The 120,727-nt window shown below is 40.4% G+C and overlaps 5 protein-coding genes across 8 annotated transcripts; 2 read left to right on the forward strand and 3 right to left on the reverse strand.

Moving 5' to 3' along the window:
- Positions 1–1,592: 1,592 nt before the first annotated feature.
- Positions 1,593–14,322, reverse strand: GPN3 (GPN-loop GTPase 3). 2 transcript variants are annotated; one of them, XM_089894487.1, is made up of 8 exons: positions 14,195–14,322; positions 11,269–11,377; positions 6,100–6,267; positions 4,276–4,400; positions 3,571–3,686; positions 3,325–3,421; positions 2,670–2,798; positions 1,593–2,221 (listed from the first exon to the last, which is right to left on the reverse strand). In XM_089894487.1, exons 1-8 carry the CDS (start codon positions 14,240–14,242, stop codon positions 2,159–2,161), a joined length of 855 nt encoding a protein of 284 aa, XP_089750613.1. In that variant the 5' UTR covers positions 14,243–14,322; the 3' UTR covers positions 1,593–2,158. The 2 variants fall into 2 exon arrangements, with proteins under 2 accessions (XP_089750613.1, XP_089750612.1); XM_089894486.1 differs by lacking the exon at positions 14,195–14,322 and adding an exon at positions 11,581–13,690.
- On the forward strand, positions 14,153–23,739 carry FAM216A (family with sequence similarity 216 member A). 2 transcript variants are annotated; one of them, XM_022598033.3, is made up of 7 exons: positions 14,153–15,081; positions 16,449–16,489; positions 18,495–18,616; positions 19,846–19,975; positions 20,057–20,240; positions 20,798–20,880; positions 22,233–23,739. In XM_022598033.3, the coding sequence occupies exons 1-7, from the start codon at positions 14,990–14,992 to the stop codon at positions 22,349–22,351; spliced, it is 771 nt and encodes a 256-aa protein (XP_022453741.1). In that variant the 5' UTR covers positions 14,153–14,989; the 3' UTR covers positions 22,352–23,739. The 2 variants fall into 2 exon arrangements, with proteins under 2 accessions (XP_022453741.1, XP_022453742.1); XM_022598034.2 differs by having other exon boundaries at positions 16,449–16,483.
- Positions 23,740–23,855: 116 nt separating this feature from the next.
- On the reverse strand, positions 23,856–31,122 carry VPS29 (VPS29 retromer complex component). Its single transcript, XM_022597757.3, has 4 exons — positions 31,049–31,122; positions 26,590–26,781; positions 24,612–24,847; positions 23,856–24,359 (listed from the first exon to the last, which is right to left on the reverse strand). Exons 1-4 carry the CDS (start codon positions 31,049–31,051, stop codon positions 24,242–24,244), a joined length of 549 nt encoding a protein of 182 aa, XP_022453465.1. The 5' UTR covers positions 31,052–31,122; the 3' UTR covers positions 23,856–24,241.
- A 3,730-nt stretch (positions 31,123–34,852) lies between these two features.
- On the forward strand, positions 34,853–64,071 carry RAD9B (RAD9 checkpoint clamp component B). Its single transcript, XM_089894490.1, is given in 9 exon segments — positions 34,853–34,988; positions 35,203–35,317; positions 45,694–45,793; positions 49,247–49,353; positions 52,696–52,802; positions 52,888–52,952; positions 53,508–53,630; positions 54,791–55,028; positions 63,123–64,071. Coding segments are annotated over 9 exon segments (1,008 nt in total). The 5' UTR covers positions 34,853–34,937; the 3' UTR covers positions 63,225–64,071.
- Positions 54,755–103,421, reverse strand: PPTC7 (protein phosphatase targeting COQ7). 2 transcript variants are annotated; one of them, XM_022597755.3, is made up of 6 exons: positions 102,920–103,416; positions 79,631–79,810; positions 74,383–74,581; positions 70,947–71,070; positions 69,280–69,409; positions 54,755–68,184 (listed from the first exon to the last, which is right to left on the reverse strand). In XM_022597755.3, exons 1-6 carry the CDS (start codon positions 103,140–103,142, stop codon positions 68,126–68,128), a joined length of 915 nt encoding a protein of 304 aa, XP_022453463.1. In that variant the 5' UTR covers positions 103,143–103,416; the 3' UTR covers positions 54,755–68,125. The 2 variants fall into 2 exon arrangements, with proteins under 2 accessions (XP_022453463.1, XP_089750611.1); XM_089894485.1 differs by lacking the exon at positions 69,280–69,409 and having other exon boundaries at positions 102,920–103,421.
- Positions 103,422–120,727: the final 17,306 nt, after the last annotated feature.

Raw genomic sequence — 120,727 nt, forward strand, 5'->3', positions numbered from 1 at the left:
CAGGATTTATTGGCTGTGTAACTCCGGGCAAGTTAACTTCTCTGTGCCTCAGTTCTTTGTCTGAAAATGGAGATAACAGTACTTACCTCAGTTTTCTGAGGATGAAACGAATTGCATGTAAAGTGCTTTGAAATTACACGCCCAGAACATACTAAAAGCTCAGGAATTCTTAACCTATTATGCCTCCGGTTAAAAGCCAAGGTCATTGCTGCTTCTGGCCATTTCTTCTGCCAGTGCCTCAAACTAGATTACTTTGTCCCATGTTCCCACAACTGATTTGTTATTTACATCTTTGGCCAAATTGCACCTTTTAGGGGGAGACTTATTTGACGGGCATGCAAAGTAGCCCCACAGTCACTCTCCATTTCATTACTGTTTTCTTTTCTTCACATTCCTTATCAGAGGTTTCCTTGTTTATGGTTAGTCTTAAGGGCCCAGCATATCATCGCATGACAGTAAGGTCGTGTTTGCCCTAGGCAGTCCCATCTTAGCCCCAGTGCCTGGCACCCACTAGTAAATTTGTCTGAAGAATCACATCAGGCTCTCCTACAAGACAGTGAAATCCTTCAGGACTGGAACTGTCATATTCATCTTTTAAACTCCAGTGTCGAGAGGGGAAGGAAATGGAATCTGACCCTTCACCTCTTCCCCACAGGCACACACCAGACTCTCCAGAAGCTAAAGTAGGGAGGTATAGCTCAAGGAGTAATGAAGAGGGCGAATGAAAAGCTGTCTTTTCTTTCTTCCCCTCTCACATGACAATAACATTTCTAAAATTTAGCAACACTGGGAGATCAGGGTGTTTTTGACCTTTGCATCCTCAAGGGCCACAGAAAAAGTCCCCGAGCAGCCCAGCACGTCCTCATGTTGTCCACTCATCATGTTCTCCTGAGTGCCCTGTGAGAATAGCTCACACCAGCGGACCATGGTGCAAATACCCAACTCCTGCCCCCAGCCTGGGCCGCTAGGCACAAGTTACCACTGATAGCTATGGCCCCTCACACTTTGCATCTTTAATGAAAATGGATCAAATTTGACACTGCAGGTGTACTTCTGCTATCTAGGCCCAAGAATGATTAAAAATTTAACCCAAGTTACAGGTTTTCTACAAGGACTTAATCTGCAACTGCAGGAAGATCCAGCACCAATGGAGACCAGACCTGCTGTGAGGATTAAATGAAAGAGATTATGCAAAATGCTTCTTCTTAGCACAATGCCTGGCAGAACTCAATAAAAGAGATTCTGCTTTCCTTTAGTGGGTGCTAGAGAAGTATCTGTTGACTGACTAGCCATTCCCCAGGGCCTATCACAAATGAACTTATAAATACTGAAAATAATTCAATGTGTCAAGAAGTTAAAAAGAAAAAATTATCTTTTGCATTTTTGTGTGCATTTGTTATTCAAGTAAAGTACACATTTTTAAGTGCTCAGAGACTACAAATCACACTTAAAAAAAAAAAAAGTCACTGCCTACATTTGGACACTTGGGGAAATTTACTCATTCAAAACTCTGAAAAAAAAACAAAAAACAAATTGCCCTGGCTGAATATTTCAAATTCTGACTGGAAAACAAGAGTGTAATAAAAAGTTAGTACTATTTTCCTGTTTCTTTTATTTATATACATATATATCTTAAAACACAGTTACTTTTCATTTTTAAATTACACAAATAATACATTTTCAATGTAGGAAAACTGGGAGATACAGGTAAGCAATGGTCTTATCTATATTCTTCCAGATTTTTTTTTCTTTGGACACATATATGCATATTTTGTTACAATAATTCCTGTCCCTCCAAAAAAACTTCAAAAATAACAAAAATCAAACAGTAAAACTAAAAGTAGACTGATCTTAACTGTATCACAGGTGCTAATTTATATTATATACACAAATCTATCTACATTCATTTCAATTTCGACTTTTAAAATCTAAATTATGCTGTTCCAATAATACTAAAAGATGCCACTTTAAACAGCAGCAGTTTCAGAATAACTAAGAACATGATTCAGGCATGTTCCTGATTGCTGATAAAGAGTCAAGTATTATTTTTTTTCATTAAAATAAGTAGCTTTCTAGTATTCCATCTTTCGAAGAGAAGAAGGTTCTGCCAGTTCAGCCACAAGCTCCTCTCACATTTGGTTACTTTTTAACAAACTCTTCATTCATTCTGGTGTTCTTGAAAATATTCGTCAAACACGGAAGATGACTCATCTTCATGTTCCTGACACAAAGGAAACACAAGATAGAAAATACACCCACTTCCCCTCAGTTAGACCTAGTATATGCTTACATGTTTTTCAGGTAATGCTCTATAAGGAGCTAACGCCCAGCATCAGCTCCAGGTGTTGCTCACAGTGATCGTTAATAACAAAAGGAATGACTGACAGAATGTTTCCAGACATGTGGTAAATTAAAGGGCTTATATCTCATTTAGAAGTAAACTCTTCCTCGAGTTTATACTCATGTCAATTCTCAGCTAATGTGCTGTGACAGGGCCTCACTGACATACGTGAGGGCAGCCCGAGCCCAGTTGCATTTCACCTCCTCTTTCCATGTATGCCCAAGCTCTGAGGACAAAGAGCTTAACTCCATGGGATTATGCAGGAGGCCAGTGAGTGCTGGTAAACGTTTTTACCAAAAGGCAATAAACACCCCAAACCAGAAAGTACCTTCGGTTCTTTAAATTCCAAGTCTTCTCCATACTGAATGGCAAAATCAATATGCTGTAATACGATGTTCATGCTTTCTTCATCTGACTGATCGTAAGGCAAAAATCGAACCATGCTGTAGTCGTCAATCTACAAGTTGGGGATTTCAGAAAGGGTCATTCTGAAGTACAAAATACTTAATTTTCAAATTATATTTGAGTTTTATAACCATTTACACTTCTGGTTAAAACCATTTGTGTGTGTATGTGTGTGTGTTGTGGGGAGGAAGGACAGACAGACACAGAACAACAGCAAATCAATACTGATTTTTCTGGCTTATGACCAACTAGAATACTTGCTAACTTGTTACTGAACCAGACACTGTTTCACAGGCATTTACCTGAACTCAACCACCACTGGAAATTCCAAAAGGCAAAGACAGTCTGAGCTCCCAAAACAGCTTGGAATAATAGACACGTCAGTTAACTTACTGGCTACTGCCAATAATTGCTTCTAAATTAAACTGCTGACCAGCCAGCCCACAGACTCCCACCCTCCTCCTTTGGCAAGGCAATAGGGTTGGACCATGTTTTCCAAAATGGTGGCCACTGAATGGATGCCAATACACACCTGACCAGGTCATTAAAAATAAAATCCAACAATTTCGAAAGCTTACCAGTCCACATATAGCGTTAGTCAATTTTTTGAATTTTTTGCTTCTTAAGTCGCTTGTAGGGTCATCTAATAAAGAGTACATGTCTGGATCTAGAAACCTTTAAAAGTGAGAAAGAAGACTGATGAATAAAAGGAAGAATAAATCAGGAAACTAGATTTATAGACTGACAGAACCTCACATCGAAATAAAGCTTAGAAGGTTCATCTCTGCACCTGACATATGATGATATGGAAGAAGCAAACTCACTTCTCAATTTCCTTTTTAGCTTTCTTACTCAGCAGATCCATTTTCGTCATGACGTTAACTTGAGGAATTTCTAGAGAGATCATAGCACTCAGGGCTGATAAGATGCCAGAAATAAACTGAAGGAGGAAACAGAAAAGGGAAGATGAATCAACTGGTGCCAAAAAAGTTCCCTGGTCTCCACATAAAAGAGAGGCTCCTGCTTCTCTCTGAACAAAACTGGCCTAAGTAAAAGAAAGGCTAAAGTAAAGTAAAAGAAGACAGTCCACTAATCAGATTCTTGACCCCTGGTTTCCAAGGGTGAGGATAAGGAGGGAAAATGTAGATTTAATCCATGGTGATCACAAATCTCAATTTGGATGACACCTTTAATCTTTTCCATCAAATATTCCTTAGGGGCTACTAATGGGAAATAATGCTTGTTTTAGATAGCTCATAAACTAGATAAAACATCATCAGAAAAACAGACTTATATGAAGATACACATCTGCCTAATTTTTCTTGGTAAGTAGTTCCCCCAAATCTATACAGTATCACAATTTATCATTTGAGTTAAGAATACATTATTATAATAATTTAATATTACGGGATATTAAATAATTCTGGAGTATAGTTTGTGAAACATCCAGAAATCATGCAACAATTAAAGGAGACGGCCATCTGCTTGTACCCATGACTGAAAAATCGACAACAGATTTATCCTCGAACCTTGAACGACTCCACCATGAATTGAGAATCAACAAGAAAAACTCCACAGACTCGAAACTCCCACTGTTCTAGTTGCTGGACCAGCTGTTTCATCACGGGCAGGTGAGTGTACAATTCAATCTGACCTACATGAAGAACATTATGAGACTATTACAATCAGGATATATGTTAAATTACCAAATTACAGGCAAACAATTTCCTATAAGACAGCTGAGGAAAAAAAAAAAAACGAAGTCAACCTCTGGTGGTAACATATTCAATTTTCAAGGGGTCTTACAGGCTCTTGAAGCAATCACAATACCACGAGAATCCCAAGGAAACTATGCAGTTTTACGTAGAAAGTGAGGTTCTTCACACTTCCGTTTTTGCTGATCAAAAGTGAAGGCTACAAAGGTGTGTTAGGTTTGGGAATCTTCATCAAGCTGTACACTTATGACCTCTGCACTTTTCTGTGGGTGTGTATATGTTCAGTTAAAAACAAAGGAGAGGGACTTCCCTGGTGGCGCAGTGGTTAAGAATCTGCCTGCCAGTGGAGGGGACACAGGTTCGAGCCCTGGTCCGGGAAGATCCCACGTGCTGCGGAGCAACTAAGCCCGTGCACCACAACAACTGAGCCTGCGCTCTAGAGCCCACGTGCCACAACTACTGAAGCCCGCACGCCTAGAGCCTGTGCTCCGCAACGAGAAGCCACCACAATGAGAAGCCTGCACATGACAAGGAAGAGTAGCCTCTGCTCGCCGCAACTAGAGAAAGCCTGCGCGCAGCAACGAAGACCCAACGCAGCTAAAAATAAATAAATAAATAAGTAAATTTATTTTTAAAAATAGGGGAAAAACTGTGAGAGCCACAAACAATCAAAACTAGGTTAGGCTTAAGTCTTAAATTCATAATTTGGCTTGAGAAGTCGTGTGATCATCTGTCCCCTACAGTCTCACCTCAGGACACTTCCCTTTGTTTACTGTGCTCCAGCCACAAGGGCCTTTTTGGTGCCTCAAACACAGCTCATTCCTTCCTGCCTCAAGGCCTTCAGCATGCTGTGCCCTCTGCCTGCAGCACAGTCTCCCTCACCTCACCCTATGGTCTGGCTTACATGCTACTTGATGAGAAGCCTCCCCAACCTCCCTGCTGTGTGATGGTCTGTGCTACTCCTGTAGAGTGCCTGTCAGAAATATATTAAATAATCATTTGGGTGATTATTTATTTATTTGTTTGTTTATTTATTTATTTATGGCTGCACTGGGTCATCGCTGCTGTGCGCAGGCTTTCTCTAGTTGCGGCGAGCGGGGGCTACTCTTTGTTGTGGTGTGTGGACTTCTCATTGCAGTGGCTTCTCTTGTTGCAGAGCACGGGCTATAGGCACGCGGGCTCAGTAGTTGTGGCACGTGGGCTCAGTAGCTGTGGCTCGCAAGTTCTAGAGCACAGGCTTAGTAGTTGTGGCACATGGGCTTAGTTGCTCTGCAGCATGTGGGAGGGATCTTCCCGGACCAGGGATTGAACCCATGTACCCTGCATTGGCAGGCAGATTCTTAACCACTGCACCACCAGGGAAGTCCATTTGGGTGATTTTTGTTTATACTGCCTAGCACTACCACTTGCCTGTGGGCTCCATGAGGGCAGAGACCATGACTACCTTGCTTTCTAGGTATTTCCAGGGTACAAAATAAGCACTCAGTAAACTCAATGAATTAATATAAGCCAATGAGTAAGCGAGTTGTACCTTACCGCAGCAGGGTTTAGAGCTACGAATGCTCACTCCACTTTCTCCACTGAGGACAGAACGAGCACGACTTCAGGGAAAATGATACATTCAGATAGCTGACTTACCTGGACAGTCAAAAAGGATGTAGTCATCCTCTACATGGCCGAGACAGTCCTCTAGCCAATCGAAATTATTGGCAAAGTATTCCATGCAAAATACCAATCCTCCATTGGGACCGAACTGCAGAGTATTGTCCTCCATCACGTCATCCACCTCAATCAATTCCCGGATGTCTGAAACCACAGAGAGGGCCCACAATACAAGAGCATTATCCTCACTGGTGATAATTAACAAGTATATAAAAACTCACATGCATGAAATTACTTCTGTACATGGTTATTCACTGTAGCAGTGTCCATGGTAACAAATTAAATACATTTTTGTACAGCCAGACAATGAAATCCTATCCAACCATAAAAAGGAGAAGCTCTTGGGCTTCTCTGGTAGCGCAGTGGTTGAGAGTCCGCCTGCCGATGCAGGGGACACGGGTTCGTGCCCTGGTGCGGGAGGATCCCACATGCTGCGGAGCGGCTAGGCCCGTGAGCCATGGCCGCTGAGCCTGCGCGTCCGGAGCCTGTGCTCTGCAACGGGAGAGGCCACAGCGGTGAGAGGCCCGCATACCGCAAAAAAAATAAAATAAAAAAATAAAGGAGAAGCTCTTTAAGAGCTGAGGTGATATAATCTTCCAGGTATACTATTCACTGAAAATTGCAAGGTGCAGAACTCTGTGTTAGAATGCCGTCATTTGTGTTAAAAAAAAAAAAAAGACAAAAATTTACTATATATACAAATATACATATTTTATTTTACATGCATAGACTTTGGAAAGATACCCCAGAAACTAGCAACACTGGCTGCCTCAAGGGAGGGTAGCCACCTGCCAGGACACAGAGCTGGGAGGAAGACGGTTTCCTGCATACTTACTCTTCTGTACCTTTTGCAATTTGAACAATGTGAATATACACCACCTATTCTTAAGCAAGTAAAACAAAACCATACCAAGAAAACCAATTACCGTTTCTTAATATCATCACCCTAGGGAAGCTACTTAACCTCCCTGTGCCTCACTTTCCTTATGTATAAGAGTGGGGACAAATCATATATCCTAGGGTAGAAGGATGAGGACTATATGAGATAATGTAGCTAAATCACCTATAGCAGGAGCTTAAACATTCTGGTATACACATGGTTCTCTTCTATTACAAAGTTTTGGAAATCAGTACTCTTGTGTTCAAACCTACAATCTCAGTTCACTCACAGCCACATTTATATGGATAATGTCTTCCTATGCACTTTCCCAGGGATAAACATCTGCTCAAAGTTAGGGCCTTCTAAAAGGATGACTCAAGGACATTAGTCAGTAAGGCACTTGTACCAGAAAGTCATGTGAACTAGAGGTGGGGGCATTTTTGTTGGCTGCCATGTGCATCCCGAAGCAGAGAAGCTGGTCTGTAAGACAGACAAAAAGAGACAGAAAGCCAGCCTAGATTCCTGTTAGTTTTTATGTTTTAGGTTCTAGTCTCTCATAAAGCCTTGCTTGCTCTTGGGTTTTGTGAGAAGTCCCCCAATTCCTTCTAAAAACTCCTCCTTTTACATAGGCTAGCTTGAGTGCTCTCTGTTGGAAGCAACCAAATGATCCCAAAGCAATGAAATGCTTTTTCTCAAGGAAGATGACTGTTTCATACCTCTTCCTCTCTTTTCAACCTGCCTCCCTCACCCTACCCACACCCACTTCTAGCCACCCTCAGCTGATGACCACACATGACATTCACAGAAACCAGAAGTCAACAAAAGAGAATTCCCCACATTCCCACCACCAATATCACATGGTGCCTTCCACCTTGGCTTCCTTCCGGCTACAATGGAAGAACCCCCCAATTCTTGGCAAAGGCAAAACCCTCCACCTGTTTGGGAGCCCCTCCCCTTTCTCACTCTTGCAGTCAACCTTACAGTCATTGCCCCTCTCTGGTATCTTCAGTTTCTTTCTTTTTATTGGATCATTCTCTTCAGCATACAACTCTGTTCCAGTTACCATCTTCAACCTTAAAACCTCCCTTGACCCTCACATAACCCCACCAGTTATAGTCCCACTTCTCTGCTTCTTTCACAGCAAAACTTCCTCAGCAAGTCATCTCCGCTCAGCATCTACACGGCATCACCTCAGTTCACTCTTCAAACCACTGCAACCTGGCCTCCATCCCTACCATCCCACTGAAATCACCAAAGTCGCCAACACTTCCACATTCCCAAATCTCACAGCCACTCCTCTGTCTTCTTGTACAACTTCCCAGCCTCATCTGACATAACCAGGCACCAGCTCTTTAGTGAAACAGTCTCTTCTCCTGGTTTTTTATAAATAGATTTATTTATTTACTTATTTATTTTTGGCTGTGTTGGGTCTTCGTTGCTGCGTGCAGGCTTTCTCTACTTGTGGTGAGCGGGGGCTACTCTTCATTGCGGTGCGCAGGCTTCTCATTGCAGTGGCTTCTCTTGTTGCGGAGCACGGGCTCTAGAGTGCAGGCTCAGTAGCTGTGGTGCACAAGCTCAGTTGCTCCGCAGCATGTGGGATCTTCCTGGACCAGGGTTCGAACCCATGTCCCCTGCACTGGCAGGTGGATTCTTAACCACTGCGCCACCAGGGAAGTCCCCTCCTGGCTTCTTTGACGCTACATTTTCCTGACTTTTTTCCTACCTCACTGACCCCACCTCCTCTACCAGACCTCTGAAGATGAGACACCTTCAAGGCTTGTGGGTTCAGTAGTTGCAGCACGTGGGCTCAGTAGTTGTGGCTCACGGGCCCTAGAGCGCAGGCTCAGTAGTTGTGGTGCAGGGGCTTAGTTGTTCCACGGTATGTGGGATTTTCCCGGACCAGGGCTTGAACCCATGTCCCCTGTGTTGGCAGGCGGATTCCCAACCACTGCGCCACCAGGGAAGTCCCCGAATGCCTTCTTGGTATAACCTCTTGGATAGCTATCAGACATCTCAAACTTAGCAAGTGCAAAGAGAACTGCCTCAAACTTAAACCGATTTGTCTTCCTCCTCAGTAAACAATATCATGCACTCAACAACTCAAGTCAGAAACCTAAGAGTGACCCCTGATCTCTCCCTTTCCTACACCCTTCTAGTTCAATCTCCCACAAAATGCTGCAAATTCTACTTGCAAAATATATACCATATCTGCCTGCTTCTTTGTATCTCCACCATGATCACCCTAGTCCAAGCCACCTAGATAAGCAGGATAGCCTCACTGCAGGTCCCTGCTTCGACTCTTGACCCTCTAGAGTCCATTTTTCATCTGAGAGCCAGTTATTTTTAAAAACATAAATCAGGGGGCTTCCCTGGTGGCGCAGTTGTTGGGAGTCCGCCTGCCGATGCAGGGGACACGGGTTCGTGCCCCGGTCCGGGGGGATCCCACGTGCCGCGGAGTGGCTGGGCCCGTGAGCCATGGCCGCTGGGCCTGTGCGTCCGGAGCCTGTGCTCCACAACGGGAGAGGCCACAACAGTGAGAGACCCGCGTACCGCAAAAAAAAAAAAAAAAAAAAAAAAAAAGATTAAAAACATAAATCAAGGACTTCCCTGGTGGCACAGTGGTTAAGACTTCATGCTCCCAATGCAGGGGGCCCAGATTTGATCCCTGGTCTGGGAACTAGATCCCACATGCATGCTGCAAGTGAGAGTTCGCATGCCACAACTAAGGAGCCCTCAAGCCACAACTAAGGAACCCATGTGCCACAACCAAGAAGCCAGCGAGCCGCAACTAAGGAGCTCACAAGCCGCAACTAAGGAGCCCTCTTGCCGTAACTAAGGAGCCCACCTACTGCAACTAAGACTCGCCACAACCAAATAAATAAATAAATATTAAAAAAACAAATAACCCCTCACCAAAAAAAAAACAAAAGAAAACCGTAAATCAGATGTCAATCCTCTCCCCCTGCTGGAAACCCTCTAATGACATTCCACTGTTGAAAGGTGCTGTAAATTGAGGATTTTTTTTGGTGGGGGGGGGGTTGGCTGTGCCGCACACAGCTTGCGGGATCTTAGTTCCCCGACCAGGGATTGAACCCATGCCCCCTGCAATGGAAGCGTGGAGTCCTAACTACTGGACTGCCAGCGAAGTCCCTTATAAATTGAGTATTTGTGTCCCTCTAAAACTCATATGTTGAAAACCTAACGCCCAGGATGATGATATTAGTAGGTGGGGCTTTGGGGAGGTGAATGGGATTAGTGCTTTTATAAAAGAGGTCCCATAGAGCTCCCTCTCCCCCTTCCATCATGTGAGGACACAGTGAGAAGTCAGCAGTCTACAACTGGGAAGAGGGCCTTCGCCAGAATCTGACCATGCTGGCAGCACCCTAATATTGGACTTCCGGCCTCCTGAACTGTGAGAAATCCATTTCTGTTGTTTATAAGCCACCCAGTCTGGTATTTTGTTACAGCAGCCCAAACAGACTAAACAGGGTAAAAAAACAGGAAAAAACCCATACTTCTCATGTCCTACTAGCTCCTACCCTTCTCTTTCCTTCACTCCTTATGCCCCAGCTTATCAGCATCTTCGCTTTTTCTGGAACACACCAAGCCCTTTCCCATCTCTCCCTTATATAGTGACCTTGATATTCTTCCAACTTGGTGAGCACATTACCATCTTCAGGTCTAGGCCCAAAGAGCTCCTTCTCAGAGACGTTATCCCTAAAGCAACCTCTCCCAGTTATTCCTTCTCATCAGCCTAAAGCAGTCCTTACCACAATCTGTAACATGTTTATCATTTTGCTTATCTCCCTTGCTAAAAGGTCCACAAAGGTAGGGATAGTATCTGTCTTGTCCTCTGCTATAACCCTGGTGCCTGGCATAAAGTAGGTGTTCAACAGACAATTGAATGAATAAATTAAAAGACTTAAAAGACAAAACAAAACATTTAGGTTGTTCACTTATAGTATGATCAGCAGTAAAACAGGTTTACCAAACATGATCAAACATGAAAGAAACAAAAGGGAAGGGTGGTGAGGGAGGAGTCTACTCACTTTTAATTCTTACATCAGAGACTAAGAAAGGATACTGTCACATACATCAACATAAGCTGATGTCACCAAATGACATTCAGCCTCATGTTGTCCACCACAAAACCAGGGGACCAGACTGTATTAATTTTCAGCCTCTGTGTTGAGCAGCCAGTGCTCACTGCCTCCCTACTCCCCTATTTTTCCTGAAGGAGGGGGAAGGCTCTGCTCAGGACTTACCAGCCATCACGGAGTAGTTGAAATGTTCTGCTGCAGGATCTAGGTTCACAACTTGGACAGACCGATTGAGGGCTTCACAGTGCTGGACAATGGTGGCACAATAGGTGCTCTGTAATGTCACAAAGCATGAGGGGTTAGAGCAACAAGCAGTGCAGTGCTTACCCTCTACACCTCCAGAAGGACTCTCCACACCCCTTGAGCCGTGTCTACTAAGGCCAAAACTATTCCTTCATTGACCAAGAAGCTGACTGAAAAGAGGGAAAAGGCACTGGGCTGGGAGTCAGGACACCTGACTGGGCTGCAGATCCAGACCTGGCTCGGACTCATGGGTAACTCTGGGGAGGGTGCTTTTCCAATCTGTCCCTCAATTTTCTTGTCTCTAACTGGAATGGCCTCCATGATCACCAAGGCTCCTTACTGCTCTAACATGCAACAAGTGGAATTTAAAGGGAAGATTTCTGATTACACATTGCAGCACCTGACACAAGGTGTCTCCACTAGGATTGGTACAGTCCAAACAAAGCTTTAGGTGGGGTGCTCAGGGACGATGTCTCTGAGAAGGGAATATCTGAGCTGAGAGACAGCAGTGTGCTTGCCAAGCCAGGGGAGTAACATTCCAAGATGAGAGAATATCAGGCCAGTAAATAGCCTGGAAGTGCACTATCAGTTTACAACTTTGGGTTTAGAAAATTTTTTATCCCTCATGTACTATGTTAAAATCTCTAGGCTACTTGTCTGTCTCTCCCACCCTCTATTTAAAGGCAGGGATGTGGGAACTTTCCTGGTGGTCCAGTGGCTAAGACTCCATACTCCCAATGCAGGGGGTCCGGGTTCGATCCCTGTTGAGAGAACTAGATCCCACATGTAGCAACTAAGAGCCTGCATGCTGCAACTAAAGATCCCACTCGCCTCAACAAAGATCCCACGTGCTGCAACTAAGACCCGGCACAGCCAAATAAACAAATAAATACTTTTTTAAACAATAAAAGATAAAAAAATAAAGGCAGGAATGTGTTGGGAATTCCCTGGCGGTCCAGTGGTTAGGATTTGGCACCTTCACTGCCAAGGCCCAGGTTTGATCCCTGGTCAGGGAACTAAGATCCAGCAAATCACACAGCAAGGCCATAAAGTAAGTAAATAAATAAAGGCAGGGATGTGTCTTATTCAGCTGTATACGCCCAGGGACTATAACAATACCTGGTACATAATAAATGCTTGATAATTATTTCTAATTGACTCATATGTTTGAATAAACTCCACAATTGCACAGGATTTTGTGTGTGTGTTTTAGTCACTACACAATCCCCAGGGCCCAGAACAATGCTTGGCACAAAGAACATGCCCAGTGAGTATTTCTGGTAGCAGGCATCAAAAGTTTTTAGAAAGATACTTATCTAACACAATCAGTCTGAAAATTAATCTAGAATATAGAAATAACCTCTATCATGCTTTTATCTTTCTCCTCAGTGACTTTACACACACTGTTCTCTCTGCCTAGGAGGTCCTCTCTATACATCACACTGTATTTTAAGTAACTAGTCTAAGTATTCCCAAATAGACTACTGGCTTCGAGTAAGCAAGGGCCATATCATAGTCGCATGTGTATCTCCTGCACCCAGAATAGGCCAAGCATCAGAGCAACGTGTTTGTCAATTTAAAAACTGAAGCCAGGGCTTCCCCGGTGGCGCAGTAGTTAAAAATCCGCCTGCCAATGCAGGGGACACAGGTTCGAGCCCTGGTCCGGGAAGATCCCACATGCCGCAGAGCAACTAAGCCCGTGTGCCTCAACTACTAAGCCTGCGCTCTAGAGCCCGCGAGCCACAACTACTGAAGCCCGTGTACCTAGAGCCCGTGCTCCGCAACAAGAGAAGCCACCGCAATGAGAAGCCCGCGCAGCACAACAAAGAGTAGCCCCTGCTTGCCACAACTAGAGAAAGCCTGCGCACAGCAGCGAAGACCCAACACAGACAAAAATAAATAAATAAGATAAATTTATAAAAAAAACCAAAAAACTGAAGCCACACAACACCTCCACAGACTCCAGTGTTTCCCACACTCCTGTTATTTGATCAATATCGTCACAATTTCTACCATATTTGAGTGCCCCTAATAGGATTCCCTTAATAGTTGTTTACAAGAAAAAATTGTATCTCTAACCAGAAAACCAGTTATACTTTCCATAACGTGAAGGTAACCGTAAAATTATATGCAACTTTAACAAAATTCTTTCAGTTCTAGCTGAATATAGTTGCCTGTCAAAACCTCTGAGTCTAAAATCTGCTCTCCAAAAAGACTTGAGAATTAAAGAAGTGTTGAAGATATGCTAGCACCAAACTGATGATTTCACCTCAATGCAAACTGAAAGAAAACTGAAAAGGGAGCAACTTTCTCAATACACGATTCAATGTTCATTAATGTCAGGCCCACGTACCTCCTAAAGTCTCCTCAAATTCCAGAAGTCCACGTCTCAATCTCTGAGAAGCAGTGATTAACGAGACCCCACTTTAACCTCCTGGGTTAAAGACTGGGGACAAATTCTGGAGTTAGACAAAACTGGATTCAAATTCCAGCCATCATTTACTAGGTGTGTCACCCTGAGCAAAAACTTAACCTTTCTGTGTCTCATTTTCCTTACCGGCAAAATGGGAGTAACAGGACTTAACTCACAGGATTTTTAAGGAAGTAAGTTTTTTTTCCTTAACAGGAAAGGATCTGGGGCTTAAGTACGCAATAAATATTAGCAACTATCATCAATCTCCTTTCAAAACAACAACAAAAGGAACACTGAAGCCCAGACTGCAGAAGCGAGATGCCCAGGGTCTCAAGGTCCCCAATACACACAACCGCCAGCTCCTCCCTCAGGACCTGAACCTCCCAGCCTCCCACAAACTTCGACATTTCTCTCCTTCTCCCGCCAAAGCCTCACCTTCCCGCTGCCTGCGGGGCCCATGACCAGCTGCGCATACCGAGGCATGCTTGCTCCCGCGGTTCCTGACACCTCCCGCCGCCGAGACCCAGAGCGCCACCACGACGCTCCCTTCAGCCTTCGCGCGACGCCCACTGAGTTCCCGGAACACGACTACAAACCAATTGCAGTCCAAATTCCTTTTGCGTCTTCAGTTCTGCCGCGCCTCTGACTACGGGGTGTCCGGAAGGCCAAATCCCATGTGAAACGCGTTTTGCGAAAAGCCCGAGGAGCGTTTGCGCGTGCGCAGAAGTAGTTGGCTGAAAAAGAAGGTTGAGATTCTGGCGAGGTCTGGTTGCCCTGGTGATAACGGACAACCGTAACACTCTGCATCCCTCAGCCGCGTGCCTTGGTCCTTTATTTGCGTACTGATGTTTGACCTATATGGTGACCCTCGAGATTTACAAATTTGCAGAGGATCTGGAACTGAGGTGGAAGGCACCTTCCGTTTTAGAGGGAAGGTATACTTCCTTTCCGTGACGCATCCCTTCCACAAAAAGATGCAAACGTACAAACGCTGAATCAACTAAAGGACTCCCGCCCCTCCCCCAACTTAACTCCGGGATCGTGGATCTGCCCTCCCCGCTCTCCCGAAGCTGTTCGGGCAGTGTCCGGACTTCATCGGAGGGGGCTGGAATCCGGCGTCTGCCTCTTCACCCCCAGTATTGCCCTGCCTGACGCACGCGTGCTGACAGGGGAGGGGAAAGGGGAAAGCTGCTCCCGCACATAGCTCGCCTTCAGGGCACACGGGAGGAGATGCCCGGCCAGGGTCCAGTGTCCGAGTGGACGGAGTGCAGTTCTTCCACAGAGCCGCCCACAGGGGCCAGGGCCGAGGGTGGCGGCGGCGGGTGAGGCTGCGGGGCCCTGAGGGGTTTGGGAAGATGGCGATCAGCCCCGGGTCGTGATCCCCGGGTAGAGGAGTGGGTAGGAGCAGGCTGCTCCAGTAGACTGGTCCCCAATGTACTGAAGTGAGAGGAAGAGAGAACCTTTGTTGTGGCCGCGATGGGAAATATGGAAGCCGACTCAGTTTAGGGGAAGGGCTTCAGAGGGAAGCTTAGGAAGAGGGTTGGTGCAATGACTGACTAAACGCGGTGACTGCGACAGTCGCCTGGGTGCCTCTTCTGCCCCAGGGGGCGCTACGAAATCTGCTGGCAATTTTGCGGTCTGGTCAACGTATTTCTACAAAAAAGGGGTTGGCGGGGTGGGGTTGGGGGTTTGGGGGGCACCAAGGGAACAGAGGTTCAAAGAAGCACTTCCAAGTCAAATAATTTCCCTGTGTGTGACATTAGCCACCTTTATGTCAAATTGGGATTCATAATCTGTAATGAGACAGATGACTCTGAATCTTAGAGACACCTTGATTTTAACATTTTCTTCACTCAGTAGTTCCTTTTTCATAAATCCATTTCATTTTGAGCAGGTTTTTACTATTATTTCCTGGATGCTGAAGACAATTAGTTGCTGAAGTTACTGCTGTGGGCAGTACCTCCTCATCCCTTGCATGAGTTATTCCCTAAAAGTGAGAATTGCCCGGTGTTCCTCTGAAGCCCACCGTCATAGCTCCTGCTGCACCCATGGCCATGTTTTTTTAAAAAAATAAATGTATTTGTGGATTTAGGATTTCTAAAGATAGGATGGGGTTGTGTGTTTCTTTTCTGTTTGTCACAGCGCTTGGCAAAGTTCTGGATCCCAGTATCTCAGGGGATCAATGAATTCTTGGTCATTGAATAAATTGCAGGAAGAGGAAAAGGGGAGTGTTTGTCAATTTAAGAAAAGAAAAAATGAACTTGTACAAAATTAGCAACATTCCAGACCAACTTATCAGTTCCAATTCACCTTAAATTACATACAATAAATTACTTTATTAAAAATAAAGGAAGAAAATATCATGAATAGCACAGAAGCCCAAACAACTTTATTGAGCTCGGTGTAGGAATTAGATTAGGTGGCTGTAAAAGTAAAGCCAGATCTGGCTTACAGTAAATCCTTTACAGAATGGTAAAAATCTCAGATAACCCACTTTGAAGAAGCCTGGAGTCATTAGAATATAACCAGAATTACAGGAGAAGATTTGCAAGACATTATTATCTGATGGAAACATGAAAATTAAAAAGCATCTGCAATACTGTCCTTTTTTCATTTAAAATACTTTCTTTAATGCTTATAAAGCTGTCAATTATTACATATTATTTACATCCCTTTTTTTTTTAAACAGATCAGCTGGATATTCTTATTACCAGAATTCCAAAGGTATTGGTGAGTAGAGCATATAAAGCGGATAATATGTATCAGTAATATGGCTCAGAGAAGCCAGTTTTGCTATAACTACTCACACAATGGAATTTTAAAAAGTCTTCATTAGCATCCTTGGTAAACTCTTTAAGATTTTCAAACAACAATCCAGCAGGTTCTTTGTCTCCTGTTAAGCTATCTCACATCAAAAGAGTACTTCAAAATTGCAATGAATCTGAAAAGAACTGTGTTTATAACTGATGTTGGTTGAAAAGGACAGAACACAACCTGGGGTTTATACACAGGTTGAAGGAAAAAATTCTAAATTGTTCAACTTCAAAGAACATAAAATATTTCTCAGTGCTGCTATTTTCCTCTCACTTGAAGTAAAGGATAGAGCTGCTGGAGGTAAGAGGTTAAGACAGGCCCCCAAGACCTCTCACTAATTTTTTGAGGGGAGCAATTTCAATTCAATGATATATAAACCTGAATTCACTTTGCTTTTCCTTGGAAAATTTATAGTCCTAACAGTTACCTAGGAAAAACACACACATATCTGCGTGTATATACATATATATCACTATTTATTTTATATACATGTGATTGTTTTAAAATGGAATTGCTGAATCATATGGCAATTCTGTTTGCTTTTTTTGAGGAACCGCCATACTGTTTCCACAGCAGCTGCATCATTTTATTCAATATATTCCCACCAGCAGTGCGCAGGGCTCCGATTTCTCCATATCCCAGCTAACACTTGTTTTCTGTTTTTTTGATGATAGTCATCCTTATGGGTATTAAGTGATATCTCACTGTGATTTTTATTTGCATTTCCCTAATCATTAGTGGTAGTGAGCATCTTTTCATGTGTTTATTAGCCATTTGTATATCTTCTTTGGAGACATCCAAAGTCTATTCAAGCCCTTTGCCAATTTTCAATTGGGTTGTTTGTTGCGTTTAGCTATTATTATTATTATTTTTTATTTTTTTTAGAAGATGAAACCACCTTGATGGCAGTTTCTCTTTTTTAAAAAATTATTATTATTATTATTTTTTTTTTTTTTTGCGGTACGCTGGCCTCTCACTGTTGTGGCCTCTCCCGTTGCGGTGCACAGGCTCCGGACGCGCAGGCTCAACGGCCATGGCTCACGGGCCCAGCCGCTCTGCGGCATGTGGGATTTTCCCGGACCAGGGCACGAACCCGTGTCCCCTGCATCGGCAGGCGGCCTCTCAACCACTGCGCCACCAGGGAAGCCCTAAATTATTATTAATTAATTTATTTATGGCTGTGTTGGGTCTTTGTTGCTGCGCGCGGGCTTTCTCTAGTTGCGGCGAGTGGGGGTTACTCTTTCCTGCCATGCGTGGGCTTCTCACTGCGATGGCTTCTCTTGTTGCGGAGCACAGGCTCTAGGCGCGCAGGCTCAGTAGTTGTGGCACATGGGCTTAGCTGCTCCACGGCATGTGGAATCTTCCCGGACCAGGGATTGAACCCGTGTCCCCTGCACTGGCAGGTGGATTTTTAACCACTGCGCCAACAGGGAAGTCCCTACAGCTCTCCCTTTTAACACTGCCTCATTAAAGGGATAAAATGTGTGTTATTCTATCTTGAGTCTAATGCAGAATAGAATTTCGAAACTATATACTGAAGGCAAATGAATGATAAAATATTTTTGAAAATCTTTAAAGCACAAATCCTGCATGTATATTCCTGTTTAGTATGGTCTGACATACAATAAACTAAAGAAATAAGTTACTATCAACATTTTGCATCTCAGCTGAGTTCAAAATAATTTTGTCCATATGTAATGATTATATATCATTATATATAGTAAATATTTATAAATATCTTAGATTTTTGTGTGCTCTAAAACCAAATGGCATATCATAATGTCTCTTCAGATTTAACAGTCTGACTCATACTGGTATTCCAGGATAATCAATGACACATGTAAATAGATGGATCTTAATAATTAATTTGTTAAATTTATCTTTGCTTATGAAATTCACATAATAATGTCCTTGCCTACAGATAGATTCAAAGATGGACACAAAATGAACTCACACATAGCCATGCTGCAAGAGTTATGGAAAACGCCTCAAGTTCAAACAATTCACATCCCTAAGTCAATGACAGAGACATGCTTTCTAAAGGTATGCTAACCAAATACCAATATTTTATTTAAATACCGATAGTCTTTGTATTCAGAGCTGAACTCTTTATTGAAGATAAGCTAGTTAGAGGGTAAGGCACTGTAGAAGACAAGTACACCCAGCACATTGTCTAGGAGTCTATAAATATCTGCTGGGTAAACTCATGAGTGAATGCAAGGATTTTATCATTATAGATTCCCTATCATAAGAGTTCTTTCAGGGTTTTATGATACTTTGGATCTAATGTACCTTTACTCAGGAAGCTCAGTGCCAAGCACAAAGATGCTTGAGGAAAGTTCCACTCTAGAGACAGAAACCCAACCTCATAAAGATTTTGCTCAAGGACCACAAAATTAAAAGCAAGTAAGTAAAGAAAATGGCAATAAACACTTCATAACTGTTGACCTGTATTACCCATTAAAGATCGTAGCTGGCGGAAGTACCCTCTCTAGAGCAATATAAATTAGGGTTACTAAAGATCTGTGCAAACTGATAAGTTATTTCTGACCAACATTTAATATTTTCTCTGCATTTATTACCTATTCAGTTCAGTAAATCTTGTGTTTGTATGTATATACACATGCGTATATAGTGGAGTCTTGCATTTTAGGTGAGCGTTAACTTCTAAAATCAGCAAGTACAGTGAAAATCTTAGTCAAAATTACTTATATGACCGGGACTTCCCTGGTGGTCCAGTGATTAAGACGCCATACTTCCACTGCAGGGGGCACAGGTTTGATCCCAGGTCAGGAACTAAGATCCCACATGCCGCTAGGCACGGCCAAAAAAAAAAAATTACCTATATAGGAGACCAACAGACTACCCTCAGTCTGTCCAACACCGAGGGTTATTCTTCTGGTGCTAGAAAAGACTGTTTCTAAGACTAGAGTAATTGTGTTTCTTTTAGGTACCACTTTTGAGGTACCACCTCAAACATCATATTCAGAAGGCAAGATGCCTACACTCACTGAGAGGCACATGGGAACTAAGACTCATTGACAGACAGCAGATTCACACTTTCCTTATTCTTCTAGGGCAGTGTTTCTCAAACCCAGTGGGCATCTGAATCACTTGAGTGGAAATGGCAAACAGAGTCACTTGTACTATTTAAATGGCCATTTCTTTCTCTCTTAATTTTTTGGCCAAATGAACATTCTATCCTTTCAGATATGGAATATTGCCAACCTCTGTTCTACAATGCAGCCTATAAATCTTGTTTTGTCTTCTAGCATCCAGACCTCACCTTAGGCCAGAAGCGTTACCTGTGCAGCATTGCTAAGATCTATAATGCAAACTATCTGAGGACGTTAATGAAGAGGCAGTACATGCATGTGACCCAGCACAGCTCACAAAAACCAGGCAGGTGCACCTCCAGGTAGTTTCTCACTAGTTCTCACAAGAAACAAGAGGGTGTTCTAACAGAGGTGATTTGTGTGACAGGTGTCCTCACTCATCACAGGAGCCACCTCAGTTCTCGTTACTCACAGAAGCAGCATTACCCCTGCACTACATGGCGACACCAGCTGGAGAGAGAGGACTCGGGGCCTTCTAACATTGCAGCTGCATCTGCACCTGAGATGATCATACAGCATTCCCTTTGGCGACCAGTGAGAAACAAAGAAGGGTTTGTTTCCTACTCTTTAAGAGAAAAATGTACCCCTCAATTTTATTTGAGCTAAATGACATTAAATCTTGTGTTCCCTAACATGTTCACTTTATTAAATTCAGAATAGGTTGGGCAAAAAGCACAAAAGAATGCTATCTTATAGTCTCTTTACTGAGCTGACTGGGATATGTTACTGTTTTTAGAACTTTGTGGAATTGTAAAAATTTCGATCAGCTAAAGATATGGAAGACTGCCCTTTTAAATGATTCTCACTCAAATTTAAAATAATACAAACACTTTCAAAAGGAGAAGCATATGATGGCTTATGCACAGGGGAATACTATAAACAAAAAAGGAAAAAGGAAAAAAGAGATTAAGATGCCTGATTATTCAACCTGCGCTATAATCGTTAGCTTTGCATCTCAGGGTTAGTATGTCACGGGAGAATTCAGGGTCTGAAAGGGTCTCTTTGGTGATGCCGGCAGCTTAATAAAAAGAATGTATATGGTCTTCCACATGCATTTGGCAGCTGTTCACTGTGCTGGTTCCAATTAAGATGCTTCTCTTTCTTACAGTTTAAAAACTGGATATGCATCTAAAACAAGATGTAAGTCACTGAAGATTTTTAGAAAACCAGGCAGACTGTTCATGCAATCAGGTAAATGTGGAATTCTTAATATATGCATTTTTAAAGATGTCATGCTAAAAAATATTAAACCCAATATAGTTCCATTTCTATTAGAGAAGACATTAAAAAAATTTAGAATGTGACTTGCTTATATTGCTCCAAACAAAACTAAACATGAGGGCTTCCCTGGTGGCGCAGTGGTTGAGAGTCCGCCTGCCGATGCAGGGGACATGGGTTCATGCCCCGGTCCGGGAAGATCCCACATGCCGCGGAGCGGCTAGGCCCGTGAGCCATGCGCGTCCGGAGCCTGTGCTCCGCAACGAGAGAGGCCACAACAGTGAGAGGCCCGCGTACCGCAAAAAAAAAACAAAAACTAAACATGAAATCGATTTCTGCTTTCATTTAAAAGAACACACTGCTCAGGGACTCCTGCATGCAGGATCTTATTTCCCCGATCAGGGATCGAACTCATTCCCCCTGCAGTGGAAGCACAGAATCGTAACCTATGGACCACCAGGGAAGTCCCCAGACAGCAATATTTTGTATAGAATCAAATAGTTAACAAAGGGCTATATCACCTATACCATTTTGTTTAATATTCAAACCAGTGGAAACAAACCAATTATTATTATCAAAATTTTACAGAGCAACTCAGACAAATCCACATTTGGGAAGGATCAGCATAAAGGATCCTTCTACCACAAGTACAGAACATCACAAAATGAAAAAGGCAAGAGAAAGACTGAATGCTGAGAAATATTCCTCAGAATTGATAAAGTGGAAAGGATTAAGTGGAAGTTAAATAATTTCCTAGTTACTACCACAGTGAGTAGGGAAGTTGGTAGGAAACAGGGAACTTAGGCCTTCTGAACCCATATCCCACTGCTGTATGACAGCACCACTCAGCTCTGCTGTAAGTACCATACCATGCCTATCCAAGAAATGAGGGAAATGGCAGGGGAGAAGGTAAGTCTGGTTCCAAAAAGAACAGCTGGAGGAAACCACAGATAGAGGAAAAGTCCCCATGGTCCCCCAAGAGAAAAGAAATGAGAAGGAACTTAAGGAAAACAGAGAATACTGAAGCTATAACTTCCCCCAGTCAAAAGATTTTGAAAAGCAATGGGAAAATAGGACTTAGTAACAGAGAATTTGCTATACAATAACGTGGCTAGAATACAGTACTGGGCATCTTATTTTAAAAAATAAGAGATCTAGGGGGAGGGGGAGATAATCAAATTTTGAAAATTGCAATTTGTTTTTGCCAAAGGCTTATTAAAAAAGTAGGTCATTTTGAAGGTTGTTCTTGTATACAAATCTCAATTTTCAGGATGAAATACTTTATTTCCAAAACAGACATTATAAACTCTTATTTTTTCCTTCAGTTTCTACAAATGATTCTGAATCATACATGAATGAAGAAAAAAAGGAGGATGATTTGCTAAATAAGTGTATGCAATCAATGTCAATTGAAGAACACGGAGAACATCTGATGCTAACTTGACAATCTTGAGTATTGGTGATGTGCCAAAGGTGGGGGGAAGGGATTGTGAATTGTGTCCTCTCTCTGCATTCAGTATTGTTATTCACCACTAAGTCATTAAGTAATTTTAGTTTGTTCAGAAACTTTTACTACCATGTAAATGGTTTGATGTAGTTCCACGTACGAATATTTTGTGTAATAAAATTTGTGTGAAATATATGCGTGTAGTCCTAGCTAGGTACAATTAAAATTCTTCTTGTCACCTAAAACTGAATTATTCTTCTTTAAATCTGAAAAATACATTGTATAATTCTGTTTACAGTAAGTCCTAAAATAGCAACATTAGAATATCCTGGAAATATTTTCCAAATCAGGCTGAGGAAAACTCTGAATATCCTGATATAGAATAGCATTTGATAGAGGTAACATCCTGGCTTCCTCAATAAATATTATCTGCTTGAACACAAGTTAAAAATGGAAATATCAGTTTGCCCTATTTTATGAAAATTGCCAAACACCTGGACTCTCAAACTAGATTTAAGTTGGGAATAGTTGTATTAATGAAAGGATTGTTCACATTACATTTTTGCTCTAGTGTGCTTGCCTTCTAAATGTTTTAGAACATTAGTGTTTTAAATTTTTATTTTTTGTAATTTTAACTTTTTGAGGTATAGTTGATATACAATATTATGTAAGTTGCAGGTGTACAACATAGTGATTCACAATTTTTAAAGGTTATAGTCCATTTATAGTTATTGTAAAATATTGGCTATATTCTTTGTGATGTATAATATATCCTTGTAGCTTATTTATTTATACATAATAGTTTGTACCTCTTGATCCTCTACCCTATCTTGCCTCTCCCCAGTTCCCTCTCCCTACTGGTAACCACTAGTTTGTTCTCTACATCTGTGTTTCCTTTTCGTTATATTCACTAGTTTATTTTTTAGATTCCACATATAAGTGATATCATACAGTAATTTGTCTTGCTCTATCTGACTTATTTCACTTAGCATAATACCCTCCAAGTCCATCCATATTGTTGCAAATGGCAAAATTTCACTTTTTTATGACTAATATTACACTGTGTATGTACGTATGCATGTACGTGTGTACATACACACACACACATACACACCACATCGTCTTTATCCACTCTTCTGTTGATGGACCCTTAGGTTGTTTTCATATCTTGGCAATTGTAAATAATGTTGCTATGAACACTGGAGTGCACGTATCTTTTCAAATTACACAGTAGTGTTTAAAAAAATTTTTTTGTTGTTAAAATGTAAAGAATAGGGCACTTAAAAGCAACAGTATGAAGAATCACTGATGATTTACTATGTCAATATGGTATTCTATTTAGTTAATAAAATCTGAGTCCAACATTATGACCTAGAACGTTTTAAGAAAGAGCTCTGAAAGGTCATCTCATCTACCTTATCACTGTAACACTTGTCTGCAGTTTCATTTGGCCTCTTATTTTCATAAGTTTTAAAAATTAAAACACAGTTTATCAAGAAAATATAAATGAAAGGTAACTGTTTATTACTGGAGAAGAATGTATACAAGAAAATCTAGATTCTTTCTCCTCATGCACTACTTTGGTAGTAAAGTTCCAAATATCAACTATGAAGATATTTACAAGGATAAATTTTTCTTAACATGTGACCATTTACTGTGTGGTGGATGTTTTTTCATAGAAATCATATACTTAAACTAAATATAATCTTATAGTTTACAGGAAGCTTAGAACATTGTATTAACAGAAGACGAGATTACATTTTACTGCAAAATATTATAAAAGTGATACAATTTTGTGGCTCTTAAACATTTAATTACTTGAGTTGAACAGGGGAATGGAAAAAAAAAAAAAAGCCCAACAGAAATATCATCAGGACACGCCTCGCTTTAAGATTTTTTGTATTCAATTCGTTCTACTTTCACGTCATCTCCAATTAGCTGATACACATAAGTGACAACTGTAGAAGCCTGGATATCCATCAACACAAATGAAGGAATAATGTTTCTGGAAGAAAATATAAATAATGTCAGTGTTTTGTACTAAAAAGCAGTAGCACTATAAATTTCAATTTAGGATGACAATTTGGATTCAAGGAGAAATCTGGTTGTTAGACATATTAAAAAGAATAATCACCAATAGAAGATTGCCAAAAAGGCTATAATTATTTAAATAATCACATTTCTCTTTTATGAAATGTCACTTGTACAATTATTAACTTTATGAAACCCCCAAATTCCCAAATTGCATACTACTCACGTTTCCAAGGCATTATAGGCTCCAGTGGCAGAACCTGGATTAATGTAGAATTTATTTTCATGCTCAAATGCTTCAAATTTATGTGTGTGTCCTGAAATAAGAATATCCACATCAAACTGCCTCTGCAACAGGGCTAAGCTGGCCATATCTCCCCATGGAATAACTTGATGTCCATGGATCAAACCAATTTTGAACTGCCCAACAGTTACAACTTTCTGTTCTGGATAATTCAGATTCTAAAATATGAAATAGACATAAGAAAAACAAATATTTTAGAGACATAGAGGTTTAAAAAATAACCTTCTTAAATATACAATCTCATATGGGTGTTTTACTACAGTGCTCCACAACCAACATATTTGTTAAATAAATATTCGATTTCTTCTCAATCTCTAAGGCTGCAACGGTGCTCAAAACGTAATTTACTTTAGGTAAACTGGAACTTATCACGCAATCCCTTTGTTGAGTTTATTTTTATAGAATGAGTTCTTTTCGGCTTTCTGTAAAGGATAATTCCCCCAAATTTATGTTTCCTTTATTTAAGAATCCAAGGAATATGACCTGTAAGCTAGGATATGTTCAAACTATATCCCAGGCTTTAATAGTTACATAGATGGCTTAAAATAATAATGATAGTTAAACTTATGTAGCACTTAGTATGAACCAGGCACTATTCTAAGAAGTTTATAAATATCAACCTATGTAATAATTATAAACAATCCTAAGAGGTAGATTCTATTATGACTCCCATTTTATGGATGAGGAAACTGAGGCACAGAGAGGTTAAAATGACTTGCCTAGGAGCACACGTTATTAAGTGTTTGAGCCAAGATCCAAACCCTGGTAGTATGGCTCCAGGGTCAAGCAAAAAATTTAATTCTTGCTACTGAAACTATCTTTAGCATATCATAAACAGAACCCCTAATATATTTTTAACAAATGGCAAACATATACTCGAATTATTGACAAGATGTTTGCCCCTTCCCTTCTCATCCCCCCCACCCCACTTTTCACTTTCATGCCACCTCTAGTTTATTCAAACTTAACACCAAAAAAAAAAAAAAAGCACCAATGAATTTAAATAGTTTATGAAAAAGCTTATATTCCTAGGAATAAAAAATAAAATTTTCATACTAGAATCAGGTTTATTAAGCTAGGTCATACAATGTTAGCACTGTCATGGGTCTTAAAAATCATCTATTCCAATCATATTTACATAGTAGGGAACTAAGAAAGAGGATGTAACTTGCCTAAAATCTCATTATTAATTAATGGACAAAGTTGGAACTCCAGAACTCCTTATTTTTCCTTTAAAGTTAGGTTTATTGAGGTAAAATTTACGTACCCTTTTTGGTATACAATTCAAGGAGTTTTGACAAATGCATACAGTTGTGTAAGCACTGCCACAGTAAGATATAGAAAAGTCTATCCCCTCCTCAAAACTCCCTCATGCCTGTTTATAGTTAACCTTTGAGATAGGGAGCGATGGCAGGGTTTTCTTACTTCACCTAAAAAGGATCACTCTGGTTGCTACGTGGAGAATAAACTGTGGAGGGAGCAAGGATACAGTCAGGAAGCTGGAACACAGTAAAGTGATAAGTAGCTTGGAACAGGGTAGCAGAGGTGGTGGCGGGGTAAGTTCCTGACAAAAACTTTTTAAACTAAATGATAGTACTACAAAAAATACTGACAAAACCATATCAATTTAATTAGAACAAGTATGTAATATGTTTATTAAGTAGTCTAAAATCAGTGATTTTCAAACTGTAAGGGAGGGGTATGTGTAATAATTTTACATTGGAAAACTAAAAAAAAAAAAAGCAAAACAAACCTTAACAGTTGAGAAACTCTGGTCTCAAAAATAAACCTTATATATATATAAATCAAGAAAAGGAAATATTTAATTAATATATAATCAACACAACAGGAAAAAAAAAAGGAAAGGGAATATTTGGGAAGCGAAAGGGAAGTACATCACCTCATCGAAGTCTCCTCTCACAATATGAACATCACCAGCCAGAGTCTTGAGATAGTCATAACTCTCTTTGGTACAAAGGTTTCCAGTGCAGAGAATGTGCTGAATCTTTCCTGGCACCAGCAGTTTTTTGAATTTAGCTGGCAAACTGTTGCACCGGTGTGGGATGTGCAGGTCTCCTAATACCAACACCAACTTTAAAGTGTCAAGGTGAGAAAAGGTGTAATGTTAAACATGATTTCAAAACAAGATATTCTCCTCCCATAAGTCCTCTTTTAAATTAAACTAATCAGAGATTCCAAAACCCAAAAGAGCAGAAGTTACTCACATAGTTCCTATCATGACCACTTAAACACACATATGATTCTAAATCAATCTTAGTTTATTTGGGTCATAAATAGGTGTGCACACAATACCGGTAATCATTCTATTTATCAAGAATAAAATCAAGCTTTCTAAAGCGATTCATTCAGAGACCTATAAATTACACTCAAAAAAATTGAAAAATGAAAAATATACTACCAGGCCCTATGGAATTTGATATGGTAATTCATATTTCTGCAGTGTTAATGTAAAACATCATATATCGATTCCAGGGATGTTAATAAAAAGAATGGTTAAAATTATAATGATAGAGGAAAAAAAAGTTAATTCTATAATTTACTAGACTGACAACTATTTGGAGGAACAGTAGCCAAAATTTACAATATTTGTTACTTAAAATATTAACTATACATTGCAGAGGAATAAAAACAGCCTATGTTGCAAAGAGTTTCAATAGGGCAAACATGTGCTTCTGAACTATAATTTTGTTATCTTCTCTTTCCTTCATCATTAGAAATCCTGACTGTCATATTTTTGTTTAGATCAAATTGTCTATGTATCCTCAGTTTAGTTCCCAAACTTAAAATAACATATCAATCTTTCATGTGCATTAGAGCATTAAAAAAAGAGAGAGATCAGCTAAATAAGTGATGAATTCAGCAGGAGGTGGTTTAGAGTTGGAACAATCTCAGATGACAAAAACAAATTCTGCATATAAATATAAAAGAATTAAAAAACCTCAATCCTGCAGATTTTTAATTTTAAAATTTCAAGATTTGACATATATACACCACTTAACACAATAATGTCAAAAAGATCATTTAAAAATAGTATTCGCCCTCCAAAGGACAAGAGAGTCAATTTCTCCATGTCCATTGGTATAAGCACCTTCAGACGAGATCTGGCGCGTTCAGGGTGGTATGGCTGCAGACAGTATAAGCACCTTCATTCTATGACAGGATCCTTTCCCACACAGATATCCCATCCATAAATGTACATGCCCTTTAACTGGTTCTAAAGAACGCATTACTATTCTTTAATATTACCAAAGAAAACATTAAATATCTAAAACAGGATAAACAGCAAAGTTTGGCCACTACAGACTTTGTAAGTTGAAATTAATCAAAACCAAAATGTGTAAAATTAAAATTATTATCACAATAAGCTTGATTCATCTTGCAACAAATATCAAAATGATTACAAAGGAAAGGAAATGTTATCAGGATATAAAGTAACTGAGGTAACACAAGGTTACAAAACTAGCTCACTTTAAAAGAAATTATTAAATAAGCTTCTTTACAAAGAGTAGTTTCAGCTGGTATTTGCTCAATGACATATTGTTTCAATCCAAATCTTAGTGGACAAAACATCTATAAAACTAAAAACCACCACATAGTTTCCACCCTCAGTGATAATCAATACAAAAGTACCTGGAGATAGAACAATCTTCATCTTTAGAGGGGGATCCCTTCAGATATGAATTGAAGTACATAGTTAATGTGGGAAGCTGGCATTTGAGAAAAAGGTAAAAAAATAGATTTCTATATTAAAAAAAAAAGAACCTCAAACTCATAAATTAAGGGTATATGTCTATAACAGGTTGAAAATGTTTGGGCCTAATAATGAATGAGCTGTTCAATCTGAATGTGGTAGAACGAACATTAGTAAGACATGATACTTTATAATGATCTATGAGCTAAATTCTATAATGTACTGAGGATTATGCCCAAGTGCACCTAGACTATTAGCAGTCTAAAGATATAACTATGAATGGCCACACAGAAACTATTTCAAATTAGTAAGGATCCTTACTAGGACTTTGATTTCCTGCAGCTTTTTAAGTTATAGGGGGAAGAGTGTCACATAACAAATACCATACTTTGAGCAGTGTCTTTGCCCAAATTCCACACTTTGGACAGTTCAGGTTAGACATAGATTACAGAGTCTTTTAAGACAGCAAAAGATCCTGGAAATGGCGGTCTTGTTAAATTCAAATAAAGAACCAACCTAATCAAAGCATAGGAATTTGGTTACTTCCTATTTGATAGACATAAAAGGGTGAAATCCCAGTAACAGCACCCAACCACCATTGTTAGTAGGAGCTAAGAGAAGAAACTTACTCTGTGCCCAGCCTTAGTGGAATGAAGAAGTTGATTGCAGACAGGGGAATGAAAAAAAAAGGGTGAAACATGACCAATGTTAAAAGAAAGCAACGAAAAGAAACAAACCAAAAAAAGAACAAAAAACTCATCAAATGAATATGCAAACAACTGTTAATGATTTCTGAGTGTTATGAAAGAAAATGTTAAAAATCAGCTTTGCTCAAAACATTACCAAAAGAACCATATGCTGTACTATTAGATATCTCTCTCTCTCACACACACACACTTAAAATTTTTTCGACTTTTCCTAATCTCATTCGCCACTTTGACTCCCATCCGTTTTGTTTCCTGTTCTGTTTAGAATTTTATTTGGAAAATTCATCAGCAATAGCTTAAATGAAAGCTAACATTTTCTGGATCTTTAGGACTAATTATTCTTCAAGTATATTGATTTTAATCCTCCTATGTTTAAAATTCTAGTAGTTGGAAAATTATGCTGCAGCTAGGTCATTTTGTGCAGAAGATCTAACACAGCACTATGAATACATTATCAAGTATTGGATGTACTTGGATGATAAAAGCAGACACCTTCCTCCAGCTAAATCTGGACTTTCCCCACACTTGAATTTGCTGTCCATAGACTCTGGATACTACTGTATATTGAACATTTCTGGTCTCTTTTGCCAAATAAAATGCTTTTAATTGTAAAAGAATCGACTAACTCTAAATTTTGCCCAGTTCTATTTCACATGAAAAGTGATATTTCAGTACAACTACCCTGAAAAAGTGTTCACCTCTCAAAAAAACTTCAGAAACATTAATATAGAAATCATGTCAGGTAATTTCATCTTCTCCCAGGGATAACTGTCTCAAAATTACTGTAAACTGGACTACTCTAATCCGGAGTCTGTTTAGAAGCAAAAATCAAAAGTGGGATTAAAGTCTCTAACATACATAAAGAAGCTAAAGAACCAGAGACCATGAATCTTTGGCTGTCACGTCTATAAGGCACCTTAAAGGCTGCTGGTCATAAAATCACGATCATCTTAAAAATGCAATAGATGTTCATCAGAGAGAGAAGTCTCTTTTCAGCAACACAAATACCAAGATCATCAGAAACCCTTTTAAAACCGTTCTTCACTTTGTAGGGGGTCAAGGGCACTTTGAAAATCTGATTACCGCTATTAGCCCTCTCTGGCAGCAGTTCCCGAGTTTTCACGTAGGCAGGCCTTGGGGTACCGACCTCCTGGGGGTGAGGGGATGATCTGGGGCAATCTGACGGACGAATGAGGTAAAGCTTCCCAAACTACTCCTTGCTGCCAACAATGACCCTTTCACCAGAAAAACATTCCAAAACGTATTCCAAACCATTTCAAGGAGTTCGAAAACCATTAAGGAATCCTGCTCTAAAGGGTCGCAGCAGCCTGAGGAAGTAATTCCAGTAACCCTAAAAGCTAAATCCAGTCCTTTTCAGGGCCCACTGCCACATTTCAATGGCAGCTGCACGGTATTTCAGGGGCGAAGGGGACAGCTCTTATCCACTTTCTCTAGACAGCAAACTAAATGGTAGCTTGCTTCTTCCCGTTTTGCCTCCGAGAAGCCAGCTTTCGCCACATGGGGGTGGTAACCGGTGGGTTACCTACTAGCGGGAGGTGCTTTTTGCGCGAAAGGAGCAAGGAAACGTCTGGAAACGGCGGAGTTCCCGTGCTCCTTTCTCTGGGACGCTCGAGGCACAGGCCCAAAGGCCTTCCCCGGCTCGGGCGTGAGGGGCTCGTGACAGAAGCTGCAGCTGAAAGGGACCCTTTCCCCCCTCGGACGTCCTGTGGCTCCTGGGGCTGGGCTGCGAGGCCAGGGCTGGCCGCACCCAGAGGTGGCCGCTCTTTCCTCCCTTGTCTTTCCCCAGGCCCGGGCCCCGGCCGCGCCCGCCACGGTCTCCGGGATCGTTTAAGCCCTCGCCCAGAGACTCCCAGCGTCTCCCAACGACGCAGCACCCCAACCGAGAGGCAGGCCTCTGTCGCCGCAGCTGCCGCCCTCACCATCCTGTCACTGGGCTCCGCTCAGTCACCACAACCGCCGCCGCCCTCTCTTCCTCAGACGCCTCGACGACCCGCCCACCTCGCTCACAACCAATGAAAAGAGAAGTCGGCGAGAGACAGCTCTACGGAGGCCCGCTTAGGTTCTTCGCCGCCGTAAAGCGAAGTTGTTCTTTGGGAAATTGTGGTGGGGCTGTGGCCAAGATCGCGAAGTTTCCAAAAGCGCGGGCAACATCCGGGCGCCTGGGGCCCTCGAGCTGAGGCGCGCAGAGTGACTGACATTTTTAGGGATTGCAGTCATGCTGAAGTGCGGGATGAGCGGCAGTCAGGTGAAAGGTGCAGAGGCCTTTTTTGCCTTTCTGTGTAGAAAAGGGAAAGCCTAGGGTTCATGGGGAAGTTTCCACCATCGTCTAGTTTCTTGATCTTTGCCTTTCTGCCTAGGGGCGGAGGACACAAGGCCTGGCCACAGCCGGCACCCACCCACCCAGGGTCCTGTTAGCTTCTGAGGGGCGAATGACGGCCCATCTGCTTTTATTTATGCATAATATTTATATTCATAGGTGTCCATAAAATGAAGTTGCACTATCTGGACAAATATTGGAACGGCAGTTTCAAACTCGGGACGATAGGACTGTGTGGGAAGTTGGGAAAAACAATGCTTGGACAGTAAAAGTATTTTAGTGCCATGAGAAAAAAGCATAAACCTGTTTTTTTTCCCAAATTCTAACATTTTTAATGTATGACCTGGGACAAGCCACGGAATCACTTCTGGGCTCAGTTTTCTTATCTGTAAAATGAAAATATTAACGGCATCTTCATTATAGGGTTTATTGTAGGAATAAAATGCAGGTAAAGAGCTCAGTAATGAATGGGAATGTATAGGAACTATTGTTTATTGTAAATGGTACTTTAAACATGTAAGTTACTCCAGAAAGTCTCTATTTAGAAAAGTAATGGTCATACAGATCATAACCTGAAAGTGATTATTGAAAGGCATCTTGTGTTGCAGCCGGCTTCCCCTGTGTTGACGACCTCTATGGAACAGTATTAATGAACAGGAAAGGGAAGCACAAGACCCCCCATTGTTGCATGTTCTCAGAGTTCTAGAAAGTTCTCTCTTGCAATGTGTACCTTAGTTCTCAATAAGTGATAATTTGTATGATTGTTTAAATTTGTTTTTACTCCGTAACTCTAAGCCCTGTGAGGGCAGGAGCTGTAAACCCGTCTTGTTCATTGCTATACCCGCATTGCCTTGGCTTGTACCGTCCTTGGAACATACTAGGTGCTCGATAAATATTCATTGAATGAATGAAAGGTCTTCATTAGCTAGCTCCAGGAAGAAGTGGTGAATGTGAAGTGGTAAAAAGGGACAAACGCCTCTTTTTCTCCCCCTAGTCATCCTCTCTTTCTCAGTTTGAGGCCTGCACCCCCACTTCCGGCTGTGCCGTGCAGCTTGCGGGATCTTAGTTCCCCCACCAGGGATTGAACCTGGGCCCTTGGCAGTGGAATTGTGGAGTCCTAACCACCAGACCACCAGGGAATTCCCCCAACTCTGATTCTTTTTTTAATTTATTTATCTATTTATTTTTGGCAGCGTTGGGTCTTCGTTGCTGTGCGCGGGCTTTCTCTAGTTGCGGCGAGCGGGGGCTATTCTTCGTTGCGGTGCGCAGGCTTCTCGTTGTGGTGGCTTCTCTTGTTGTGGAGCATGGGTTCTAGGTGTGTGGGCTTCAATAGTTGTGGCACGTGGGCTCAGTAGTTGTGGCTCACGGGCTGTAGAGCGCAGGCTCAGTAGTTGTGGCGCACGGGCTTAGTTGCTCCACGGCATGTGGCATCTTCCCGGACCAGGGCTCGAACCTGTGTCCCCTGCGTTGGCAGGCGGATTCTTAATCACTGCGCCACCAGGGAAGCCAGCCAACTCTGATTCTTAAGCATGATAATCTGATTTTATGTTCTGAAATTATTTTTCCTTTTTTCTACTTTTCCATGGATTGATATGGCCATCCATTTTTATTGCATCATAGTATCCCATATCTGTTTGCCATATTTTTTACTTATAATTTATAAGAACATAAATGGTGTCATACCAGATAAGACCAATATTTCATCCAGCCCTGGCCTCTCTTTCTGACAGGGCATCTAACTGTGTTTTCTGGGAAGATCTGGCATGTTCTGTGCTCAAACATCAGAGATACATCTTGAATTCCTCTAATTTCTCTCTCATGACTTGTTTTGACTTTGCTGCCTGTGAAGTTATTAAAACCCTTCAAACCATCTCCTACATGCTCTGTTTTCACACTTTTGGGGGGTGGGGGTATACATTTATTTAAACCAAGTTTAAAAATGCATTAGTATGGAAACTGGCTTGCCACAGTAGTTCCATGCAACACTGTGAACATATAGAAAGGAAGAATTTTGTTGCATTTTATTATTTCACACACTCACTCTGTGAATTTATTATTTTTAAAAAAATGTTTATTTATATATTTGGCTGCGCTGGGTCTTAGTTGCAGCATGCAGGATCTAGATCTAGTTCCCGGGATCTAGTTCCCTGACTGGGGATCTAACCCAGGCCCCCTGCATTGGGAGGGCAGAGTCTTAAGCACTAGACCACCAGGGAAATCCCTCATTCTGTTAATTTATTGAGCACTTACTATGTGTCTGGCATTTTGCCAAGGGTATTATACCGTATTTCTTAAAACAATTTGTAGCATTAGTCTATAAAACACTGTTCCTTATGAATTTATCTTGAGTCCTGTGAATGCTGAAGTAGTCCTATGATTTTATTGTTTGAGAAAAAGAATGTAAAAGGCACCTTTCTTTTTCTCCATAGTATTTGGGAAAGCGATCCAAGCACTCTCACGAATTAGTGATGAGCTGTGGCTAGACCCTTCTGAAAAAGGTGTAAGTAAGAAATTTAACTAATAGATTAAGGAAAAAAGAAGATGTTTATAAATCCCAGTCCAGATTGAATGTTAACTAGGAAATCCAGAAATTCTAATCAGCCCTTTCACTGTTCATCTTTATTTTACATATCTAAATACATTTAGAGCGTGGTAAACTTAAAAATCATACACAGTTGATTTAAGCCAGAAGAAACAAACTGGTGGTCAAGAGGCTAGATATGGCTTGCAGAAATGTTTTGTGGGGCCTGCACTATGTTCTTTTTAAAAAATGAAATAATTTTCTAACAGTAATTGGGAGAGTCCACATAAAAATCTGAATTTCCTGATTCTGTTGAAAACTCAGAAGATTTGATAGTTTGGGGCCTGCATTCCCAAGTGGAAGTAGTTGGCTGACTAACAGTCTCTCCCCTTAGGCGAGGGAAAATTTTGCTGCAATCTTTTTACTCCCTTTTATATTGCCTTCTGCCACTTTGTGCTTTAAAGTTAAGGCCCCTGTGGGCATTTACATTTTTACAATTATAAATATGTTCTTGTTACCAAAAACAAACAAAGAAAAATACAATTTCAGCATGCAGGATTTTAGACTTAATACCTATATATAATATATTCCGTTTAGATGTGTGTACATATGAAAATTAAATGCACACTGTATAATGCAGTCCATATTACATCAGTACTATAACTTATGTGTATAATGTAGTCCATATCATGCAGTTCACATCCCATAGCCTTACTCAGACACACTTCAATGCGATGTTAAACATAATAGAATTTTTTAAATTAAAATTAAATTAAATTAAAATTAAATTAAAATTTAAAAATTTAAAATTTTTTAAATTAATCATTAAAGTTGATTTTTTTCCTGTATAGCTATTATTTTATTTTTCTAGCTTGCTTTAAGATCTGTGAATTCTTGTCGGTCAGCATATGGATGTGTCCTCTTCTCGCCTGTGTTTTTTCAACATTATCAATGGTCAACCTCGGTGAAAATGAATGATGGTGACACAATATCTAATTTAAATTGCAAATTGGGAATGAAGGTAAGAGTAAGTGGGCATGGTTTTCTCTTGTATTGTAGAAATATTCATTATATAGGGCATAACACCTATTCTGTACTTAATACTTGATTTAAATGGCATGCAGAACAGTCTGTTCATTTACGAATATACTTACTCTTCTTTTGTTAGGTTGTTTTTAAACTAATGAAGCAACCATATTAAGTATGTGCTCTTCTATAATGTGTTTGTATTACAGTCAATTCTGCCTATCTTTAGATGTCTGAATTCCCTCGAAAGAAATGTAGAGAAATGCAAAATATTTACTAGATCTGATAAGTGCAAAGTAGTTATTCAATTCTTCTGCAGACATGGTAGGTATAATTAAATCCAGTTTAAAGTATGTGTGTGTTTTGTTAATATTTTTCATGTTTAGAATATTCAAACTGCATATCAAGACTTCCCATTGCACTATTGCTTAGAATTTGTATAGTTTTGTGGTAGGGCGGTTATAAATATTATCTCACTTGTCTCTGTAGAAGTACTGTGAGTTGATTGGTATTAATTATTTCCTTTTTTGGCTTGTCAGTGGCACAAGTTTTGCCTGCACACAGACCAATTTTTTAAATGTCCATCTGAATTCTAACAATTGATTATTCTAAAATTAACTAGCTGCTTGATGATATTCTGTAAGACTGCCTTTGTAACAGTGTTCCTTGGAATGAACAGAAAAGAATAATGCCTACCTGTATTAAAAGTGCTCCAGGAGGTAAATAGTATTTTATCTGGGGCTGAAAGAAGCATGGTAACTGGCCCAAGGTCACAGAACTAGTAAGTCACAGAGCCTGGATTTGAGTCCAGCCCCACAATAGTAGGAGCCAAAACCTTCATTCATTCTCGCTGCTACACCAAGAGATTTCCTGCCTCCCAGGCTTGCATGGTAGATATTCAAATGTTGTAGTCATATAGGATTTTACATGGTTAAATATGTATAGCATGGTGATAAAGTGCATGGACTCTGGAGGTCAACAAGGTCTGGGGTGGAATCCTGCTCTGCCTCTTCCTTGCTGAGACATTGGGCGAATTATTTTACATCTTTGTGCCTCAGTTTCCCTATATGTAAAATGGGGACAATGGTAGCACCAGCCTTCTAGGGTTTTTGTGAAGATTCAATGAGTTATAGGAAGTTATAGTTCTAAAGTGTTTAAAGAAATACCTGGCATATTTTCTAAGAGTTAGCGCTAGTAATATTTATAATGATGGCTGCTATTTTATTTGAAGTTACCAGTTAGGAGTGTATGTTTTAAAAAATCTTGTACTTGTGGTATTGGTCCAAATCTTTTTATAGTGGAATGGTCTTCTGGAAGGTTATATTAGTGTTACGATTTATCTTATATTTCTTAATTTTATCTTACATTTATCTTAATATTTTTATTTCAGATCTTATTTATATTATATTCCTTAATTTTTCCCCTGCAAAATATCAATTTTTAACATTATTTTTTCCTTCTTTGAGCTTCAGTTCATGTTATAGCAGAATCATGTAAAGAGCATGATTAAAAACCCAGCAAGGGTGGGGGGAGGGATAAATTAGGAGTTTGGGATTAAAATATACACACTACTATATATAAAATAGATAACCAACAAGGACCTACTGTATAGCACAGGGAACTATACTCAATATCTTGTAATAAGCTATAATAGAAAAGAATCTAAAAAAGAATTTTATATATATATATATATATATGTATAACTGAATCACTTTGCTGTACACCTGAAACTAACACATTGTAAATCAACTATATATCAGTAAAAATTAAAAAAAAAAAGCACACACACACACACAAAAAGCACCGCAAGCTCTGACATCTCACAGATTTGGATGTGGATTCTTCTATAATTCTTATTAGCTTTGTGACAGTACTTAATCTCTCTGAACCTTCATTTTCTTTTCTCTAGAATGGGGATAATCTTACCTACCCTCAGATTCTGGGGTTGTTGTGAGGATGGAGTGAGATCACATGTGTAAAGCACTTAGTGTGGTGCCTGACACAGAGGCAGTACTGAATAGTCAGTGACTGATGTTATTACAATTATACTCATCCCTTATTTCCAGCTAGATTTTATTTTTTATTAAAAAAAATTTTTTTTGGCTGCACCGCGCAGCTTTCAGGATCTTAGTTCCCTGACCAGGGATTGAACCTGGGTCCTCGGCAGTGAAAGCATGGAGTCCTAACCACTGGACCACCAGGGAATTCCCCAGCTAGATTTTAAACAACCAACTTTTCAGCTTCTTAAGTATGTCTCAAGTGGCTTGATTAATGTCCAATACATATTTGTGACTGGTTGATTTTTAATAGCTTTTGTAGGGAAGTTGTATGAGTTAGGATGCTATGTCAGTGGTCCCCAACATTTTTGGCACCAGGGACCGGTTTCGTGGAAGACAATTTTTCCACAGACGGGGATGGGGGGATTGGGATGGTTCAGGCAGTAAAGCCAGCGATGGGTAGCAATGGGGCTCAGCTGCCACTCACCTCCTGCTGTGCGGCCTAGGAGGTGGGGGTGGGGGGGATGGGGACCCCTGCTTTAAGTTACAAATGACAGGGAAAAAAAAAACCACCCAGAAAATCCAACTCAAACTGACTTAAACAATAAGGAGGAATTTTGGCTCATGTAAACTAAAAGCTCAAAATTAGGTCATAGGCGTGTTTTGATCCAGGCTGCAGCAGCTGCTGCTGCTTCTTTTTAAAATTCTCTCAGGTCTGCATTCCTCTATGTGATTTATAGTAAGGCCAGCTTCTCTTATAAACTTTTTTTTTTAACATCTTTATTGGAGTATAATTGCTTTACAGTGGTGTGTTAGTTTCTGCTGTATGACAAAGTGAATCAGCTATGCATATACATATATCCCTATATCTCCTCCCTCTTGGCGTCTCCCTCCTCTTATAAACTTTTAATAATGAGGTGACTTCTAGCAGCAGCAGCAGCTGGGGCTACATGCTTGCTCTTTCACATCTGGGGGAGTGAGAGCCATACTTCATACATGCACTGAACAAAAGTGCTTGACTTTGCTCTGATTGGACCAACCTAAACTAATCCTGGGGAGCCAGGGGAATTCCATTCTCTAATTGCCTTGGCTTATTGCCATATGTGGACCAAATTCAATTGCAAGGGGGATAAGATTACATCAATTGATTTATACCAATGAGGGCCCACAAGTGATACTGGAAGTGAAGTCAGTCCCACCCAAACCTCATGGCTGCTACATAACAGGGAAGGATGGCTCAGGAAGGAAGGGGGAAGTAGGGGATAGATGCTGATACCCAGTAATTGGGGTAAATAGTTATACTTTCCAAAACTGTATGTACCCAGGAAATTATGTTTGCAATTTTATTTTTATTATCTGGTGGAGAAACATTGTTCAAATTTAGTTGAGAAAAATCACCTGGGCAGAGATATCCAATAAACTGCTAGAAATACATATTTGGAACTGGGAAGAAATTAAAGACAGTGAAGTAAATTTGGCTCTCTTATTGATAGAAAACAATTGCAAAGGCATGAGCCACTAAAAAAGACTAACTTCTCTGAATCTAACCATAAATGGTTTCCAGAACGGTGATTCCTTAGGTTATTTAGCATCTGCTAATAGGAAAAAAAAAAAGGTGATTTATGTCATCAAGAACCAAGGTTCATATGAAATATTTACCTGCCTAATAATAATTCTATCAATTCTCTGTATTGTCATTGGCACTGGCCCCAGAGTGGCTAAAAATGAGTCAGTGAATTGTCCCTGAAGAACATGCTCTGATCTAAAGCACCTGCTAATAAGTTCTGTCCTGCTCAAGAAGACAGGTCTCCGACAGAGAGGGGCTTCCATACGAGCGGTGCACTGGCTATTGAGTGAAAATAAAACCCTGATTCATACATGTATATTAATGACATGGTGTCAAGAGGGCAGAATTTCCACTTCACGGTTTTAAGGTTTTGTAAAAGGGCATTCTACAGATATGCTAATGACTTTAAACTTGCATAACAGTGAACTTAAAGGGATTGGGAAACATTTGCCAACTTATAAGTATCACTAACCTCTGAAATTCCAAACCCCACAAATGGAACATCTCCAAAATAATGCTTGTTCCTTAGCTGTACCTCTTTAAGTTTGAAAGAGTTCTCTGGAGCCACTGAGGGAAGTTGCAAATTGAGCTATGAAACGGCAAGCAGAATTCTATCATAGCATCAGATATGCCATGGCTGGCAGCTGATGGCATAAGGCAGTGCTCCTCAAGCCGTCCATGGACTGGCTGCTGGACCTCAAATTGTCTGTTACTGGTCTGTGAGAAGATATGGAGCTTATGTCAGAATTTAAGTCAACCACATTACTAGGCATTCTCTTTAGTTCAGCTGTTTTGTTTTTGTTTCAATAGTGAGATTTCTCAATGAAGGAAGAGATTCTGGTGAAAATTCCTTGTCTCTTATAGTCCAGTACTATGTGCAGCATTAGATAAAATCAATAATGACACAGAAGAAACAGGACTTCTAAATTTTTATCCTGTTTGCATTCTATCAAGGAAAATTATTATTAAGCTGGAAGACTAGAAGAACCACAATGAAGAAGTACACCAAGCCAAGTTGCTTTAAAAAGAGCACAATGGGCTCGTGCCCCGGTCCGGGAGGATACCGCGTGCCGCGGAGCGGCTGGGCCCGTGAGCCATGGCCGCTGGGCCTGCGCGTCCGGAGCCTGTGCTCCGCAACAGGAGGGGCCACAGCAGTGAGAGGCCCGCGTGCCGCAAAAAACAAAAACAAAAACAAAAAACAAACAAAAAAGAGCACAATGGATGTACTTGGGGCAACAGATTCATAGGAGAGAAAGGTGAAGAGGAAGGGCTATCTGGGTGGTAGCATCACATGTGGGTAAATTTCTTTTTTTTTTTAAACGTCTTTATTGGAGTATAACTGCTTTACAATGGTGTGTTAGTTTCTGCTTTTATAACAAAATGAATCAGCTATACGTATACATATATCCCCATATCTCCTCCCTCTTGCGTCTCCCTCCCCCCTCCCTATCCCACCCCTCTAGGTGGTTACAAAGCACCCAGTTGATCTCCCTGTGCTATGCGGCTGCTTCCCACTAGCTATCTATTTTATAATTAGTAGTATATATAAGTCCATGCCATTCTCTCACTTCGTCCCAGCTTACCCTTCCCCCTCCCGTGTCCTCAAGTCCATTCTCTACATCTGTGTCTTTATTCCTGCCCTGCCCCTAGGTTCTTCATAACCATTTTTTTCTTTTTAGATTCCATATATATGTGTTAGCATACGGTATTTGTTTTTCTCTTTCTAACTTACTTCACTCTGTATGACAGACTCTAGGTCCATCCACCTCACTACAAATAACTCAATTTCGTTTCTTTTTATGACTGAGTAATATGCCATTGTATATATGTGCCACATCTTCTTTATCCATTCATCTGTCGATGGACATTTAGGTTGGTTCCATGTCCTGGCTATTGTAAATAGTGCTGCAATGAACACTGGGGTACATGACTCTTTTTGAATTACGGTTTTCTCAGGGTTTATGCCCAGTAGTGGGATTGCTGGGTCGTATGGTTGTTCTGCTTTTAGTTTTTTAAGGAACCTCCATACTGTTCTCCATAGTGGGTGTATCTACATTCCCACCGACAGTGCAAGAGGGTTTCCTTTTCTCCACACCCTCTCCAGCATTTATTGTTTGTAGATTTTTTGATGATGGCCATTCTGACTGGTGTGAGGTGATACCTCATTGTAGTTTTGATTTGCATTTCTCTAATGATTAGTGATGTTGAGCATTCTTTCACATGTTTGTTGGCTATCTGTATATCTTCTTTGGAGAAATGTCTATTTAGGTCTTCTGTCTATTTTTGGATTGGGTTGTTTGTTTTTTTGATATTGAGCTGCATGAGCTGCTTGTAAATTTTGGAGATTAATCCTTTGTCATTTGCAAATGTTTTCTTCATTTGCAAATATTTTCTCCCATTCTGAAGATTGTCTTTTCGTCTTGTTTATGGTTTCCTTTGCTGTGCAAAAGGTTTTAAGTTTCATTAGGTCCCCTTTGTTTATTTTTGTTTTTATTTCCATTTCTCTAGGAGGTGGGTCAAAAAGGATCTTGCTGTGATTTATGTCATAGAGTGTTCTGCCTATGTTTTCCTCTAAGAGTTTTATAGTGTCTGGCCTTACATTTAGGTCTTTAATCCATTTTGAGTTTATTTTTGTATATGGTGTTAGGGAGCGTTCTAATTTCATTCTTTTACATGTAGCTGTCCAGTTTTCCCAGCACCACTTATTGAAGAGGCTGTCTTTTCTTCATTGTATATTTTTGCCTTCAAATCAAAAATAAGGTGACCATATGTGCGTGGGTTTATCTCTGGGCTTTCTATCCTGTTCCATTGATCTATATTTCTGTTTTTGTGTCAGTACCATACTGTCTTGATTACTGCAGCTTTGTAGTATCATCTGAAGTCAAGGAGCCTGATTCCTCCAGCTCAGTTTTTCTTTCTTAAGATTGCTTGGCTAGGGCTTCCCTGGTGGCGCAGTGGTTGAGAGTCTGCCTGCCGATGCAGGGGACATGGGTTTGTGCCCTGGTCCGGGAAGATCCCACATGCCACGGAGCGGCTGGGCCCGTGAGCTATGGCCGCTGAGCCTGCGCATCCGGAGTCTGTGCTCCGCAACGGGAGAAGCCACAACAGTGAGAGGCCCACGTACCGCAAAAAAAAAAAAGATTGCTTGGCTATTCGGGATCTTTTGCGTTTCCATACAAATTGTGAAATTTCTTGTTCTAGTTCTGTGAAAAATGCCATTGGTAGTTTGATAGGGATTGCATTGAATCTGTAGATTGCTTTGGGTAGTATAGTCATTTTCACAATGTTGATTCTTCCAATCCAAGAACATGGTATATCTCTCCATCTGTTTGTATCATCTTTAATTTCTTTCATCAGTGTCTTATAGTTTTCTGCATACAGGTCTTTTGTCTCCTTAGGTAGGTTTATTCCTAGGTATTTTATTCTTTTTGTTGCAATGGTAAATGGGAGTGTTTCCTTAATTTCTCTTTCAGGGTTTTCATCATTAGTGTATGGGAATGCAAGAGATTTCTGTGCATTAATTTTGTATCCTGCTGCTTTACCAAATTCATTGATTAGCTCTAGTAGTTTTCTGGTAGCATCTTTAGGATTCTCTCTATATAATATCATGTTATCTGCAAACAGTGACAGCTTTACTTCTTCTTTTCTGATTTGGATTCCTCTTATTTCTTTTTCTTCTCTGATTGCTGTGGCTAAAACTTGCAAAACTATGTTGAATAATAGTGGTGAGAGTGGGCAACCTTGTCTTGTTCCTGATCTTAGTGGAAATGGTTTCAGTTTTTCACCATTGAGAACAATGTTGGCTGTGGGTTTGTCATGTATGGCCTTTATTATGTTGAGGTGAGCTCCTTCTATGTGTACTTTCTGGAGGGTTTTTATCATAAATGTATTGAATTTTGTCGAAAGATTTCTCTGCATCTATTGAGATGACCATATGGTTTTTCTCCTTCAATTTGCTAATATGGTGTATCACATTGATTTATTTGCATATATTAAAGAATCCTTGCATTCCTGGGATAAACCCCACTCAATCATGGTGTATGATCCTTTTAATGTGCTGTTGGATTCTGTTTGCTAGTATTTTGTTGAGGATTTTTGCATCTATGTTCATCAGTGATATTGGCCTGTAGTTTTCTTTCCTAGTGACACCTTTGTCTGGTTTTGGTATCAGGGTGATGGTGGCCTTGTAGAATGAGTTTGGGAGTGTTCCTCCCTCTGCTATATTTTGGAAGAGTTTGAGAAGGATAGGTGTTAGCTCTTCTCTAAATGTTTGATAGAATTTGCCTGTGAAGTCATCTGGTCCTGGGCTAAATTTCTAATAGTCAGAAATGGGAAGGCATTCTGTGATGAGGGAGCAGTGTGGTCAAAGGTATAGACTGCAAGTGTTTAGCGTGTGTTAAGGAAAAAGGGGAAGGAAGCAAGTAGCAAGAAAAAAAGCATCAGGGATGACAAAGAAATAAGGCATTTCTCAGCTTGGACATCCTCGGCAATGCCAATAGAACATTCACCCAAGTCAGGTATTTGTTATAGAGATATGATTGTGCTTGTATATGCATGGGCTATTTCTGAAGAATACCTAAGAAACTGGTAACCGTAGTTACCTCTGAGTAGGGTACTGGGGTGGCAGGAGTCAGAGGTGGAGGGTGACTTATTTTCACTGTCTATTCTTTGGTATCCTTTGAATTTTATACCATGTACATCTATTACCTTCTATTACCTATCCATCTAAAAGTAACTTGAAAATATTTTTTAAAATAAGTAAGATATGCCAACTTTTGAGCTTTGTGTCTTCCCAAAATAGCAGCCACAGTAATCCCTTTAAAATAGGTCAGATTATGTTACTCCAGTGCTTAAAACTCTCAAAAAGCTCACCATTTTACCCAAGGTAAAAGCCGAAGATCTTACAATGGCCGGTAAGATACCACATGATCTGGGAGTCCCAGGCTGGGTCCCTGTTCCCTCTGCCTAGCAAGCTCCTTCTCCAGATAGCACATGGCTTGCTCTTTCAAAGACCTCCTTCAGTCTTGCTCAAATGGCATCTTTTCCATGAGGTCTTCCTTGACCTCCTTATTTGAAATTGCTGCCCACCACCACTGGCACTCCCCAGCCCCCTTTCAGCTTTCCTTTTTTCCTGTGCTACTTATCACTATGTGACAGACAAATTATTTTACTTTTTCTTTTTTTGGCTGCACCACACGGCATGCAGGATCTTAGTTCCCCGACCAGGGAGCAAACCTGTGCCCCCTGCAGTGGAAGCGCAGTCTTAACAACTGGACCACCAAGGAAGTACTGCTTTTGATTTTCTTATTGTTTGCCTCCCTTCGCTAGAATGTAAGCTCTGTGAGGTCAGAAATTTTTGTCTGAGTTGTTCTTTGCTAGTCCACAGCTCCCAAATTCATCCCTGTGTGTTTCCCTACTTTGAATCTCAGCTGGCCTTGGAGTTGCTTTTATATCAATAGAATGCACTAGAAGTGATGTTGTGTGAGTTCCGAGCCTAGGCCTCAAGAGGCCTGTCAGCTTCCACTGTTAAACTAAGAACATTTTCATCAGCATGAGAATAAGCACAGCCCAGCGAAGACTCCTGGAAGATAGGAGACCATGTGGTGAGAGGCCCCAGCCATCCCGGCTGTCCCTGTTGTCCCAACTGTGAGGCCCCAGATATGAATATGAGGCCATTCAAAATGATCCAGCCACAGCTAAGCCAACCCAAACCAGAGGAGCCACTCAGCTGAATTGTTAGAAATAACAAATGTTTGTTATTTTGAGCCACTAAATTTCTGATTAAATTTTGTGGTTTGTTATCCATTAAAAACCAACTGATCAGGAATTCCTTGATGGCGCAGTGGTTAAGAATCCGCCTGCCAATGCAGGGGACACAGATTAGAGCCCTGGTCCAGGAAGATCCCACATGCCGCGGAGCAACTAAGCCCGTGAGCCACAACTACTGAGCCTGTGTGCCACAACTACTGAAGCCTGCACGCCTAGAGCCCATGCTCTGCAACAAGAGAAGCCACTGCAACGAGAAGCCCGCGCACCACAATGAAGAGTAGCCCCCACTCGCTGCAACTAGAGAAAGACCGCATGCAGCAACAAAGACCCAACACAGCCAAAAAAATAGTTAATTAATTAAAAAAAAAAAAAAACAACTAAGTGGTCAGGGACTTCCCTGGCGGTCCAGTGGTTAAGACTCCGCACTCCCAATGCAGGGGGCACAGGTTCAATCCCTGGTCACGAAGGTCGCACATGCCTCACTGCGCGGTCAAAAAAAAAAACAAAAAACAAAACAAAAGAACAACTGATCAGCCTTGTACACAGTAAGTGCTCAGTAAATATTTATGAAAATAATAAATATTGCTGTTGTTATTAATTCAGTTAAAAAATAAGTTAGAAATGTTTATAGTGAATCCTTTTGATTCTTATTATAACATTATTATGCTGTAGAAAGTTATAGCCCACCTGGATTTTATTACACGGGCTCCATATTCAAACTCAGATTCAGAAAAAAAAAAGAGAGATAAAACAAACTTAGATTCAAATTCTAGCTATACTTGTTAAAACAGCATAGCCTTGAAGTCATTTAACAGAGCTAGAGCTATACTTTCCTCTTCTGAGATCAAGTACCTATCCCACAGGCATATTGTGAGGATCAGAGGTAATGTACGTACAACATATCCTGCAGTTGCCAGTACATTGGGCCATAGCCATTATTGCTCCACACTCCTCTCCTCCTCTCAGAGGGAAAGAATTCACAGACCGGATGCTCAGGTTTTACTTTTAAAGTTCCCATCCAAAAATATCAGTTTGGATGAAAAATACTGAAAAAGAATCATAGACATATAATCTGTAGTGGGCAATTACTATTTTACACACAATTTAAGAAATTACCTGTATTTCAAAAGAATGTGGGAACTCTACTGCCTAATTGGTTGGAGGGTGTGACATGTTACATGGTGTCCACTAGGGAGCGATAAACACATTCATTAAGGGATAGTGCTTCTTGTAAGCTTTGTGCACCTGTCAGATATTAAATATTACTTTAATTTTATTATTTTAATCTGGCTCTGAAACTTAAAGACTTTTAAAATATGTTAATTTTGCACTTAAAATTATTAACAGGTTGCTTTATTATTTTTAAGGTATTAAAAGGATTCATAATTTGTGTTTTCAAGAAAGTCAGCCTTTGCAAGTTATTTTTGAAAAGAATATGTGTTCTAATACACTAGTGATTCAACCAAGGTAATGAGTTCTCTGTTGTTTATTTTTATTTTTCTGAATATATTATGGTCACAGAGTAAAGAATTAATAGCCTAGAGCTTTTAAATCAGTTACATTTTTTTAAGCTAACACTGGACTTGTAGAAATCACCTTAAAGGATCAAGAGGAAACCTTGAGAAAGGTAAAAGTAGATAATAATAACTGCCTAATGGTAGAAATAATAATTTAGTGGCCAAAATGTTCTAGAAGTATCCCATCAGTGGCTTTCTACATCAAGTGGTATTAAGAGAAAAATATATTATCTAATAATACTTTGCATTTATATGGTTCCTTCTATCTGAGTCTTAACACACACAGCATGAGGAAATTTTAACACTTTTACATGAACTGATTTTATCCCTAAGTGTTTGTTTGTTTGTTTTTTCTAGAGAATGAGTGGGACATATTTGTCAGTGAAAGGTACTCAATTTTTCAGTTAAGCTGTAGTTTAAACATTAATTACTTTGTAAGCCAAAAGATATTTTATCCTTATTGTTTTTTAAATTACAAAAGAAATACATGCTCCTTGCAATACATCTAAAATTTATAGAAGAGTGCAGAGATGAAAAATGGAAGTCTTTCTCTTCTACTTGCCACATATATCCCACTTGGCAGGGGTTTAACATCTATTAACAATTTGGTGTAATCCTTCTATATCATCTTCTATTTATAGCCAGTCTTTCTATAACTTTCTTTTTCCCTATAGCTATGGATATCTTTCTTTCTCTTTTTTTCTCCTTCTCTCTCAAATTTATATCACCTACTAGACACATACATAGTTTTTTAAAAGAAAATGTCCTACCATCCTTATTGTTTGGCAACTTCCTTTTTTAGTGTCTATGTCAGTTTAAGTCAATTTTTTTTTTTTTTTTTTTTTTTTTCCGGTACGCGGGCCTCTCACTGCTGTGGCCCCTCCCGTTGCGGAGCACAGGCTCCGGACACGCAGGCTCAGTGGCCATGGCTCACGGGCCCAGCTGCTCCGCGGCATGTGGGATCTTCCCGGACCGGGGCACGAACCCGTGTCCCCTGCATCGGCAGGCGGACTCTCAACCACTGCGCCACCAGGGAAGCCCTAGTTAAATCAATTTTATTCTTTTTAACGATTGCATAATTTTTACTTGTATGAATGAACCATAATTTAGTTACCCATTACCCTATTAGTGAAAAAGTTGGTTGTTTCCGACTTTTTGCCATCACAAACAATGCTGCTAGTAGTGCATAAGATAGTGTATTAGTTACCTATTTCTGTGAAGCAAATTTCCCCATAACTTAAAGCTTTAAAAAAACCCAGACGTTTATTACTTCAAAATAATAAGTGTGACTTAGCTGGGTGCTTTTGGCTCAAGGTTTCTCATGAGGTTGAAGTCAAGCCATCAGCCAGGGCTGTGGTCTCATCTGAAGGCTGAACTTGGAGAATTTCACTCCCAAGCTCACTGACCTGGCTGTGGGAGGCCTCAGAAAGTCAGCTTCTAAGCTCACCCATGTGGTTGCTGGTAGGCCTCAGTTCCTCACCATGCAGGCCTCTTTGTAGGCTGGCCGATTGTCCTCACAACATGGCACCTGGTAACCAGAGAGAGAGAGAGAGAGAGAGAGAGAGAGAGAGAGAGAGAGGGAAAGAGAGAAGGAAACTCCTATTATGGAAGACATAGTCTTTTTTTTTTTTTAATATATAAAAAGTCATTTTTTGGTGTTTATTTTATTACTAGGGAGTTTGAGCATCTTTTCATATATTTATTAGCAATTTGTATTTTTCTTCCTTTTTGAATTGCACATTCATATTGTCATTTCTGGTATCAGGTTGTTTAGTATCTTGTACAACACCTCTCCCTTAACACTGGAAAAGTTTCCAGATTAATTTGGTAGGTGTTCCTGACATTTTGGCATCGAGAAACTCTGCTAATCTAATGTCTATTAGCAGGTTAACACTAACATTACAGAAATTCTAAGAATCTCATTTTTATCTGACCTCACCTCAATTTAAAAAATAGGCCAGGGCTTCCCTGGTGGCACAATGGTTAAGAATCTGCCTGCCAGTGCAGGGGACACAGGTTTGAGCCCTGGTCCGGGAAGATCCCACATGCTGTGGAGCAGCTAAGCCCCTGTAACACAGCTACTGAGCCTGCGTTCTAGAGCCCGTGAACCGCAACTACTGAGCCCACGTGCCACAACTACTGAAGCCCATGTGCCTAGAGCCCGTGCTTCGCAACCACCACAATGAGAAGCCCGCGCACCACAACGAAGAGTAGCCCTGGCTCGCCGCAACTAGAGAAAGCCTGTGCGCAGCAATGAATAACAAAACAAAACAAACAAAAAATAGGCCAGAACTTTTAATGCAATAATAAAAAGATAATAAGTAACCTAACTAAAAAATGGGCAAAGGATTTGAATGGACATTTTTCCAAAGAACGTATGCAAATGGCCAACAAGCACGTGAAAAGGATGATCAACACCATTTGTTGTTAGGGAAATGCAAATCAAACAATTTTAAATCTGTGAATTGTGTAGAACGTGAGTTATATCTCAATAAAGGTGTTTTTAAAAAGCGAGCCCAGGGCTTCCCTGGTGGCGCAGTGGTTGAGAGTCCGTCTGCCGATGCAGGGGACACGGGTTTGTGCCCCGGTGCGGGAAGATCCCACATGCCGCAGAGCGGCTGGCCCATGAGCCATGGCCGCTGAGCCAGCGTGTCTGCAGCCTGTGCTCCACAACGGGAGAGGCCACAACAGTGAGAGGCCCGCGTACTGCAAAAAAAAAAAAAAAAAAGGGAGCCCAGGATGAAAGGACATTTGGGATGTCAGGACAACCTTGAAAGAAATAGTTAATAATCTAGGACAAGTGACAAAGGGAAAGAGAATACAGGCAGCAGACTCCTTGTAAACCTCTACCCCTCGACTGCGTCTCCAGCATAGTTCACCCCAGTTCTGTTTGAACATCTCCATTTTCTACTATCTCCCTTAGGAGTATGATCCCAGGTCATTTTTGTTAAAAAATGTATTGGGGATGTGAAAGCATAGAATTAAAGATATTTTATTCTAGTGTTTGGTTTATTCTGCAGTTTTCACATGTTTTACTTAGAATATATTTTGCTATTCTCTTGGCCTTCAAATGATGTTGTAATTCTTTCTTTTTTTTTGGCTGCAGCCGAGCGGCTTTCAGAATCTTAGTTCCCTGACCAAGGATTGGTCCCAGCCCCCATCAGTGAAAGCGCCGGGTCCTAACCACTGGACGGCCAGGGGATTCCTAATGTTGTAATTTTAAGATATACTAAAAATATACCAGCTCATATAGAAGAATGAAGATAGGTCTTTTGGGTAGATTTTTCTAAATACAGGACAATTAACCTATTTATTTCCAGGTTAAAGATGAGTTCCATTTAATATGATAATTTCTTTCTGTTTGTTCTTCAAATAATGTACTACTGTTCCTTACATTTTATAGAGTGCTTGCTGAGGCAACTGTTCTTTTTACATCGAGTCAAGAGGAAGTTACTCTTGCTGTTACTCCACTGAACGTTTGCATTAAGAGTTCTAATGAGGAATCAATGGGTAAGGATTATATCTGTCACTGTGCTTTGATGGAATATTACTTCCTGGCTTTCCTGATTACTGTACAGTTATACAGTAAATATTAGTGACATAATACTTTTTCTTGTCTAAAAGGCAGTAAAATGTAGAAAGATCATTAAAATTTTTAAGAGACCTGAGAAATTTGTCACAATCAGTAATTAAAATACTTGGCTTTGAAATTCAGATTGTTTTATAATTAGGAGAATGGGACTTCTCTGGTTGCACAGTGGTTAAGAACACACTGGGCCAATGCAGGGGACACAGGTTCGAGCCCTGGTCCGGGAAGATCCCACATGCCTCAGAGCAACTAACCCATGAGCCACAACTACTGAGCCGAGTACCACAACTACTGAAGCCCGCATGCCTAGAGCCTGTGCTCCGCAACAAAGAGAAGCCACCGCAATGAGAAACCTGTGCACCGTGAGGAAGAGTAGCCCCTGCTCTCCGCGACTAGAGGAAGCCTGCACGCAGCAATGAAGACCCAACACAGCCAAAAATAAATAAATAAATGTATTAAAAAAATAAAATTAGAATGGTTACTGAGAAAAATATTTTTTCAGTTAAAATTTTAAGGTCTATTTCTCATCCTTTGTATTTAGCATAAAGAAAAATTAAGAGGCCAGCAATCCCGTTGAGATGATCTTTGACCACATAAAAAGGAAAAGTAACTTTAAGTTAGAAATGTAAGATATTCCAGATGGCAAATATATAGGACAGAAAATATGAATATTTCTTAATGAATGAAATATTATTTTTTATAAATTTATTTATTTTATTTTTGGCTGCGTTGGGTCTTTGTTGCTGTGCGCGGGCTTTCTCTAGTTGTGGTGAGTGGGGGCTACTCTTCTCGCAATGCATGGGCTTCTCATTGCTGTGGCTTCTCTTGTTGTGGAGCGCGGGCTCTAGGTGCGTGGGCTTCAGTAGTTGTGGCACGTGGGCTCAGTAGTTGTGGCTGGCGGGCTCTAGAGCACAGGCTCAGTAGTTGTTGTGCACGGGCTTAGTTGATCCGCAGCATGTGGGACCTTCCTGGACCAGGGCTCAAACCCGTGTCCTCTGCATTGGCAGGCGGATTCTTAACCACTGCACCACCAGGGAAGTCCCAACGTGAATATTAAGTCAGCTCTTCTAAGAGTTATACAGATGGAATGGAGAAACTAAAGCATGATTAAGTCAGGAGTTTTGCTATTAAGGAAATTTACTAGGGTATTATGGGCACCACTTGTCTGAGACTCTTTGACCTTGGATTTTTTTTTTTTTTTTGGTGATAGCTGTAAAGAAAGAATACAAAGGAAGAAACATTATTTTGAAGTGAAAAACCAGTATAACCAGGGCTTAAGTTGGGTCAGAGGACTTTGCAGGGTCTAGTTTGTGCCAGGTTCTGTTCTAAATGGTTTACATTTCTGAATCCATTTGATCTTTGTAACAAGTCTGTGATGTAGGTACTATTAGTATACATTTTCTATATGAAGAATATGAAGCACAGAGAAACTAGGTGACTTGCCCGCTGTCACACAGTTAATAAGTGGTGGATTATGATCTGAATATAGACTGTCAGGCTCCAGGGCTTAGTCTCATTACCACTGTGCTCTTATTGCTTCTCTCAAAGTCCCATCTAGCATTCTGTTTTGGCACTCAGGGTTGCATGATCTGGAAAATATATGCTTGGCTAGTGAAAGGGTCTGTTTTATATTCATAATGCCATCTCTGAATAAATGGCCATTTATTCAGACACTGTCCCTTGTAAGAAGCTTTCTAATGAGTAGTTATAGTTATGGTTGACTGGGGACCCAATTGTTTAACTTTATTATTGAACTTACTCTACGCCAGCACACTGGGAGTGACATGAGTCTTCTTTTTTTTTAATTAATTTTTTAAATATTCTGTTTCATATTCTTTTCCATTATGGTTTATTACAGGATACTGAACATAGTTCCCTGTGCTATACAGTAGGACCTTGTTGTTTATCCATTCTCTATATAATAGTTTCCATCTTCTAGTCCCAATCTCCCAATCCAGTGACACCCCCCCACCCCGCCGCCCCCAGCAAACACAAGTCATGACATGAGCCTTCTTGATTGAGATGAAGGTATTTGTAAGGTATTGTTTGGTCCTTTTAAAATATATATACCATTTCTCCTTTGTTCTTACACTTACATAATTCATGTTCATTGAAGAAAATTAAAAACACATAAAAAGCACTAATAAAGTCACCTGAAATCCCACTGTCTAGAGACAAGTACTCAATAGTTTGGTTCATCTCTTTCTATATACCTTAGATCTGACAACAGGAGATTGGTCTAGTGAAATACTATGAAGCTATTAAAAGTAGTCTTGGGAGTTCCCTGGTGTCCTAATGGTTAGGGTCCGGTGCTTTCGCTGCTGTGGCCTGGGTCCAAGCCCTGGTCGGGAAACTGAGATCCTGCAAGCCATGTGGCGTGGCCAAAAAAAAAAAAAAGAAGTCTTGTGTGTGTGTATATATACATTTCTTTCTCTCTGGGTGTGTATGTCAAAGATGTTTATTGAAGTTAATTTTGTAGTGGAAAACACAAAACACCAACACACATAAATAATTAGGAAAATGTACTTATTGACATGGAAAAATAGTCAGGATACATTATTGAATAGATTATAAAATGGTATGCATAGTATCATCATATTTTCATTTTAAAAAAGGCACATAAAAGTTTAATAAAATATTAGAGAACAAAATTCAACACCTCTGGGGGAAAAAAAATTCAACACCTCTGTTATTGTCTGTCTTTTGGACGATAGCCATCCTAGTGGGTGTGAAGTGTTGTCTTATTGTGGTTTTGATTTTCATTTCTCTAGCAACTAATGATGTTGAGTATCTTTTTTTGTGTTCTTATTGCTTATTTGTATATCTTCTTTGGAGAAATGTCTGTTCACATCCCTTATTTTTCACTTGAGTTATTTGTCTTTTTATTTTTCTCCCCTTTTCATATATATGATTTCAAATATTTTCTCCCATTCTAAGTTGATTTTTACTTTTTTTTTTTGGCTGCCCTGTGTGGCTTGTGGGATTGAAGAAGTGGAGGCTGCCAGTCTCTTAAGGCCTGGGCCCAGACCAGAAACTAGCACCAGGTCACTCCACCATATCCTATTGGTGAGAGCAGACGAAGAGCCCACTCACCCCAGATTCAAGGGGAGGGGACATAGACATAGACCCCACCTCTCAATGAAGGAATGTCAGAGAATTTATGGCTATTTTTAACTTATCACTTATGCTTTATTTTCTTATCAAAATTTAACAAATACCACTGGAACTAATTTTATTCTTTACTTTCCTATAACATTGAGCAGATTTGACCAATTCTGTATACAGTGAGATGTTTGTTGGGCCAGATGAGTTTGACTTCTATCAAATTGGAGTCAACACTGAAATAACATTTTGCTTCAAAGAACTGAAGGTAAACCAAAATTTGTGTCCAATTAGAATTATCAATGGCAATTTTTAATAAAGATTTCACATTTTTCCCCTTTTTTTCCTTTCAGGGAATGCTGACATTTTCAGAAGCTACACATGCTCCTATAGCCATTCATTTTGATTTTCCTGGGAAGTAGGTCCTTGGGAAATTTCTGAGTTTGTTTCTTTTTCTTTTGTCATACATTAATAATAAAACCCTTTGGTTCACTTTGAAATTAATTCACACCTCAGGAATTCCTTAACTTTACTAGCAACACTTATCAAACTAAAATTTTGAAAGATGTCATAACCTAGAGTTCTTTTTATTGGTAACTTGATTTAGAAAGATATATTATTCTGAAGAGTAAAAACATTTATAAACTTGACATACTGAATAAATTGCCAAATTAGAAAATTATACATGGCTTAAACAAGTTAAATCTCTATGAAACTATGGTATGTTACATGATATTTCAGAACTAAAATTTCAGAGAGATTGGGCTAGGATGAATGTGTTTTATGAAATTGGATGTGATGATTTCTAAGGACACTTTTAGTTCTTAGGACTGTCTCAATTTGTGAAAAGACAAGACTTTTACTGTTTCTTTTTACTCCAAAATTATCATTTTTTAATGTTTTCCCAATGTCCATCAGAAAATGAGTGTGAGTGTGACGAGTGTGATGTTTGCTCTGACTTTGTCTTTTTTAGACCCATGGCTTTAAGTATTGACGATATGTTACTGGAAGCCAACTTTATTTTGGCTACATTAGCTGATGAGCCAAGTAGAGCATCTTCTCCACAATCACTGTGTCTTTCACAAAAACGAAAAAGGTAAGGCCATGTTTTAATGTCTTTATTGGTTGGGATAAAGCCATTGCAGTCTTATTCTGAAATAATTCAATGGCATTCACTTAGGAAACAATTGAGGATGAAAACATTAGAAGATCAGAAATTTTAACTGAATCAGGAAAGCTCCAGGAAGACCTAACTGTAACAGAGAAATATCACCCATCTTTCACTAGATATTTGCTTTTTCTCTTATGATCACAGTTTAACAGGACTGCCTGGTTTATCTTTGTCGTTACCTAAAACTCATTTCCATTTTCAGTAGTTGTTTTTTAGGAGTGATACAGTGTTAAGGTTCACAGGAAAGTTTGTATTCACTACCCAGAACTCTCTTTCTTAGAGAGAGAAACAGCCATTGCTTTTCTTTCTTTTTTTCCCCTTTTGTCTCTCTTTTTTTTTTTTAAATTTTGGCTGTGCTGCGCGGCTTGAGGGATCTCAGTTCCCCGACCAGGGACTGAACCTGGGCCACGGCAGTGAAAGCACCGGATCCTAACTGCTGGACCACCAGGGAGTTCCCCCTTTTGTCTCTTAATAACTTTTTTTTTGGTGGAAGGTGCTTCATTGTAAAAGTAACATAAACTTACTATGGGAAATTTGGAAAATGCAGGAAAGTACAAAGAATAAGTTAAAAAACACCGACAATTTTACCATCTAGTGATAGCCACTGTTAATATTTGGCACACTGTGTTTTCTTTCAGACTTTTAATTTTGCATACAGTTGCATTTTAAAACAAGATTGGGTCATATAGCATATGTAGTTTTGTATTCTGTTTTTTTCCCACAAAATATTATATTGTGAACATTTTCCAGTATTGTTGATAATAACTTGGAAACATGATTTTTAATGACTCTATACAATTTTGTCATACTGTAATTTATTTGACCTTTTTTCTAACTTCGCCCTATTACCGTGTCACAAGATTGTCTCATATACATTGGGTTGTTTTACTGAAAAATCTGAATCTGTCAAGAGAATTTCTAGATAATCATGTATGTAACTCTTAACTTTCAACAATTAGTTCAATGTTATTTCAGTATATTCCCTAAACCAGTGTTATTGTCATCCCATATTGATCCATTAGTTATATAAAAATATATCTTTCAAAGTAAACAGTTCATTCATTTAATCTCTATTAATACCTCAGGTCAGAGCTGATACATTCAAATTCAGAGGCTGGTAAAAATGTAACCAGCAAGGACGCAGAGTATATCTCGAGAAAAGCAGTACCCAAAAGGCTTTATTCTGAGACTCACACGAAAGTCTCTTCATTGGAAAACCGTGGCAGCCCATTAACGGAAAGAGCGAACAGAGACATTAGTGAAGTACCAGAAAGCAGTGTCAGTGACACGGAGGAAGTGCCAGGATCTTCACATCTCAGGAAGGTAAAAGAAAAACACTGAGACACAACTGCATCTCAGTCAAGAACTCTCGTCATCCGTCTCCCTTTGCAATCTCCCTGCCTCAGCCCACCTCCAATATCCGGGAAATTAATTTTATTATTTTTTGCTAGGGGAGAGGTGAAACCAGTCTGACATGGAGAAAAGGCTGATTTACAGAATGTCAATACAAAATAGTTAAATTGCTCATTGAGTAATTCTAACAAAGTATATTCAAATAGAAATTTGAGTCACTTGTTTTAAAGAATAAATTATGATTTCTTATAGCATACTTATCTTTGAATACAAATAATATGCTAAAGTCATATACTTTGCTTTCTAAAATACATGTCCTTCTAATTTTATTTTTCAAGTTTGGTTGGGAAATCCTTTATTCATGGTAGTACAAATGTAAACTTCATCACAACAAACATCACAAATTCCTTCATAGTGGTGTCCCAGTTAAGAACATTATTTTACTAGATGGATGATAAACCTCACAAAATGCTATAGTGTTAAACCTTAAGAAATCCACTGAACTGAAGATAAACATAATTTATTCGAAGTATCAAATAATGATAGTCCCTGTTTTACATGTTTATATTGATGTTTTATTCAAGCTTGTTTTGCTGTTGTTATTATTATTGGTTTGGAAATATGAGTTTCTTAGAGTTAGAAATAACTCTAAGGAGAAATAATATTACTAAAAGTCACTACTTACACTGTATGAAGAATTTTAGGGTAGTAAAATTGGATAGTAAACTCCACTTATTATTCAGTTTGATGCCACAGTGTTTATTGAATACCTGATATGCCTGGCACTTATGGCAATTTTCTCTTCTCGTGAATTACTAGCTTGGCCATAAAGTGAAAACTGAAATCTGTCTTTTCATTATACAGAAACATTTTCCTCATCCTGTTTTTTGGTCACACATATTGTGCTTACTTTTTCGCAGGCAGCAACAGGAATACATTTTCCTGCTGCTTCACTTCCCTGAAATTCACTAAGATTGCCAATTTCCTCACTAGGGAAAGTGACATTTAGAGCTGTAAGCTCCATGAGTACCATTACAGCACTCTTTTCTTCAAATTTCCTATCATGTCACTTAAATTCTAAAAAGAAAGTTCTATTTTTAAAGGGAATTATTTGCCTTAACTCCTGCAGAAATGAAATTACATTATGGGTAAATAATTTAGACCATTATCACCTTCTATATGAACTATGGTGGGCCTTCTGATTGACCTCCATGCCTCCATTCTCCTCCACTCTGGTTTCCTCCACAGTGTACCAGAAGATTCTTTTGAGACCTTATATTTACAATGAGGTATAGGACTCCAGAGCACTGGCTCTAGAGTTTCTGGGTTGGAATCTCTGTCTTGCCACTTATTAGCTGTGTAACTTGGATAAGTTACTTATCTTTGCTTCAGTTTTCTTTCTGTTAGTAAAATGGGAATAATGCTGCTGCTACCCAATTGAATTGTTATGAAAATTAATTGGGCTAATACATGGAGCTGGCTCATGGTCAGTGCTCATTAAATGTTAGTTATTGTTATACATCACTCTCCTGCTTTTATTGTCTCTTGGATCATTCTGCTTCGCCCATAGGATTTTTCCTAAACCCCTTGGAATGGCATTCAGGGACTTTCCCTAGGGTATTTAATAAAATCTTCTCATTTCCTCCCCTGAGGTCCAGTTCCAGCCCTTCAGAGTATGTTTTAATGTCTGGTAGAGATAGTATCCCTTTGTAGATTTAGTCAGTTTTTCCTGGCTATTCTGAATGTGTATTTTTTACTTGAACTTTAATATCAACTTATCTAGCTCCAGAAAAAGTCTGTTGGTATTTTTTTAATTGGGATTTCCTTAAATTTCTGTTAACTTGGGGATGTTAAGAGACACCTTTATGATGCTGAGTCATTCTATCCAAACACAGGCAATATATTTCCACTTGTTAGGTCTACTTTTGTGTCTCTCAGGAGTGTCTTAAAATGTTTCTCATATACATTTACACATTTAAGTTTATTCCTAAGTAATTTAACCGTTTATATTGCTGTTGTAAATAGTTTTCTCTACCATTATGTTTTCTGACTGCCTACTGTTTGCGTATATGAAGGCTACTGTTTTTTTGTGTGTTAATTTTATATCCTACTACCCTGCTGAATTATTTTATTGTTTCCATTAGTTTTATCATTGATTCTCTCAGGGTTTCCAGACATGCTATACATCATTTTTATATAGAGATAGTTTCATTTCTTCTTTAATCTCTCCAACTGACTCTTTTGTTCAGTTGTATTAGCACGTAATCTCTAGTACAACATTAACAGTGGAGAGAGTGGGCATGCTTGCTTAGTTCCTGATCTTAGTGGAAACATTCAGCAAATGCTTTTGTGTCCTACTTTTGTTCATACTATTGCTCCTACAGTCTGGGGTGATAGTATTCCTTTTTTCACCGTTCAAACCCCTACCCACCCTTCAAAGCCCAGCTCAAGTGATATGTCTCTTTTTGAAGTCTTCTCATTCTAATCATTTTGTTTGTTTTATTCATTTTTAATGTCATGTAATAATTTAATAAATATGCTTGTTACTCCACTAGGTAGATTGTGAGCTCATCAAGGGCAGGCCTGAGTCTTACTCATCTCTGTATTCCTAGTGCATAGCCAGTGGTTGGCAAACCTTCAGCCCCGGTTTGGGATAGCCTAAGAAAGTTTTTAAAATCCCTCAAGTAGTATCACAAAATTCCAAAATGAAATCAATTTTAATTCACCTTATTTAAAAAGATAAATAATATGGTAGTATTCTACTTTGGGAAAGGGGATTTTCAAAATTAAACTGTTGTAGAGGAGTATTACTATATTCTAATATTCAAATGACCAATATATTTTTCCATTGTTGATTTTCAGTAAGTTATACACAGCTCTCAGGGGCACCAAAATGGGGGAAATATCTATATTATTATATTTTTAATTGAAGTATTATTGACTTACAACACTATGTTAGTTCTAGGTACAGAACATAATGATTTGATATTTCTGTACATTACAAAATGATAACAATAAGTCAATAGCAAATTTAGGGCAGTTTTCAAAGACCAAAGTCACCATACAAAGTTATTATAATATTGTTGACTGTATTCCCCATGCTGTACATTTCATCCCCATCACTCATTTATTTTGTAACTGGAAGCTTGTACCTCTTAATCTCCCTCACCTATTTCACTCATCCCCCCACACCCCTCCCCTCTGGCAACCACCTGTTTGTTTTTTGTATCTATGAGTCTGTTTCTGTTTTGTTACGTTTGTTCATTTGTTTTCCTTTTTAGATTCCGTATATAAGTGAAATCACACTGTATTTGTCTTTCTCTGACTTATTTCACTGAACATAATACCTTCTAGGTCCATTGACGTTGTTGCAAATGGCAAGATTTTATTCTTTTTTGTGGCTGAGTGATATTCCACTGTGTACACACACCACATCTTCTTTATCCATTCCTCTATCGGTGGACACTTAGGTTGCTTCTGTATCTTGGCTATTATAAATAAAGCTGCAATGAACATGGGAGTGCAGATATCTTTTTGAATTAGCATTTTTGTTTTTTTTCTGAAAAATAGCCAGGAGAGGAATTGCTGGATTGTATGGTAGTTCTATTTTTAAGAGAATATGAATATTATTTTAAAATTTTTATAATAATTTATCTTCTTACCCAATTCGTATAGGATTTGGACTAATTCCAAGTTGTATGGCCATTCATAAACTTTCTCCATTAGAAGACTGTTATATACCAGGGAAAGGCTTGATCATCCAGCCATGAAAGATTTAAAGGCCAAAGAGTAGGTAGGGAAAAGGGGGGTAGCAAATGACATTTACCTTAAGTCAGTGGCAAATTCAGGGCAGCTCTCAAAGTCCAAAGTAAGCTAGTAGGTTTTTAGTTTAATATAGCACAGTAAGCATTATGAAGAGCTATTTGCACATGATATTATACATTGAACAGACACAGATGCTATCATTAGGTCAATTCCAGCCTTTGGATCTTGACCTTGGTTAACATTAGACTCTTCAGAAGCAACTGAGGCTATGCCTCCAATTAAAATCAAAGCCAGTGTATTAGTTTCTTATTGCTGCTATAAAAAATTACCACAAATTCAGTGGCTTAAGACAACACAAATTATCTTACAGTTCAGAAGTCCAAAATGGGTCTCACTGAGCTAAAATCAAGGTGTTGGCAAGGCTGCGTTCCTTTGCGGAGACTCTAGGGAAGAATCTGCTTTCTTGCCTTTCCTATCTTCTTGAGATCACCTGCATTCTTCGACTGTGGTTTCCTTCCAGCTTTAAAACCAGCAACGGCCAGTCAAGTCCTTTTCACATTGCTTCACTCTGATGCTGACTCTTCTCTGCTTTTCACATTTTTTTTTTTTTCCGGTATGTGGGCCTCTCACTGTTGTGGCCTCTCCCATTGCGGAGCACAGGCTCTGGACGCGCAGGCTCAACGGCCATGGCTCACAGGCCCAGCCGCTCTGCGGCATGTGGGATCTTCCCAGACCGGGGCACGAACCCGTGTCCCCTGCATTGGCAGGCAGACTCTCAACCACTGTGCCAACCAGGGAAGCCCTGCTTTTCACATTTAAGCATCCTTGTGAGTCCACTGGGCCCACCTGGATAGTCCAGGTCACTGATTAGCAACTTTATTCCATTTGCTACCTTAATTCCCTTTTGCCATGTAATATAACATATTCACAGGCTCCCGGGATTAAGACGTGGACATCTTTGGGGGTGCGGGCAGGCCATCATTCTGCCTACCACAGGCTATATCACAGCTAATTTGGGGTGTTTCATCTGGAGCGAGGGTTCAACAGCTGCTGTCAGAACTGCCCCATGCAGAGGGCATCTTCACCTTCTGATGTGTGAGGATGAGCCAAGAACAGGGATCATTCACTTATTCATTCTTGTTACCTACCATGCAACTCCCACAGGTATTTGTTGAAGGTCTTGTGTTGTAGATGTGGGGTATACAATGGTATGCAAAATAAACAAGAAACGTTCCTAAACTTGCTTATAGACTAGGAGGGAGACAGACATTAAACAAATAGTCACATGACTAAATATTTGATAATTTTTAAAAACCTGTGGTAAGTTCAATAAAGGAAAAGTTTAAGGTGCTTTGAGAGGATTTAAGGTATGAACTGACCTAATCTAGGAGGTCAGAACGTCTTCTTTGAAATTGGTGTTTGAGCTGAACTGGAAAGGATAAGGTAGTAGGGGGGAGTTGAGTGGATGTGTGGCATGTGCAAAAGCCCCTGTGATGGAGGGAGTGTGCTGGTTTTAAGGAACTGGAGGATGACCAGTGTGGTTAGCAGGCAGATAGCCAGGGTGAAACAATGGCACAGGGTGAATGAAACTAGAGTAACTGCTGAGTGCCGATTCATGCCAGATGTAAACAGCCATGTAAACGGCCATATAAAGTACTGTGGCATTTAAAGTATTTGAAGGATTTTAACAGGGAGGGCTGCCAGAGTTGAATTTTTGAAAGATAACTTTAGTTGCAGCTACTATGTGCAGAATGGGATGCAGTGAGGCAAGAATGGAAGTTCAGTTGTGGCATCTGAGAGATGGTGATTCAGTAGCAATGGAGAGAAGTGGCCAAAGTAGACAGCTAATTGAGGAGGTAGAAGTAGCAGGACTCTGTGATGGATTGGTTATGGGGCTTAAGGGAAAAGGAGGTATCAAGGTCTGGAGCAACAGGTTCAATGCTCACTAAGATCATGAATTCTATTTTGGACATGTTAAGTGGCAGAAATCAAATGGGTAGTAGGATATACGAAGTTCAAATTCTGTGAGACTCCCTGGCATATACATACATAGTAATTTCTGCCAGCAGTGTGAAAGAAAGTTCCTAGGGAGAGGGTGCAGGGGAGAGTACTGCCATTATTTAAAGCAGTGGTTCTTAACCAGGGCCAGGGGACGCTGGGCAATGTCTGGAGACAATTCTGGATGTCACAATTCAGGAAGGAGGGTGCTACTGGCATCTAGTGGGCAGAGGCAAGGGATGCTGCTCAACACCCTCCCATGAGCAGGACAGCCGTCACAACAAAGAAGCACCAGGCCTCAAATGTCAGTAGTGTTAAGGCTGAGAAACCCTGATTCAAAGGCTGGGTAGAAGAGGGCAAGCCAGCTGAAAAGTCTAAGAGCAACCAGGAGAGTGCAGCATGAGGAAGGTTTGAGAAGAAAATGTCAGAGTGACTATCAAGTGGGATGGAGACTGAAAATGGTCATTGGCTTAAGGATCTGGCAATTTTTGGTGACCATCTTGAGAAGTGCTTCTGTGTGAGGGTCAGGAGCTTTTTTAGATAGGACGGAAGAATAGGAGAATGAGAAAATGGAGAAAGCAAGTGTAGACAACTCTACAGCAGAGGTAAGGATGGAGGGAGGAAGGGAATGAGGCTATTTATATATTTTAATGAGAGACATTTGATTATTTTAAAATGCTGACATTCTTATCCAGTAGAGGAGAGGCATGGGAGGGGCTGGGAGTCAGAGACAGGGAGAGGACTGGCTCTAGTCAGGAGTAGCTGCTTCTGTCGCAGCAGGAGGGAAAGGGGAGAAGATGGATGGAGTCGAGCAGGATGGCCTACAGTGTCTCCCTTTATCTCTGTCTCCCACAGTCTTAGTGTTAGTTTCTTTCTTTCTTTTTAAAATTAATTAATTAACTAATTTGGCTGTGCTGGGTCTTAGTTGCGGGATGCGAGATCTTTAGCTGCATTTGCTGCATGTGGGACCCAGTTCCCCGACCAGGGATTGAACCTGGGCCTCCTACACTGGGAGCGTGGAGTCCTAGCCACTGGACCACCAGGGAAGTCCCTGGTGTTAGTTTCAATGGCTCGGGCAGGGTAGTCAGAAGCAGACCACTGATTCCACACTGTGTGCCTTTGGAGTCCAGGGAAGGGTTTTATTTTAGGATGTTTTGGGCCACTCAAGAAGGTTTTGGGTATTTCATGAACCATCACTATTAAAGTCAGGGAGACCACCTTGGCTGAGCTTCTGAAAAGGGGTATTTGATGAGCGCTAACTTGCTTTGAATAAACAGTACAGTTACTTTTTTCCCCTCCAGTTTTCTTGCATGTTCTTTGGAGCAGTTTCTTCTGACCAACAAGAACACTTCAACCACCCTTTCCACAGTCTGGCAACAGCAAGTGACAGTGAAGAGGACGTGAATGATGGCAGTTTTTCCACATTCTAACACTTAATGATGGCTGAGCTGGCCCCCTACCCATTTACTGGCTCACTTGCACCTCAAACACATTTTCACACTTAAGCCTATGAAGATATTGTCTTGGACTTCCTTGAAATGGATAATGGGCTGCTAGTTTTCTAAACATCTTCTTATACAACAACCATATCTAGAAATAGCTGCTTGTCAAGTAAATGTAATTTGCTTTAAATCCATTATGCTTCTTGGGAGGGAGAAGAGTTTTCTGTGCAGGGAAAAAGCTCATTAGAATTCTTCAATTCAGGGACTTCCCTGGTGGTGCAGTGGTTGAGAGTCCGCCTGCCAATGCAGGAGACACGGGTTCAAACCCTGGTCCGGGAAGATCCCACATGCTGTGGAGCAACTAAGCCCGTGTGCCACAACTACTGAGCCTGCACTCTAGAGCCCATGAGTCACAACTACTGAAGCCTGCGTGCCATGCTCCGCAACAAGAGAAGCCACCGCAATGGGAAGCCCGTGCACCACAACGAAGGGTAGCCCCTGCTCACCGCAACTAGAGAAAGCATGCGTGGAGCAATGAAAACCCAACACAGCCAAATAAATAAAATTTAAAAAAATAAAAAAGAATTCTTCAATTCAGTGCACACTCACACTAGAGTTTTTAGCATTTTCTTTACCAGTTTTATAAAGGTATTTAAACTTTCTTTAGCAGCCATTTTGAGTGCATCAATATGGCTTGTAGAGTTCAGGTATCTTCTGTGTTTGATTGCAAACATTTGAGTTTTGGTGCTTTCAGACATAGTAAAAAATTATGCATGTAATGCCATAACATTTTTGGTCTATTGCTTGCTATATTTTTTTAAGATTTTAAGTAAAAATATATGACTTTAAAATTTTGCAGTGTGATGCAGAAAAGAAGTGATGCCAAAAAATTATTTCTGTATTATCTGATATAGAACAGCAGCCTCCACTGCCAAGAAAGCCTGGGTTTGGAGGGGAATGAGGTGGAAGATGAATGTCTCTGTTCTTTGCCTCTTTAAGAATTAGCTTCTTACCTGCACAGAATAAAAAATCTGGCACAGAAATATTGTTATATAACATCTTATGATGTGTGCCTCTCCCTCTCCCAAACCTGTTTAGAGTCAATTATAACCTGACAAACTAGACTTTTGTAACACCTTAATTGTTAAGCCTGTGAAACCATCAAATCACAAGGAAATGTTAATTGGCAAGCAATTGTGCTTTAGATTTTGTGAGGAATTAATAAGACAAAGGTGGCTGAGTGGATTAGTAAACTTTAGAACTGTGAACAGAGTTCAAACTAAAACCAGAATGAGTTTGGCTCTTGTAGCTTGGTAATGAGCCATAGCTACCCACAATAACCTAATAAAAACTCAAGTTCATCCCAAAATGTTCCTCAGTGAATGAAACTGGGCTTTCATCAAGCTTTTTTTGGAAACTGGCAATGCCCACATAATTTCACATTGTAGGCTAAAGATGTATGTATCTTTTGCTTACACTGGTGACTAACACTGAATTTCACATATTCCTAATAAATGCAGATGACTACACGGAGAACATTTATACCCGAGAGTAACTGTAGGTCTCCTTGCTGAGGATGAAGTTTCTGGTTCGCTCATTGAAAGTGGCCAGGGCAGTCTCAGCTGTGAAGGCATCATCATCATCAGTAATCACCTAGATGCAGCACTGGTCTGTAAAAGACAGTTACACTGTCAAATTGTATACAGTTTGGATTTTAGAATTTGGATACAGAATGCTAAATTTAAATGACACCAGATTTTTGTTTGACTTCACATATCATTTAGAAGATGCAAAAGGCTTCTCAGCTGGGAAACCATCTATATGTTACATTCAATTATTAATCCAGTTTGACGAATTTTTGAGGAAGCTAAACTGATGTAGTAAATGAGCTGGTGAAAAAAAGCCTTAGTGAATAAACTAGTAAAAGACAGAAATGATAGCTACAAAGTATGGAGTCACTGCTAGACTGACTAAGAGGCTTGGAAACGAGGACCTGATAGGGACCAACAAAATCAATGTCAAGGGCCAGTGTCTTATCTTGTTACTACTCAAATTAAAAGGAGTACACAGATTAGTATAAATACTATATTTATTAAATATCTTTACAGTTTATTTAAATGTATTTACAGAACTATTCCTGCATAAGTTATACTTCAGACATCCAATTCAGGTCACTGCCTCTTGGGTAAGACAAATAATGATAGTCTCAACAGAAAAAAGCAGCTCATTAGTATACACAAATTCAGACTTGCTTCATTATTTAGCCATCTTTGCCACAAACTACCTGCTTACAGTTAAAATTTTGACATGGACACTGTCGATTTTTAGTTGAAGTTCAATTTTGCAAAGAATTTAATTTTTTTAAACAATAGAATCCAAATGTTTTCTGTTTCACATTTTGTTTTATAAGCAGATTTTGTTTTTTTGATGTTGTAAAATTTGTTAAATGCAAAAATGTGATAGTTTCCAGGAAAATTGGATGCTGTAGCTTCTACCAAAGATAGCTGGTATAAGGTGACAAGGAACCATGAACTTAATCAGAAGTACAAACATTTACAGTTCTAGCCTATCTTGTTTACAATCTCCAAAACGCTCAAAACTGACTCAGTGAATTCCCACAATTACTGCCTTGTTACATGATGTGGTATGTTGGTGGTACTGAAGGCGGTACTGAAGGCTATACTATTCTATCCAGAACGAATGCAACCGATGTGATAAGACACTCGCCCATCATGCAAAGCTCGAAATCTAGTTTCTAATCTAGTTACAGCCCAACTCCCAGACATGCACACCTGGAATGGATTCTTTTGTGATTTAGTACCCATCAACCATGTCAAGCCAGTACAGTAATTCAGGACAAGTAACTTGTTTTCCCCACCTCATTTCTTCTTTCAGTTTTTAGGAGCCTATGGACTCTACTGTGTATCCATTCGGTGAATTCTTTTTTGTGCGCAGGCAGCTTAAGTTCACAGGAAGAAATAAGGTTCTGATATGTTTAGAGTGCACACTTTAAAACAGAACAAAATAAAAATTTCAAGCATGTGATAAAAATATTGATCTTTATAATACAGTATTGCTTTATAAATATAGATGGAAAAGCTATAAACTTTACTGGTCTTTGGTGCATCCAGAGAGGGATAAATAATTTGCCATTTGTAAATTAGAAATCCAAATTCTCTTTTGTTATAAAAGTCCACTACGTGAGGCAAATGTATCAATATGTATGTTTATACTGCTTGATTTAAAATACAATTAACACATCAAGTTCAGAATTAGACCCACCAAGTGGTATATCTCAGGCACACCCCACAAAGACTTGGGTCCTGTGACATGGAAAATTCCAGTATGGGTACTACACAGCCTCTGACCACTGACAGTGGAAGGAAAGTTACTTGTTAAGCAGCACTCCAACAGACCCTCACAGTCATAAAATTAAGTGCATAACACGAAAAGGGCAGGGGAAAAAAAGAGAAAATATTTTGTGTCCCAAATCTACAGGCCAGGTCCAAAGTCAGTTCCCCTGTGAAACTCAATTCTTGTCCCACTATTTTCAACATCCCTGGAACAAACACATTGTCAATTTCTAACGCTCATTCCTCAAAAAAGACTAAGTTGATTAAATGAGTTGTGTAAAACACCATCAATCTACCTTTATGAAGACTGTGTTTGATGGGTTTAGATGAGTGCAGAGAAAGCCAGTGACGTGACCAGCACTGCTCTTACCTGGAATTAAATGTATGCATTGGAAAATTAATACAAAATATATCCAGATCATAAGGCTCCATACCTCTGACCAGAAATAATTAAAAACCCAACAAAAGAACTGAAGTTGTCAGCCCAAGTGTAAATGTATTCCTTCCAACAAAACCCTTCTGGATGCAACTTTCTTTACTTTTTAAATACACAGAGACTGCAAATAGTTTGTGCAAAATAAATACCCCGCCACTTGCCACTCACGCTTCTGTGTTTTATCACAGCACGATGGATTCTCATTATTTAAACAGAGTCTCTCTCCACCCCCCGCCCCACCCCCCATCTCCTCTACCAAAGAATTGTTTTGTCAAGTTAGGGTAGTTAAGGCATTCTGACATGTAATTAAAGGTGATTCAAAATAGATATCTAACATTATGCCAATTTAGGAATAGTAGATAAATTACTGAACGGCTTACAAATGAATAACTCATTCTTATTATAAATGAAATGCCTGTTACAAGCATGATGCATTGAAATATAGTAATGACATGTACATGGTACATGTTAAACATTTTTAAATAAAACAAAAGCTTGACAGTTACTCAAATATACAGTACAAATTCACAAAACAAAATCTTTTAAAACAAGTTGAGGTAACCTCAAACATAAGTTTTAATGCAATAAACCAGGGAGTAAGTATCTCCTTTAGAGAAAGAGACTTTCTATATTCTCAAGTAGATTCTCATTAGGTTTAATTGCATTCTCATCTATACACCAATGTTACCTGACATATATAAAACATGGCTTTAATTTAAGGATTTCTAAGTGTATATATTTTTCTACCACGAAGTTAATGAAGGAAAAAAACTGACCCCAAAATATATATCTTTACAGCAGTCGACTTGTACACAAACCTTAAAAATAAGTTTGAATTTGCAGATAATGGAAAAACTGAATGTGGGGTAATTTTATAAGGAAGCTATACACTGCAAGATGGCTATTCGGAAACTGTAAACATTAAGCTTGATTCAGAAACCCCTAAATTTCTGTGTAGGGCAAATGCAAATGTCATATCATCACTAGGAGTTTTCCTCGTGGACTCTTGTGCCACTGCCCACAGTGTTCTTTCCACGTGGACTCCCTGAATTTGGTACATGCTCTATAGAAAGCAAGGCTACTAACAACAGGTCTGAGAGTGAGAAAAGGGGTATAGCGTGACCATCAAAGGCCAACAAAATTCAAAGTTAGAGCTGTTCCATTCTCAACCCATCAGGCCTATGGGCCTAAAGCTCCCACACAGGGGCATCATATCAGACAGCTGGGAGGAATTTCAGCTGTAACATTAAATTTGTAGGCTTTGAGGAATTTATAACCTTGAATAATATTTCCATTAAAATTTTTTGGTAAGGAGTCTCCCCAAACCCCCCTGCAGATCAGGCCACCAGCCTGTGATATGCAGTAACCAATAAACTGCTGAAACTTTCATCACAGGAGCACAATTAATCATCTTTTAAAAACCATGAAACATTTGCATACATAGAACTAAACTGAATTTTTCTTCCAACTTGTAACCAAAAAAAAAGCTCCCCGGATCAAGATTTTGTAATCCAGAACAATGTTTTAGAGCAAGATTATAAGCCCCTGAAAAATAGGAGTTTATAATGAAAACATAAAGCCACACCCAATCATAACACAGACTGTATAGTACACGTGTAACATATCTTTTGATAATATATAACGTATGTTTCTAGTAGATGTACCATAACATACAATTTGTGTTAGACTTTTAAAATCCCTTTAACACATTCTAATTTTGAATTCACTTTACCAATATTACTCATTTTCAATACTTCAACTGTTTTTGAAAAGTAATAGACATTTTGGCTTTGAAAACCTCCATCCCATCATGGAAAGGACAATGTGAAGTGAAGACCAATCTTCAAATCTTGATTCTCTTCAAATGTTGCTGGCAGATATGAGCTAGTGAATGACAGTAGTGGTTCTCAACAAAGATCTCAATGGGGTCTCAAAAAGACAGGCAAAAGGCTTACATCACTGGCCACTGAGATCAGTAGCAAAGAAACATGGTCCTGCCAGCAGGATCAGCACACACGGTAGGGGAGAATTTGGGATGATGAAAGGAGAGGCAGGAGTTGACACCTAGGTGAGTCAGTCTGTATACTCAGCCACTATTGAGAGAAGGACAGTGATGTCATCTGGCTTTCCACCTAAAATGAAAATGAAAACGTATTTATATATTTTAAAAGGAAAAGTCAATACAAAATGTAAGCCTAAATAAATAAGTACTAGGAAACAAATACTGATATTTCAGGCAGGTTTGGTTTGTCAATATACTCTGGCAGAAAAAAGGAAACAAACCATTTGATAAATAGTTAAAACGCACCAAGAAATTACATGTAATTTAATTGAAACTTTTTAAAAAAAACCTTCCCTGCTCCTTTACAACAGCTCTGTTAAAATGGCCACCACCACATCCTCTGTTTATAGCAATCATAATAAAGACAAAATGTGGCTAAGATTAATTCTGCCTGACAAGAAAGTTACACGTTATACCCACAATCCTAATTTGGACAAACATATCCAATGTTTTGAAACTAGTAATAGTCTTGTATTCTAATCTGGCAATCAGCTATGGCATGTGCTTTTTTCTATTTGAATATTTCCTGGACAGCTAAGAAATGCTTTACATATCATAAGATTCTACCAGCAAGAAACTGACCAACTCTGCTAGTTCTGATATGCTAGTACCAACATGTCATCTGAGCTCCAAGACTGAGCTACTTGGCCTGCTCCCAAAGTTACATATCGCTCAGTAGATAGGAAGACTCTTTAGGCAAGGACAGTCTAACATTACTTCCATCTTCAAAATCTGCCATGGCAATTTGGCAGGCAAATACTGTCAATGAGTCCCACAAAGCCAGAGGAAGGGAGAAGTGAAATGTCAGACTCATGAAGGGCAGAATGTTTAAACTGTTAGGAATGTCCAGGCAGAGCTCGGAGGCTTTTGGGGCTCAGGTCCAAGCAGTGCAGTGGCAGCAATAAAGGGCTTCAGGTTCCACCTGCCTCTGCAGCCAATTAAATTCAGTTCTGAAGGGCACCTCTGTGGGGAACACATGATGACATGCACTTGCTCTGTCCTTCAGTGTTACAGCCTGCTGACCTTGCTCCCACGGGCTCACAGCTGGGAGAGGGCACCTCAGCAGTCTCACCCCAGTGCTGTAGTTTGCCTCACCCACAGCCCAGAATGCTCCCATCCTCTATGTCCCCAGTTAGTCCCTATGACCTTCCTAAAGAATGCTTACCTCTCACATTCAATCCATTGTCACATGCAAACTGTGCAAAAGGTGACATATAATTTGGGTCATAGGCCAGCTCATGAGCTTGCTCAGCAATGCTTCTTGCCGTCTGTTGTATACTCTCATAATTTGAATTCTAATATGAAAACATGAGGGAGTTATTTTTACCATAATGCCTCACATGATTTCTGCACACAGTAAACATCACTTGCAAGCATCGCTTTTTAAGACAGTAACATTTATCTAATCATAGTTTCCACCATTTAAGTTTTATTCCAATTAGAGAAGACAATGAAACATTATACCTCAACTAAAATGAATGAGATCACCAGTGCTGCCTGCATAAAATGTCAATTAGAAAGTCCTTTGCATGGACTTGGGTCCTGAAGTTCGAATTTTCTTTCTTTTTTTTTTGGCCGTGCCATGCGGCATGTGGGATCTTGGTTCCCTGACCAGGGATCAAACCCACACCCCGTGCAGTGGAAGCGTGGAGTCTTAACCACTGGACCACCAGGGAAGTCCCTTGAATTTTCATATTTGTTTTTTTTTTCCCACTTGAAATTCTTAAGGCATTTTTGCTAAAATGGGATGGGGTTGAAAGGGCGGATTTTGATAACACTTCGGGATGACCTCAAAAGCTTCCTTGCTTGGGAATGCCCCCCTGGCCAAGCACAGTGTGTTCTCCAAGTAAGGGCTGCCAGTTGCCCTACTGAAAATCCCTCTCTATTCTGCATTCCTTCACCTTGCTTTATTTTTCTTCTTCTTATTTACCACCACCATTATAGCTATTCTTTCTTTCTCTGTATTATCTGTCTTCCTCCACTAGAATGTAAGCTCCATAAGGGCAGGGAATGTGTCATTTCTGCTTGTCATTCTGTTACCACACAGAGCACAGTGCCAGCACGTGTAAGCGCCTGACCTTTACTAGGCCCCACAGACAAGGCGTAGTGCTAAGGGTTTCTAATGCATGGTCTTGGTTTATCCTTACCAAAACCCTACAAAACAGGCCTTTTGTACCACTCCACCATTTTACAGGTGAGGAAAATACTGCTTAAAAAGTTTAGAAACTTACTCAAAGTCATACTGGTTAGTGGTAAAAACATGAGAAAAGACTAATTTTCCCCAGAGTCAGTACTTTACAAAGCCAGGAGAATATGCAGACTGGTTTTCACTTCCTTCCACTCTCTGTATGGGCCAAATCTGAACAGTTTCTTTACTGATGACAGCTCAGATCACATCAAGGCCCCTAGCTGCCTGCTGCCCTTGGCTGCTGCCTTGGCTGGCTCTGGTATGATGATTTCCTATCTTTCCCAGCCTGAACACCTGCTGAGTTTGCTAGGAGAATAAAAAGTGAAAAAGACAACCAGCAACTAACACCATTAAATACCATTAAAATACCATTAAAAACACAAACAAGAAATCGCCCATCTGGACTTTTCCTACCTTTACCACCCTACTAAATAAAGGATGAGAAGCCTCTTTTCCCCTCAAGTTCTCCAACTGTGAATATTTCTATCTACAACTGTTTCAAAGATTAGAACCATTTTTATTTTCCTAAATTCACAAAATAGTCCTTTCCAAAACTACAAAAAGAGATAATGCAATTGAATTAATAAAAATCAGCTGCCCAGAGAGGGTCACTGTTTCCAAAGGCCAACCTTTGAATTAATTACCTTTAACTTTTTTAGCTCCTGAAGGATCATATAATCAGGCATGTTGTCAAAGAGTCCATCTGTCGCCGTCAGGATAATGTCTCCTAACTGGACATCAAAAGATGTGCTATCAGCGGCGTCCGGGCTGTGACAAGGACAGCGTAGGGACAAAGTTAACAGAGCCTTTTAGAGATAACTGTTAAAAGTTTCCAATGGGAATAATGCTACAATGTAATGAGGCTTTAAGGAAAACTAATATATAGTAGCAGTCAATAATAAAAACCACCGTTCTGCAATTTCTAACCTTGAAAAAAATTAACTGAAAACTCTGATACAAATATTTCAAACGCTTAACTAAAACTATCAAGTAAAACTGAGTTTGATGATTAGTCTCATGTGGTTTAAAAGGCGGAAGGGTTCTTTTCTGAGTCAGACACTAAAATGCCTCTAAAATCCTGGTGGAAATGAGTCTTTGTTTCCTAATTCTTTAGAGCCAAATTCCATCCTCTCTTATTCACTTTCCACTAATCAGTTTCCCTGCAGGCTTGAATTTGGCTCTCAGGAGGCTGTGTTATAGTGGAATAACTGAGCACTATGGAGGACAGCATGCAAATCCTATAAGAATTAATTCATATGAAATACCTGCAATGGTATTTCTTACTATAATACTAGTAATTACTAGTATATTACCAGTAATACCAAATTAGTATTACTAAGTCATACTTACTCTGGTAGAGTAAGGACTGTGTGTCTCCCAGGGTTTACAAAGTGCTCATCATGTACAGGTTACTTATTTATTAGTGTGCCTGGCACACAGTAGGTCTTCAAGTAATATCTAATGAATGGAAGAAACAAAGTAACTGACGCTCCAAATTGGGGAAAAACTCATTACTATATTGTTAATGAAGAGAAGAAGGTACTTTGTGTGTGTGTGTGTATGTGTGTGTGTGTGTGAGAGAGAGAGAGAGAGAGAGGAGAGAGAGAGAGAAGAGAGAGAGGAGAGAGAGAGAGAGAGAGAGAGAGAGAGAGAGAGAGAGAGAGAGAGAGAGAGAGGCGCTTCTATATGCAGAGAATAAATCTGGCAGTGGCTGCCTCTGAGGACAGAATGTGTGGATGGGGTAGGGACAGAAGCTTGATTTTTCACTACATCTTTTTGTGTAAAACTTTTAAAAAGATATAACAAAACAGATATAAGAATGGGGGGTGGGGGGAACCACAGGTGGGGAGAAGAGAAAATATATTCAAAGAGTTTAATGGTCCCCTCAGAGGCTGGTTCTCAGCCATTTCCAAAGGCCAGCTCCACTGCTTCCAAGCCTCCAAGGTGAGGAAAAGGTGAGATATCTGATAATCTACCTTCACTTGTAATTAGGGAACAAGAGCCAGGAAAAAATTCATACACTGACCCAGAATATGGAGACAGAATCAAAGCACCCTAAGCTTGATTAAAAACAAAAAAAAAAAACAAAGAAAAAACTTGTGTAAGTGACATGTTATAAAATTTGCAAAAAGAAAACATAAAAACAAACAGCCCACCCATGCCTGCTGGGGATTTACGCAAAGCGCATTGAGGAAATTTCTAGTTTGTCTTCTCTTGACTGAGGAAAGCAGCAGCACATCTAGAAGTTCTGTGACGGGCTTTTGGCAAGGAACAAATTAGCTTTCGCTTACACAGTTATACAGTAAACATTTTGTAAGAACAGCTACTAAAGGAAATCTGTAAGTTAAGCTTAAAATAATATTTTATAGATAAGAGGGACTAATAACTAAGGAGATAACATGCAGCTGGGAAACAAAAAAGACCAAAAAATAAGAAAATTAAAAAAAGACTGTAAAACTGGTAGAAACCAGGTCGATTTCTTCCGTGGAATAAAGAGAAACAATACAAGACATTTCACATTTGCTCAGTCTTTGGAAACTAATCAGATTCTAGAAGTTTAGATTAATGACCAGGTTGGCACGGAAGTTCTATTTTATGCTGAGGTTTTTCTTTCCCCAGGAGTGTCCTTTGCTATTCTGTCTGTGAGAGACTCGCTGCCATTGGACAGATCGTCCTCTTCTCCCAACACTCCCACCCATGAGCTTGGTGTTTCGCCAGCTGCAGTTTTGCCCATTTTGATTGAACATACTGTGCTGCTGGAAACTTTTGACTGCACTGAAACACGAGCTGAAATCACATGCTAGCATGCTGCCTCTGGGCTCCAGGGGTAGCAACCTCCACCTCACTGGCAGGCCAGGCCAAGTGCTGTCCTGACCAGACTGTCCCAAAGATAGCGTGTGAGGTACAGCAGGGCCGCTCTAGCACTCAGAAGCCAAAACAACAAGGATCAAGTAAAGGAAAATTAAAGCACTGTTCTCCAAAAACTGTTAGCTGAACTTGACATCTACGAACGCCTTGGGGTTCTGAGTTCTCCCCACTCCAACAGGGCTAATATTGATGTGCATTACAGCCAACTGAAGAAGGGCCTATAATCAAATTTTCTTCCAATTATAGTAATCTGCCTTAATCTGAAAGTAAAAAACTGCTTCCCTCTCTCTAGGAGTCAGCAATAGACTTCAGATGGGTAATACTGTACTTAATTATACAGTATGCTCATTCCAGTTTAAAAGATGGCAGTAATCATCATTTTATCTTAGTTTGGACTTAAGATTTGGCCCAATAAGAACTATTAAGTAGAGACAATAGGCACTTGCTAGAATGCTTCTACTTTTACAAAAGGTTCATTACCCATTTAACCACATTTATGAATTGCCAACAATGTTTGTGTCAAGCCCTGTAAGGCTGTTAAAGGCAGTGAAATCTGAGACTGTTTTAGTGTTACTCTGTACTCTGATCTTAGAAAAGATAAACTGTAAAAGTTGATTCAAAAAAGTCCTGATTTTCCTGGAAAGTTCTTGACAATTTAAAAATGAACTGAGAGAAGGTATCAGAAGAAAAAAAGAACAGAACACATCAAGAGCACCATCAGACCACCTGAGTCCATTTCCTGAAAGTTAATTTTGCCTGACAAGTTTTGCAGGGACTGCAAGTTCTATTTGATGCATATTATAGGAGGCCCTGAGAATCAGGAAGTTATTCTGATAAATAAAGCAGATGTCTGTCTGCATTTTTCCCTAATAACGTATGCAAAATCTTGTATAGGCAATGGCACAGACAAACAATGACTCATTTCTCCAGCACAATTTAACAAATACAACTGTATGTACCATGTGGTCTTGGTATGAAAAACTGATATTCTGTAAGCCTGAAATAGTATTTTCATAGTCTTGTCAAATTATCAGGTGTTTATCAGAATTCAACTTGGCTGAAATATCAAGTTCAAGCACAGTATCTTTCGATGTCAGACTAAAAGGTCCTCAGTGTGCCTTCTTTTCTCACATGAGAATGGAAAATGCCTATCTCCAACACTGTAGTTAAGGGGAATGGGAAGGAACCTGTTGGTGAGAATGGGGAGATTACCTGTCACTCAAGACGACTCCCTCGGCTTCAGGGGGTGCGATTGAGAGCTGGAACGGAGTGTTGAAGTAATGCTGCTGTTCATCTGATCGGTGTACAACTTCACCACCTCTGACAACCAGAAAGCCTGAGTCGCCCAGGTTTGCTGTGTGCAAGCGGTGGCTAGTTCTGTCCAGCACCACGATGCAGGCAGTACTGCTACCTAGAAACAAAAATGATCTCCATTTATTTTCTCTTTCTAGGCTGTCTCTGCATACACATTTTTATCATATCGCCCCAAAGAGCAACATGCCGTAATTTGAATCTCCTTTGCCTAAACAGGACCTTTCTTAGTTATGGCTCCATATCAATGTCCGTAGTAACCTGATGAGGATCAACGTGACGGGGAAAGAAAACAGGATTTATACTATGCATAGTTACGTGGGCCAGTGATGACTTGGATTCTTCCACTTGCAGAGATAGGAAACAATAAAAATGGCTGTTATTTAACCACATTATTTCAATAGTGCTATAATCTATCTCAAATGCTCAAAAGGATGTTGTTGAGATATTAAGTTTTAATACTTAAAATGCCAGAAGGAGCATGTTACGTTTCCAAGACATTTCTCATTAGTCATAGGCAGAAAGCCTTCTCTGTGAAATTCACTAACATTTAAGACAAGGCACATAACTACAATTTTAAACAGAATTTCCATCTGCTGAGGTCATGAAGAACTTTTACTGAAGACTGACTCACTATGAAGTAACAAGACCAATTTTCCCAGGTAGCTTGTGGAATCAACCTGTTCACTTTACAGAGACTACCTGTTCAGAGAGAAGAGACCACATTCCAAGCAGAAGCTTCTGTGTACCTTTGCAGCACACAGCTCACATGACCTTCCCCACACTGAGGCTGATAGTACAATTAGTGAAAGTGCTTTCAAGTGCTAAAATTTCAACCTATACCCTGAAATACGTGCATATCCTTTGATCTAGCAGTTCTACTGTGAGGATTTATCCTAACAAAATAATGCAAGTGTTAGCTATTTGATAGCCACTAAAATTGTGTGAGAGAAATATATCTGAAAATTAAAGATAATTTAAGTGAAACAAGTGACTATTTTGCCAGAAAAATGGCAAAATAGAAAAATGAGCAGTTTACCAAGAAATAAATGTAAATGGTCTGTAAATATATTTCTAAAAAATGATCACTGCACTAGTGTAGGAAACATGGTCACTCTCATTTCACAGTGGTAAGAGAGTAGAACTAAATAACTTTTCTAAAGGACAATATTGCCCTGAAATATGTGCATATCCTTTGATCTAGCAATTCTACTGTGAGGATTTATCATAAGAAAATAATTAGAGATGCAAACAAGACTTAAGTACAAAAACACTGCATAAGATCACAAAGAACTGGTAACAACCTCAACATCTAAAATTAAGGGACTGGGGACCTCCCTGGTGGCACGGTGGTTAAGAATCCGCCTGCCAATGCAGGGGACACGGGTTAAAGCCCTGGTCCGGGAAGATCCCACATGCCGCGGAGTAACTAAGCCTGTGCACCACAACTACTGAGCCTGCGCTCTACAGCCCGTGAGCCACAATTACTGAGCCTGCCTGCCACAACTACTGAAACCCGCGTGCCTAGAGCCCATGCTCCACAACAAGAGAAGCCCGCACACCACAATGAAGAGTAGCCCCCGCTCGCCGCAACTAGAGAAAGCCCGTGTGCAGCAACGAAGACCCAATGCAGCCAAAAATAAATAAATTAAATAAATAAATTTAAAATAATAAAATTGGGCTTCCCTGGTGGCGCAGTGGTTGAGAGTCCACCTGCCGATGCAGGGGACACGGGTTCGTGCCCCGGTCTGGGAAGATTCCCACATGCCGTGGGAATCTCAGCTCAGCGGCCATGGGCCCATGAGCCATGGCCGCTGAGCCTGCGCGTCCGGAGCCTATGCTCTGCAACGGAAGAGGCCACAACAGTGAGAGGCCCATGTACCGCATAAAAAAAAAAAAAGGCAAAAAGAAACAAAATAAACAGGTTGTGGAACCAGCTGTGTTAAATCCCAGTGCTCTATGATTTTCTAGCCACATGACATGACCGTGGGCAAACCACTTATTCTCTCTAGGCCTCAGTTTCTTCCTAACAAAATGAGGAACAAAAATGCCTACAAATCTACCTCACTGGAGCTATTGTGAGCACACAGTAGATTCAATTCCTGTTGTTATTATTCTATGGGCAAAGAAAAAAAGCCAGGGAGTATAATCACTGAAAAATTAACAGTTTTCTTAGTGGATTATAGGTAATTTAATTTTTGTTATTAATTTTTCCTTAGTGAAAATGTGTAACTTAATTTAAAAACACTTAAATATAATCATTTGTGTCACTGTAATGTTCAGAAATTCTGTTTCCTTGTTATCTACAGTATATGCATGTATATAAACTTGACGCTTTAATGCTAAGCTATCTAGTCCCTACCCATTGTCAAAGAAAAGAAAAACATGGGTATTGTAACTAACTGGCCATGCTGTCAGAGAACCTACTCCATAGCTTATATTAGAGCTAAAATCACCAATTACCCTTCCTTCCTAACTCAATGCACAGAAACTCCAATCATTTACGTCATTAATAGAATCACCACACAAAAGATCTTCTGAAAGCTGATGGAATTAATTTAACTGAGAACAAAAAAATGACAGATGAGTAGCACAGCCTTGAAAACTGTGCTGCAGGAAGGACTCACATTGACTCATTATCACTCACTGACAAATCCAGGCTATCATTTTGCTACCCTTGTGGCAGTAACCCACTGCGTTAGAATCAAAATGGTCCTCATGAGTGATAGACAGAGCTTTAATATGCAAAGCAGCACCAACGAAGGGAAGCTCAGCCTTACAGAATCATCTGGGCTCATAGTGTGTAAACTCCTCTGCCTCTTCAAATTACTGATGCGTACAGCGGCTCAGGCCCTGGTAGCCTAATACTGGGAGAAGAGCTCACCATTCTTACGTGTTTGGAGAGGAACAAACTGGCAAAGAAGAAAAGAGTGCTAAGAACAACAGTGTTGAATGTTCTGACGACTGAGCAATCCAGACAGGTCCCTGAGCAAATCCCTCACGCTAACATGGAAGTATTTTTATCACCTGGCCCTTACTCTGTAAACTACCACTAAGCCTTTTGTGCAGCAAAGAAAGAAAGGGATAGCCTTACTGGGATTAACCCCTCAAATTCTTAAGATATGTTGGCTTCATAAGACCTAAATCCACTTAAGGGTTTCTGAAGAAATAATATGTCAACAATTAGCCTGTGATGCCAACCCAGATCTAAAAGCAGCTAGAAATTCTCAAGAAATAAGTGGTTACAGCTATCAGCTTGCCCTTTATATTGGAATTATGTTATAGGCTTTTTAGCAATGGCAGAATTTTTAAAAAAAGGATCACCTAATCTTATAAAATTATTACTTGCAAGTATAGCTGAGGTTCAGTAAAACTCAGCAGCCTGTCTTTGCCAAAATATGCTTGAGTTTTAGTTACAAATAGCTTAGAGATGTGTAGATAAGGTAAGAGAGAAGTGTATATGTATCAAACATGGTAACGAAGGATTATTTCACTGTGTTTTTTAGGAGAAAGAGGTAGTCATAATATTCAGTGCAAGAAAAACTCTTATATGTCCTTAAATTTATTTTATTAAGCTCTCCCAGTTACATGAAGGTGAATAGGGGAAAAAGTAGGAACAAGGAAGAAATACAGCAAAAAACAAAGCTTTCAAAGTACAAAATCAGGATAGGTGTTACAGGTTTTAACAGGTTATTCCAAGTCACAGTAATTTAGTAAATGCACTGTGGGGTACAGGGTGGGGTGGTGTTGGCAGAAGACTCAGGCCCCTGGTATCCCTGTCTACAGGTTCTTTTGTTAGATGGCACCCTGCAATGTTCTCTTTTCCCTCAACATGTTTCTGAGTATTGCAAGAAGCTTTAAGTCATTGCTTTTCATAAAAAAGATTTATCCAGTTAACATATGAAATAAGGGGTCAGAGGTTAAGTGGTTTGCCCAAAGTCATACGGCAAGTTTACAGAGATGAAATAGAATATAGGATGTTTCACGGTATCAGGCAAGCTCAAGATTGCATGCCCAAAACAGCAAATTAAGACAAACCAGTATATTGAAACTTCTAGACAAGCTTTCTCTTCAGTTAGAAGGAGAACAAGCTAGTTAATCACAGCACAGAGAAGACAGAAGATGGTAGCATGATGAAAAGTACCCCTTCTTACAAAGGTTTTAAATTGAAGGCAAAATTCTACAACATGGAGATCTCTGTTAACATTGAACATTGAGGGCTGATTTTAAATGTGCATGGTGATTGGGAGGGAGGCCTTCTAGTAACCAGAAAGATGCTGGCAGTTAGCAGAAACTTAATAACACCCTTTCTGAGAGCCTGCTTAGAAGGCTTGGGTAAGTCCCCAAGAAACCATTTAACAAACAAATGTAGAAGCTTAGCCAAAGGATGCTCCATTAGCATACCAGAAAACAAACACTGGGTATTAGTAAATTTTCTAATACAAGATTAACAGGGATCTACACAGACTAAATGTTAACTGCTAGTAGCTGGGGAGCCAATTTGCAACCTGAACTCCTCACAGGTAATCAACTGAGTTTTACATGCTGGACCTATCCCCTTTCTTCCTGCCTGGGAGAGAATCACTATCCCAATTATACAACCACTTGCTTTTCTTTCTTCTTTTATCATATTTTAGAATCCCTAAACAATACAGTTTTACTTGTTTATGTTTCTGAATTTGAAATATATGGAATCAGACTGTTAGGTGATATTCTGCAATGTCCTCTTTTCCCTCAACAACATGTTCCTGAGTACTGCATGCAACCTTAACTCGTTCCTTTTCAAAATGCGTTTTTCTACTATAAATGGGCTTTTAGGTTGTTCCCAGTTTTCTGCTATTATAAATAATGTTACTATGAACATTCTTGTACCTATGTTTTGATACACAGATGTGCAAGAGTTTCTCTAGTCCAGGGTAAAGACCCAGAAGTGGAACTTTATTCTGTAATTCTAAACTGTTTTCCAAAGTGGTTGTATCTATTTCAAGCAGTATTATGTATTCTGGTGTTGCCCACAGCTTCTCCATCAAATTGCTTAATAGGAAGAGCCTCAGAAAAAGAGCTGGGCTGGTAAGTGATTTTCTTGGTTTTGTTGTTAACCATCTCCTGGGCTTCTTTAGAGAGGAAAACGCATAGGATATCTACTTACCAAGCAAAGGTACTTTATTTTGCAGCAACTCACAGTAGCTTGTGGTGAGGATTCCAATGGGATTACTTGGGACGAACCGTCCTTCTTTCACTAACCGTTCACATGTCCGCATTAAAGTCCCTGAGAACTGAGACGGATCAACTCCATAGTCTCTCCATCCTCCTACACCATCTGCGACCCCTAAAAAAAGAAATTTACATTCAAAGGATATTCTTACCAACGTCTCAGGAATTCTTACCCCCGTTTTCCTAATACTAATTTTACTACATACTAGTACATCTATTTACCCTGAAATTCAGAATAAAAAGTGCTCAGGTTTAATGTATTAAACACTAATACTCCTAAGCCACATTCTCTAGTTAGAATCTGATCTTTCATATATTGATGAATAAACACGTGAGCTACCACAGGGTGGCATTGCCTCCCAGCCAAGAGTTCGATTTCAGCAGGATTTTCATCTTTGTACAGAAGTATTTGTGTTATTAATCTTTGTTGTATTTTATAGGAATGAAAATGGATTTTTTTTAAAAAGTGCTGATGCTAGTGAGAATACAACTGAGCCAGAGCTGTCCATCATTAAGAATACCGAAAGCAGCAAACTTTTAACTTCAAATATTGGTCAATAACTGTGAAAGAGAGAACAAAATTAAGAATACATCCCACCCCCTTTCCCTCCTCCCTCTGAGACAACCTCTATCCTGTACAGGGCCGCACTGCCCAGTATAACAGCCACTACCACACGTGGCTAGCAGGCACTAGAAATAGGGCAGATGCAAACTGAGAAGTGCTCTAAGTATAAAACACACACTGGATTTTTGAAAACTTGTTAGTATGAAAAAAAGGGTAAAATAGCTCATTAATTTTTATACTAATTACATGTTGAACTAATATTTTGGATATAATGTGCTAAAGAGAATACATTATTAAAATTAATGTGACCTGTTTCTTTTTATTTTTAATTAATGTGAATATTAGGAAATTTAAAATGACATGTGTGGCTCACATTATATTTCTATTAAACAGCACTAGTATAGAGATTTTTCACGGGTCCATAGAGCTGCTGATGAGTTCACAGTCTGCCTAAGACTCCTTTATCGAGAGGAAACTAGTGCTCAAGAAAAATTAGACATCAAAGTCAACACCATACCATCTCCTATTCAATCCCTTGCAACACCAAGCTAGTTGTTCAACATTAAAATCAATTTCTAAATTCAACAGTCTACTAAATTCAAAAACTGTGAGGTTGTTTATTTGAAATTCAAACTAAACTAAAATTCAAACTAAAATGTCAGATATATACATTATTAAAATTTTAAGTGACCACAAATGAAGCTTTCTGGAATGACAACTATAGTTGTTTTCAAAATAAAAGATCCGTGAACAAAAAAAAAAAAAAAAAGATCCGTGAACAAATGGGAGAGTTAAGCTTTTTACTTCATACTGTTTTGTATTATTAAAATTTTATTTTTATAATGAGCATGTATTGATTTTATGATAAAAATATTAATTAGGGAATTATATAATTTATATAATATATAATTTTTATAATTTTTAAGGCTATCTGAGCATGAAACATCCTCCCCACATACACATTTACATTTTTTCTTCCAGTTTTATTGAGATATAATTGACCTACAGCACTGTAAAAGTTTAAGGTGTACAGCATAATGATTTGACTTACAAACATCATGAAGTGATACCACAGTAAGTTTAGTGAACATCTATCATCTCATGTAGACACAAAATTAAATAGAAAAATATTTTTTTCCTTGTGATGACAACTCTTAGGATTTGCTCTCAACAACTTTCATATATAACACACAGCAGTGTTAATTACATTTATCATGTTGTACATTACATTCCTAGTACTTATTTATCTTATAACTGGAAGTTTGCTCCTTTTGACTGCCTTCATCCAATTCCCTTCCCGTATTCCTGCCTCTGGTAACCACAAACCTGATTTCTTTTCCTATGAGTTTGTTTTTAAGTATAATTGACCTATATTTACATTTTTTGTACATTCAACTTTCACACACACTTCAAAGAGCATATTTGATGCAAAAGTAGGAAAGTGCTTATATGTATCCCTGAAAAACTGGCTTAACATGAAATTAACACATTAAACTATTTTTCTGGTGATGGCACTTATCAAGCAGAAATGGAACACATCCTGAAAAAATAATAAGAAACAGAATTGGAAGACAGTAAAGAGGTTGACAAATAACTTACCACTACTGGAGAAGCAACTTTCCTCACCTTTTGTGACCAACCAATGGGCAAAATTTCCCTTTTTTTTTTTGGCCATGCTGCGCGCGTGTGGCATGTGGGATCTTAGTTCCCAGACCAGGGACTGAACCCATGCCCCCTGCAGTGGAAGCTCAGAGTCTTAACCACTGGACCGCCAGGGAAGTCCCAAGGCAAAATTTCACTTTAGGGCAATTCCAAATTAGCTGGTTAGATGATATGATGTCTGCGATTTGTTTCAAAATATTGGGGGGGGGTGACAAAAGAGTAGATGAAACAAGACTGGCCATGAATGGATAACTGAAGTTGAATAATGAGAGGTACATTCATCCCTCTACCTTGATGTATATTTGAAATTTTCCATTATATAAAATTTAAATAGTAATAATGATAAGAAGAAAGATCCTTCTGCCTGCTGTGTGGAGAGCAAAAGCAGAAAAGGGAATAAATCAGGAGACTGTCTCAGTAGCCCAGTTGTGAAATGATGGCAGTGCAGTTAGAGTGCAGGGATTTGGGATCCAGTGAAACAAAAAGACTCACAGGTACACTGAACGGGGTACAGTGACGGTGGGGGAAAGAGAAGCATCAGGGATGACTGAGGCCTACCCTCCCAGGAAGAGTATCATTTTTTGGTGCTTTTCAAGCAGCTGTAAGGATATCTAGAAATTCTTACAAAAATTTAAGGTAGTTTAATAGGAACTTCTTTTGAGGAATTCTTACGTCACCAGGGATAAGATTTTACCATGATTTAAATGCAACAATTTGTGTTAAAACACAGAATGCAATTATAGTCCTTGCAACTCCATCTGATGAATCATTCATTCTTCTCAAACTACAGTTTGCTTGAGGAAAGAATTTCTTAACCAGTTTCTGATCTAAGAGCCACAATTAACTTTAAATACAAACTGGTTTCATCTACAAATATCCTTCATAAGAAAACCATTAAAACCTGAGATAATGTTGAGAGCTGATCCCGGCACTCACTAAATAATCTGTCAGCAGGTTATAGGGTCTGACCTGGCACAGCCCTTCAACATTAATCAGATTTCTCCCAGAATAGAGGTAACCTTTCAGGCACCTGTCTGCTCTTATATGGGAAAAAGAACACAGGCAAAACTCCATTGGCCAAGACTCTTTAGGGGGGAAAAGAGATTCAAAAATCATATAAACTTTTCAATAAAGCTGTGTGAAAAAAGTCTTAGTATACATACATAATTTACTTACAAAGAACAAGTTATATAACAGGAAGAGTTATATTTTGGATTAGAACCAGGCTAAAACCAGAATAACCTACATTTGAAACCTAGTTTAATTCATATTAGGCAGTTATTTCTATAAGAAAATGAATATTTCCTCTCTTGCATAAGCAAAAGCTTCAATCCACAATGGAACAGTGGAACTGATCCAGATATAAAGGGAAATTTCATTCAGAGGTAAAGAAAACAACTGTTAAAGGAGAGATTGCTTCAGATCTCGAAGATATCAAACAACAATGGATAAGAATATCCCTAAGAGCAAATGGAGGCTACAGTGAATACTAGGAAACAGAAGCTGAGGGAGACATATCCTGCCTCCGGGAAGCTCACCTTCTAGTGGGTAGCTAGACTACTCACTCATGGGATCTAGACAAACGGCTCTCACAAATGCTACTACAGAAGAGTCAAGAGCAAGTGGTTAACGCTTATGGGGCACTGCGAGAATGGAGCAAGCTTTCACTAGGAAGTGGCATTCAGATCTGGCCCTGGAAGGTAAGTCAGATTTCCTCAGGCAGGGAAGAGTAATTAAAGGAAAAGAACGGCAAATTAGGTGTGGGTGGGGCTTGGGTGAGTGGGGAGAAGTTGAAATATGCAGGGCAGGGGCTGAAGCTGTGGGGTGCCCAAAATTGCAGTCCAAGAACTTTAAGCTTTATGCTATAGACCTGTGTTGTCCAATACAGGAGCCACTACCCACAGGTGGCTATTCAGTTTGAAATGTGGCTAGCATGGATTGAGATGTGCTGTTAAATGTAAAATACACTCTGGATTCCAAAAACGTAGTACCCCCGAGATTGTAAAATGTCTTAGTTTCATGTTGAACATACGTTTTAGATATACTGGGTTAAATAAATATATTAATTGAAATTAACACCATCTGTTTCATTTTACTTTTTTAAATGTGGCTACTAGAAAATTTAAGATTACATATACAGTTTACAGTATATTTCTACTGAAGAGCAATGCTCTAGACAATAAAGAGTCACAAGGTTTCTGGGTACAAGTGATATAATCCAATCTATATTTTAGAAAAATAATCCTGACAGCAGTGGACAGAACGGGTTCAGAGAGGTAAGAGGTCAAGCATCAGCTGCAAGATTTTAGGTTAGAGGTAATGAGAAAAGTAGAATAGACAAGCACTGGAAATACAAAGGACATAAAGACAAGACGGCTCTCCATCAATACATTTTATATCAATAGGTTTCTGGATTTCAGGAATGAATATTGATTAGATGATTCCCCAGTTAGGAGGGGCTGAAAATGCCTTTAGAAGATACTGACTTCTGTCTCAGGTATGCTGAGTTTCAGGCACCGGTAGGGCATTTTTGTGGAAATGTTCTGTATGAAGTCAGGAACTAAGAGTCTGCACTGGGGAAGGCAATCAGGGCCAGTTCTTTGACAAAGGTCCAGTACTGACACCACAGAATGGACTGGATGCTCAGGGAGTATAGAGTAAAAAGTTTAAGGACTTAAGGGGGATCTTATCTTAGGAACGAGAATTCCTGGCCAAACAGCTCACTTGCGATTTGCATCTTACTTCAGGCATCAAATTACAAACATAGATATAACTGATTAAGTTTAGGAAACAGTCAAGTAATACAATTTGTCAGAATGATATAATTTCTTTAGCGGTAAAGAGAGGTGAAGTTGAAAAGGTGGACTGAACTGGAAAGGCTTTGAATGCCAAGATAAAGAGTTTGCACCAATATAGAAGCTATTTCATTTAACTCACTGTAATCACCTTATGTCTCCATTAATAACATTCTGTCAGCACACGTCTAGCTTAAGTGTTTCCTTTGACCTAAAATCCAATTAAAACCATTATTAGATTAAGATAATGGTTACATATCTGAAATAGCTGAGCAAAAAGCTGAGAAGAGACTATAGGGCACAGAAAATTCCTTTAGTTGTACCATTTACAACTGAAAATGTCAAGTTTTATGAAGTGGGAAATAGCCAACTAGAAAATATTTATATTTATGATTTTTATAAAATATTTTGCTAAGTTTTCTGTAGATTGCTTTTCTAAAGTAAAGAGTTAAGAGAGAAGGAGAAAGAGTAATTCTGGTGTTATCTCCCATCATTTAAATATATTTTTTTATAGGAAGAAAATTCTTAGAGTAACAATTTTCATTTTTCTGATTAATACTTTTTTGTCTTTGCCTTAGTTATAATCATATAAAAACAAAACTTTGATGTACTTGAAAAAAAAACACTTAGCTTGTTATTAATGCAGAATTTTACTTAATAGCTTTATTCTAACCAGAAAATTCAAGGAAAAAAGATTTGGTAAGTAAGCTGAAATTGTGGAAGCTTAAAAATCCTCCTTCCAACTGCATTCGGCCACCTAACTGTGTAGCTGGCAAAAGGCTCACCTTGAAAAAGATTTTGAACTAAGCGATCATCAGCCTGAGTCTCTCCATCATTATCCATTATCAGCCATCAGCATGAGGCTGCCGTTCTTCTTAAACTCTTCTTACTACACTCATCTTCAGATTGACATGCAATTAGTTACAAGACATTTTCCAGAAGAAAGTGATACCAAAAAAATAAATACTAAATTTCAATTTTAATATAAGCATCAGTGAAGAAAAATAGGTAATTTGATTTTATCCAATAGCTCTGGCAGAATTTCAAATACTAAGTAGTACCCAAAGGTAATATAGAGCTTTATTCCTTGCATCTTTGATGATCTCGAAGCATTTTACATTGAGCCTCATACTCTCTCTAATGAAGTAAGACGGTTCTACAGGGATTGTTTTTCCATCAGTGAAACACATCTCCTATCTACTAGGATGGGTACCTGATAGTGAACTGAAACTCCAGAGGAGAAATTGAGTAAGAATCTGGCTGGATCACAAGAGTTGAATAATAAAAGTAGCAGGAGACCCTCTGTACTCAAGGGATAAGGATATCTGGTTTTACACTTTCTGCAGCGAGCACTCATCTGACAGGGAACTGGTTAGGCAGTATCTATTGCAGTGCTACAGCCGGCTTCTTTTCAGATGCCAAGGCTCTTCTTCAAATACTATAGTCTAGTGGTCTCAAAGCCAACCTTATTTGTCTAGGGGCATCACAACATGAAGCATTATAACTAAAGAAAAATGAGATCAGAGTATAAACTCAATTTCTATCAAATGGAACAGATCACACTTGTATCAACAATTCTGAAGCCTCAACTATTTGGGCATTAAAAACACTCCCCTGCGCAAAAAAAAAAAAACAAAAAAACACTCCCCTGTGATTCAGGACTGTGAGATGCTTCTGCAGACAATCATCCCAACGGGAACAAAAAGAAGGATTACTGGAAAAATGTATTCAAAAGTTGATTTATTCAGAAAAGTACAATTTGCTTTGACTAACACTACTTTCAGTTCTCTAGAGGTGAAATTATATAGATTATCACGTTCTTCCTGCTTTAACAAGTGATATATTCCCTTTGCAAGAAGTTTCCCCAAAATAACCACTACACATTAGTCCCAATGAAACCTGCATCTTCTAATTCTCCAGATACCAAGTCTACGTCAAGAACTCAAGATCTTGGGCTTCGCTGGTGGTGCAGTGGTTCGGAATCTGCCTGCCGATGCGGGGGACATGGGTTCGAGCCCTGGTCCGGGAGATCCCACATGCCACAGAGCAACAAAGCCCATGCGCCACAACTGCTGAGCCTGCGCTCTAGAGCCTGTGAGCCACAACTACTGAAGCCTGCGTGCCTAGAGCCCGTGCTCTGCAACAAGAGAAGCCACAGCAATGAGAAGCCCACCCACCACAATGAAGAGTAGTCCCCACTCGCCGCAACTAGAGAAAGCCCGTGCACAGCAACAAAGACACAATGCAGCCAAAAATAAATAAATAAAATAAACATTAAAAAAAGAACTCAAGATCTCTAAGCAGAACAGCTAACTCAAAGCTGAGGCAATAAAGCTGAAAGGATGGAAGGAAGAAAGGTTCAACCCTATGACAAAATGTATAAAAAGGGACACTTATAAGCAAAACTCAAATCCTGCTCAAGAAATAGTACTGTCCAGGGCTTCCCTGGTGGTGCAGTGGTTAAGAATCCGCCTGCCAATACAGGGGACACGGGTTCAAGCCCTGGCCCGGGAAGATCCCACATGCCGCAGAGCAACTAAGCCCGTGAGCCACAACTACTGAGCCTGCGCTCTAGAGCCCACACGCCACAACTACTGAGCCCACATGCTGCAACTACCAAAGCCCATGCACCTAGAGCCTGTGCTCCGCAACAAGAGAAGCCACTGCAATGAGAAGCCCATGAGCCACAACGAAGAGCAGCCCCCGCTCACCACAACTACAGAAAGCCGGCATGCAGCAACGAAGACTCAACGCATCCAAAAATAAATAAATAAAAGAAATAGTACTGTCCAGGACAGTTAATAAAACTCAAATACGGACTCAAAGCAGGAATAAATGTTCTATTTTATGTTTTAGAATTCTAAAGAAAATAACTATTCCTTTCTAGCTTAGTAAACCTGAAACTACTTAATAATTAATCAAATTAAAATGCACACACATACATATGCACATTTAAACCCATTGTCCAGAATATTTCATTAATTAGAGACGGTAATCTCCAGACTACTCTGGGTAGTAGAAGACGATTAGGAAATGATAGTGTGAAGGCAAAGAAACTCAGTCAACCTTTTTAAAAGAAAAATGGTCTTCCTCTAACTTCCTCTAGCTCTTCTGTTTAAATACCAAATATTTAATGTGGAATGATATGTTTTGACTTAACTGTGGCTGAGGACCTTGAGTATCTTATAAAGTTGAAGGTTAAGTCACAGATAAAGGTCACTTCACTCCTTTCTGAGCTGCAACAGTATCTTCCTCAAATGCTAAATGCTGTCAGCAATGCTTTCTAGACAGGAGGAAGCAACAGACAAATCATCTGGGGGGCTCACACTTATTTTAAGATATGAACAGTAGAGACAGGGACCTTAGTGTGTTACAGAATTAAGGCCTTCTATTAAAGCTGAGGCTTCTGTTAGTTTTTAGATATTAGAAAATGTTACACAATGCCTAATAATTTAACGTTTAAATAAGAAAGTAACAGCAATTAAAGTCCAGCTATCTGATGTGTGTCTACTTGTACTGGCCCTGTAGGCTAAGAGAAAATTTTTCCTTCTATTTATAAGATTAGATCTAGAATTTCGGTCTTAAAGGTTAACCTAATATTTACAACAATTAAGCCATATACCCTGACCTAACCCTAAAGAGGATACTATTTTACCCCCTGCTTTCTCCACCCCTCTATAAAAATAAGAGCTGCTTTTTACTAAAACACCACCCTCTGGGAGAGGTCAAGTCACATGCAACCCTGGCACAAACGCTTTTTTAAAAAAAGTGAGAACATAATTCTTTTCAATAAGCCTGCCAAGTTAAGGTCTTCCCTGGTGGCACAGTGGTTGAGAATCCGCCTGCCAATGCAGGGGACATGGGTTCGATCCCTGGTCCAGGAAGATCCCACATGCCACGGAGCAACTAAGCCCGTGCACCACAACTACTGATCCTGTGCTCTAGAGCCTGTGAGCCACACTACTGAGCCCGCGCGCCTTGAGCCTGTGCTCCGCAATGAGAAGCCCGCGCACCGCAACGAAGAGTAGCCCCCGCTCACCGCAACTAGAGAAAACCCGCGTGCAGCAATGAAGACCCAACACAGCCAAAAATAAATAAATTTTAAAAATAAAAAAGCTTGCCAAGAACTGACCCTTAATTTCTGAAAATTATATTTCCCCTATATATTGTTCAACTAAGTAATGACCTTTGAGGGGGTAGAACAAGTAGCCTTTTTTTTTTTTTTAAGATTTATTTATTTGGCTGAGTTGGGTCTTCGTTGCTGTGCGCCAGCTTTCTCTAGATGCGGCAAGTGGGGGCTACTCTTAGTTGTGGTGCGCGGGCTTCTCATTGCGGTGGCTTCTCTTGTTGCGGAGCACGGGCTCTAGGCGCGCCGGCTTCAGCAGTTGTGGCACGCAGGCTCAGTAGCTGTGGCTTGCGGGCCCTAGAGCACAGGCTCAGTAGTTGTGGCCCACAGGCTTAGTTGCTCCGCGGCATGTGGGATCTTCCCGGACCAGGTCTCGAGCCCGGGTCCCCTGCATTGGCAGGCGTATTCTTAACCACTGCGCCACCAGGGAAGTCCTTTTCTTCTTTTTATTTTCCATACTTCCCCATTTTTCCAGTAATGAGTACATGTTGCCTTTATGGGAGAGATGATAAACTATATGAATTCAGTTAAGAATTGCATTTTACACTTACATTCAATATTAAAGTTAGTCAACACATTTTATTGAACATCTCCTATATGCAAGACATGTGGTGAAAGGGAGCCAAAGGGATTTACATACAATAAAATATTTCCCGCCCAGAGAAACTTAAAATCAAGTGGTAGTGCGGGGAATTGGAGCAGCTTAAGATAAATGGCTATAATAAAACAAAATAAACATGTACCACTAAAGCCAAAAGCAAGGAAGATCAGATTACATCTAGCTAAAGGAATTAGAAAAGCATTCATGGAGAAGTGTCTGATTTGAGCCTGGAAGGATGAAAATACCGAGTTGTGGGGGAGGAGGAGGCTGAGGAGAGAGGCATTTTGGGCAGTTCCCTGCGATTTCGACTAATATGGATAAAGTACAAGTAATAAAGGCGGAGGTTACAGCTCTAAGAGCAGAGAAACCTCACCTCTAGGTAAATGCCTATCACACCCCTGCCACGAACCTCTCACCAGCAATTAGCCGAAACAATGCACTGCAGGAGTTAAGGTATTTAGGAGGTCCCCCAGAAGCAAAGGGCTGGCCTGAGGCCACCAAAGCTCCTGTGGCCTACTGACTAGTTCAACAGGCTCGCTAAGGCCTTTATGTGCGTTAATTAAGGGGATTTGCTCAATTATTAGCCTAGGAATAGTTATAACTAAATAGTACTCAGACCCAGCAAAGACCCAGTAAAACAAAGTTTTAAATAATCAGTTCTGACTTAAAAGGCAGTGTACACACACTGGGCAAGGCTTTGGAGTCAGATCTGGGTTCAAATTCCAGCTCCAGGATTAGGATGAGGTGTACTAAGGGTGTCTTGGGTAGCTCTCTGAGCCTCATTATGTTCACCTGTAAATGGGAATAAAATCATGAACATCACAGTGCTGGTGTGAGGAACACGGATAATGGTGTTAAAGAGTGCCTCGTCACAGTGCTCAGCTCACGGCCAACATGCAATAAATGAGAGTTATGTCTCTCTTAAGGCCAGGGCTTCCCTGGTGGCACAGTGGTTAAGAATCAACCTGCCAATGCAAGGGACACTGGTTCGAGCCCTGGTCTGGGAAGATCCCACATGCCATGGAGCAACTAAGCCTGTGTGCCACAACTACTGAGCCCACGTGCCACAATTACTGAAGCCTGTGTGCCTAGAGCCCATGCTCTGCAACGAGAGAAGCCACCACAATAAGCCCCTGCACTGCAATGAAGAGTAGACCCCGCCTGCCGCAACTAGAGAAAGCCTGCACGCAGCAACGAAGACCCAATGCAGCCAAAGATAAATTAAAACAAAAAAAGGCCAAATAACAGTATATAGACCGGTCTGCCCTGTAGCAATCAGAAAAAAAGTCTTTGATCAGTGTTGGCTGCAAGCTCTACAAACACTGGTCTATGGTCACAATAAAAAGACAATTCCCACTCATATATAATGTTTAAAAGATGAGGGCTTCCCTGGTGGCACAGTGGTTGAGAGTCCGCCTGCCAATGCAGGGGACACGGGTTCGTGCCCCGGTCCGGGAAGATCCCACATGCCACGGAGCGGCTGGGCATGTGAGCCATGGCCGCTGAGCCTGCGCGTCCAGAGCCTGCGCTCCGCACGGGAGAGGCCGCAACAGTGAGAGGCCCGCGTACCGCAAAAAAAAAAAAAAGATGAGTGGTCCATTCAGCTTTTCTGGTCACACATCCACCACCATTCAATATTCCATTAAACATTTAAACAGCAACGTTTCCAAGCACTAAGGGACAAATCTATATTTGTCTCCAAAAAAATAAACGAAGAAAAAAGATTCATCTGCACCTTGAAAAAATAAATTATTTTCCAGAACTGACTCTGAAGTAACCTTATTTAACAAATACCTCTTAAGTGCCTGCTGCCTACTGTGTGAAAAAATAAATTATTTTCCAGAACTGACTCTGAAGTAACCTTATTTAACAAATACCTCTTAAGTGCCTGCTGCCTACTGTGTGCCAGAAATTTCTTAGAAATTTCTCATTTTACATGGGAAATCTTATAATGACAACCAACACATAAATGCTAGTGGGCCTAACCCTCTCCCTAGGTCACTACAATAACAGCAGCGCCTGTATCATGACTTTCCTGTCTCCTTTCTCCCACTCCGTAATGTGATCCCCTTCAGGGCTGAGTTTTTTTCATACTGGTAACGTCTTTCATTCTGGAGTGTTAGCCCGGTTCCTGGCACAACAGTTCTCAATTCTTGCTGCACATTGAGATTACCTGTGGAACCCAAGCCCTACCTCCTGAGCCAGTGTGCCCAGGGTAGGCCTGGGCCTTGTAACAAAGCATAAAAATCCAAACTATACAGGTGATTCTAATGAGACTCACTGTCAGAGCACTAAGGACTCAATAAAGACCAGCTGGATCCAAGCATGCCACGAACCAGATGATTCTACCTCTGAAATGTCTCTGCTACCCTGTTTTCAATTCCCAAAGTTTTGATTCTTCTCTTGCATTTCCTAACCTGATTAATGGCAGCCCAAACCACCCCACACTTCCAGCCTAGAAACCTTAAAGAAGCTTCCAGAAGCAAAACCTCAAAATCAACTCCAATTTCTCTTTCTCTTTCACCCTCTTCGTCCAGTTATCACCAAGTCCTGTTGATTCTTTGTCTGCAATGTGCCTGAAGCCCAATTACTTTCCAGTACCCTAAGTTAAAGCCCATTCTAGCTCAGACTATTTCAGTAGCTTCCTAATTGATCTTTTGCCTCCTGTTCTCCCATTACACCCTCTTTATCTTTTTTTTAAACAAGATTGCTATGTCCATATTACACTTCTAGTCAAATACCTTCCATGTATATACACTTATTTACTTGTATTTCTAAGAACATTCTCTAGAAGAATATACAAGAAACTGATAACACTGGTTTCTTTTGGGAGAGGAACTTTTGCAGCTAGGAGACATGGGTAGAGGGAGACTTTATGCACCCTTTTGAATTTTGAATACCTTTTCAATTTTGTACCATCTAAATGTGCTGCTTCTTCAGAAAAAAACAAACTAAACCCCAAACAACAAAAGCAAAACCATCTCCTATAGCTTCTACCAAAACCAAAAAACGAAACAACACCCAATATGGCAACTGTGACCTTTGACAATTTGGTCTTAACCTGTTTTCTAACATCAATTCTCAACCATCCTCCCAATGCCACCCCACCAGCCCAAACTACTCTCTAGCTACAAAACAGCTGTAGTTTGGGAAGTCTTCTACTGTGCATTTGCTGATCCCTCAATCTGGAGAGCCTTGCCAATCTTCTCCTCACTTGCCTCAGTTTATTGAAAAACCCATCTCTTGGGGCCTGACTCCATGCTTCCACAATATCTAACGTTTCTGTTCCTGTGCATATGTGTACCTTCTCCCCCAGACCGTGAAACTGCAAGGCTAAAGTCTATTTTGATCGTGGTCTTTTCCCCAGCACCTGTCAAGGACTAACAGGAAACAACCAGTAAACAATGAATTCAGTTGACTGTACTGATAAGTTAGAATACCAACATTCTGATAAAGCAACTTTCATCTGAGAACTACAAAAAGAGAATGAACCCACTGGGGATAAGGGTGGGGGGGGCAGGGATAAACTGGGAGATTGGGATTGACATATATACATTACTATATATAAAACAGATTAACTAGTAAGAACCTACTGCATAGCACAGGGAACTCTATTCAACACTCTGTAATGGCCTATATGGGAAAGGAATCTAAAAGAGTGGATATATGTATAACATTCACTTTGCTGTATACCTGAAACTAACATAACATTGTAAATCAACTATACCCCAATAAAAATTAAAAAAAAAAAAAAAAGAGAGAGAGAGAGAGAATGAACCATTATCTCATCCTAGAGTCGCACAAGGTGTTGTGCCCTCTTCTCACAGACTGTTAAAATAAGGCTGGATGGAAAGAGCCTTGAAAAGGAGTCTTGGAGATGACACAGCTCCCAGCTTTCTTTGCCACTAACTGGCTGTAGGACACTGGCTGTAGGACACTGGACACTGGCCAAATAACTTCTCTAAACTTTAGTTTTCTCATCTGTGAAAGAAAGGGCAGGAGGACAAATTCTCTCGAGAGTTCCTTTTTCTAAGATATAAGATTCTGGGATTCTAAGTCACATTGCAAGAAAAGGGAGCCTGTTTTAGAAACTCTTTATAAAATAAAAGCTAACAGATACAGCTATATTTTACTTTTCATATACAATAGTGAATTTACTGCATGAACTAGTTTTGAAACAAAGGCTCCATTTCAGGCTTCTCAATTTATCCTTTCCCCTTAGTACACCAACTTATGTATGTTTTCAGAGAAGTTTTGATAATGATCCAGAGGGTAAAAACACTGCCCCATGCCCTTTTACTTCAGTTTTAACCACCAGACTAGAATGTTGGAAACTTTTTTTCTCCTTTAGGCCACTGACAAAAAGGCAGGCCAACCATTTCTCAATTTGAAATTCTGATGAAAGAATAAAAGATAGTTATAGATTAATTGGCTTCACTGAATTCAGACAATCTGTAAATTATTTAATATGTATGTATAGAATGTATTCACAAAACACACCAAAGACCATTGATTGTTCAGTGAATTCAGGGTACATGAACAAGAAAATAAGATCAACATTGCAGCTCAAGAACCAAGAGAAGTGAATTTTTAAAAACAATACATGCATAAATGACACCTCTGTTTAGACTTTCTCATTTCATAGAAACACTGATGACCATATTACCAATTAGTATTCAAACTAGAGGCCAGGAACAGTTTTCCAGCTCTAATGTAAATAGCTCAAATCTATTTTCTTATTCAAAACTGCTATCCAAACACTGATGTGAAAACAGAAGCATTTTTTGTTGGCTTCATTCAGCACAGCTAACCTTTTGCATCTACTTCAAATGACAGCACAGACAAATTTTGATAAGTCAAAAAACCTACTGGAGATGGCATCCTTGAAAGATCAAAATGTACAGTCACAGTAGTGCAAAAAGAAAGAAGTTTCCTCTTCATGAGGGAATGAGTAAAAAGAAATGAGTAAAAGAAAAATCAGTGCAAAAATGTGTTGGAACTGGCTTGAGTCAAAATAGTACTCGGTCCCTCAACAGAAAGCACTCTTTGTAGTAAGTCACTTTTGCAGTCTCTGGCAAAGTTTTTGCAGTCATTTTGTAACCCTTGGGATTCATACCAACAATTCAATCCGTCCTAGAACTATTCACCAGCTACAAACTTACTCACCTCAAAAACAACTGTTTAAGAACCTAGTAAACTTATAAATTGTTAAATGTGACAGACTCAAGATCAACAATAAGCTTACTGATGAGAGTAATTTCATAGCAAATGGAAACATATAAATTAGTATAACCTTTCTGGAGGGAGCTACACTAATATTTAAATCAGAAACCTTTCAAAAGTTCACAGCCTTTGACTCAGGAACTCCTCTTCAAGGAATTTATCCTAAGGAAATACTTACATGTAGAGGTATTCACTCTAGTGTTACTTGTAACAGAAAATTGGAAATAATCTAAATAACTAAAAATAGAGGGCTTAATGGACTATATACACAGTAAAATATGATAGCTATGCTTATTATGGAAGTATGCTCAAGCTACATTACATTACAATAACATTACAGAGCAGAATACACACTAACCCAATCTTATTTACTAATATGTATACATACAATTGTATATACACAAAGGCTAGAGGAAACCATACTGACTATAATTGAGTTATGAGTTACAGGTATTTTACACCGTGCTTTTGTGAACATGTATTACTTTTTTTTTAAATTTATTTTATTTATTTATTGATTTTTGGCTCCGTTGGGGCTTCGTTGCTGCGCGTGGGCTTTCTCTAGTTGTGTTGAGTGGGGGTTGCTCTTTGTTCTGGTGCGTGGGCTTCTCATTGCAGTGGCTTCTCTTGTTGCGGAGCAAGGGCTCTAGGCGCGCAGGCTTCAGTAGTTGCGGCACACGGGCTCAGCAGTTGTGGCTCGTGGGCTCTAGAGCACAGGCTCATTAGTAGTGGCGCACAGGCTTAGTTGCTCCGCGGCATGTGGGATCTTCCCGGACCAGGTCTCGAACCCGTGTCCCCTGCATTGGCAGGCGGATTCTTAACCACTGCGCCACCAGGGAAGCCCCATGTATTACTTTTATAAGCGCAAAACAAAACCATTTATTTAAAAGCACTTGATGCGCAAGAGAAAACTTAGGTTCAAGTCCCAGCTTTGATACTAACCTTACTGATGAGTCAGCCTCATAGATGAGGAAATAGATGCAGATTAAGCAGAAATAAGAGCAACTATTTCATAGTTAAAAGATTAAATAAGGTAAAATATAAAAATACACTGTAAAATCTAGGGACTTCCCTGGTGGTACAGTGGTTAAGAATCCACCTGCCAACGCAGGGGACACAGGTTCGAGCCCTGATCCCGGAAGATTCCACATGCCGCGGAGCAACTAAGCCCAAGAGCCACAACTACTAAAGCCCGCACGCCTAGAGCCCACGCTCCGCAACAAGAGAAGCCACCGCAATGAGAAGCCCGCCCACAGCAACGAAGAGTAGCCCCCACTCTCTGCAACTAGAGAAAAGCCCTCGTGCAGCAACGAAGACCCAACGCAGCCAAAAAAAATAAGTAAAATCTAAAGCACTGTATATGTATAAAACACTGGTAAGTTGAACCATATTTTGTGTCAGATATTGAATAAATGTTTAGGAGAAAACAGAGTGAAGTATTTTCCACTCTTTAAAGAAAAGGTTCTGCTCCCTCACCCCCACCCCATCCACCGAAATCCTGTTTCGGATCCCATTCAAAAATATTTAGCATCTTTTCTTCTTTAAAATTTTAAACTGAAAGATCCGTGCCACTTGTCAACTCAAGTTTAAATGAGTAAGTGTGTGTTATCAGCCCAATGCCTCCTGCAGTTGGTCAGCTTTTGCAAAAAAGTTTTGATTTATGATGCAATTCTGTAAACTGTGAATTGTTTAATAACAGGAAACAAATGATTTTAGACCTCAGAGAGATAGAAAACTATCAGATTTTTAAAATATTTGACAACTCTCAAACAAGATAGATCACTGAATTTTATTACTAATGATAAAATTAGGATCTAGGTAACCAGTTCTTAAAATGAGACCAAAAGTTATCACTAATTTTGAAAGGCAAACCCACAAGGCACACCATTTTTCAACTGACTAGAAAAGTAAAATTTCTTTAGAAAGAAACTGTCAACTTACCTTTCCAAAGCATTTCCCTAAAAATTCTGAACCTAAAGCCCCAGGTAAGGCCTCTCTAAAAGGCACGGGGACCTATATAAAATGAATTTGCCATTTAGTTTGAAGTTGACATAAACGTTTATTCAAACCTGACATAGGCGTTTATTCAAAGGACATGGTTGTAGGTCAAATACTCTGACCTGGTGTAGTACTTCTTGAGTCACACGTAAGTACAAACTCCATTTGGATACTGTTGCAACCATTCAGGTTATGTATTGCCCAGTTCCAGAAAGCAGTGCTAAAGTTCAGGAACAGCCTCCTCCAATCCAGGTTCTCCCAACTCCCTCAACACCCTGCCCCCCCAAAAAAAAACCCACAGCACAACCAGTTAACATCTACATCTTATCTTCTGCTACAATTTAAAATCTTTTAACAAAAGTATATTTTCTAAAAAAGTATAAACAGTCATGCTTTTAAAATGCAATTACTTGCTCTATAAAAAAAAGATTTATCCAGATTCCTTTAAGGAGATTATTAACAAATTGAGAGAGAAGCTGGAAGTTAGGAAAATTTAAAACTAAGCTCAAGTATTTCTAGATTAAAGACTGAACAAAGGAAAAGTAGTTCTGACAGTATAACAAATGAGGAAATGACTTTAAAAATAATGTGCCTTATAAGAACCTTATGAAAAGTACAATATATAGCAAAATGAGAAAAATATTGGGGAGCAGGAGTTTAAGAAACAAACAGCAAAATTCCTCTATCCATCAACCCTATAATCTATTTATTACAGAATGACAGAATACTCAGAAGAGTCAGAGGACTAGTCAGTGGCTATTTGTCAGTAGCTTCTTAAACCCTGATGTTTCTGAGTCCTAGAAGGCTCTTTTACTGAACCCACAACTCTCACACTTCCTTAACATTCCACAATTTTCTCTTGAAAGCACACAGATTATTATGAAATCCAGCATATTTAAAGTACTGATTGATCTCAGAACTTACATATTTGATTGCTGACATTTAAAAAAGATTTCCCCCTCTATTAAATAATTATATTAATGATATATAAACATTATATATTAATGATATAAAATACATAAAAAACAACTATATTGCTCATAAAGTTGCAAAGTTACAATATGACCCAATGATTCCATTTCTAGGTATATACCCAAGAGAATACATATGTTCACAAAAAAGCCTATACATAAATGTGTCACAGCAGCACTATTCACAACAGCCAAAAAAGTGGAAACAACCCAATGTCCATTAATAGATCAATTTTTTTTAACGTGGTATATCCATACAATGGAATATTATTCAGCCATAAAAAGGAATGAAGTACTGATACATGGTACAATGTGGGTAAATCTTGAAAATCTTATGCTAAGTGAAAAAAGCCAGACACAAAAGACAGCATATTATATGATTCCATTTATATGAAATGTCCAGAATAGGCAATCTGTAGAGTCAGAATCTACTTTCTGTTGCCAGGGATTGAGGGAGGGGAGTTGGGAAGTGACTGCTAATAGGTAGGAGTTTTCTTTTGGGGTGATGAATACATTCTGGAACTAGTTAGTGGTGGTGGCTGCACAACCTTGTGAATGTTGTGCTACTGAATTTTTCACTTTAAAAGGTAAATGTTATGGCAGGTGAAAAAAATTCAGTCAGGGTTATGTCTGCTGTCAACAGGTGGATCAGACTGAATTTTGACTTTCAGAAAATTATGACTATATAATGAGACTAGTTTCCTGACACAGCTTGAAATCTAGATGAGGAAAATTCGAAAGAGGGCTTCTTGAAAGGTTGAAATTAACATGCACACACACTCTCCCAAGGTGACTAGTACTTTGTTAAAAGGACAACTCACTTTCAGATATAGAGGTTCTACCAAATACATTAAAATTACCATGACTGTTGGAAAACATCAAATTCTGCCTAATCAATTCACTTCCTAAATAAAATTTTTATCTTTATATTGTTTGTGTAATCCTCATACCTTAAGATAACTACTTTTTTCTTTTCTTTTGGCCATGCCTCGTGGCTTGCAGGATCTTAGTTCCCTGACCAGGGATTGAACCTGTACCCCTAGCAGTGGAAGCACGGAGTCTTAAACACTAGACCGCCAGGGAATTCCCAAGACAACTACTTTTAAGACTGTATTACTCACAAATACACTTCAAATTCCTGGCCACAATCAAAGTTATATCTAAAGGCTAGAATTTTTCATTTCTTTTTAAGGTTTCAAGTTAATCAAGCTTAAATAAACATTGTGCAGTTTTAAAAGAATTACTTTACAAGTCAGTATTCAGAAGTCAGAACTTACATGGCATACACCATGCTGTCTTTTTTCCAATAAACTGTTGTTTAGTATGCAGAGGAGTTTTTTTGCACTGTAGTGAGTCATAGAGTGAATAAAGAAGTTGTACACACACACACATCCCCATACCCTTGAGCAAGAAAAGCATTGCCAGAACGCTTTAACAGTACCAGAAGACAGATGGGTTTTGAATTCACCTATCTTGTCAAGAAAACTTAACCAGTGGTGTAACGGAAAGAGGACTGGAATGGGGTATCTTGGTGCTAGTCCTAATTCTGCCCTTAACTAGTGGAGTAACCTTAGCAGAGTGATTTGACCCTCTGTTGTGTCTTCAGTAAAATGAAAGAATTGGATTGCAACGTTCCTAAGTCTTACGACTCTCAACAGTCTTTGATTCTATTGTTAATTGGCTTAGGGCTGTGGGAGGCCCAGCAGTTACACGCTAGGCAGTTCTCATATTTTTACGTACTTAGGCAACCATGCCATATAGAGTAATAAGAGAACTCAGTATTAGTCACAGGGAAGAAGGAAAAAGAAAAGTGCGCATAGCTCCTGCTGGTACTGGTTTACTCCTGTTGGACCTAATAAAGAGAAAGCACCTTTGCCAATTTTCCAGGGGATAGGAGTAGTTCTTATGTCTCACCACACCCACCATAGTTGGTTTTTCCTAAAAGAAATCCAGTGGGACTCTACAAAAATGTTGTGAAGCACCAAGTACTTTTAGTCACTGCATGACTAATACAACAGATCAATTCTAAATTAAAGAAATAAATCAGCTTTCTCTTTCTAATACAAAAGAAATAAACAGCTTTCATTCCAAACAAAGAGTCCTAGATGACCACAGTGAGTTGCACAGATAACTTAGCGATAAACACAGTGTCAACCCAAAGAAAATGAATTATCTACAGAACTAGAAGGTTCAAAGCACTGAGGTTCAACATAACATTATTATTCGACATAGCCTTTTTTTTTTTTGGCCCCTCCGCACAGCTTGTCGGATCGCAGTTCCCCGACCAGTGATGGAACACAGGTCACGGCAGTGACAGCACCAAATCCTAACCACTAGGCCACCAGGGAACTCCCTCCACATAGCCCTTTAATGAAATTCATTTTACGACTCCAACTTCCAGAGTAAAAAGCAGTATTAAAAACTCACTGAGGGCTTCCCTGGTGGCACAGTGGTTGAGAGTCCGCCTGCCGATGCAAGGGACACGGGTTCGTGCCCCCGTCCGGGAAGATCTCACATGCCGCGGAGCGGCTGGACCCGTGAGCCATGGCCGCTGAGCCTGCGCGTCCGGAGCCTGTGCTCCGCAACGGGAGAGGCCACAACAGTGAGAGGCCCGCATACCGCAAAAAAAAAAAAAAAAAAAAACAAAAAACTCACTGAGACTCATCACCTCTTTCACAGCAAGAGATAATCAGACCTGCCTGGGATGGGACGGTGTCAATAAAACAGAAGTCACCATCATACAGACTGGATTGTGGAAACCAAAGATCAAATGAGGCCAACTCAGAAGTTGTATCAGGTGGCTCCCAAGAAGGCTTTCTGGAAGAACTCCTCCAAAACAGTCCTATCTAGAGAACCTGTGTTCCCTGATTTGCATGCAACTCTCTCTCTTAAAACGGCTCTTTGTCAAATATGGCCACAGACCACATAAGCAATCATCTGTCTGGTTATGCCTAGCAACATTCCTTTCAAGAGGGGTACAGAGCTGTAGTTCTTAATCTAGTACCCCTTCATGGACCTCTAGGTGGCACATGGATGGACTTCACGGGGTCAGTGAAGTCCCCAAGGACATATGCAAACTTTTGTCTCTCTGCACATTTTGGGGGCAAAAGAGCCCTTGGGCAGTAAACCAAGAGGCTGTGAACCAAGGAAAGTTAAGAACCACTGGTGGTTTAGAGACAGATGTAAAACAGAACAAATCTCCTGACAGTGCCCATGTAAATAAGACAGGAAGTAATGCCCATTATTTGAGATGCAAAATAACAAAGGGTGCTGTCTTTTCAAAACAAAAAGAAAATATGATATGATGGTCGGAAGTTCTTGAGGGTCAGGTATTCCACTCCCTTCATCCTCTAGTCTAGATGAGGAAAATGAGCTGAGAGGCTCTTTATCCAAAACCACAGGTCACAGAGTGGCAAAGCTGAGCACCAAACCAGGCCAGGTTTCTGCCAGGATGGTATGTTTATACTTTTTTCAGAATGGTTTTGACCAAAATTTTCCTTATGAATACCCCACTCCATTAAGCAGGTAGCCTTCAAAAAATTTAAAATCAAGCTTCAGCCTAGAAATTTGACACATTAAAATATCCCCCAAATCATAAATCAAATCACAAATCTTTCAAATAAGCCAGCACATAGCAGATTTATAAGGCAGAACCTTAGTGGCTCAATATCCCCTATCCTGCTGCACTATAAGTGCGACTTGAAAAAGCAGCACAGGTCACAAGCTTCTAATTGTGAAGTGCCTCAAATGTAATGAAAAACGACAGCCACTGACAGACCTTTTAAAAAGATACCGAGTCAGGGTCAAGCTGACTTTAGAGTGGATTTGTAGGACTTCAATTTGCAAGTTCCCACAGGGAACTTTACTCAATACTCTGTAATGACCTATATGGGAAAAGAATCTAAAAAAAGAATGGGTATATGTGTAACTGATTCACTTTGCTGTAGAGCAGACACTAACGCAACACTGTCAATCAACTATACTCCAATAAAAATTAAAAAAAAAATTTGCAAGTTCCTTTCTGAGGAGTCTTAAGTGTTGCCTAAACACTAACTGATTTTTTTCAACCCAGGTAATGGAGACTTTCATGAATTAAACTGATAACCACTTTTCTAGTTCTATGTTCACAAACAGTACATGAGTAGAAGCAAAAATAATAGGCAGTTATTCTAAGACCAAATTAAAAAATAATTATGGTCATAAAGTTACAGGTCCATTTGTTCCAATGCCTAACTTTGCCTCAGAATATGAAATTTAAAGTAATCAAAATAATCTCACCTGAGAAGTGAAACCAAAGCGACATTTGAACCTAAGTTCAATGACAACATGTCCTTCAATTACAAAGGAAGTGCTTTATTTATTAAAAGAGATTTAACGGCATAGGAATCTATGGCATACGCACTGCCTCCAAAGACATACAATATGGTAAAGTTTCTGATCGCTTGTGAATTATATTTAGCCATTTCTGCAAGCTCTAACTCTAGACTCCCAAACCCTAAGGTGTAACTGGAATGGGCCATTGGAAGCACCTGTGGCCTTTAAAGGCTTTAACCAATTCTCAAGGCTTTCTTGGCCGCAGTCTAGAAAAGGGTTTGACCATTCTATTTTGGGTCAAGGAGACTCTCTTACACCCCAAGTGACCTCAAGTGGGCAAGATCAGTTTGGAAGAATGCACTGCGAGTGATTTTTCACCAGGCCAGCGGCCTCCGCTGCGAGACTTCCAAAAGGATGTAGATCTGGTCTCGATCGAGACAACGAAAGAATGCGGCTGGGCTGTGTGGGGCTCACGACAGCCAGTCGGCTCGGGATCCCGCTGCCCGCGGCCGGACTGTGGCGTCAGGAGCGTGAAGAAGCAGGGATCCCCGGGGCACGCAGAGGGAGGAGAGAGGAGAGAGGGCGGGAGCCAGAGCGAGGTTCGGAGACTGCAGGTGTCGCCGGGGGAGGGGACGAGATCGTCCGGGGCTGGCACTACCAAGTGACTAACAGTGCGGTTCCGGACTCGGGCAAACTGGTCACATTCTCAGGCTGTGTGACCTTGAGCGTGTGGCTCGCCCGCTTTGCGTCTCAATTTCCTCATCTCTAAAATGGGGGTTGTTCAAGCGGAAAACGCACCTTGGATCGCTTGGCAAGGCGCCTGGCACATAGTAAGCGCTCCGTACAAATGAGCTACTACTGGCTCTCGGGCTCCTCTTACCGCCCGGAGGAGCGAGGAAAGCCCCGAGCAGGGGAGTCCCCAGGAGGCGGATCCCGGGCTGGGAAGGGGGGACCTGGCCGGGCACTCACCGAGCACGTCTGCCGAGCGGTGCCGGGCTACGAAGCACGCATCGTCTCCGTAGCACGCGCCCTTCTTAAGGAGGCCCTTACGGAAGTCCTTGCCGAAGCCGCAGCCGGCCGTCACGAGCCCGTAGTCGCCGCCGCCGCTGCCGCCGGCCCTGGGGTCGGTCTGCGAAAGGCCGCCGAGCACGGCGCGGGCCACCAGTCGCCCGTACGAGAGGACCGAGAACATCGCCGCCGCCGCCCCCCCGAGGAGGCGGGGGGCCCGGGGAGCAGAAGGACGCGGAGGCCCGGAGCCGGCTCTCTCCTCAGCCGCAGCCGCGCCGCCGCCGGGACGCTCCTCAAGGCGGCGCGCAGTCGCCGCCGCCCCTTCCCGACGCGCGGGGCCTCGCACACGCTCCGCCGCGCGCACTGGAGCCAGAGCGAGGTCAGAACCGGCGGCTCCTCCGCCTCAGCCCGACTGGGGTCCCGGCTGCAGCCACCACTGCCGCCGCCATCTTCCACTCCGCTAGCGTGTTCCGGGCCTCGCCGGCAGCACCGCCCCCTTTGTGGCCACGCCTATAGCCCCGCCCACGGCCCGCTGCTTAGGCCCAAGCCCCGCCTCCTCGGCTCTGTGCCCTACGCAGCCACAGAGGTCGAGCGTGCGCAGAGGATGTGGACACAATATCTCTTGGGAGTTGTAGTCCAAGAGTTGTAGTCGCTTTTTTACTTCACTGCCTAGCTTCAAGGACCTAGGAGGATTCCCCAGACGCGGGACCTAAGTTAAAATACCGAGAATTACAGGTGGGCTGTTTTCTCCCCTGCTTTAACCATGTCTTTTAAAAGCTATTGTTTTAAATAACGCCACTATTCCTTTAAAGAAAAACCTGGAAGAAAGTATCGGGTCACATATCATTATTCTGTAGTATATATATTAAGAAACTGAAGTACACTAATCTAGTGACACCTCCAGAACTTATATATTGGAAGGGTTTACGGGAGGCAATCTGTTTGGAAAGAAGAGCCGTTTTGCATAATGTTTAGGAAAATTCGAGAAAATACTATATGTTCCTATTAGACGGTTGGGTGAGGATGGAGGGTTAGTGATGGAGATTCAGGCACGGCCACTGCAGCCATGTCATACAGAAGTGTTTCAGACTTTCAGACGGTTCTGCCAAGTGGGGAATAAAAAATTCTAGGCCCCAAATTTCTTTGCCTCAAATCTTAATTTTCTTGAAGGTCCACCTAGCTAAACAGGTCTTCTCCCCACCTCTGACTTGGGTGCTCAGAGAGGTCATGCAGTGCCAAAGACTTGCAAAGATGAGGGCCCTGCCTCTCTCCTCCCACAGCTGCCACCTCTTCTCATCAGAAGGACAACTCTTAGCAAGAAAGGCAAAAAAAAAAAAAAAAAGAAAGGCAGCTCCCCTACTTTTTTTTTAAGCTCTCAGCCCACCCTTAACAAAGACATCACAGTAGCCTTCTCCAGATTTTGACTAAGCAACCTTCTTCTGAAAATATTTAGATTGAAAAATAACTAAATTTAATGGGGAGTTTGTAATGTAATGTGAAGATTAGCTCACCAAATGTGTGTAATATGTTTGTATGTGTGTATGAATGTACATTCAAATTACATACCATGCTGGTGGGACTGTACATAATCTAGCCCCTGCATACCGCTCCACCGCATTTGGTCCTGTGCCCCCTTCACTAACTGGGCTCTAGTCATGCTCACAGTTGCCTCAGGGCCTTTGCTTTCGCTCTTCCTTCCACCCACTAGAATGTAATTCCATTACATGAGGGTCCTGTCCTCTTTCTTACTGTATCCCCAGAACATATGGGCACACAGTAAATACTTTAGTAAATAAATGAAAGAATGGGGCTTCCCTGGTGGTGCAGTGGTTGAGAGTCCGCCTGCCGATGCAGGGGACACGGGTTCGTGCCCCGGTCCGGGAAGATCCCACATGCCGCGGAGCGGCTGGGCCCGTGAGCCATGGCCGCTGAGCCTGCGCGTCCGGAGCCTGTGCTCCGCAACGGGAGAGGGCACAGCAGTGAGAGGCCCGCGTACCGCAAAAATAAATAAATAAATAAATAAATAAATGAAAGAATGAATGAATATTTCACTATATCCTAAGCACCCCAAAGGCAAGGATCATTTGCCATTGTATTATTACAACTAACGGGCAATGTGTAAATGTTGAATAAAAGAAGGGATAATTGAATAGGAAGCATAAATAATATAAAAATAGTATTTGTTGAATAAAGGAATGACTGAATGAATGGATTCAGGAATAAAAGAAAACTGAGATTTGAGGCAAGTGATCTAATTTGGAATACTTTTTGGTTTTATTGAAACATAGATGTATATCACCGAGAAGCACTGGTCCTTTTCTGGTTCACTTTTGACAGAACTGTAGTTCCTCTGGGGAGTCCCATCTCATTCTATAAATGAATCTCTTTTATACCTTTTTAAATTCATCTAAAGACCTGTAAACCATCCACTCAAAGCACATTCCGTTATCCCAATTACTGTCATCATTAAACACTTTTGTGATTCACAGTGTGCTAAGTACTCTATATGTTTCTGTCCTTAAGGGTTTTCATCAAAATTGGACTGAACAAACCACTTCACATAATGAGTGGCATTTTGTCAAAGGTGTAGACAAAAAAAAGTTCATTTACTGGTTAAAAGATATAGCGATCCTAGGAATGTAGTTACACCTTGCTATTTTTTATGGCCCACAAGAATTGGAGAGCGCCCAGAATGAGGGGGTGGAGCTTTGTGGATCCTCTGCTTGGCATTTATGTCTGTGCCAGCTGTGCTAAAGGTTGTTCTTTCAAGCACACACCACTACCAAATCCCAGCCAGGATGTCAGGTAATTCTACCCCAAGGACAAACTTTTTAAAATAGCACGTCAACCCCTGTTCCTTGCCTCAATTAGACTGCTCCTACCTTTCATTTTCAGGGCATATATTACCTGATTTCCATGTCACTCACAAGAACCGGTTGGATGAGATGAGCAGCAACATAAGATGTGACTCTGACGCTGGTAACCTCTGCTCTGTTGGGGTGACTGTTTTCACAGTTAAATGATACGAGTGCCTTGAGTTTCCTGCAAATGAGTTTTCTGCAAATGAGTTGCTCTTCGGAGCACAATGTGAACAGAATCCTTTCTCAAAGATCCTTTGCACCTTTTCGGAAAGGAGAGGAGACAGGGCCTCATGTTCCCTTGAATCATTTATTCCAGAGCCAGTTCTAAAAAGTTTCACTATGTGGGGAAGCCAGGAGAGGGTACTTTGAAAAGAAAAAGAAAACCATCTTCCCCTGCCCTCCCCCAGGAGCACAATTCACTTGTGACATTTTGCTAGACTTAAAAAGCCCTAAGAGTTTTCTCCCTTAACAGAGTTACATTCCTAGCACTTCAAGGATTCCTGGGAGGTCACTTGTCACTCTCAGAAGCGAGCAAGTGGTGAAAATACTATCTGTGTTCCCAGAGCACCTCTATGGCATTAGGAAAGAGCTTTGCACTGGACTTACCCCCAGCACCTAAAAAAAGAAAAAAAAAAGGCATGAATTCCCTAATGAGATTTTCTGCCACACTGGTACACTGATCTTGTCTGATTTCTTTCTGCTAACCTATTCAAAATGAGAATTAATTAGTTTCTCATCCTTGGTACTATTGACATTTGGGGCCAGATAATTCTTTATTGTAGGGGGCTGTCCTACACATTGAAGGGGGTTTAGCAGCATCCCTGACTTGTACCTACTAGATGCCATTAGAACACCTCACCCCCTAGTTGGGACAACCAAAAATGTTTCCAGAGTCTCCAGATATTGCCAAATGCCCCTGGGGGTGGGGGGCAGGCAAAATCACCCCCAATTTAGAACCACTGGGTTATACTGATGCCTTGCAAGTGAACAAATATTTGGGGAGCACTTGTTAAGTCTGAGGCTCTGGGCTAAGGATAAAAAACATTGGTGCCTTCATGGCAGTCACAGTATTGACACAGAGGGTTAAAATTAAGTAAATTTAGAGAGAAAATAAACACCACTGGTTGAAATAAAGGAGTGTGAGGAGGAGAAAGAGGACCCATTGGGGTGGGAGAACACTCAGGGCACCTCACAGAGGGTGACATTTGTGAGAGGCCTACATGGACAGAGGTCTGAGGAGGGGGTATAACCAATCCAAGTGAAAGAAATGGAAACTCAGCGAATGCAGAATGATTGGAGAACAAGTAGTCTAGTGCAGCTCAACCTTAGGGTTTGAATGAGGAATAATGAGAAATGGAGCTAGGAAAATAGTTTAGGAACTATTTAGCCATAAAAAGGAATGAAGTGCTGATACATGCCTCAACATAGAGGAACCTTGAAAACATTATACTTTTTTATTTTTAATATTTATTTACTTATTTATTTGGCTGCGTCGGGTCTTAGTTGTGGCACACAGGATCTTTTAGTTGCAGCATGTGAACTCTTAGTTGTGGCATGCAGGATCTAGACCACACATTGTATGATGCTATTTATATGAAATGTCCAGAATAGGCAAACCTCTAGAGACAGAAAGCAGATTAATAATTGCCAGAGGCTGGGAGGAGGGAGAATGGGAAATGATTGCTAATGGGTTTGGGGTTCCTCTTTGGGGGAATGAAAATGTTCTGGAATTAGTAGTAACGGTTGCATAATCTTATATATATACTAAAAAACAATGAACTGTACACTTTAAAAGAGTGAATTTTATGATATGTGAATACCTCAATTAAAAAAAATAGGACCTACTGCAGAGGGCCTTATATGTTAAGCTGAAGGTACTTAATGCTGGAGACAACAAGGAGTCACCAAATGCTTTTAATATGCTAGTAATAATAATAAAATAATAAATAATATTATAATAAAATAATAAAACAAGAATAGTAATGAAAGTGAGAGCAATAGATACCATGGATTGAGCAATTCCTATGTGCATTACCTGTATGGTCTGCACTGACCACCTATTTACACATGAAAACACCCAACAGTCCCATCTGCATTTCACACAGGACTTATTTTGTTTATTGTTTGTTTCCTTCCTGACTAAAATGTACGTTCCATAGGAGCAGGGGATTTTGTGTATTTTATTCACTACTTTATCTCAAGGGTCCAGAACACTGACTAGCATACAATAGGTACTGAATAAATACGTAAGAAGTGAATGTTGTTGATTAAGAGAACCTTAGAGGTCACATAGAACAAGCAACTTGTTTTACAGCTGAGGAAAGGGGGGCAAATAACATGTTCCTCCCATAGGAATTTAATGGGTGGAGCTGGGCCAACTGGAGAGGTATCCAGGAGACTCTTGGTGCCTGCCCTGCAAAGCCCCTTTGAAGGCACTAGCCACAAGCTGTTCTTTCCATTGAACTTACCTTTCTTTGTATTGTGTGTGATGGTCATGTTTCTCCCACCTATTATCCATTCCCCCCATTCGCTGAAAATAGTATTTTGATTCCTTGGAGGAATAATCCATGTTGGTTCATGTGGTTTGTGTGGAACTAGATGGCAGAGAGACGCATGACCCAGGTCTGACCAATCAGTGCACTGCATTCTCTTGGTCACGATTGGTCCAGTAGGAGAGCACATGACTCAAGCTAGGTGAGTGAAACTCCATTATGGGATTTTGCTGAAAGCATTAAGGAGAAATTCTCACAGGGTTTCTAAGCTGGTAGAGTGAAAGCTTGGAGCTGCTGATGGCCATTTTTGCCACTGCTTGGGAAGAGCTAGCCTGAGAATGAAGGGAATTCAGAGAGAAGCAGAGTCTAGAGATGGTAGGAAACAGCCTTCGTGATAACGATTAAACCCCTGAATCTAGCTTTGCCTGAAGAAAGATCAGTCCCTCTACTCATATTAATTCCCTGATTTGCTTAAGCCACTTTGAGTTTGGCTTGCAAGGAAGTGAATCCTGACAAACACATCATATGATCCTCATAGCATGACTATAATTACTGAATCAAGAATAAGTCACCAGGGGCTTCCCTGGTGGCACAGTGGTTAAGAACCCGCCTGCCAGTGCAGGGGAAATGGGTTCGAGCCCTGGTCCAGGAAGATCCCAGGTACCGTGGAGCAACTAAGCCTGTGTGCCACAACTACTGAGCCTGTGCTCTAGAGCCCATGAGCCACAGCTACTGAGCCCACGTGCTACAACTACTGAAGTCCACGTACCTAGAGCCCGTGCTCTGCAACAAGAGAAGCCACCACAATGAGAAGACTGTGTACCACAACGAAGAGCAGCCCCCACTTGCCACAACTAGAGAAAGCCCATGCACAGCAACAAAGACCCCATGCAACCAAAAATAAATAACAAATAAATTAATTAAAAAAAAAAGAATAAGTCACCAAACCAAAGGCAGCTTTTAGAAGGAAACTTATCCTCCGCCAATTTACATAGAGGAGAGGGAACTGCCACTTCTCAGTAGAAAAACGGCTGAAGCAAAACTTCTGCTCTCTTTCTTTACTACCTCCATGAGATGAGGATAGGGTCTGATTGGTGGATTCAGAAAAAGATGCTGACGTTACTGAACTGAACTCGGGTCCACTTGCCTGATGCTCAGCAAAGCCAATCTACTGAAGCCAGGTTGTGGTAAAGAAAAGTACAGCATTTATTTGCAGGGCACCAAGCAAGGAGAACAGGCAGCTAGTGCTCAAAAGACCAAAACTCCCCAATGGCTTTCAGGCAAGTGTTTTCTGTTTTTTGTTTTTTCTCTCTATTTGTGGCTTATTTTTTTCACCTCTTAACATTGTGTCCTTTGATGAACCAAAGAATTTTTTTTTGGCTGCGTCAGGTCTTTGTTGCTGCATGCAGGCTTTCTCTATTTGTGGTGAGCGGGGGCTACTCTTTATTGTGGTGCACAGGCTTCTCATTGCAGTGCCTTCTCTTGTTGAGGAGCATGGGCTGTAGGCACACGGGCTTAAGTAATAGCACGCAGGCTCAGTAGTTGTGGCGCACAGGCTTAGTTGCTCTGCAGCATGTGGGATCTTCCTGGACCAGGGCTGGAACCCATGTCCCCTGCATTGGCAGGTGGATTCTTAACCACTGCACCACCAGGGAAGCCCCCAGGCAAGGGTTTTTAAAGGCAACATTGGGAGTGAGGGTTGCAGGGTGCATGATCAGCTTGTGAACGTTTTTCTGATTGGTTGGTTGTGAGGTAACAGGGTGATGTTTCGGGAATATTCATCAGCCTTCTGGTTCCAACCAGTCTGGGGTCTTCGCGTTTGTGGTCAGCATGTTGTCACCATCCTCCACCTGCGGGGGAGGGTCTTAATTTCTGCAGAACAGTTCAAAGGTATGTGTCAGATTGTTGTCTATATCCCTTTGGGAGGAACTAGGAATCCTGTGACTCTACTGTTCTAGTCATTAACTGCTTTAGTCTGCTTTTTGAAACTTGGGGAAGGCCAAATAGGAAGTGGGGTACACGGAGGGGCTTGTACCTGGGAAGGCCCTGCAGGGTCCTGCTCAGTTTCAGTCCCATCTTTTCTTTGATACTGCTTAATCCTGAGCGGAACAGGGGTGGGACAAGAAAGGGTATAAAGTGTAGGATAGAGAGGTTAATCATAAAGGTGGCAGGGGAACTCAGTTTTAGGGGGACTGGGTTTCAATGAGCATGTTGCCCAGTCCTTTCTCTTTATTCTTTCTTGCTGTGGTCTGTCCTTTGGATACTTGTTTCCTCCTCTGCCATGGGGAGCCTGTCCCTCTGGAGGAGGCCTGCAGTCTGTGACCAGGTAACTCAGTGTAATCCAAATGTAGATTGTGTGCACAACAAAGCCATGTTCTCCAATCAGGCTCATCAATAAAGCTGATACTTGGAGCCCCAGCTGCCTGATTCATGCATCTACATCTCAGTGGGTTTAGAATTTGGAAGGGTCAAGAAGGGGTAATTAATTATCACTCCATGAACCCCAAACATGTTAATTTTCTCTTCAGAAAACCTCAGAGATGGGCACGAAGGCTGACATTTGGGGGCTAAAATAACACATGGGATCAGGTTTCTGGTGTAGTCAGGGCTCTAGGCTGAAAGGTAATTGTGGGTTAAGTGGATTCTTGACCTGAGCAGTTTGTGACAGCTACAGTTGTTCGGTAAGATTTTAACTGGCAAGGGCCTGAGTACGAGGGCCTCTAGGGCAGGCCTTGACCTAACCCATGAGAGTACAGCTTTGACCTCAGCAGGCAGCTGGGACAGGGATTACGTTATTGGGAAAAAAGCCTTTCTGTCCCAGGGAAGGCTTACCTTAAAGAGGGCAAAGCTTTAGCTTACAAACATTTAGGCTCTGATGGGTAGAAGATTTTTGCTTCTTGTATTAGGTGTTTCAGCAAAGCTTCAGGATGGATTTTAAACAGCAAAGACAACTAAATTCTGGAGTCAACAGAGATCTTGTCTGTGAGATTGTAGCCTTTTTACAGCATGAGCACAGGGAATAGTAGGTGGATGCTGCAAATCTGTTCTTCTGTAGGTCGTTCTGAGCTTCATTCAGGGTCATGAGCAGAACCTGTGAAGGGGCTGATCTCTTGACTCCATTTGGCTTGTCACATGCCGGTAAGGTTCACCCCACTACTGGGATTGAGGTTTGCTCTGATTTGTTAATTGCATAAGCCTTGATCATGACTTTGGATCTGGGGAGCCAAGACCCTGAGTTTACCTGCAGAATGGGGGCATATTTTGTTAGTGAAAACAAATGAATAGAACAAGACCCTTATATAGGAGATATGCTTCTTCTGGGGTTGAGGTAGAGAAAGCTAATGAAAATCCAAAAGCTAAGAAGGCAGTTAATGAAGCTTATGCCTAAAAGACTTTGTCTCTGGGAAACAGGTTTATTCAGGCAATCAAGGAAGAACTAGGTTGTTTTAAAAAATATGATTCTGGGGCTTCCCTGGTGGTGCAGTGGTTGAGAGTCTGCCTGCCGATGCAGGGGACGCGGGTTCGCGCCCCGGTCCTGGAAGATCCCACATGCTGCGGAGCGGCTGGGCCCGTGAGCCATGGCCGCTGAGCCTGTGCGTCCGGAGCCTGTGCTCCGCAACGGAAGAGGCCACAGCAGTGAGAGGCCCGCGTACCGCCAAAAAAAAAAAAGATTCTGTCATGTATATTTGAAAGTTGCTGAGAGTGGATCTAAAAAGTCTTCATCACAAGAAAAAACATTTTTTTTTGTAACCATGTATGGTGATGGATGTTAACTAGAATTACTGTAGTGATCATTTTGCAATATATACAAATATCAAATTATTTTTAAACTAGTATAATGTTATATGTCAAATATACCTCAAATATAACAGTTTTTAAAAACAGCTCTGTCATGCTACCAGAACAGAACCAGTGGAAGAGTGAAAGGCAAATAAAAGAAGACTGACTGAGTAAACTGGAGGAAGGCAGGGATTTTTTTTTTTTTTTACAATATTTTTAATCATGCTAAAGAGAAACAGACACATAGATCTGGAAGTGAGACTGGCAGAGGTAACAGCAGATTTCTGTCTTCTCCCATCTGTTGCCCCCTGTGGGGCATGAATCCTTGGTTCCGGGAGGAGAATGGGGGGATGTTTGCACTCCTTAAACTGCTCTTTTTTGCTTGGAATTTTCTTTCAATGCGGGTATAATTGACTTCACCCAGGTTTTCTGTGCCCTGTGGGATGCTTTTCCTCTGTGGTCTCAAAAGTCTTTGCTTCCAGCTTGCTCCCATCTTCACAATGATTACTCTCCTCAGCAGGGCAGAGATTTTTCAAAGCTAAAACTGTGATCTTAGTAGACAGACCAGACAGATGTGAAAAGGAAATGAGTTTGGTTTTTTTAAATTATACTTAAAAAATTTTTTTTCTTTCCCTTTGGCCATGCCCCGAGGCTTGCGGGATCTTAGTTCCCCGACCAGGTATCGAACCCGGCCCCAGAAGTGGAAGTGTGGAGTCCTAACCACTGGACTGCCAGGGAATTCCCGGGAAATGAGTTTTTGAAGGCTCAGCTAGGTAGATATTAAGAGGGTGAATAGACTTATACCTATGTGGAAACGAGAGGAAATAGAGGTAAAATTACAGATTTGTGGGAAGATATTATTTTAAAAGTGGTGGGAGGACATTGGTAGTCCCTCTGGGGGGAAAAGAAATTAAATTGGATCCCTAACTCACAACATATACAAGAGTAAATTCCAGAGGTCAAAAGCAAAAGCAGGGGCTTCCCTGGTGGCGCAGTGGCTAAGAACCTGCCTGCCAATGCAGGGGACATGGGTTCAAGCCCTGGTCCGGGAAGATCCCACATGCCGCGGGGCAACTAAGCCTGTGTGCCACAACTGCTGAACCTGCGCTCTAGAGCCCGTGAGCCACAACTACTGAAGCCCACGTGCCTAGAGCCCGTGCTCTGCAACAAGAGAATCCACCGCAATGAGAGACCCGCGCACCACCACAACGAAGAGTAGCCCACGCTCGCTGCAAGTAGAGAAAGCCCGCATGCAGCAACGAAGACCCAACACAGCCAAAAAAAAAAAGAGAAAGGACTTGAATAGACATTTCTCCAAAGAAGGTAAACAAATGGCCAATAAGCATAGGAAAAGATGGTTAACATCACTAATTGCCAGGGAAATGCAAATCAAAATCACAAAGAGATACCCTCTCACACACATTAAGATGGTTACTATTTAAAAAACACAAAACCCAGATAATAAAGAAATGTTATCAAGGTTGTAGGAAAAATGGAGCTCTTGTGCACTGTTGGTGGAGCTCTTGTGTGTAAAATGGTGCAGACTCTGTTCCTCAAAATTGAAACAGAATTACCATATGATAGAGCAATTCCACTTTTGGGTATATACCTGAAAGAATTGAAAGCTGGGACTCAAGCAGTTTTTTTTTTTTTCCTTTGGCTGCATTCGGTCTTCGTTGCTGCACCCTGGCTTTCTCTAGTTGCGGTGAGCGGGGGCTACTCTTCGTTGCGGTGGGCGGGCTTCTCATTGCGGTGGCTTCTCTTGTTGCGGAGCATAGGCTCTAGGTGCGCGGGCTTCAATAGTTGTGGCTCGTGGGCTCTAGAGCGCAGGCTCAGTAGTTGTGGCGCACGGGTTTAGCTGCTCCGCAGCATGTGGGATCTTCCCGGGCCAGGGCTCAAACCTGTGTCCCCTGTGTTGGCAGGCAGATTCTTTTTTTTTTTTTGGCAGGCAGATTCTTAACCACTGCACCACCAGGGAAGTCCCTCAAGCAGATATTTGTATACCCATGTTCCTAACAGCATAATTCACAATAGTCAAAAGGTGGAAGCAACCCAAGTGTCCATTGACGGGTGACCTGATAAACAAAATGTGATATATACATATGATGGAATATTATTCTTTCTTAAGAAGGAAGGAAATCCTGATACATGTTACAACATGGATGAATTTTGAGGGCATTATGGTAAGTGAAATAAGCCAGACACAAAAAAGGCAAACACTATATGTTTCTGCTTTTATGAGGTAGCTAGAGGAATCAAATTCATAGAGACAGAAAGTAGAATGGTGATTGCCAGGACCTGGAGGGCAGAGAGAACAGGGAGTTATTGTTTAATGTGTACAGAGTTTCAGTTTTGCAAGATGAAAACAGTTCTGGAGATGGATGGTTGTGATGATTGCAGAAGAATGTGAATGTACTTAATGCCACTGAACCATACATTTTAAAATGCTGTCTTATTTCTCCAAAGAAGATATACAGATTGCCAACAAACACATGAAAGAATGCTCAACATCACTAATCATTAGAGAAATGCAAATCAAAACTACAATGAGGTATCACCTCACACCAGTCAGAATGGCCATCATCAAAAAATCTACAAACAATAAGTGCTGGAGAGGGTGTGGAGAAAAGAGAACCCTCTTGCACTGTTGGTGGGAATGTAAATTGATACAGCCACTGTGGAGAACAGTATGGAAGTTCCTTAAAAAACTAAAAATAGAATTGCCATGTGACCCAGCAATCCCACTACTGGGCATATACCCTGAGAAAACCATAATTCAAAAAGAGTCATGTACCCCAATGTTCATTGCAGCTCTATTTACAATAGCCAGGACATGGAAGCAACCTAAGTGTCCATTGACAGATGAATGGATAAAGAAGATGTGGCACATATATACAATGGAATATTACTCAGCCATAAAAAGAAACGAAATCAAGTTATTTGTGGTGAGGTGGATGGACCTAGAGTCTGTCATACAGAGTGAAGTAAGTCAGAAAGATAAAAACAAATACCGTATGCTAACACATAATATGGAATCTAAAAAAAAAAATAAAAAAAGGTTTTGAAGAACCTAGGGGCTGGACAGGAATAAAGATACAGACGTAGAGAATGGACTTGAGGACATGGGGAGTGGGGGAAGCGTAAGCTGAGACAAAGTGAGAGAATGGCATGGACATATATACACTACCAAATGTAAAATAGATAGCTAGTGGGAAGCAGCCTCATAGCACAGGGAGATCAGCTCAGCGGTGCTTTGTGACCACCTAGAGGGGAGGGATAGGGAGGGTGGGATAGGGAGGGTGGGAGGGAGACGCAAGAGGGAGGAGATATGGGGATATATGTATATGTATAGCTGATTCACTTTGTTATAAAGCAGAAACTAACACACCATTATAAAGCAATTATACTCCAATAAAGATGTTAAGAAAGAAATGCTGTCTTAAATTTCATGTCATGCATGTTTTACCATAGTTAACATTTTTTAAAAGGTTAGAGCTTCTGCATAACAAAAGTCACCATTAAAAAAATACTTAAAGAAAAATGATAAGCCACAGCCTGAGAGAAAGTATTTGTGATGCATAAAACCAAAAAAGGATTAGTATCCAGAGTACATCAAGACTCCTTCACATTAGTAAAGAAAAAGAAATAACTCAATAGAAAAGTAGAAAAATATAAAAAATGCCCAACAGTATGTTAAATTAATTAAACAAGGAGGCCATTAGATTGAGGTGGTTCTAAGGCCTTAGCAGCCTGCATAAGCCAGCCGAAAAGTAAATGCCTCAAGGTTAAGAAATCGAAACCTAAAGACAACCAATCACAAACAGCCAAATAGTCTTTCCCAAATAAGGCAACGGCTTAAGTACAGCCAATCAAATAATTTCCTTGCTTTGCTTCTGCATCTTCTCAATAAAAGTCTTGCCCCTAGCTCCTGTCAGTGAAGCACTCCCAACCACTTCTGGTTTGGCATTGCCCTATTCAAATTGAGTTTTGCTCAAGTAAACTCTTAAAATTTTTTTCTTTTTAAAAATTGAAGTATAGTTAATTTACAATATTGTGTTAGTTTTATTAAAATTTTTGATTTGCCTCAGTTTATCTTTTAACAAGAGGCATTTCAGAAGAGAAAACCCAATAGACATATGAAGAGAGACCCAATTTCATTAGTAATCAGGGAGATGACTGGAATGGGGAGGCTAAATTACAGTGGGCAGAGAAAGGCTCTCTGAATAGGTGTCATTTGAACTGAGATCTAAGTGAAAATTTGAGCAAAACAGCCATCCGTACAGAGTTCTGGAGGGGGACTTCCCTGGCTGTCCAGCGGTGAAGACTCTGAACTCACAATGCAGGGGGCCCGGGTTTGATCCCTAGTTGGGGAACTAGATCCCACATGCCACAACTAAGAGACTGCATGCCGCAACTAAAGAATCCCACATGCTGCAAGGAAGATCCTGCATGCGGCAACAAAGATGCCGTGTGCCGGAACTAAGACCTGGTGCAGCCAAATAAATAAATAAATAAATAAATAAAGTTCTGGAGGAAGGGCATTCCAGGCAGAGGGAAGAGCAAATGCAAATGTCCTGGGCTGGAATAAGTTTGGCGATGTCTCAGTCAGCCCAGGTTGCCATAACAAAATACCACAGACTTGATGGCTTAAAGAACAGAAATTATTTTCTCACAGTTCTGGAAGCTGGAAGTCTGAGAACAGGGTGCCAGCATACTTGGGTTCTGATGAGAGTTCTCTTCCTGGCTTGCAGATGGCCACCTTCTCATAGTGCCTTCACGTGGCTTCCTCTTCTTATAAGGCCACAGTCCTATTGGATTAGAGCCCCACCCTTATGACTTCATTTAATTTCAGTTACTTCCCCAAAGCCTTATCACTAATTTCAGTCCCACTGGGGGTTAGGGCTTCAACATATGAATTTTGAGGGACACAGCATTCAGTCCATAATACCTCAGTGTGGGGCTTGCTTTAAAAAGTCAATTTGAGGGAATTCCCTGGTGGTCCAGTGGTTAGGACTGCATGCTTCCATTGCAGCGGGCACAGGTTTGATCCCTGGTCGGGGAACTAAGATCCCACAAGCCTCATGGCTAAGAAAAAAAAAAAAAAGGTCAATTTGAGGAGGCCAGGACTTCAGTACTGAATGTGGAAGTGAAAACCTACAGATCAACTCCGAGACTAGATAAGATAGAATGACTCCTCCCACAGTCCATTTTTAGAAGTATAAAGAAGTAAAGCTTATGCAGGCTGAGGGGAGGGGAATTTGGGGGGAAGTTATATTGGCTTTTAATTCCTTGCCAAAGGCACAAAAACTCTGTTCCCCTTCACAGGGGGTTTCCCTCCTCTGTCCTCTGAGTTTGACAACAGAATGAGATGCAGTTCCTAAGTTCCTTCTTTCTTTGCTACCCTCCATGGTAACACAGGGCTCTTAGTTAATAGGTTTTACTGCTAATTACCAGGGAACAACAAAAGTATAACAAACAACAATGTCTAAACATGACTCATTCAAATAGAGAATAATCACATGTCAAAAATTTCTTCACCTTGTTAAAGAGGAAACAGTAAGATGGGGAAGCTGGTTCAGAGAGCATTTTGAGGAAGTAGATATTTGAGGAGGGGGTCTTAGATACTAAACTGGTTAATCTCTGCAGGGTAATAAAAAATGATAAGCTTTGGGATTCTTTTTTATACTGGAAAGGAATACTTTGGAACTCAAAACAGACAAAAATCTGAGCCTTTAATAAATAGTAAATAGCTAAGCAAACAAAAATACGTTCCTTGGCCTACATATATGGCCAGTGGGCCAAATCTGGTTCTGCTGCTTGCATTTATAATAAGGTTTTATTGGACCACAGACACATCCATTTGTTTACATATTGTGTAAGGCTGCTTTTGCTCTAAACAACAGAGTATTATGATGACAGAGTTGAGTAGTTGACAGAGAGCAGATAGCCCAAAAGCCTAAAATATATACTATCTTGGACCTTTACAGAAAAAGTTTGCCAACCCCTGCTAGAGAATTAATCCTTGGGTGGGCTTGTTAATCAACGTCCTAGATGACATGGCAAGAGCTACACTGCCCTCTCTTGGTCTTATTTGCAAAATTTGGCTAATTTTTCTTAAAAAGGAGACGTTTGGCTTAAAAGCTGAGGGACATTTGGAGAGTTGTCATCTCTGGCCTATAATTCATAAATCCTCCTGTCCACCCACTTCAACACCCCAACACCCGCTTTGTGCATTGGTGACTGTCTCAATGCACCTCCTTTTAAGGGGCAAGGAGGCCTGAAAAATAATTGGTGTTAAGTAATGTCCTTTACAACGTCATTTTGCTCAACAGGGCATTCTGTCCTGAAGTAGGACTCCAGTTAGGGCTTGTGCCTCATAGTAATAGTACCTTCACATGAAAGGGTTTCTTGGGATGTTCTCTGAGCTTCTTTGAATTAAGTTCTACAGCTGTTGCAAACTGCAAGTTTTGAGAAGGCAGCAATAGTGTGTGCTTGACCACTGCTGCTTCCCTGGTTCCTGGCACATAGTAGGTGCTCAGTAAAATATTTGTTGATTGAATGATAGATCCAATGAAAGACTAAAGACAGGGTTTGTTTTCTCCTCACGGTCAGCCCCGTGTGAGGAACAAAGTTTTGGTGACAAAGGCTGCCACCTGCAGGAAGAAAAGTGAAACTGCAAGATTCAGAACTGCTAGACCCTGAGGAAAATACAGTCAACTGCAAGGCAAGATTACCAGAGAATCAGTTTTTTCTCCTTTAGCTTAAGACAGAATTAATCAACATCATTTTGTCCTTTACAATTAAGGAAACCTGCACCCTTTCTTTAATAACATTTAAAACCTTTGGAGTGCTTAATAAGTGCCCAGCACCATCCCACGCACACACAATTTTGCGGTAGGTACCACTAGTCATCTCCATTTTATAAATGAGGAATCTGAGCAGAGAAAGCATGACCAAGTTACACAGCTAGAAGGTGGCAAAACTAGGAGTTTGAACCCAAACATCGTGGCTTCAGAATGTGTGCGTTTAATCATTTCACTATACTACCTCACTATGCCTGATATGGAAAATGTTTATAGGAAACATAGAAACATGGCGAATGGAACCCATGCAGATATCTCTGCTCTCTCCTGAACACTACTAAAATGATAGAAAAGGGATCCAAAAGGTCTAAACTCACAGAGAACAGGAGAGAAGATGACTGCTCATGAGAGATGTCAAATCCTTTTTAGAAGGTAGGAAGTAGATGGATGATTTAACTGAGTGGAGAAACCCTAGGAAGGGGATGCCAGTGAGGAGTAAGCCTGAGCCCTTGGCAGTGAAAGCACAGTGTTCTAACCACTGGACAGCCAGGAAATTCCCCTGAAAACAGATCATTAACTGTACATCTATACTAGGAGCTGTTAACCCCAGATTCCCTCCTGTGACTCCTTACCCCAATCCCTGCAAAGATTATTCTTTGGAGAACTTGAAACATGACAGCTCTAGGTTCAGAGATCACAGTCAGAGAAAAGGATGGAGCTGAGGCAACATGCTAAAAACAGAGGGGTTAAATGAAAGTGTGCAGCTAAAAAAAAAATTGGAACTTTTTTTTAATAATCATGTGTTTGGTGGTAGTATTGGTATTGCTATTCTGAGACTTAGCACTATGCTAAGTGTATTTTGGGACAAATAATAAATTATGCTGGAGTTTCTGAGAACCAAGCTTTATGGTGTGGAAGAAAGGAAATATGTATGGTCAACATGGTTAAGTAAAACCCCTCTAGTCTTAATTTTAATTGGAAACATCAGTATGATGGACTTTGTCAGAGAGGTTAAATAACTTGCTCAAGGTCACCCAGCTGATAAGGGATGGAACAAGAGTAACAGCCTGGTCTTGCTCCAAAATTTGTGAGGGCCTCCTGGAGGAGGTGAAATTTGAAGGATAAGTAGGATCAATAATAGACTTCTCTCGATCTATGGAAGATGTGTTTACCATGACCCAGGAATCCTGGGCTGACCTGGAAAGAGTTTGTTTCTGAAATGTCAAAACCCAAGGCCAGCCTCCAAGTCATAGTGACCAGATGACCAACAGAAGTTACCTGGGTCTCCCCCTGTGCCATCTCTTTAAAAAATTTCAAGAACAGTGAGATGTATTTTCACTAAGTCCTCAAAGTAAACACTTCTTACAGTACAGCCATAGAAGACTACACAATTTGTTTGAGTCTAATTTTTTTTAGACTTGAAAAATGTTCACAAGATTTAAAATTTGCTTTCATGTCTAGTTTGAGCAGTAGATGTTGGGCAAGGCTGGCAGGAGGAAAGGATTCGTGCCCTAGTTTCCAAATGCTCCCCCTAATGGAACATAGGGATGATGTGATTATGAGAGGGAACATACGTTTTTTCATTTGTTTTATTGTTGTGGTTATTTAATTTAAAAATTAGTTATTGGGAGTTCCTTGGTGGTCCCGTGGTTAGGACTCGGCGCTTTCACTGCTGTGGCCTTGGGTTCAATCCCTTGTCGGGGACCTAAGATCCTGCAAGCGAGGAGGCATGGCCAAAACAAAAAATTAGTTATTAACTGAAAAGTAACACATGCAAAATAGATTGAAGATCAATTCTCCTTCCTTCCTCCTCCCCAGAAACTGTTACAACTA

The sequence above is a fragment of the Delphinapterus leucas genome, chromosome 14, assembly GCF_059928025.1.
Source record: "Delphinapterus leucas isolate spDelLeu-1000000601 "Yukka" chromosome 14, BTC_Dleu_Yukka2, whole genome shotgun sequence".
Taxonomy (NCBI): Eukaryota; Metazoa; Chordata; class Mammalia; order Artiodactyla; family Monodontidae; genus Delphinapterus; species Delphinapterus leucas.

Bases quoted from the DNA above. Each gene is read 5' to 3' on its own strand.
- FAM216A (XM_022598033.3), top strand. From the start codon at position 14,990: ATGCCCGGCCAGGGTCCAGTGTCCGAGTGGACGGAGTGCAGTTCTTCC. The intron at 15,082-16,448 runs GTGAGGCTGCGG...TTTTTTAAACAG, and splicing joins GCCGAGGGTGGCGGCGGCGG to ATCAGCTGGATATTCTTATT. The intron at 16,490-18,494 runs GTGAGTAGAGCA...CCTTGCCTACAG, and splicing joins CCAGAATTCCAAAGGTATTG to ATAGATTCAAAGATGGACAC.
- VPS29 (XM_022597757.3), bottom strand. The intron at 24,848-26,589 runs GTGATGTACTTC...TTCATATTTTAG, and splicing joins TGAGAGGAGACTTCGATGAG to AATCTGAATTATCCAGAACA. The intron at 24,360-24,611 runs GTGAGTAGTATG...ATTTTCTTCCAG, and splicing joins GCCTATAATGCCTTGGAAAC to AAACATTATTCCTTCATTTG.
- GPN3 (XM_089894486.1), bottom strand. From the start codon at position 11,667: ATGGAGGCCATTCCAGTTAGAGACAAGAAAATTGAGGGACAGATTGGA. The intron at 3,422-3,570 runs GTGAGTTTGCTT...TCACTTTTAAAG, and splicing joins GCTAAAAAGGAAATTGAGAA to GTTTCTAGATCCAGACATGT. The intron at 2,799-3,324 runs GTAAGCTTTCGA...CCCAACTTGTAG, and splicing joins CTAACGCTATATGTGGACTG to ATTGACGACTACAGCATGGT.
- PPTC7 (XM_022597755.3), bottom strand. From the start codon at position 103,142: ATGTTCTCGGTCCTCTCGTACGGGCGACTGGTGGCCCGCGCCGTGCTC. The intron at 79,811-102,919 runs GTGAGTGCCCGG...TTCTTTTTTTAG, and splicing joins CCGCTCGGCAGACGTGCTCG to GGGTCGCAGATGGTGTAGGA. The intron at 71,071-74,382 runs GTAATCTCCCCA...TCCTTGTCACAG, and splicing joins GGAGTCGTCTTGAGTGACAG to CCCGGACGCCGCTGATAGCA.